General features: G+C 32.0%; 5 protein-coding genes across 5 annotated transcripts; 3 read left to right on the forward strand and 2 right to left on the reverse strand.

Annotated features, from left to right (window-relative positions):
- Positions 1 to 8,546: 8,546 nt before the first annotated feature.
- On the reverse strand, positions 8,547 to 12,680 carry LOC134723709 (uncharacterized). Its single transcript, XM_063587263.1, has 3 exons — positions 12,355 to 12,680; positions 11,526 to 11,632; positions 8,547 to 8,835 (listed from the first exon to the last, which is right to left on the reverse strand). Exons 1-3 carry the CDS (start codon positions 12,590 to 12,592, stop codon positions 8,686 to 8,688), a joined length of 495 nt encoding a protein of 164 aa, XP_063443333.1. The 5' UTR covers positions 12,593 to 12,680; the 3' UTR covers positions 8,547 to 8,685.
- Positions 12,681 to 26,581: 13,901 nt separating this feature from the next.
- On the forward strand, positions 26,582 to 28,318 carry LOC134723710 (uncharacterized). Its single transcript, XM_063587264.1, has one exon. The coding sequence runs from the start codon at positions 26,582 to 26,584 to the stop codon at positions 28,298 to 28,300; it is 1,719 nt and encodes a 572-aa protein (XP_063443334.1). The 3' UTR covers positions 28,301 to 28,318.
- A 6,798-nt stretch (positions 28,319 to 35,116) lies between these two features.
- On the reverse strand, positions 35,117 to 62,427 carry LOC134721751 (kelch domain-containing protein 4-like). The gene is made up of 12 exons (XM_063584947.1): positions 62,234 to 62,427; positions 56,735 to 56,826; positions 53,157 to 53,235; positions 51,576 to 51,674; positions 51,128 to 51,264; positions 49,235 to 49,327; positions 48,478 to 48,707; positions 46,535 to 46,680; positions 45,485 to 45,576; positions 37,053 to 37,536; positions 36,461 to 36,524; positions 35,117 to 35,364 (listed from the first exon to the last, which is right to left on the reverse strand). The coding sequence occupies exons 1-12, from the start codon at positions 62,345 to 62,347 to the stop codon at positions 35,132 to 35,134; spliced, it is 1,863 nt and encodes a 620-aa protein (XP_063441017.1). The 5' UTR covers positions 62,348 to 62,427; the 3' UTR covers positions 35,117 to 35,131.
- Positions 62,428 to 70,584: 8,157 nt separating this feature from the next.
- LOC134721752 (zinc finger CCHC domain-containing protein 2-like) lies at positions 70,585 to 71,323 on the forward strand. Its single transcript, XM_063584948.1, has one exon. The coding sequence runs from the start codon at positions 70,724 to 70,726 to the stop codon at positions 71,306 to 71,308; it is 585 nt and encodes a 194-aa protein (XP_063441018.1). The 5' UTR covers positions 70,585 to 70,723; the 3' UTR covers positions 71,309 to 71,323.
- A 6,159-nt stretch (positions 71,324 to 77,482) lies between these two features.
- On the forward strand, positions 77,483 to 105,414 carry LOC134722962 (zinc finger CCHC domain-containing protein 14-like). Its single transcript, XM_063586596.1, has 14 exons — positions 77,483 to 77,584; positions 79,868 to 79,967; positions 83,447 to 83,535; positions 86,315 to 86,386; positions 88,532 to 88,592; positions 89,207 to 89,267; positions 90,604 to 90,749; positions 91,136 to 91,210; positions 93,948 to 94,017; positions 94,300 to 94,459; positions 95,622 to 95,716; positions 96,885 to 97,141; positions 97,808 to 98,878; positions 99,769 to 105,414. Exons 1-14 carry the CDS (start codon positions 77,483 to 77,485, stop codon positions 99,810 to 99,812), a joined length of 2,403 nt encoding a protein of 800 aa, XP_063442666.1. The 3' UTR covers positions 99,813 to 105,414.
- The last annotated feature ends 14,233 nt before the right edge of the window (positions 105,415 to 119,647 follow it).

A 119,647-nucleotide genomic window follows, 5' to 3' on the forward strand; every position in this document is an offset into this window, starting at 1 on the left:
GTTTATAAGTACTGTCTGCTTTTGTGTACTAGAATGAAGGCATCATAACCATGCTAACAATTTGGTTCACCAATTGTATCAGTATTGACTCAAAGGAAAATACAGTTACATACATGTATATTGAAAATGTTGATTTTTGATAGATGTACATTGTATTATACTTATATGTGTCTGTCAATCTCAGATAATATTGAAAAATTTAAATGTTCATTTTCATCTGATTTGTGCAATTTCATCTCATTTTCTCTCAATTTTTTAATTAAATCATGGAATTCCATTTTGTACATGGACATAATTTACACAAATCAATTTCAATTTCATTAAGATTCATCAGCATTCTGTAAGTTATTGATTGAATGCATGATCTATGAAGTAAAAATTCAAATTTGTTTTCAAGTTCTAATTTTATGACTTATTTTTAAATTTCTCATCCCAAAACGACTTCTTAAAATACAATTCAAACACCTACTTATTTTAGATAGTATGCACTCAGTTCTCTCTTCATCTAATGCTATTATTTATTTTCATATTTATATATCCCTTCTCCTTATAAGGGACTACAATCCAGAAACATCCAAATTTAACAAATATGTTGTCAATCAGACTAGACTGGTATTGAGTTTTAATTTATAAACTTCTCCAGGAATTTCATAAAAGTATGTTCTATTCATTTTCGTAATAAAATTATTTTTAATGATTTTGAGACACCTAAACCATTCACATTAATATGTTATTCAATGTGAATTGTACAAATTGATTTATGTTAAAAATCATGCAAAACAATTGTAAAAATGTGACCTGCAAAATTGCTTACCATCAAATATAAGGGGGAAGTAACTCATGTTTTTTTTCTAATCCAAACTTTTCAATTGAAAAATTTTGACCAAAAACTGATTTTTAAAGGTTAATAACTATAATCAGATAATCTTATACAAATTTAGTAGTTGGAAAATCTTATTCATGAATTTTCAAGGTAAAAAAATTACAAATTACAAATAATGTAACAATTAAAAAATTGGAACTGAGAATAATCCAAATTTGAAGAAAGATTATTTACACATTCCTTACTTAATTGCATAGGACTAATACACTATTTATGGGTCTCAGGTAAAAGTTAAAGAATCCATAGAATATGACACCATTTTCTGTAGCCACAGTTGAGATTTTTAGCATATCTTCTAAGCTATAAGGAATGAAATATATAATAAGTTTTCATTTTGTCCTACACCTTAATTTAATAAAGGTATAAATGCAATACCATTCAATGGTCAGTTATGAAAACTAGAAATTGTTTTCTTAAAATCTTGGATTTTCCTAGTATTCCATGACAAGTGATTTAGTAGAAAAAAATTCTGATCTAGAGTTACAAATATATTTGAAATAATTCACCTTTCATTTTTTATACATTAAATTTTGTGTATATACAAAATTTATTTTGTATATACACAAAATTTAATGTATAAAAAATGAAAGGTGAATTATTTCATATGTGTCTGGTCAAAATACACCATTAAAAATTCCAGTAAACACCTTCAAAAAGGCTAGCAAATTGGAGAAAACTTCAAACACGTTTTTGACAAATTTGTTGATAATGAAATGAATATACCTGACACAGTCACTAAATTGATAAGTACAGTAGGTATTTATATATACCAATGTAAACTACGTACCTTATGATTAAATTATGTTGTGCTGTAAAATACAATATTAATGTTTATGTATAAATATGTCATTAGTGGATGTTTATATTTTTGTGATTGAAAATGGCATAAAGAGATTCAGAATGTTAAAATTTTCAAATGCCATACAAATGATTCTTTTGACACATATATGTTTGTTTTTTATTCATACTTTTTATTGAGAAATTGATGTATTTTGTTATAGATATCTCCCTGTTTATTTTTATGATGATATCATATATCCAAATCAAATGTCTTTCAAATGTTTTATTTATATACAACTATCGTTTTAGATATTAAGGTTGTTTTTATTTTTATGTATTTTTCTTTTTATCATTTAATTAATATAAAAAGCAGATTTAGAATAGTATTAGAAGATATTCTACGCAAAAAGCCAAAATAATGCAGATATCTCCTAGACTTCTGGGATTGAGGAAGTCAGGCATTAAATGTTTGGATGGAATTTCAAAGAGTCCTTTCTTTGTTTTTTCATACAATAACATATTCATCATAGGTGACAGTATGATTTTAAGGTTAAACACCCTCCAGAAGGATATGCTGCCTGATGAAAAAGCTTGAATTTGTGCAAATACTTTAGCAGCTGTCTGTTTTAAAATGATCAATTATATTCACAATGTTGTGGCAAAATGAATATTTGGTTCTTTTAGATTTCCCACGTTTTTTTTTACACAAATGCAAGATTCATAGAAATAATCATAGTGGACAAATATTTTATGGGCATTGTAATTACATATTTGTATTTATATCTCTGAAATCATTTCTTTGAAAATTGGTTATATATTTGATTCTTAATTTATATGTATATTTGTTGACAGAAAATACTGTTATTAAAATGTGTTCAGATATTTTTTTATCTTTTTAATTTATATGCACAGAAATTATAAATTGTCTTCATTAGAAGTCACATCTACTGCCTAAAACTTCAAAGTGAGCTATTGCCATCACTTTGCATAATTTGTAATTAGCTTCTTGTACATTTTCTTTTTTTTTATACCTCTTGAAACCTTGGACATCTAGGAACATGTTTGAATTAAACATGTTCTGGGGAAATGCCACCTGAAGGTTCACACACACTCATCATTATGTTAAGTTATAAAATATCTATTGATATATAAGGGGGGAAACATTATGTCCATTACTTGGAACAAAATAGTCTGGTATCAAACTTGAGGCAAGTATACATTTGCAAGATCAAACAAATATGTCCACTTTCTTAGGTTTGCTTTCCATATGTTATATGTTAGTCAACAGTTCTTAGAAACTAAAATTTCAGTCTTCTTATTTAGCTTACTGGCCCATCATTATTGTCTGTTCACTTTTACAAAAGTCTTCTCCTCTATAAAAACTATTGGGCTGATTATTTAACCAAAATTGGTTACCATCATCATATGGGATATTCTGATAAAAACTTGTGACTGCTGACCCTGATTGCCAAATAACATGGCCTACATGGCCAAAAAGAACATAGTGATAAAATGCAAGTTTTGTCGATTATTTAGACAACTGCTGTTACTAGTATTAGAGAAAATGTAACTGGGCAAAACTATTCAGAATGTTGTGATCTATATGTCGACATGTTAGGAGAGCATATTGGTGAAGATGCCCATAGATCTGGTGATCAACACAGGCTCTTTAGATAATTAATAAAATAAATCTGAATAGGTCTATGCATACCCATGTTAAATCAACCTTTCAGACCCAAATGTACAAATGTTGCAAAACACATGTCCTACCTTCAGGACAGATATGATGTCGTCCCCGCAAATAAATTCCCAAACAACATCGTATTTGTGCATAAATGGCATTCACAATTCACATGGAAACTCAACGTATATCAACACGACACTTACTAAAGGGAAATCCTGGATAAACAGGTCAGATCTGTTTTATGTTCCTTTGGAGTTTCAACCAAATTGGAAGAACCGAATCTTCATTCATGGTATTATCTAAACTACACAAATGACTAACGAACAACCTTATATTGCCGGGTCTTCCAAGTAGTTCTCAAAACCCCCCTTTTTTTTAAAAATTAATAGCATCAATTTTATTAAGCAACTAAAGCCCCGAACCTCAAAGTAATTTAACCTTTTCTAGCCGCGATGTGAATCAGCTGTGGATACTTAGAAATTTCAAAGATCTGCTCTATTACATACAATCTAATACTCTTTCATTGCTTGATTGATTGATTGACAACATATCAGTTTGGAGGACGTATTTTTCAACAAGCAATCGACATTCCCATTGGAACCAACTGTGATCATTTTTTTTTTTGCTGACTGATTTCTCTAATCACACGAGGTAAATTCATACAAGAACATCTTAGGACGAAAGAATTCAGTATCCTTTCACGTCACTTTCCGCCATGTAAATAATATTCTCTCACCAAAATATTTGAAAATGATTATGTTGAACGAATCTAACAAATCAAACTAGTAATAAATGATACAGTAGATACAGTTATGTCTGCCTCATATCTTGAGTTATATCTAGAAATTGACAATAAGGGTCAGTCATGAGGGCTGTTGAAAACAAAACTTTACGACAAAATAGGTCATGCTATATATGTAGCAATTAACATTCTATCTGCGTCTGCATACGAAGTATATATTTCCTAGATGATACAACATTCGAAGGGTTGTATTTTCTATTTTGGTTTCCTTGATATAGGGTTGCTGCTCACAATGAAGCTATCAACCCAAGAGTTTCAAGTGATAAATTTGAAACCATTCCTTCGTAAATTTTAAGGACAATATCACGAATTAGTTTATCGTTATTGAATATCCGATTCACAGATGACAGACACCAGATATGTTACTATAGACAACGTTCGAGTCGATGCATTTCCGTCAAAAACTCTGGTTTTAGTGAACATCATTCGTGCGTTTAGGGACATCGTCTAATCCGTTCCAATGTTGAGCAAGTGGTTGGAAAACTATAATGCTATATTGCACAAATTTTTCGTAAAATTAAATTCTCATAATCAGCACTGCTGTCATTAGGGAATTGTAATTTAGTACTTACAACACAAACATTATTTCTAGTTTATCCAGCACAATGACGATCACTAAGACGCTTCATGAACATTAATAGTGCAGGGATACAGGCGATCCTGTGCCTCTATGGTAAATGACGTCATAAAGGCTCGCATATTTTTTTTCCGGTGACGGATGAACTCGAAAGAGGTCTTTTGTCGTAATTACATTCCCGTATGTCCCCTTTCCCCCGAATGTGACCTACCGAATTAGACATATCACCGGGTTTGTACTTACACGAACAACACGACGGATGCCTTATGTAGAGCAGAACCCACTTACCTTTGCAGATCACAAGAGATTACTCAAGTGGTTGGTGTTGATCATGTTGAAAATCTTTAGTTTTTTAAGGTTGTTTTTTGTGTAATGTTGTTTATCGCTTGTCTTTTTCTTTTTAGTCGCGACGTTTTCAGTTTATTTTCGACTAATGAGTTCAAATGTTTCTTTTGATATCTTTTCTTCTCTTTTATTGCGAAGCCTATCATAGTTTTCCACAGATTCACCTGCAAGTTACCTGTCGATTTAAATTTTTGTAAGTTCTATTGTCCCATCTAACAGATACAACAGGTATTGTTCTCTGTGTAGTTTATTCACTGGGACCTTTAAACTTCTTCTAGGAGAAATATATCACTCATTGATTAATTTACCTGAACAAAAAATTGAACTGACAATGCTGGAAATATATGTACAAATAAGTCATTATAAAACTGCATATGATGTTGTATTTATTCAATCAATTACACATTTTCAATTTGTTTGATAGAAACACTGATTTAAAAATTAAAAGTTGATTTCTGGTAAATTTCATCATTTTACCTTTTGAAATTTTCTATTTTTTAGTCTGTTCACAAATAAAAACGTAAAATGAAAATGTTTAAATAAAGGTCTTCATAAATGTATTCTTTATAACTGAAGAACCACGAAAAACATGCAGATTCTTTGATAAACTTTTTATAATTAAATCAGTGCTAATATTGAACAGATTGAATATATATTATTGATATTGAATTATGAAACGTCGCATAGTACTGGTGTCACCTAACGTTACACACTCAAAGACGTACGAGCAAAAATAAACGTTGGATTGCATGTTGTTCAGATGGCTTTTTACAATAAACTTTAAAGGATTGATTTTTTTTCCCAAGAAGGATTTTTTTTCTTAGATAAAAGATGTTAAGCTTTAGTTTTATAAACAAATTAAAAATAAAAAAAAGTAACTTGAATTAAAACCATTTAATTATATACGTTTTAATTATAAGGGCAATCGATTTATTTTTCATGGATAAACTATGCACTACAAATGCATTCATTTTTGCACTCCATAATGTCAAGGCAATTGGACTACGGAATATCTAGCATGGCAGTTCTGCACAACTTGAATATATGCAAGGGAATTAGCGGGAACAATTATTATAGCTGGTTTTTTTCTATTAATTTGTATTCTAGCGGATCCGACTATTATAGTCCGGAAAACACTTACTCGGTTTCGCGAGGAAATCTCCGAGTCTCCCACCCCTTCTTTGTGAATCGGTAGAGCTTCAAAATAAAACATTAATTTTAAAGTTTTCTTATTAAACAACAAAATTCAATAGCCGTATTCCAAATCGTCTGTGAAAACTGCAATCATGACAATTAGACGGAACGTAAGAAGCATATTTTATTAAAAATAACGTCAAAATCGTATGTGGGGACATTGTATCGGACATTTTAGTTTTATCTGATATCTTGTACATTAGATTTAATTTTTGGGAATTTAATATTAAAATAGAGATAAATGTTTGTACTTTTATCCATTATAAATAAAATTATGTAGCGAATGACACTGTATGAAATAAACATCACGAAAACGCAGAAAACGTTACCCTACGTTTAATTTGGATAGAAGGGGACAAAATGTCGGACATTGCTTATCAACTCGAATAAAAAGAATTTGTTTTAAAATTTCCTGATTATTGCATGAAATGAAAGTGTGATCTTTGTACAAAATACTAGTATAAGAATTATTTACTTTTAACATGGGGATTGCTCTGTAATTCCCTTTTTGGGACAATTTAAAAAAAAATACGGCAACCTTTTTTGCATGGGACACATAATTTGTATCATCTTGATCCCTTTTTCTTATATTTTCGTCTTTTCGAGAGAGAAAAATCGACAGTATGTCATCGCCCACTTATAAATTGCTTGTTCTAGACAAACTTTTATATCGTTTGGTAAAAAAGATTATATGTATTTTACGGTATTCAGAATTTCACAAAACTAAAAGTGTAACGCGGGACAAGGAAATCTTATTGCAAAATAAAGGTTTTATTGAGTTTTTATTAATGAAAATGGTCTGTTACATATACAAAATTGTAATAATCTGAAAGAAGAGTTTAAAAGCTTTAAAATGATATACAACACTTTATAATATCATTGTTTATGTTTAAAAATTAACAAAATGAATGTGTCTTGTCCGTGATTTCACCAAAGTAACACCAGTAGCGTGCGACGTTTCAATAAATACTGTATCACATGCAGTTTATGTGAGTTTATACATTTAAATTCTCCCTCGCCCTGCTCGTCCGAATTTAAAGCATTTAATTTCTAATTCAATAGGCTATAAACAATACAAACACAGATATAGGATTAGTTGCTCGCAGTAACATCTTATTTTCTCTTGCGATACAATATTTTATTTTACTGAATTGTACATATTTCTTCAATCGAAACATTATATAAACACATGACATATAACATTGTTCCTCTTTCGCATCGTTTCTTTTCCCCCGGCTAATGCCTCCAACGCCTGTACGTACAATAAACATAGCAGCAACTGCACATATACCTATGTGACCAACTTCAATCCGACGTAACTGCGAGCACCTTCGATACTAATACATTTAAATCCCAAACTTTATATAGTACCTTTAAACCCCACCCATAAAAACCACCAAAACTTTCCTCGTGCCTCCTGCACCTAACATCAAACTTATAAATAGTACATACTGTTACAAAACCAGTATCCGAACTAGTTATACTAGTTCCCATCTGTAAATATTAACTACAAATAGCAAACGGGAAAAACCCTATTTCAAACGAAATAAAATACATGTATTTCAATCAACAAAGAAGATATTTTTTTGGTCAAGCAAATTAATCAATGAGTGATTAAATGTCCAAGTGAATAAACTTCACCAAGAACAATAGCTATTGTATTGATTCAATGGGACAGGTAAACTTGCAAAAGTTTAAATACATTGGTAAAGAGCAGACAACTCTGTGGAAAACTTTCATTTGGTTCGCTATAAGAATATCAAATTAAAAAAGAAATCTCTATTGATTTCAAACATAACTGTTTTAGTTTATTGCTTTATTTTTTAAATCTTTCAACTTCACCATTTAGAACTCTTGGTTTAATAGCTTCCTTGTGAGCAGTAACACTCTAATCTTCATAGAAGATCATCATGCAACTTAAAAGTTAAAGAACATCAATTCAAGTTCTTTGATATATTGAGTAATGTGCTTGGTCATTGTTCGATTACTTATACTGCATACAATATCTTCTGAGGGGCACGACAGTTGAACAATGAAAGTTTGAAGATTCTTTCCAAAAACCATTTATTTGTTTTGAGTGAGGACATCATTTGTTATATCATATAAGGGCTGTGTTTCACTGAATAACTACTTCTTAGTTAATTGTGTTTGTGTCTCCTGGCACTTGAAAACAAGTATGAATTTTCTTTTTGTCATGGTTTACAAATTGCTTTTAGCGGTTTTTTTAATTGCCGAATTTTCCACAGTTATTTCTTACAACTGATTTATTAAAACTGTTACAAAAGAGTATACATTTTGTTTATTCATAAATGTTTATAAATATTATTGATATTATGGCACATAATAAATATTTTGATTTGGCACTGGTCAATGGTTTCTGATCAAAGACATAATGATCAAACAGAAAGACAAGAACATGTTCATTTTTTCTGTTTCATCCATTTGCAATCGAATACTTCCTCTGAAAATGGATCATCTTCATCTTCCTCTCCATCAGAATGGTGTTTATAAGGAATGGGATCTGTGGGCCGAGGTTCAAAGAAATTCAACACCAACGGCAAACTGACGATCTGAATATAGAGAATGAATAATGAGACAACAATTTGGAAGTTTATGTATGCAAACTAGTTTGTTTTGTTTACACATCGTTTTCAATATAATGAATTGTGTCAAGTGAGAGGTCTAGCTAGCTATAAAACCAGGAAAACTAGGAAAACCATTTTCTACATAATAAATTGCCTGTACCAAGTTTGATGTGTTTTAGTATTTTGTTTTTGACAATTGATTCCGGATTTTACGTTTTGATTTTTTTCTCAGAGTTTGTTATTTTTGTTATTGTACTTTTTAATATTTTATGTGCCATTTCACTACAGTTCCTAACTAAAGGACAGGTCAGCTAGTTCATATTTATATTTGATAGGATCCATCGTTTGAAAGATGAGAACAGGGAGGTTGGATTTGAACACATTGAGTCTGGAGTGGGACAAACAATTCCTAGCTGCCGTCTCCACCTCTCATTGTTCAAGGGCATATTTGAGAGAATTGTCACGATTGTTTAGACCTTCTCTTCTTGTCATCCCCATATCATGAAACACTTCCCACTTTGAATGGATCAGTCAACAAACAAACAAAACATTAATGAAATGGAATTATTACAATTTAGTATGACCGGAATATGTTATATTGAGAAAAAATAGTGATATTCAACTTATATAGCTTCCGGACCAGTTACTGCTCACTTGGCCCATAGAAGCTAGGTGAGTAATGGTTTTTAATCAGCATCGATCGTTTATCCATAAACCTTTAAAATCAAAGTGATGGATATCACTCATGGAAAGATTAGAACAGAAGTTTGAATTATTTCATATTAAGGTACAGTGGGGAAAAATGAACATTTATAAAGAAAGCACTATTGCTGAAAATTGTATTTACAGCAGGTCTTTAGAGGGAAACTTGCTTTTCCAGTATGAGGATAAATGAGCTCAAATCAAATAATATGGGTCTCTTAATATGCACAATTTTATTTAAACTGCAGTTTATATCTAATCAAAATTATGTTGCCGGTTCTAAACATGTTTCAAAAAAACAAAAAAATTGCAAAAATTCTTCTAGAAAATGTTACCAAATATCCTTGTAAGACATAAATTTAGACCATCAACTAAAAGCTTTAACGTGCCAACAAAAGTAATCTAAAAATGTTGTTTTGGGGCATTTTGTAAGTTGAAACAGAGGTTATATTGCATTGAAAATTAAAGTTTTAGAGTGCCTTTTGATCAAATTTTGATGTATTTTTCAACCAATTTTATTTTTCAACGTAAACTAATTAAAAAACTAATTTTATTGAAATGTGGATTCTTACTTGATTGCAAAAATATATATTTACTTCAAATGAAAATTCAAACAACTAAAATAGACAAAATGATTGACATGATTGAGGGAAATAAACTAATAAACAATGGTTTGTTATAATTAAAAATTTATAAATTTTAAAACTGTTTCAAGCCAATTCCTGATAAAAAAGTGAACTAATCTAAATTGTTAATTAATTACAGATGATTTTGGGAAATTTATCAAGTAAATTATAGGCCATACTTAAATACCTTTTATATATTCATATTTATATTCATATTTCATTTTTTTTAGATCATGTTAATCCATTAATCATTTATCTTTCAGATATAATTTACAGAATTACTTTATGTAATGTAGATCAAAAGTAATTGGCAATAAATAAATCTATCATCCTTATAAATATCAAACAAACAATACACACATTTGTGTAATCAATTATGAGGTCAAATACTTGTGTATTAAGAATTAGATGCATATTGTAGTGGTCTGTAATTATGTAAGACTGAGGTTGATAGGTAATGTGGTCAATTTGATTGGCATGTTTGGAGGTGGGGCATTGTAATTAAAAGTCCACCTTGTCTCTGATTGTTTAGTGATAATGGCAGTTGTCAATCATACTAGTTGAATCAATACCCACTTACCTAACCAAATGTTTTTAAAAAAGCCTGCATATCAACACACCTTAAATTAATGACATACATTCTTGAATGAACTGCTCCAATAATATACCCAGTTTTTTTCAGTTTATTTGTGTATTATGTGCACATACATGAGAACTATAGGGAACTATATTTTAGTGTGAATACATTTAGTAACAGCAGCTAACCTGTCCTGTTGTTAGGTAGGGTGGTGCCTAAGTAAAGATTTAGAACAAGTTCTAATCTTTCCAAAAAATCTTCATAGTAATACTGTCATATTTGATTATAATCCGTTTATACTACTAGTCGAGTTTTTATTTTGGCACACAATCGAGTATGTAATTAACGAAGTAAAAAAAATTAATTTGCTTCAAAGAGATCAAGATTTGTGTTTCTTGATATTTGCAAAAGAGCTATTTCACGTTGTTGTCACTATAACGGAATTTTATGCGACAGTCATACAAGTGAATGGTTTAGCTAGCTCTAAAACTAGGTTAAATTCACCATTTTCTACAAAAGAAAATGCATGTACCAAGTCAGGGATTTGACAGTTGTACATCTTTGCCCTTATAACTTTTTTGATCTGAGCGTAACTGATGAGTCTTATGTAGAAGAAACGCGCGTCTAGCGTACTAATTTATAATCCTGGTACCTTTAATAATTATTGTTATCTGTTCGTTTTGACGTTTGATAAGGGACTTTTTGTTAATAATTTTTCTCGGAGTTCGGTATATTTGTTAATATATACATTTTATAATCAATAGTTATACCAGTGGATTGCCATCAATCAGCTTTTTTACAAACAAATGAAGTTGCGATTCTCTTTCCTCTGCAATGCTTGTCTTGTCCCATTTAAACATTTGTATGACAGTAGAATCTGAAAAGATATGAATTTATTTAGTTAACAAATATGTACTTACGTTGAAATATTTACACAATTGATTTTTCGTTATCAAAGAAATGGTTTAAAATTGGATCGTCTGAGCCCGAATTTTTCGGACCAACCGTCAAGTTTCAAATGCATCAAATCCAATACGTGTATTTTCTTACAGGGCTCTTGATGTCATATTAGTTATAACGAGAAAATAAGAAAAAAAGAAGACAAAATTATACACAGTCATTGATCATTATTATATATGAGTTATACAACATGTTCAAGGATAAACAATTTGTAAGAGAAACAGCTGGGTGAAAGAAGGATAATTAATTATGCTTCGTACATTTAAGTTATTTAGATTGTCGAAGTCCGCCTCAACATGTATTCCAAAAGTACTATTGTCGTGTTTGTTTAATAATTTGTTATTTTCATCCATTCTTAGAACAAGGATCTATAATTCTTCACATATTATCAATACTATTCTTTGTTGGTGCGGTAAATGATCCGCCTTTATTTACAGCTTGTTAAGCAAGAATGAAATACACACGTTTACAAATATTTTGATTACGTATCTACCGCTTATCATAAATTAAGCAATTAATTGATATGACCTAATCATCTAGAACCCTGTCAAAAAGTACAAGAGATAAACTCTTGAGAACACATTAAAATACAGCTTAAATTCATTCATTATTTTTTCTTTTAAGAGTTCAAATACAAACCAGGTAATTTTGGAAGATCTGTCAGTTTCTTGTTCCGTAGGATTAGATTCTTTCTAAAATCAAGAAAGTCTTGGTAACTTCGTCTTACACAACAAGATCGTCCATCTGACCATAATATATCAACAATAAACAAAAAATCTTTCCCTCTTTTTGATTTATCCTCCACGAAACCAGAAACTTCAGCAGACGACACAGCTAAATTACATACAACCAATTCGTCATCTTGGAATAAAGTCATATTCGGTATCCCATCATTTTAAAGTTTTGATCTGTCACATGAAACAATAATGGTATTTGTTGAAATTCGATCCTTCCCTATAATTACATGTAATATATGCACAGCTAGTACACAGCGTGTACACCTATAGTTATGTTCAAGATATGTTTATCACATCTACCTTTGTATATGTACACAAGCGAAATTCAGTGTACAGTATTATATACTTAAGTTATTACTGTAGTAGAAATATGATAGTAAATAACGACCATTTGACTTTGATATGTAAATGTATATTACAATGTATTACTCAAAGTCAAGTGTGTAGAAAAGAGAGGATACACTATAGATTATCAAATATCAAATATATAAATGTTTTTGTAGATAATGAATTTACAACCTATCATTTTCAGCATCTTTCTGAAACGTTAACATGATTATCCTTTATCATTATAATGTTAATAATTTAAAAGACTCAAGATACCGAACAATAAGTAAGCGAAACAGAAATCACACAAAAACCTACAACAACAAACGCAAAATATATTCATGTAAAAACCGTATCAATGACATGAAAATGATTTGGAAACAAATGACAATGTTTTCCAATATCAGAAAAAAAAAAAAAAAGATTTTCATGATCATTTACCGAAATAAATAAATTAAATGGTTAACGTCAGCATTAATTAGTTTTCCAGCCAAACATCGATACATCCAGACTCTCATACATTCTGTTCTTCATCCCTCGCCCTTTTTTCAATTGTATTTCTGGGATTTATTTGGCATACACATTTAAATTTTATAGTAAAAAGAAAGAAAATTTCACTTTTGAAACTAGTGAAAGCTTTACTGCAAGTTTACATGTTTGTTTGCCCTTTCATAACGAATTATTTAAACTGATTACGCCAGATAATTTTATAAAAGAAAAATACAAACACGGAACATTTTGTTTATTTCATGTACACTTATTTGAATTTTGATATATATATATATATATAATAATTCAACAAAACGACACTGATGCCGAAATTAAGTATTGAAAATAACGAAAAGATTTCCCTTAAAGGCGGAAACAAAAAAAGATGGAAATGGTCCAGAGTGTCTAACATAAGACTTTAAACGTTGATCATGTATTGATACGTAACTGTTGAGGGCACCCCAATGTTCTGAATGGAGGAAATGATAACATATGATCTTTCAAAAGATTTTTATCCGTCAATTTTATGTCCTCAACGTTCCAATTTAACTTAGGTACGAATGTTTCGAATATAAGTATGTTGGTACAGTCTTCGATTGCGCTCATTTAAAAGCATAATATATGAAGACTACTTTTATCCTATTCAAAAATGACAAATAACTCCTAGTGAGGTAATAACAGGAATTTGGAGATTGGTTACGGAGAGGATTATAAAAATCCGATAAGAGATGCCGGCTTAAAAAAAATGACTGGCTTTAAATGCATAAATAGATGTATATGACAATTTTTTAATATTTTTCGCCTCCTTTGTGGGGAATTATTGTCAACACCGAACCATTCTATTTCAAACATTTTGTTTTCAGAAGCGTTGTTTTTTTTTGTTAACTATCTTGATGCTGGCTTTATTCTATGATGATATTTGGAACATCGTGGATATGTAGATAATGTATGACAAACATGAGAGACTCACGCAAATACATTGGTGGCATTTGTAGTTTTTCGGAATAGCGACTGGTTTCGGAATTCATCTCAAGTTCTATCTGACATTCTGAATACGCCTTTATTCAGAATTCATCTACGCGGTAATATTTGAAAAAAATAAAATACCAGTTGTGTTTTTAAAATTAGTTCTTAAGGTCATAAACAATTCTTTATGGAAAGAAACTGCTTACATATTCTAATTTATTACTAAGCAAGTTTGAGACGCATACATTTGCTTTACGAAGGAAAAGATTAACTTATTGGCTAAGTAGATCTTAGTGATTATAGCAAAAAATAAAAACAACTTATCTTTGAATATTCAAAAAATTAAAGATGCATATGTTGGGTTATGTAGAAAATTTGGGAGTGTTACAAGGGAGAACGTCACGTGTGTCTACTACCGTTTACAAAATATAATTATAAATGGCAAAACCTATGCTTTTGATTTTGGCACTTGAAACCCCTGAACATAAATATTAATATAGCCGGCATTACAAATGTATGTTTTAAGAAGAATATTATTAATGCAAGTATTTTGGATTTACATCATTTTTTCTCTCATAAAATCGCAGCAAGCTGTATAGATATCCGTCTGATTTAAGGATGAAAAACGCCAATGACATTTTGGTAAAAAATAGAATGATTCAGCAACATAAAAGGCGAAATAAAACGTTGTATTCAAGTGCAATTAAGTTGCAAATTATTTCATTTAAGTATGTATTCAAGAATTGAAAGTAAAATTAAAAGTTAAAATAATACAAAACTGCAAGGAAAATTCATAACGGAAAGTACTTAATCAAGTGGCAAATATCAAAGACTCAATCACATCAAACGAATGGCTACCAAATGTTATATTTATGTTCCTGACTTAGTACATGCATTTTCTTACTGGTGGATTAAACCTGGTTTTACAGCTAGTTAAACCTCGCATTTGTATGATAGTCACATCAAATTTCAATATATTTCGACAACGATGTGTGAATAAAACAATCATAATTAAGACATAATAGGTCAAAATGTCAAACATATGGGTACAGTAGTCAATATTGTGTTATTATCTTAATTATTATAAAAGCAAACACATATGTATCAAAGAAACACAAAAATGCATATATATATATATAGACAAAGCACATTAGAAAAAATGAAAGACAAAAATACAAACATTATCATAGAACTATAACACAATGACAGGATGTATAAGAACAGAGCCATGTCATATGTATCAAAGAAACGCAAAAGCCGTTTCAATGGGTTTACACTATAGTAACGTTATAGCTTGCTCCTCGATATAAGCTAACGCTCCGTGTTGAAGACCGTACCTTTACCTATAATGGTTTATCTTTATATATTGTGACTTGGATGGAGGGTTGTCTCATTGGCACTTATACCACATCTTCATATATCCATATGAACCTAGCACATTAGCAAAAATTACAGTCAAGAATACAAAAAATATCATATAATGAGAGGATGTATAAATACAGAGCAAAGTCATATGAAACAAAGAAACGCAAAAGCCGTTTAAATGGGTTTACACTAGTAATTGTATGGGGGGCTTTTATAGCTTGTTGTTCGATGTGAGCCAAGGCTCCGTGTTGAAGGCTGTACTTTGACCTATAATACTTTACTTTTATAAATTGTGACGTGGATGGAGAGTTGTCTCATGGGCACTAATACAAAAACTACCATCAAACAATGTCACAAAAGACGACCTCAAAATTGATATAAAATAAAACATTCATGTGAGATGTTATTTTAACAAACCAGTTTCTAAATATATCTATATATTGTGTCACAGTGTTACATATTTCCATAAAGTCCAAAAGTTATTCAATGTTACATATCAGAGTTAAAGGAAATATATCCTTGACAACATATTCGTTCAAATCGAACGAGGCCTGAAATAGGGTTTATAATAATCACTACCTATTAAACGTCCACAAATTCAGTTTATTTGCATACGTTCATCAGATCTATAGAAAAAAATATAATATGTAAAGTTTGAATTAAAGTAAATTGTTTGCGGCGACTGTGTTTATCGAATATTTTTAAATGTGATCACCTCCACAAAATAATCACATTATATACTTATCTATCGACTTCAAGAAATTCTTCCGCAATTTGACTTTTTTCAGCAAATAAATAATGGCGATGTCAAAATCTGTTAATCTTGTAGAAGCGAAAACTCCTTGTGTTTGTCATCTGTGTGAAGACGAAAAACAAATTAGATGGAAATGTCAAAATTGTTCTCTTTTGATGTGTGATAAATGCAAAAGGAAAGTACACGTGAAATTCAAAGCAGCTGAAAAACATACTGTCATCAAAGTAGCAGATATAGGGAAGGATGGTTAATTTCGGCCAAATCTGTTTGTTTTATGTGATAAACACTCTGACCAAAGGATTTGCATAGAAGTGTAATCAGTTTGTCTGTCCTGTTTGTCTTCCCGAGAAACACAGAGATCATTATTTTGAGAGTTTAAAAGTCACTTATGAGGACAAATTGCAAAGTTTAAAATACTTCCAGGATAGACTACAAGAGGATTTGGATTTTCATTTATCATGTGAAAAACACTTATTCACAGGACAAAATCAAATGAAAATGTTTATGAAAATGCGAGAAAAACAATTTTAGAGCAAGACGAAAGGTTAAAGAAGGCAATTGGGAATGAAACTAAGTCCAGACTTGAAATTCTTGAAAACCGAAATAAAGAAATTAAAATAGCCGCAGTTTTGCGCCTGTCCCAGGTCAGGAGCCTCTATTCTTTGTTGGTCTTGTGTGATTTTAAATTTTAGTTTCTTGTGTATAATTAGGAGTTTGGTATGACGTCCATTATCACTGTACTATTATGCATATTTTTGGGGGCCAGCTGAAGGACACCTACGGGTGCGGGAATTCTCGCTACATTGAAGACCCGTTGGTTGCCTTCGGCTGTTATCTGCTCTATGGTCGGGTGGTTGTCGCTTTGACATATTCACCATTTCCTTTCTCAATTTTACAATAAAAGCACAAAACAAAAACGTCAACGCACAAAAAGAAGTAGGTGAAATCTTTGACGTAGTTAATTCAGCTATAAATACAGATAGCCTTAAATATGTAATCTAAACAGAACAATCGGTTAAGGCTTGGATAGAGCCCGAAAAGACTGATCAAGTTATAGATAGTATTCCAATAGAACTAAATTGTGGTCAAATTGACCAAACTCAAATTTCGAAAATGTTTGGATCGTTAGAAAAGGTTTCGGATACAGTACAATTTGAAGTCCTTCATTCTCACAGTAGTAACGTCATTTTCAATATCATACAGCCATGTAAAGATGGGTCAGTTTGGGTGAGTAATAAATACTCATGCCTGAGGAATATGGAAGTTGGCAATGAAATTCAACAAAAACAAGAAATAAAGAATATAAGTGTTGAAGAAATGCTTGAACGTGATGAAGGTGAAATAATTCTATCCCTTACTGGACAATCAAAACTTGTAACATTAGCAAACGACGGTAGACTAACGAATTTTATAGATTTTTCGCCATTAATTGCCCGGCCACTTCATATAACAAAATCTGGTAAAATAGTTGTTTGTATTTGTGAAGAAATTAGGTATAAATTGTCAAATTATAGTATAAGACAAATCATCATTATTGAGGCGAGTGGAAAAAGATTGCATACATTCGAATTCGATGATGACCATAAACGAATATTTACATACGTTTTAAAAGCAACAAGTATCAACAATGATTTCTATGTAATAGACAAGACATCTAAACACAAACACGGCCGTCTTCTGTCGCTTGCTTATCCAAATAAGGTTATGTGGACGTATACAGGAAATACAACTATAAATTCTAAACTTCAGTTCAAACCGAATAGCCTTGCTGTAACTGCAACCGGTAATATTGTTTTGTTAGACTCCGATACTAAAGTTCTACATATTTTAGATTTAACAGGTGCATTAAAAACCTTTGTATCTTTATTAAACCATCACGTGTTTAGCCCGCGTCTATGTGTATTGACGTCCGAGGGAGAATGTGGATAAGCTGTGGAGGTCTGTCTTCAGATTCTTATATGACGTATTTTACTAAAATGTTGCAAGGAATGCTCGTAGTTATGTCTTTTACTGGGGTTTGAAATACAAGATGAAATTGTGTTCTGCTTTATCATCTACCTTTGAATACAATTCGTTGAATATAGGAATACATTTGATAACGAAACTAACATTTTGGGGGGTCATTTATGAGATGCCATAGATGCCCGTCCAAATCTATTTTAGTGTATGGGTGTAAATATACGTAAACAAGCCAGCTTTGTATTGACACTTTATTTTGTTGGTTTTGTTTTCCTTTCTTGAATTGAATAAAATACAAATTTATCTGTGTGTTTGAGTGTGTTCTTTTTGCAAAATGAATACTTACACATGACGAACGCCATTTGTTGTGTCGAAATTTCAGTACTATTTTCATATGTTCGTTTACCTAATTATGAATTCCTTTTGATATGGTTGTATCCATAAACAATGGATTTCAACTGAAAGCATTGTAAAAACAGTGTATATTTGGTCCTCAATGCTCTTCAACTTCGTACTTTATTTGGCCTTTTTAACTTTTTTGGATTCTAGCGTCACTGATGAGTCTTTTGTGGACGAAATGAGCGTCTGGCGTATATACAAAATTTAGTCCTGGTATCTATGATGAGTAGATATAGAAAGATGTGGTGTGAGCGCCAATGAGACAACTCTCCATCCAAATAACAATTTTTAAAAGTAAACCATTATAGGTCAATGTACGGCCTTCAACACGGAGTCGTTTATAAAAAATCAACTTAAGCTCGCCTTTTGAACCTCTAATACGAGAATAAGTAGTACTTTGCAAGGACGGATACATAGATGACACAGAAACACAATTGGCCACTACTTGTAAGTTCTTATAGCATGTTAAATATAAAGAAACACCATATGCTTGCAATTTCTAAACTAATGATAATATTTTTAATGAAGTTCCGTGAATGTGACGACGAAACACGCGTCGGGCGTATTTTTTTAACCAGGTATCTATGATCATTTTTGTTTCAACTCTATCCTTTTGTCCCTGTCTGTAGTGAATGTTTTACTGTCGGAATTCTGTTTATAATAGGTAATGCAGGGATTTCAATATCACAAATTACTCAAAACTTTTTATTAAATTGTCTAATATATATTACTATATTTATTTCACTTGACTGGGCGTGGTTTAAAAGTTCGATTAGTTAAGACCAGTCCATCTATAGACAGGAGTTTTGGGATAAACTCATCAATGAAGTGTCCAGTTATTCGTCCTATAACATACAGTCAGTTCTTTTGATATGCCTTTTGGTCACACTGATAGGTGATTAGAATTCAATAATAATTATATCTGCAAGCATCCTTATCACACACATCTTCAAATAGACTGTCCTTGTGCAAATTAAAACATAAGCTCCGCCCGATCAGTTGAAATAACATTGGTAATACACATATCTTGTATTAAACTTTGGCTGTTACAGTAAAAATCTATTACTCTCTTACTCAGTATTGGCAATTTCGGTGTAAGCTTTCTTGAAGGTTTGGTTTTGCCTATTTGTTTGTTTGTCTGGGGTTTGTATTGCTTATTATAAATATAAAAAAGAAGATGTGGTATGATTGTCAATGAGACAACTCTCTCCAAGAGAACAAAATGACACAGAAATTAACAACTATAGGCACCCGTATGGCCTTCAATAATGAACAAAGCCCATGCCGCATAGTCAGCTATAAAAGTCCGCGAAACGACAATGTAAAACAATTTAAACGAGAAAACTAACGGCCTTATTTATTTAAAAAAATAAATAACGAAAAACAATAATGTAACAATAATGTAACACATAAAAAACGACAACCACTGAATTACAGGCTCCTGACTTGGTACAGGCTCATACATAATGTGGCGGGATCCCAACCCTCTACTAACCTGAGACAATGGTATAACAGTACAACAAAAGAACGAAAAGGTTTACTTTTGGTCTAAATAACGTTTTATAGTATTTTTTTGTCTTTCTGCATATTACTTTAACTGTTTAGTTCTGTTTTGGTGATATTCATTTGACGTGGCTCTGTACTTAAACATCGCGTCATTGTGTTATTGTGATATCATTTTTATGTATTCTTGTCTTTATATTTTGCTTCTGTACTTTGTCTAAATGCCCTTTTCTGTCTCTTTGTTTGTTTCACATTTGTTTGTTTTAAAGTGATTAAGATTTTTACACAATGCTGACTGCTGTGCCCCTATTTTCGTCATTTCTCCCTCTTATGACTGTTTGCTTTATTCACAAATACCTGTATCAAATCAGGAATATTACAGTTATTAACCATTCGTTTGATGCATATGGTTTTGCATTTTGATTAGGAACTTTCCTTTTTCTATATCTTCAGAAGTCGGTATTTTTGTGATTTACTTCTTGTTAGTTCTCTTTGGGTTATGTTTTTTATTTATATCTAACTGCAATATGTTTTTCTGTTTTTGTCTATGAAAAGATTTTTATGAGTTTTGCCTCGTATGAGTACAACACAAGTTGGGAAGTAAGTTATGTAAAGAATGTAAGACGATAACAGTCCATTCTGTAAAATATTTTACAGAATGGACTGTTAGAGGCTTACATCTTTCTTAAAACATTGTTTTATACGTCAAAAAGGAGGGCTATTCTGAAAAAAATTGGACAGCTAAAGGTAACATAACGGTTCCTATAGGTAGTTGATAGTCCAATCACTGAAATAAAGAACGGGTACAATGGAATGACGTCACAACAATGTTTTAAATCTTATTGAAAACCGAGTATACAAAAAGCACGGTTTCACTCAACCTGAATAAAATAACTATAAGTTCAATACTTTATCGATATCCAACTAAAACAAAAATCGGACAATTTCATGACCATACATCCCTATTGATTTTTTTTGAATAATTTTATTTTGTCACCCATTTTAATCCGTTGGTTTTTGTGGAATCATTTGTTATTACACATTTTCTCATGTCGTGGCTTTTTATAGCGGACTATATGGAATGTTTTTTGTCCTCATTGTTGTGGGTCGGACGGTTAACTTTATGGCTTTACCTCATCGGCAATCATACAACATCTCACTTTCATACTACTCTTCTACAGAAGAGAGGGGGCTGGTTTAATAAAAGTGCTGACTGTTTTAGGACAATTGAAAAACATTTTGAGATTTTTTTTTATTCCTTTCCCACCCTCCTATGATTTATATATTTTATCGTATCAAGGTTCGTTCGATATGAATTACACGGTTTGGTGTTCTCTTAACATTTTGGGTTAGCCTTTTCCATTTTCTTTTTCCTTATCCCGCATTCAATTGTTTTTGAATAGCAGATATCGGTGACCTCTAACCAAATTACTTAGTTATTATGTGTTATGTGTATGACTAGGTTTGAAACGGTTATTCACACATCAACGGAACATGTATGAGGATAATCTTTTTTGTACGACATGCCAACTGCTAGTATGTCCATCTTGTGTTACAAATACTCATAGTGGTCATGAAGTTGAAAGTTTGAAAGACTATGTTCTTAAACCTTAAAATATCATCATTTAGAAACAAAACAAATTTCTTTCTAATTAGGAAATACAGTTAATGTTCATTTCATTAGAAACAAATCTGCGTTTGGTTTTATAGAATAGAAGACTTTTATATTTAAATATTGAGCGTCATAATCAAACCGGAAAACAAAATAACTGAATAAAGTGAGATTTTTTAATATAAGTAAACTCATCATAGATACCAGGATTAAATTTTAATTTTACGCCAGACGTGCGTCTACAAAAAAACTTATTAGTGACGCTCGAATCCAAAAAAAGTTGAAAAGGTAAAAAAGAAGTACGAAGTTGAAGAGCATTTGGGACCAAAATTCCTAAGAGCTTTTCCAATATCAGCTAAGGTAATCTATTCATAAAGGACAACAATCAAAGAACAGAGAATTAGAGCAAAGAAAATAATATTTAAACTTCAGAAAAAAGATGTAGAAATTATAGTAAAACCAAGAAATAGAATTGAAGTGTATTAAAAACATCAAAATACTATTTCTGGGAACCAAACTTGAATTTATAGTGTAAAAATGTAAAACATTCGCAACATCATATCATAAAAATGACAGGCAAAAGGGAATTAACTTTCAATCATTGTATTAAATATAAAAGTCATATTTATGTACTACATATATTTCTCCACATTTCATTTAAAAACAAAGCTATCAGTGAAACTTTTTACATTAAGAAATAAAGGCAACAGTAGTATACCGCTGTTCGAAAGTCATAAATCGATTGAGAGAAAAATGAGGGTTACAAACTAAAACTGAGGGAATCACATCAACTATATATATTGATCAATTTATTATGGATATAACAGAGTCAATTAGTGAACCGATGTTCAAAGCTCATAAATACATGAAAACATGAAACTAATGCAAGTGATAGAAAAACCTGATGGAATAGTTTCGAGTAAGTGAGACTTCCTGCGTCGAGGAGTATTCCTTTGGATGAATCACAAACATGAGAGATTGCCATAAGCAGAAATAAGACACGATTGGCGATTCTACATATTAGACTCCTATTCTGCTTTCTTAAGATCTCTAACCTCGAAAATATCCTTCGGTAATAATTTGAGATGATCAACATCTTCTTCTACATAAGTTTGTTAAAGCATATTTGTTTCCTGTTAAATTTGGTGAGATGTTTCTTAAAACTTTTTACCTATTCGCCTTGTATCAAGCAAAAATGATTTAACAAATTGTATATTCAATTTTAAGAAAATATAGAGTGTCAGGACAACTTACACACATGAAATATATTATTTGGAAGTAAAATATTGTAAAAGTCGGGGATATTTCGACTTGATGATGATGATGATGATGATGATGATGATGATGATGATGATGATGATGATGATGATGATGATGATGATGATGATGATGATGATGATGATGATGATGATGATGATGATGATGATGATGATGATGATGATGATGATGATGATGATGATGATGATGATGATGATGATGATGATGATGATGATGATGATGATGATGATGATGATGATGATGATGATGATGATGATGATGATGATGATGATGATGATGATGATGATGATGATGATGATGATGATGATGATGATGATGATGATGATGATGATGATGATGATGATGATGATGATGATGATGATGATGATGATGATGATGATGATGATGGTGATGATGATGAGGATGAGGAGGAGGAGGAGGAGGAGGATGAGGAGGAGGAGGAGGAGGAGGAGGAGGAGGAGGAGGAGGAGGAGGAGGAGGAGGAGGAGGAGGATGAGGATGAGGATGAGGATGAGGATGATGATGATGATGATGATGATGATGATGATGATGATGATGATGATGATGATGATGGAAAATTATGAGCTACGGAAATCAGGAGATGTTGTATGATTGCCAAGGAGACAATATATATAACGCAAAGTTAGTAGTATCGAATTCACAATTAAACACTGTATCATTTTGATGAATATAAAGATGAAGATGCTCCATAATCAATAGGCTGTAACAAAACTACAGATGTAATGAATAATAAAGGCCATTTCGTACATATACCAAGGGGAAACTTGATGCAAAGCATTATTATTTATTGTGTCATTGCATTTAAGGTGCCACTAAAGTCAAAATATAGGCCACTACAGAAATATCTAAACTTTGCTTGTATTTTTCAACCTAAAATGAATAAAGTCAAAACTATGAGAGCATATGTTCATTTAAAACATACTTAACATATACACACTGTGACAATAGTAAAAAAGCTTGAAATTTTAATGTTGTAGTCAAACCGGTTTTGAGGTGAACACTTTATTTTCCAAAAAATCTGGGGGCCTGTGAGATGACTTAATTTGTTTAAAATTGGAATAGACGAATACTGTTACATGTAGTGCAGTATAAGCTAGTGTTTATTTGTCAAATAGATATGTGTCAATGACATGTCCAATTTCTGTATTGTACCTATGATATTCGTTCACTCTGATACATGAATTTAACTGAAACTCGTTAATTAATACATTTTCTTAAAAATCAGCATTAGCTTGTACTGCATTATATGTTACAATATTCATTCATACTAATTTCAAACAAATTAAGTCATCTCGCAAGCCTCCAGACTTTTTGTAAAATTAAGGGTTCACCCCTAAAACCGGTTTGGACACAACATAAACATTTCAAGTTTATTTACAATTTTCACAGTGTGTATATGTTATGTACGTTTGAATGAATATATGTTCCCATAGTTTAGGACTTTATTCATTATAGGTTGAAAAATACAGGTAAAGTTTAGATGTGTATGAAGTGTCCTAAATTTTGACTTTATTGGAACCTTAATAGAAAAAGAGTACTTTGTGGCAAATAAACCAAGATTTTTATAAAAATTCCACAGCCTTTACTACAGAGATTTTTGTTATAAAATTTGAAACATAGATTACTCACTTGCTTTTCTATGATGTGCTAGTGTTTAATTTTTACAAAAAGTTCTAAGCAACCTATAAATTCTAAATACGTCGTGCTCAGTAAGTCACTAAAGTCGAGCGCAACCTAAAAGGTGTATTTGATTTGGTCCATATTTTAATTTGTTTTAACCAATAGCTACATTAATAAACTCGTTTGAAGGAAATCAATGCAAGCACTGCATGGAATAATATTATATCTATCAGTCATGAAATTGCCAAATATGAGAGTACAAGGATAAATGCTGTGGATTTTCTATAAAATTTCCATATTTTTCGCATTGAATCAACACATGGATACATAATCCTTAAACGTTTTCTTAGTTAAAATTAATCAGACTCAAGATATCGAACCATTTAGCAAAGTAACAGTAATAAAACTAGCAAAACGTACAATAATAAAAATACTGTAAAATTAAAGCATACCTAAAACCTATATTTGTATACTTTTTAATAAATACACGTTGTGAATTGGATGGAGAATTGTTTCATTGGCACTCAAACCATATCTTCTTATTTGTATATATCAATATAAAAAACCAAGCGCCAAACTAATCATTAAAAAAACGTAACAATAGCATGAAAAGGATTTAAAAAAAAAAAACTTTTCCGCAAACGTTTTAACCACAGACTGAACTTAAATGTTGATGAAATCGACGCCGACAACGGAATCTAAGATTACTATGACTCGCCTTTTCAAAATAAATATTGCAAGCGCGACATAAATTATAATAGCAAAACCATAACTTCATGTCCTTACGATGTCTGAAAAAATATGGTTCAAGTTGAGGTCTAGTATGTTTTGGCGAAAGTATAGGAACAAATGATTTTTTCTTATAATTGAGATTTGATTCCAACGACCATACTATCTCAAAATCAGACTATTTTAAATGTTCAAACTAAAAATGAGCTATCCCGTGTTAGTCTTGTTATTCCTGCGCTTCATTCTATCTATACCAATCAGTTGAGAACAAAGCCTTTATTTTCATAGCTTTTGTGAATTTCATTAAAGCATTTGATATGACTTCTTTGTTTTCTTTCTTTGATATCAAAGTGAGATATGTTTGAACAATCTAATTTTGTCTATTCATACTTCAAATTTAGAATTAGTTACTCTGAATAGTACACTCTGTATGAATAGTGTTTCACAGTTTTACACATATCCATACGACCAAAAAAAAAATATTCGGTGCTACTTGCTTTTCTTGAAGGCATTTTCATACAAAATTGTAAATACATTTTTTTCAACTTTATTACATCGGACATCGCTAAACAAAAATATTTGTATCATGAGGACAATACATACTTCCGCAATGATTTCGTTTTGGCTAACGATGTCCTCCTTGTATTTTTCTGGGATACTAAACATTCGCGATAATCTTTTTTAGTTTCAGAGTTGGACATCCTTCCGTAGTTTTGAATTTTATGACATTTTTAAGAATTGGCTGAATTATTGTCATAATCTTTCAGTAGACACATTTTTCTGTGATAAAATGATTTAAGTAAAAATTTGAATATCAAACAGCTTGAGATATTTTACTTTTATGTAAAGTATGATTTGAACTATTTCTGAATCATTTCCATGTAAAGATCTGTTTTTAAAATATTTCTTAGGTAAACATGAAATTAAAAACTCGGACAAACACTTGACATCTTTGTTCAAGGTAAAATCGGTCATACATACTTTGCGTGTTCAGGAAAACCTCTTTCTATAATTTGAACATTGAGATAACCCCAATGCAAAGGTTACATGTCTGCCTATATAAAAGTGGTAATAGACTCATTCGTCGACTTACTTTTTTTACGGAAAATGGCGATGTCAAAATCTATTAATCTTGGAGAAACGCAAATTCCTTGTGTATGTCATTTGTGTGAAGATGAAAGACAAATTAGATGGAAATGCCAAGATTGTTCTCTTCTCATGTGTGATCAATGCAAAAGAAAAGTACATGTGAAATTCAAAGCCGCTGACGAACATAATGTAATCATGGTAGCTGATATAGGGAAGGATACTTCGTTTCAGCCAAATCTCTTTGTTTTATGCGATAAACACCCTGAACAAAAGATTTGCATATTTTGTAAGAAGTGTAATCAGTTGGTCTGTCTTGTCTGTATATCCGAGAAACATAAAGATCATTATTTAGAGAGTTTAATAGTCACGTATGAGGAAAAATTGCAAAGTTTAAAATACTTCCATGACAAACTAAAAGAGGATTTGAATTTTCATTCCACATGCGAAAATGTAATTAGTCACAAGACAAAATCGAATCCAAGTCATTACGAAAATGTCAGGAAATCAATCCTAGATCAAGAGGAAAGGTTAAAGAACGCAATTGGGAATGAAACTCAATCTAGACTTGCTATTCTCGGAGAACAAATTAAAGAAATGAACATTGCGACAATAAGGGCACAAAACACAAACGTCAACGCACAAAAAGAAGTAAGTTCAAAGATGGAATCAGTCAATTTAGCTATAAACTCAGGTTGTTTAAAAACTATTATTGACAAAGAACAGTCTATTAAGTCTTGGACAGAAACCGTAAAGACAAACAGAGTTATTGATATCAGTGCGATTAAATTAAATTGTGGTTCTATTGACCAAACTCAAATTTCGGAAATGTTTGGGTCTTTAGAAGAAGTTTCGGACACTGTACGATTTAAAGTTCTTCATTCTTACAGAAGTAAAGCCATTTTCAATAATATGCTCCCTTGCAAAGATGGGTCAGTTTGGGTGAGTGATAAATACTCATGCTTGAGGAATATGGAATTGGGAAACGAAATCCAGCAACGACAAGAGTTTAAGGACATACACGTTGAAGAGATGCTCGAAAATGATAAAGGCCACGTAATTTTATCCGTTTCTGGTCAATCAAAACTTGTAACATTGGCAGATGACGGCACATTCAATGACTTTTTAGATTTATCGCCATTAATTTCTCGACCACTCCATATATCAAACTCTGGTAAGATAGTTGTTGGTATTTGTGAAGAAATTTCGTACGAACTTTCAGAAAATAGTGTAAGGCAAATTATCATCATTGACACGAGTGGTAAAAAATGGCATACATTTGAATTTGATGATGACCATCAACGAATTTTAACTTATGCCCTTAAAGCAACAATTAATGTCAACAATGATTTGTATGTGATTGACAAGACGTCTGAATACCAACATGGCCGTCTTCTGTCACTTGCTTATCCAAATAAGGTTACGTGGGTGTATACTGGAAATAAAAGTATAAATTCAAAACATCAATTTAAACCAAATAGTCTTGCTGTAACTGCGACAGGAAACATTGTTTTGTTGGACTTCGAAACTAGAGTTCTACATATTTTAGATATAACAGGCGCTTTAAAAACTTTTGTATCTTTATTAAACTATGACGTGGTCAGACCCGAGTCTATGTGTATTGACGTCCGCGGGAGAATGTGGATAAGCTGTGGAGGATTGTCTTCAGATTCTTATATGACTATTCTAACTAACATATTTCAAGGAATTCTGGTCGTCATGTCTTTTACTGGGTTTTGAAATTAAAGATAAAATTAATGCATTGTTAATATAATTTCAATTTTCCCTAAATGTAATTAGGAGTGATTGTTTAACTTATTGGTTATCCTTTTTAATGAGATCTTTTAACACGGAAAGAACTCATTGTTTTTTTCAGATTTTAATAAGAGGAGTTACGTAAATGAAGGTCATATATTGTGCCACATATCTGTCTTCACAATTTCATATGCTCGTTGAACCAATAATGTATTCCATTGATATAATTTATCCTTGAACAATGAATTGTAACTGATAACATTGTTAACGTAATCTGTTGACAATTGCAAATAAAAGAACAAGGTTTGTCCTTAAGAAAATGGGAGTGATACAAGAGGGACATTCAAACTCAAAGTTGAAAATAAACTGACAACAACATGGCTAAAAAGTAAAAAGACAAACAGACAAGTACACGAAACACAACAACTAAAAACTAAAGAGTGACACGAACACAATCAAAAACTGGGGATGATCAAAGGTGCTTCGGAAGGGTATGCAGATTCTTTTTTAACATGTGACATCCGTATAGTTCCTCATATTGATACAAATTAGGTATTCACTAATAATTCGGTAGCTCACGTTCGGAGAAAAGGTTGACGGAATTGCAGTGACGACATTTGGAACCTATCCCTAACAGTTGCATTAGTAATTTACCCATTCTTAACAGAACATTGGTGATCTGCAATATGACATAGAGTCTAATACGTGGTTGTGTTGGTCACATTGGTTTCGTTCATATTCGACTCTTTCATAAGGACACTTTTCAGCATTGTATGCGAGAAAAGAATATATGACAACAATTTGCTTTGATGGTCTTGTATTGCTCCATTCGTTTAAGTTGTAAATTTTATCTTGCTGATCATTTTGGCTTATTTAAGTTCCTATATCTATTTTTAAGAAAAAAGGTAAAAAAGCAACAACAAAAATGGTAAAAGCGTTATCAAAGGGCAAAACTCTAATAACGAGACTTCTATGTAGTTCATGTCTTGCTGTTCATTTTTGGCTCACATGGCCCATAGGGCCAAGTTAGCTTTTTTCATCACTTGGAGTCCTTCGTCCGTCGTCGTCCGTCGTTAACTTTTACAAAAATCTTCTCCTCTGATACTACTGGGCCAAATTGAACCAAACTTGGTTACAATCATAATTGGGGTATCTATATCTGTGGTATTGGATGATTAAAAGTCAAACTTTGCCAGTATTCCTCACAGACAATCCTTAAAACACGTGCAAAAGAACGTCATTGAAGACTAATGGGTGGTCTTCGGTTGTTATCTTCTCATTGGTTGGGTTGTTGTCTCTTTGACATATTCCCCATTTTCATTCGTTATTCTTTTAATTCATCCTATTATGAAAACGAACATTTGTAATGTACTATATGTTAGGTTCTCAAACATGAACTAAAACTACCTGTTAAACGGTTAGTAGGTCGAACGACTATCCGACTAACCGGTCTGGCAAAATTGTACGATTTGACAACACTCATATTAGGCCCAGTGTGATTTTTTTATCCCTTTTATCCCTACCTGTTTTGGTTTGAGCCATAGATAGATATATGTCATATTTGACAATGAACTCTCTCCATCCGAGTCACAGTTTATAAAAGTTGACCATTATACGTCAGAATACGATCTTCAACGTGGAGTCTTGGCTCACACCGAACAGCAAGTTATAAAGGGCCTAAGTGTAAAACCTTTCAAACGGGAAAAACAACGGTTTAATCTAACAAGATGTACGTAATTAGTGATGAAGTGTCATGGAAATGGATAAATAAAACCAAGGCCAAAGATCCCTACGATTTATAAGAAATCAAATGGAATACATTTGAAATAAATGTTATTTCTATTGAATTTAATAGTGTTTAATCAAACTTTCGTCCGCAAGTTAAACTTGATCAAATCCTTCTCTTACTGTATCTATTGTTTGAGAAAGTCGGCTAAATTAAGACTAATAGATTTAAAAAAAATCATATAGTGAAAATGCACTAATGAATCGCTCTACACATTGCTACAGTCAAAGTGGAATTTAGTTCAGTATGAAGAAACTGAATGACAAAACCTATTCTACGTTATCACAACTTTAATAATTGTGTTGAAATGAATATTTTTCTGCAACAACATCTTACCTGCTAGTTTTAAATCACCTGCACGATATGTTCATGAAATATCCTAAATATTCACCTATTTCGGTATATATTTCACAGCTGGATGCATTCAGGCGCGATTAAAACCCTTTCGCATCTCTTACATTATCTTACTAGTATTATTTATTTCTAAAAATATACATTTAACTAATTGTTTGCATTTTCTTTTAAAAAAAAATTAAAAAAATTGTCTGTTTATTTATCATTCTACATTAGATATTTATGGCATATACAGTAAAAATGATATTTTAGGATCCGCACTTTACATACACTGATATAACATGATAAACATCTTTCTTTTCGTGTTAAGACCAAATTTTAAGATAACCTAATTGAATACTATCATTTTAATATAGACACTTTGATATGAACACCGCAGCATTTTTTGCAACTGTCCCAATAAGTTTGTTTTTGGAGTTTAGTTGAACATCCATTTTAACTTATCAAGTACACATTTTGATTTAGGACCAGCTGAAGCAAGCCTCCGGGTGTGGGATGTTCTCGCTGAAAACCCGTGCGTAGCCTTGGTCCGTTATCTGCTGCTGTCTTTGAAACAGTATAAATTCCATTACCAATTTTACCTTATCAAATGTGGCCAAACTTATGGGTCAAAACTTTTTGGAACTTTTGGTCTTCGGTGCTCTTTGGCTTTCGAAAATTTTCATCTGAGCGTCACAGGTTAGTCTTGTATGGACGAAACGCACATCTGGTGTATTGAATTTTAAACCTGATACCTTTTGTTACCTATTATTCGTGTGTTTCTCGGTCCTATATTTTCCCCCATTTATTTGTATTGTAATCCTGTCATGTATATGTAATCTTGTCATTTTAATGCTATATTTTGCATTGCCATTAAAGCGGGAGGTTTGGCATGCCACAAAATCAGATTCAACCCACCATTGTTTTTAATGTCCTGTACCAAGTCAGGAAAATGGCCTTTGTTATATCATATAGTTCGTTTCTGTGTGTGTTACATTTTAATGTTGTGTGTCTGTTGCGTCGTAGTTTACCTCTTATATTTGATGCGTTTTGGTTTGTAACACGGATTTGTTTTTTTTTCTCAGTCGATTTATGAATTTCGAACAGCGGTATCCTACTGTTGTCTATATCTAAGTGTGCTGCTTATCTTACTTATCCCGTCTCGTTTGCTTAATTGGGATATCATCGAAATTGTACCTGCAATGAGGAACACGACTGATGCCATATGTGGAGCAAGTTATATTTTAAAAAAAACCTTATATCACCACTGGTTTTAACTAGGGTTTATGTTGCTTAGTCTTTAGTTTTCTATCCAGTGTTTTATAGACCTTTTTTTTTGTTTTTTGCTTTAGCGTTTTTAGTTTCTTTTTCACTGATGAGTTTTGAAATCTTAAAACTAATATTTAAAAAAGGTTTTTTCAACTGATTTTTTTCGAATACACTGAAAAGACATTAAGGAATGAACTACCAAATAACGTTTAGAAACTTTATTATATGACAGTTGTTTGGTGTGTTTAAATTTTGAATTGTGCCATTTTGCCATTTGATAAGTGACTTTCCCTTTTGAATTGTCTTTGGATTTCAGTAAGTTTGTTATTTCACCCCTATTCAATATCACACATCTTGCAGCATTCAAAAAGACTAGATAGATAGATAGACATTCAAAGTTGCTTACAGTAGTTTCCATATGGCACTTTGATTTTTTAAACTGTTGATCAATGATTGGATCTTTTCACATTTACACCAAACCATAATAGCTTTGATGGTTTGTTTAAAAAGTCCAACGTCCCATAAGAAGTGCTAGCATGCTTATAATAGTTATCAAAGGTACCAGGATTATAATTTTGAACGCCAGACGCCCGTTTAGTCTTCATAAGACTCACCAGTGACGCTAATATCAAAATACTTATAAGGTAAACAAGTACAAAGTTGAAGAGCATTAAGGATCCAAAATTCCAAAAAGTTGTGCCAAATACGGATTAGGTAATGTATGCCTGGGATAAGAAAATCCTTAGTTTTTTATCGAAAAATTCAAAGTTTTGTTAATATTCATGTAAACTGGGGCAATTACATTTTTACATGTAGTTTTCCATCTGAATATAGATGATTAATAACTGGTGCAACGTGGCCTATATAGCTATTTATTTAAAACGAGTTAATATTTTAGTTATATATGGAGGGCTCTAAAGTGCGATGGTACTCTTAAGTGCGATGGTCTACACTAACGTATGATGGTGTCTTACTCTAAAGTGCGATGGTTGTTTATTTATTAAAGTATGATGGTACATCATGCTAAAGTGCGATGGACCAACAGGGTGAACGTATAGGGCTAAAAACGTGAAAGAACATGTTTTTGTTTCAAAATCTTGTCAGCTAAAGTGTAATTTATAAATATGTGACAGGCTTTATCATTTACCGGTATGTGTAAGTGATTGTTTTTAAATTTAGAAGACTGACCACATTTTTATTGCTAAAAGTGTAATTTAGGTGTCAAAAAAAATATAATAACAAATTTGGCATATCTAATATTTAGATCATTGATGTCACTTACCGTTTACACTGTCTAACAATTATGTGAGCAACTCCCCCTAGGATTAGCTTACAGTCATTATTTTAAATAACAAATTCGTTCATTTTCGGATGTATAACATTTATTTGCACAAGCTTTAATTAAAAGTGAGAGAAAGGAGATGTCCAAGTTTTCTTTATTTCTGTAGCGAGAACAAATACATGTTATATTTTCCTACGGTGTATATACTATTGATTTAGCAGACAATCTATAATTTACACTTGAAAACATGTACCTTTATTTGACAGACTTTTCTTTTCTTCCAGCATTTACATTTGTGGTTTTTATAAACATCAGTTAACTTCATAATCTAACTACGTTTCGTACGTTTATATGTTCGCTGACCATCGCACTTTAGCGTACAGAGGCATCACACTTTAGCGAAGACCATCGCACTTTAGCGTGACCATCGTACTTTAATGTCCTACATATATACAAAACGGTGCAGGGAACAAATGTACTGATTAAAACTATATACAGGAGATGAAGCTATTTAAATTATAGTGTAGGAACAGCATATGTAAGCTCATCTTTGAAAATGGGAAGAAAGATACCCGATGGACAGTCAAACTCATAAATCGAAAAATAAACTGACAACGCCATGGCTAAAAATGAAAAAGACAAACAATAGTACACATGACACAACATAGAAAACTAAAGTATAAGCAACATGAACCCAACCAAAAACTAGGAGGAAGGGTGGGCAGATCCTGCTCCGCATGTGACACCCGTTGTGTTGCTTATGTGATAACAAATCCAGTAAATAGTCTAATTCAGTAGGTCACATTAATGAAAGAGAAGGGAATTGTAGTCATGACGAAAGAAACATATTCGATATCATTTGTGAAGCAGTTATTCCATAATGGTCAACCAACTCGTGATTGTGTCCTTAAAATTTACAAAGGGATGATTTCAACTTCATCATTTGGAACTTTTGGTTTAATAGCTTCCTTGTGAGCAGCAACTCTGTCAAGAAAATCATGAAAGGAAAGGCAAGCACGGAAATATTGTATCAATTGGGAGATATATACCCGGTATGCAGGTGCTGCTGGAATGTTGCTACTTAGAAATGGAAAGTTCACGAAAGCTGAAATCATCTCTTTTGTCGTAAAGTTTTGTTTTCAACCGACCCTCATTGTAAATTTCAAGATGTAAGTCAAGATATGAGGCCCATTTAACTGTATCTGTAGTATCCATTATCTCTAGTTCTATGGGATAAATGGGTTCAACATAGTCACCAAATTTTGAATTATTTAGTGAAAAAACATTAATCTACATAGTGTAAAGTGGAGTTAAAGGATATTGCTAACTTCTTATCTTTCTTGCCAAGAAGTTCCTGAATGAAGTCAGCAAGAAGTTCCTGAATGAAGTCAGCATCATCATAGTAAAGAAAAAAAAAGTCAGCAAAAGAGGGGCACAATTTGTTCCCATTGGAATGCCCAGTCAGTTGAAAAACATGTCCTCCAAACTTAACAAATTTGTTGTCAATCAAGAAAACAAGCATCTTGATAAGATCAGTTTCAGAATTTTTTTTGTTTTAATCAGAGTGATTCTTTACAAAGTAGGATTTATCCCTCCCCAAGACAAGATACTTTTATCTACGTTGGCCATTCTTTTTATATGAAACAAAGCAATACTAACCCTTTCAATTTTTCTTTTAGTTTGGAATGTGGAATACTTGTGTAAAGTGCAGAAAAGTCAAATGTTTTAATTCTATAACAAGATGAGAGAGAGTTAGATTGTATGTACTCTAAAAGATCTTTAGAATTTAAATATCCACATCTGATTCACTCCACCTCTAGAAAAGACAGTTCCATAATAACTTTGAAGCCCGAGTGTTTTGTTGGCTTTCGAGATAATCTCAAGCATCAAAGTTTAAAAACAACAAAAAATATGACAGACAAGAACCAATGACAACCACTAAACCATAGACTTTGATAGGCATATAAAGAATGATGCAGGTTAAACATGTTTGTGAGTGCACAACCCTCTCCCATCAGTCATTCAAAGGACTTCTGTAGCTGGTTTCTCTCAAAAGTTCATCTTCGCTTATCACTGTAAATTCTGAGATTGTGATTTCCAACCATACTTGGGGAGATGAATATAAAAAAACTTTGTGGAGGAATTTTCATTTTTTACTATATTCAGTACACATTTCTTTAGCAAATTTTTGTATTGTTCGTTTTGAAACACTCATGTCTTCACTTTTAAAGTATTTCTCTGACTGCTCAAGCCAGAACTCCTTTGTACGTTCAAAGTAATCATTTACAGCCTCATCTTCATTCTTCTTGGGAACGTCACAGCCTTCCAATATGTCATCTAAGTCATCATCATCCTCATCATCGTCATCATCATCTGATACTAAAATAGAGGACAAAAATATAATAAATAGATATAAGAAGATGTGGTATGAGTGCTGATGAGACAACTCTCCTTTCAAGTCACAATTTGTAAAAGTAAATCATTATAGGTCAAAGTATAACTTTTAATCTTGATAAAAACGAGTCATTTAAAAAAATACTGTGGAAATAAGAATCATTACAATTCTTCGCATACCAATTTTCATAGATTTCCTGGGAACAAGTGAACTAACAATCTAATAATCATTGTAAAAATTTTCAAATATACTGGAGCCTGTATGCAGACTTTTGTAAAACATGAAAAGTAAATATAATGTGTCCTTTATCCATGAAAATAAATAAATCTATTGTTATGTAACATGTCTATCTTACAGACTTTCTTAATATGGGGAATTAAGACAAAGTGGAACACTTTGATATCTCAATTTGAAGACAACATAAAAGAAGACATTCATTTATTTACAAAAAGAAAGTTAGCATCTCCGAGTCCTGTTTTTGTATAAAAGCATGAAAATAATTGTAATCATGCATATTAACATTGTATGTTAATTTGCAAATAACACTGTTTATTTTCAAACATAATGTTACTGGACTACTAACTATGTATCAAAAATAAACAACACCCATTTACCTATTATCAGATATACACTGTTCCAACATGTTTGCTTTAATTTTTAACCAATAATCTTCACAAAAGTGTATAGGAAGTAATTAATTGAATTACAAAACTTTGTGTATGGCATTTATTTGAGATGTAACATATTCAAACTATAATAAATGAACGACTTTTGTATCAATTTATCTGCAGATTTTGTTTTCTTGTAATATGTTTCATTCAATTATGTCTCTTAGTACCAAACACAGTTTCAAGATTTTAGCCAAAAACTAAAAACAATATAAATTAGGTGCAAAGTGGGTTGTCTAATGTGTCTGATAATTTATTTATTTGTTGATAGATAGATCTTGACAGTCTTACCATTTTAGTCTTGTCAGTTTTGCTGTAAATGCTTATTATTTTATATATATCATTTTTGAATTGTACCTGGTAAAAGTGTCAATTCTAAACTTGATTGATTTTGTCTTATTAGATAACCTACCATCCATATCCTCACTTTTCTTAGGTTTGTCTTCATCATCTGAGGAATCAGAGTCCTCACATACCTTAAAAAAATAGGAAACATTTAAGGAAGTATTCATAAAACATATTAGAAAGAAAATATACCTTAAAATTATGAAAAAGGCTACTAAAAATAACAAGAAGATATTATGTATGCTGGAATACATTAAACAAATCAAATTACTTGCTATCCATCACTTCTCTATGTTGGTTTTCAATTTTCAATGTTTGGCTGCAAAGAAGGAATATAAATTTTCCCTCTAATTCTGAAATGTGGTGACCTCAGGTAACTAACTGCCATATTTACCTCTCAGTTATGTGATATTTATAAAATAATACACTAATAAGATAATAATTTGTAAACACAATTTTTGGCATTATAAAGCCAGAAACATTTTAAAAAATACCACAATTCACATAATGTTACACAAAAGATTCTTTTCCATATATTCGTTTCAAAAACAATTTTTAAAAGAAGGTACTGATTTGCAGATAACTAAACACAGTTGACACGTCATTTTCTTAGAACCACAGTTAAAAAAGCTCAACCATTGTTAGTATTTTGTACTAACCTTTCCTTTTTCATCATCCTGAATTATAATCCTCCATTCATCCATTTTATGTAAATCAATAGAATATAGATCTGATAAAGTCCATTGTTTATCACCAGATTCATAAGTCCCGCCATATAAATATAATGTACTATTTTTAACAGTCAATGCTGACCCCATTCTAGGACTTGGAACAAATAAGTCTTTGTCTACAATCATGTCTGCATCATCCATGTCCATAGTGCTACTACCTTGTGAAGTAGAACTTTGAGGTCCAACTTTTATAGTAAAAACACCATCCATTACTTCTTCACTAATTGCACATGCCCCCTTTTCCTCATCTAACTTCAGTTTTTTTATTTCCTGTGTTGCTTCATTTTCATCTCCTGTATTAGCATTATCATTCTTTTCCTCATCACTTTCTTCTTCACCTCCTTCTTCCATTTCTTCATCATTTTCTTTCTCTTTTCTCCTTTTCTTCTTTTCTTTTTCATCCTTCTTCCCTCTAAATCAAAGACAAATAAATCAATATCTGTGAATATTATCTTAAAAAGTATAATAAATTGCTTTTCTGATTGCAGCTGGATCCAACCACAGAGGTCCAACCCTGAACAGTTGGGCAAATATGGACACAATATAAGCACTTGATACAGGTCTGTAAATAATATTTGACACATTCTAGGTTTCTGACACAGAATAGCTTTAGTTAAAAAACTAAGAATTGGTTATAAGATTTGAATTTATATTCAAATTTTAGCTTTTGTGCAATACACTATGCTATTGCGAATTAATGTTGGATTACCTCACTTACACTGCTTTAAAATAGACCAGCAAACCCTTGTTTTTCCGCCTTTTTAGCCCCCAATTCCTAAATGGTTTGAGCCATAACCCCACAAAGTGAATCTTAACCATCCCTTTGTATTATGGAAACTTGGGGTATAATTTCAGAGATTCTTACACTTAAACACAAGTGCAACCATTACAGAATATTAGAAAAAAATAAGAAGCAGTACTTGAAAAGAATATCACCACTCAGTATAAGAAATTCACAATGATTTTCATGTTTATCAGATTTAACAAGAATTCAAATATCTGTCACCCTTATACACATTGTGCAACTCAATATTATACAGTCCCAGACAAACTGTTAAAACATTCCTTAATATAGACACTGTATAATATGTATTAATAACTAGGCAAGGGGGTGCAATATCATTATCAACCAAGATCAGAATGGCATATATTATGGTTTTTTAAAGTAAAAACCTTGTTTATGATAAATCTGTACTTACCTGTATGAAAAAACATTTGCAATTAACCCTTGGTAACCCCTTGCAATCGCTAACTTTTTAAATTATCTCCCTTTCACGATCTCCCGAATAGAAGAACACTTTACCTTCAGCGAAAATGGCTACAGCCTAATCGCATTTGGTTTGAAAAGCAATCGTTAATATTGTATTAGAAGGAATAGACATCGAGTGATTTGGATACAATGGAAGACAAGTATAAGAGCTGTGGAAAGTGCAGCGCACGCATGAACGTATTAGATACGCACGATGAATGCTACCGACATCAGATTTGTCATACCGTATTTGGGCATGTATAGGCCGCACTTTTTTTCCTTTAATATGTACTTTGTACAAGGGGTGCGGACTATACACAACTATAGACGGTTTTCGAAATTTATAAAAAAAACATTTTTTTTTTTTTTTTTTTTTAATTTCGTTTTTTCTGCATTTACAATGTATATAGGAGACGTTTATTGTATTTACTTCATTTACTTCTTATTCTTTTTAAACTTTTCTTTTCAAAATTGATTATTCAAAGTAAAGGTGTGACATCCTGCATAGGTAATCAAGAGAGGTAATTAAGGATTAAGTATGGGTGTGTAGCAATTAAATAATGATGTCAAGTTTTGACAGGTGTTAAATATTATAATCCCAGGCAATAAAACAACATGATCAATGAAAAGATTATATAAGATTAAATAGTTTCAAAATTTTGATTACTGCTAATTAATTTTCATAGGTTAGACTATACTTGGTCATGTTTTATGAAGATTTAAGCCCAAGGCGAAGCCGAGGGCTTAAATCTTCATAAAACATGACCAAGTATTGTCTAACCAATTTAGAACATATTCACACTTTCGAGTGACCTTACAAAATTATCCTTTCCCATTGCAATATTCAAACCTAAATAAGAGTTCACTTTTTATAATGAACTAAATGTAATATATAGGTTATCATCATTTCAATGGATGGAATGAAATAGCTCTGACATAATTTGTCAGGACCAAATGGATAAAATTAATTGTTTTTCTTCTGCTTCAGGTAAAATTTAATACTTATTTATCTTGAGATTTTTTTAAAAGCAACACAAAATTATATAAATTCCATCTTTGAATTTTTTTTTTTATAAATATAAAACACTCTGTATGAATATTTATATTCAGACCATTCAACATTAAATGCTTACTTTTAATGATAAATGATGTATCATGTTTCTGTGGAAAAAAATCTGTTTTTATATATATATATCAGCAGTCTGGCATTGTTTTCTTGAAAGAAAAAAAAATCCCTCAAATGTCGAGTATATAAATTAAATAAATACTAATTTACCTATATCCTTACCCCAACTGTTTTTTATTTATTCTATATATGTGTACCATTAGAAAATGTATGAAAAGGAGTAAGTTCGGTAAGGACCATATTTGGCCCCAATTATAAAGTTCATAGTTACAAGACAATAAATGTTTTAAGTTGCCTTAAAGACATGTTAGAAAGTTAAACAGAACTGTTTTTGTCAAAGTTTTATTCTAACACGTTGATTTTTACATCCAAAAAAGGTCAAAATATGGTATTTTGGTGAAATTCGACAAAATCATCTAGATTTCAACCAAATGAAGGACCAGAAAACATAGAGCGCAGGCGTCGACAAGCTTAAGATTCAAATAAGACATGTGAAATGTCTTCACAAAAAATATTTTAAAAGATCTTTGTTGTCGACGTATGCGCTCTATGTTTCCTGTCCAATAATCGATGGAAATTCACCCATTTTCATTGATTTTTTGGTGAAAAATCAATATGAGTACAACTTGTGACGTCATAATGAAACGCAGAAACGTAAAATTTTTAACAAAATGGTTTATATCCAAGCTAGTCAATGTATTAGCTATAATTTATCTTGATATTGGTCGATAAATCTGAATTTGAAATTTACGCTAAAAAAGGGGGCCATTTTAGGACCTTATCGAACATACTCCTTTGCAAAATTTAAAATGTTCCGTTTTAATCATTGCTCTTTCACCTTTAATAAGTAGACATTTTCCCCATGAAAAATGCCTCAGGGAATTGCACACTTCGTTAGTGCAGTTGTTAAGAGTTCACTTTCATATTAACTGACAATGAAAAGTCATTCATGTATAGCATTTCATAGTGCATGGAAAACCATGTACTATGAAAATTAGAGGGGAAAAAACAGACTTTTCATTGGACAAGAAGAGGTGAGTATATTCTAAAGATAAATGTTTGATCTCTTATTTCTTTTGTTCCATAATATTCAATTTATTTCTGTTATATTATATATCAGCTTGGACATACTTAGACAGATGTTGATTTTAAAATGAATCTTTTGATTAATAACTACTTATATAAAATTATTAAATAATAATTACCTGATGAACAGTTCTACTATTTCATTTTTTTAAGAAATAAATAAAACATATTAATTTTTTTAATAAAATACATAGAGAATAGGTCTCTTTCAATGGATTTCTACAGTGAACTAGACTTTTACAATATTTTTTTTTTTTTTTTTTTTTTTTACAAAACTTTTTTTACCGATTTTAAGGGGATGTAAAGGGGTTGCGGACTATACATAAATGCGGACTATACACGGCTGAATACGGTAAGGCCTTTCCCTGCAATATTTGCCGGGAATGGAATGATGAGAAACGGTCACTGGATAAAATGCTAGAGAAAGCAAGGTCAAAGCTTTTATTTTCATCAAGTGCCATAAGCCCTTCTGTGCAGGAGGCAGGCAAGAAACTTGAAACGGCAAAGCTGAGTGAATTGGCGTTGCCGTCAAAGCATGAAAAACTATCGAAAGTTCGAACTGATCATAGTGCAGATGATCGTGAACCTCAAAGTACGGGAGTACATTTTGAAGCAGTTGAATTTAACAAATTTATAGTAGATCAAGTACAAATGCAATTGAAAAAGTTGTTACCACAGGTACAGACACAAGGCCTTATTGCAAGTGATGCAATGCATGCTTCCATTGACTCGAAATGTGAGATTTCGGAGAGTCAATCTTTGTCTAGGCCAAGGGCCCACTATAGTAAATTTATGCCATCCGATGATCAGATTTCTGTTGTTTCCCATGAAATTGAGGATGAAATAAGTATGGGTGGTTCAGCTATTTCTGATGAAAATAATAATGATGCCCACTCTCAGTCACATTCTCATGAAAAAGACTTTTCTCTGTTTAGTGAAGGAGCACCAGGATCTACTGATCCAATTCAATGGAATAATTTTCTCCATAAATTGACAACTAAATTGAAAATAGATTGTTCAGAGGAAACTGAAACAGAAACAGTCAGAACTTCCTATTTGCCTTCAAGACTGAATTCTGGCAATTCAAATAAATCAGCTCATTTGAAATTACTTCTAGAGGGTACCACAGTTGAAGTTTTTAAGAATGTGGAAAAGGAAGCCATGTCTGGAAGACTCAAAAATAGGTCCGTTCGTCTTAGAGATGATAAGGCCTTTATGGTGTCGAAAAAAGATTTCACAGAATTTTGTTCCCCTCCAAGGCTTGATGATAACATAGAGGAGGGTTTGTCATCTACTATGGGAAATAAGAAAAAAGGTTTTGTAGACCGTAAAAAGTTTTCACACTCTTGACCTTCCTTTCATAAGGAAATGGATGCTGAATTTAAGAAGGTTGACAACTCAGTTAGAACATTGTTAAGAAGTGTTTCATATGGCTCTTTGATAGCAAGCTATATTGATGTTGCTGATTCAGAGGAAGACAGGGTAGAAGCATGTTCAGCTTTAGTAGCATGTTTCAAATCTATGGCAGATATGACTTCACGTATAGTTGCTAACTCTGTTATAAACAGAAGGAAAATTTTCTTAAAAAATGTTGATTTCACTAGCAAAGCCACATCAGCAAAATTGTTGAATTTACCTTTGAATGGCGCACAACTTTTTGGTGGTAAATATTTTCATACTTTGCATTCCTCAGCTGAAAATATAAGAGATGCTAAAGAAACACAAAACGTTTATCGTTCTTCATTTGTTCCTGGAGGGCAAAAATTTGATGACGGATCTAGGAAAAGAAAATCTCAAGAAACTTCTAATGTATCCTACAACAAACCTGCAAAAACATCAAGATATGATAAGCAGGATTTTAATGACCGTCGTGGCACTGACACTTTGACTAATTTTCGTGCCTTGCCAGCAAAACAAGGAGGAAAAGGATCTTTTTTATGGAAAAATTCCTCCCAGAAAAATTTCAAGAAAGAAACAATTATATGTCTGCGGTAAGTCTCCAGGTAGGAGCACGGTTGTTACATTACCACAGTCAGTGGTTTCAAATAACTCAAGACAAGTTAGTACTTCAGATAGTGAAGAACGGATTAATTTTAGATTTCATAAGTCTTCCAGCTTTTACAGAAGTAAAAGAGACAGTTGTACCCAGAGTAGGTACAAAAAGATCTTCTATATTAGAAGAGGTAAATTCTTTGTTAGAAAAACATGCTATAGAGCCTGTCCCGACAAGTGCAGAAAATCAGGGATATTACAGTACAATATTCATGGTACCAAAAAGACAAGGAGGTCTAAGACCAATTCTAAATTTAAAACCACTAAACCAGTTTGTCATACCTCATCACTTCAAAATGGAAACCCTCAGATCAATTCTAAAAAGTCTGAAAATTAGGGACTGGGCAGTAAAACTGGATTTGCAAGATGCTTATTTCCATATACCCATTCACAAACATTACAGAAAATTTCTACGCTTCAGCATTTTGGGAAAAAAGTATCAATACCGAGCTCTACCATTCGGTCTACGATCGGCTCCAAGGATTTTCACAAAAGTGATGGCAGTAGTAGGTGCGTTTCTGCGAAAACAAATGATTCACATATTAATGTACCTGGACGATTGGATGTTAAAAAACAGCAGCAAAGTAAAGCTGACAAAACAATTACAGTACACTCAAGAATTGTTAAAAAATCTGGGTTTGATAATCAATGTGAAAAAATCTTGTTTAGTTCCGACTCAAACAATAGAGTATCTGGGAGCAGTGATTCACTTAAAAGAAGGTCTTGTGTTTCCGTCTCTAGAGAGATTCAAAAATATAAGTCAAATGATTCATATATTCCTAAATTCACAAACAGTAGAGGCATGTGTAATGTTGAGACTACTTGGTCTAATGGCATGCATAGATTTAGTTCCATGGGCCCGACTGCACATGAGACCACTTCAGCTTTATCTTCTAGCTTGGTGGAGACCAGCTCTACACAGTTTAAATCATTTGATTCCACTGTATTAACCTCTCCAGGAACATCTATTCTGGTGGCTAAACCAAAGAAATTTTTTCAAGGGAGTGCTATTAGAACAAGAATCTGCTCAAGTGACTCTAGTGACAGATGCGTCAGTCGGGATGGGGAGCTCATATAAACAATTATCAGATAGCAGGTGTTTGGTCGCCTCAGTACAAAGTAAAACACATCAATTGGCTAGAACTCAAAGCTGTGCAGTTAGCACTGCAAACATTTCTGATAAAAGTACAATTCAAAAGTGTGCTAGTGAGAACAGACAATGCAACTGTCATCAGTTATCTGAACAAACAGGGAGGTACACCTTACTTGGCATGGGATCTTTTGAAATGGTGTATAAATAACAATGTCAAAATCCAAGCTGTTCATATTCTGGGAAAAAAGAATATTATAGCAGATGCCCTGTCAAGGGGGAAACTGACCATTCTTTTGACAGAATGGGCATTAAATACGACAATAGTGAATTTGCTGTTCCTTCAGCTAGGAACACCAGTAATAGATCTGTTTGCGACTTCAATGAACAACAAGCTGCCAGTGTTTTGCTCTCCTTGGCCGGAAGAAACAGCAGTGTCAATAGATGCACTGTCAATGATATGGACAAATCTGTTGCTTATGCATTCCCGCCACCGATCATTCTAAACAGAGTATTACAAAAAATACAGAAAGAGGACTGTGTAATTTTACTGATAGCGCCAATGTGGCCGAGACAGTCGTGGTACAGTCAACTTCTCAACCTGTTAATAGACATTCCAATACAACTGCCTGTCCAACAAAATCTATTAAGTCAAAATGGAATTTTTCATCCAAATCCAAGTGTTCTAAATCTTGTAGCTTGGAAAGTGTCAAAAGATCTTACACTGCAAAAGGATTTTCACCAAAAATTGCTTCAATTATTTCCAATGCACGAAAACAATCAACACAGACAGTTTATAATGCAAGACTCAAGATATTTGACAGCTGGTGTCAAGAACGGGGTGTCAATCCCAGTACGGCAACTGTGCCAGAAATAGCTGAATTTCTTATGTTTTTACATACTGTAAAGAATTGTAAGCCAAGCACTTTAGCTGGCTACAAGTCAGCAATAGCTTTAATACATTCATCTAAAGATAGAATTTCTATTAACATGGATTTGCATAACTTAATTAAAGGATTGTACAACATTAATCCACCAATAAGGCAGTTGGCGCCAAATTTGGATTTGCCGTTGGTTTTGCAAGTGTTAACAAAGACACCTTTTGAACCACTAGAAGAAGCAGAATTGAAATATTTAACCTTAAAGAGTTTTTCTTATGGCATTAGCTTCTGCTGCAAGAGTCAGTGAAATACACAGTTTCACTATTAATGACAAACATTTCAGGAAAGAGCAAGGAGGTATACGGTTGTTGCCAAATATGCAATTTCTTGCTAAAACTCAAACTTTGAATAAACCATGGGAACCAGTATTCATTCCCAAATTTGAAAACTATGCTACAGATCTATAGGATTTACTGCTGTGCCCTTGTAGAGCACTACTAGCTTATATTAAAAGAACTGAAGTTTTGCGCAAATCACAAAGACTCTTTGTAACATATCAAAAGAATCATCATGTAGAGGCTTCTAAGAATTCCATTGCACGATGGATTGTGAACACGGTTAAATATGCATATGAACATGCAGATACAGACACACTTCAGTTTGTGAGCCATTTGCTAAAAAAATCAAGATGTATATAAAAGTTGCTTTGTTATCATTTCAAATTGAACCGTGTTAACAAATTCTCCCAACCTTGTCATACATAGGAATGTCACATATTAACTACATAACATTCCTAACTTGGTACCATACTAAACCATTTCCCTTTTTCCATATCTAATATGTACATATCATTATAAAACCTGCCTTATTGCTTACCTTGGTGCCATACTAAACCATTTCCCTTTTTCCATATCTAACATGTACATATCATTATAAAACCTGCCTTCTAACTGCTCCTCATCTTCTTCCTATTAATTAAATTGAGACGGATAGGTTCAATATTATTCAATCATTCCTTTTCAAGAGTTATTTCAATCTATTATATCCAAATATAATATGTCAAATTTTATAAGATATTTTATAAAGTATGTTCCATATTAGAAGAAAATTCAAACAATAGCTCATACACATATATATCTTTAGCTCAAATTGAACCATTTATAAAGTAAATGCTCTGCAAACTGTCTTTGGTCATAAAAAGCTCTTCTAGAAATCGAATGAAATTCAAATACAGTTTGACAAAGTTATTGATGTTTAAAAAAGTTTTCATCACTGACTGAACGTAAATATTGACAACGCCAACAAGGGAATCTTGCAATGACATCTCTGCAGGCTCGACAAAAACAATTGGTCGAAATAAGATGAATCAATGGATAAGTAAATAAATAGAGAATGTGTCTATGGGCCACAGATGTCCCTGTTGTAAATATACATGAGTCAATGCACTAATCATTAAAAAACAAATCTTTAAAGTTAATGAATATATTTCTACATGCTATTTCTTATCATTTATCTAGCTGTTTGTCAAAACAACATACAGATGCAGGATTCACGTATTTAAGATCCTTTTGTGGTAATAAGCATTGTGTATGAGTATTACATTTGGTTGAGGCACACTAAGTAAGAGATAGGAAACGATATATTTATCTTTTTTTTTGTTTATACAGGGGCATCAAAGTTACCCAAGAACAGTAAAAGTGATGCTGCCAATTTTATATGTAGTAATAAGTTTGTGTACAAGTTTCATTACACTTGGTTGAGGCAAACTTTGTAAGAGATAGGAAATGACAGATTTAGCTATTTTCCATTTAGAAAGTGTTACACTTAATGCTCCTCTCACTTAGTAGCAGGGGCATAAAAATGAAGGAAGAGGCAAACAAATGCTATTTTTTCTCTACTTAAGTGACCAAGGTTTCAACTAATTACCTCATCAAAGACTCCACCAAAGCATACAGCTTTATTACCAGGGATTGTTACCATAGGCATGCCACAACGAGGACTAGGTTTATTTCCGGACTGTTTCCCATTTACCCACCTCCATTTCATAGGTGCACTATCATCCTTCTTCTTGGCTATAAAGTAATGATTTTAAACTGATGACACAGAGATTTATGTTTCGTCTTTTTGAAATTTTGGTAGAATAATGAAAATATTGATTCCAAATGAAAATATTCAAATCTGTAAACTATGAAAATACGAATAATGGGAAGGACCAATTAACATCAATAAAATGAGAAATACCAATGCTAATTATATTGCATAAAAATACAAATTGACTTACCATAAGTAGTGCCCTTAACACTAACCAAAACACAAACTTTGTAAACAATGTAAAAGTTTTAGAGTCAATGAACCATAATTAGGGGATGGGGCCATATCATCTCCATGGAAAAGTGACTAGCAAATGTGATTACAGTTGTATACCAAATATCAATGACAGAACATTAGCTGTTCCTCTTAAACTGATCTTGAACATGCAAACTATGTTAAACATTCAGATTCAAAAGATCATGACTGAGGAGGTATAGCCAATTAGTCTCCATTACAATGAGATGTGCCAAAGCTTAAACATCTGCATACCAAAAACCATTGATCTACCACTTGATGTCCCAGCTAACCTAACCTTGTCACAAAGTAATACATGTAACTAAGTAAGTGATTTTTAATTTTAGTTTCTTGTGTATAATTTGGAGTTTAGTATGACGTCCATTATCACTGTACTAGTATACAATTTTTAAGGGGCCAGCTGAAGGACACCTCCGGGTGCAGGAGTTTTTCTCGCTACATTGAAGACCCATAGGTGGCCTTTGGCTGTTGTCTGCTCTATGGTCGGGTTGTTGTCGCTTTCACACATTCCCCATTTCCTTTCTCAATTTTAAGTAAAAATTTCAAAGTCAATAGACCATGACTGAGGGGAAGGAGCCAAATAGTCTCTTTGGAAATGAGATGTACCAATGCTAACACAACTACATACAAAATTTCATTGACCTACCAGTAGTGGTTCCCCAAAAACTGACCGAATCACAATGCTATACATTTTTGATGATGAAGCTGCCAAAACCAACATACCTTTGTGTCAATAATTGATTATGTCAAGGCAAGACAAAAATACATAATGAGGTATAATAATATTTATCAAACTAACAGTAATGAACTTGAGATAATTTAGTGGGAAAAAAAAGTATATATGTAATTTTATGCAACTGTCATACAAGTGAAAAGTTTAGCTAGTTATAAAACCAGGTTTAATCTACAATTTTGTACATAAGATATGCTTGTACAAAGGAATATGACAGTTGTTATCAATTTGTTTGATGTGTTTTGAGATTTTGATTTTGCTATTTGAATAGGGACTTTCTATTTTTAATTTTCCTCAGAGTTTAAATTTTTTTTGGTTACTTTTGACCATGATTTCTTTATTAAATCCACTTCCTTTTTCATGTATTGAGTTAGTGTAAATCCTACTTTGATCTTTCCTATTTCTTTAATTCAGCCCAACTATTGACCAATGAATGGCTTTTTTTTGGTTTCATTTTGGTTGTTGTTTCATTTATTTATAAATTTCATCTCCTCTTATCTATTCTAAATCTGAACAAATAAGATACCTCACCCCATTTAGCTTTAGTTTTTCACGAGTTTGACTTGATAGCAATAAATAATTCATTGGATACCATTTTTAGTGGATTATCTGGGTACAGATGAACCACGGATTCAAATGTTCTATAAATTACATTTTTTTTATAGGCTTTGTATGCAGAGATTGGCAAAACTTCAAAATCAATTATCCATGAAAGTGTAAGTTTTCCTCAATCCACGAAAACTGATACCAACAAATATAAATGAATCCTTAGAAAAGAGAATGTACAAACCATCACATGCACACAGTATAAACATATCAGTATGTATTGTTCCTTTATCAACGTCTTTCTTCATTCTCTCCTTGCTGTAGCCTCCATACACCACTGCCTTAGGGAGATCTTGGAACACGCCCATCATGAACCCTGACCTTGGGGCTGGTGGATTACCTGTTACTTCAAGCTTATCCCACGAGTAGGTTTCAAAATTAAATGCAAATGCATCATTAAAATATTTGTAATCCCTGTAAAGATATAAGAAATTTATAAAATTAAATAATTGAAATTAAAATATCAAACATGGTATTTTAACTTTCATTCAATATTTTAAATAAATTTAAAAAAACAAATGTATTATTTTTTCAGTGATTAGATTTTAAACAAAAAATCATAAATAGTTTTTATCATATGTACTAAAATGAGATTGTAAAGAATTGTTGATCAACATGGAGTGATTTTTGTTTGATTAATGTTCAGTGTCAAACAATGTACAGTATATTCACAATGAGAACAAATTATTAACTAATACAATAGATAGGTTCTGAAAGGTAGAAAGGTCAACTGGCATGAATTACACACAATTTGGACTGCCATAGATAAATGGAGAGAAAGAATCAATTTTTATGTTCACATTGGTACCAGACAAGGCTGCATATTTATACATTCTGCACAGACCAACCTAAATACTTTTAAGAAATGGTTTTACCCTTGGTCTAAAGGATGACAATTTTTCCAACACCAGACAACTATTTATATTAATTTAACAACAAACCTAACGTTGTCATGGAAACCTCCAAACACAATCAGCTGTTTCTTACAAATAACCATTCTGTGACCACTTCTGCTGGATGGTGATCCCGGGACACTGAAACCGAATAAAATTCTCAAATCAAAGTGTCTAACTGGTATAGTAACAGGAACAATGCATTGTCAGATTTATTTTTTTCGATATTGTCTAACAGGAAATCTGTTGGAAACATTGTTGTTACATATGAAGAGTTACCAAAACATACTATTGGCAACATTGAATAAGAGTTTATCTCTTTTTATATGAAACAAAAAGTATGAAAGTCTACTTATTTCTTTGAATATGAAATTTTCATGATTCAAGTCACTTGAAATCAACATGTTTTTCTTTATTAAATAGAGGAGCATAGAGTTTAATTGTGCAATCTATTTATCTTTTAAAATTCTTCTGGAAAAAATTGGTATTCTAAGCAACCTTGGACGTTAATTTGTATGAAAATATGAGCAAAATTAGTTGGAAGAAATAAAGATATATATAATTCAATATCTGTACAGTTATGAAGATTCAGATAATGGAGAAGATTTTCTTATAAAAAACAAGTTCATGTTCACCTTTAACTTAAGGTAAATCATATAAGTATAGACTTTTTGACACAGAATTTTCTTATAATTTGCCAAAATGTAGATTTTACTATGCTTTTATCAAAAATATAATAAAAAGTATGGGTCACTGTGCTATTTTTCAAGCTATGAGTGTTTGAAAATTGCCTAAATTTGGTAAGATTGTACATGAAAAAACACATTTTTCTCTATGAGATAGATTCTTGAAATAAACAGTGAGAAGATAGGTTTTATTATATGTTTTAAGAAAATAAAAAGAAAAAATAGTGTCACTGATCTTGTTTTCTTGCTACAAGTAAAAATTTAAAAAAAATCCCTATTAGGCCAAAAAAAATATATGTCTGTTTACAGTTACCCTAAGCCATTTTATTTCCGTCGTAAAGTGAAAGATTTATGATACTTGTGTCAAAAGCAAAGTAAGGGTTGCCAATAAATTTAATCAAATGCCTGATACATCCCAATATTCACAATCGTGAATAAGAAAGCTGTTTTAAGGAAATTTGCAACTCGTGCAATGACATAAAAACTTTGCTGCCATTTTTTTCAAAACAATAACCAAGGGAAATAATCCAATCAATCATTAAAAATGCTGTAAACTCTGCCCATGGACAACTCAGACCATGGCAAGACGGACCACACAACTCAAAATTATGGCGCAAAAAATAAAATGAATACCAACCTACCTAACGTATTCATTTTTATGATGTAACCTTAAACAGACATATATTTTTTTGGCCTAAGAGCAGTATAATTTTTTTACTACTAGAGTTATCTCCCCTTAAATGGCTCATTTGAAAAAATGATTAAAAAAGCATAACATAATAATATTTGTTTAAATATTTTGAATAACAATAAATCACAAAGTTTTCTTTATATAAATAAACAGTCTAACCATTAAATAGGAAATCTGTCTCCAAATTTGCAGATTTGGGCAAATAACTAGACCGATTTTGTACTGTGATTGTACAATCTAAGATGGCGGCATACCATGAATCTAATTTAAAAGAGCAAAACTTGGCCATTTAAAGTATATAAGTCATTTTTTTTTTAATTTAAAGTTTCATATGACTATAAATGCCAGGTGGCAGTAAGCATGGTATTGGTATTTTCAACAAGCAGTCAATGTATTTCAAGTCTCTATTTTTTTTTTTATAAATTATCTCCCCCTTAAAATAGTTTTGTTTTGCATGGATTTCAATTAGCAGTATTTTCTTGTTATGCAACCATTTTCATTAATAACACTATGTTTTATTCCTTATAAAATAAAAGGTTGAATGTTGAAGCATCATATACTTACCGAATTTTTTCCCATCTCTTATCTTTCAAATGAAATACCCATAATTCTTTGTAATGGTAAAATTGGGATTGTGTTGGACTTGCAAATTCTCCACCAAATATCCAAAGTTGTCCCCCACCTTGTTTCAAGGTTACAGCCTGTATTCAGAAAATAAAATAGAAATGACTACTGGCATGACTGGTATTCCTGTTTGAATTGGTATACACACGTCATTCTGGGGCCCTTTAAAGCTTGCTGATTGGTGTGAGCCAAGGCTCCACATTTAAGGCCGTATTTTGACCTATAATTATTATGGTTTACCTTTACAAAGTGTGACTTGTATGAGGAGTTGTCTCACTGGCAATCATACAGCATCTTCTTATATCTATATACAAAGGTACAGACCGATGGACAATGTTTATACTATAAAATATCCTATAGCTGATGGATATCTATTTTAAGTACAAACCTGATGTGAACTTCTAGGAGGAGGTGCATTTGGTGCCGTGACCTTTGTCCATTCATTCTTCTTGATGTTATAGAAAAGTAGGTCATTGTACATATACATCTGAAAGTAAAAAATAACTATAGAAATGATCAAAACTGTACAGTTGCCTGATTTGACATGAAAAATCCTCAGGAGTTTGCACATTTATGTATTACAATAAAATAAATAAATTTTGTTACATGTTTATAAATGCTTACTTTATTCTAGCAAAAAATTAAACCATGATGCACTCCTAGACATAAAGTAAAGAATACCTTCTTGTTCACAACTCTTCTGAGCTTTGGAAGGAAAACAGCCAACAACAACACAAGTGGAAGAACTTTATACTTTAAAAATATCAATAAAAACTTGTCTGTAGCTATTTACCTCTTTATTTTATTCCCTAACACCAGGGACAATGACCAATACCGTTCTATTAATGCTTTAATAATTTTTTAGTCAGTAAAAAAATCCCAATTTTCAAATTTTCTATATTGAAATACACAAAATTCACTGAATTAGCCTCTGGGACCCATAATCATAAATTTTAACCCAAAACGGCAAAAGTTTGAAAATTTAAACCACTTTGTACAATCCTTACACTGAACAATGTCCATAAGGAGTATTTATGTACACTAATTTGTGAGGGTTCAATGGAACCCAGTGTCTTGCCTACTTTTGCTGTTAATCGCAGGCTAAACAAAAATGAGGAAAAATATCAATAAAATATTCCTCTTGTTACTATCTTTTAATTGTAAGAAGCTTCCCTACAAGTTTGTTAAAAATCAAGAATAGTTAAGGATGTACTTAGGTGAACATTAATAAATCAAGAATTCAAAATTGATAACATAAGCTGGTAGAGCATTCTTTCAGGATAAAAATAAGCTAAAAATGTTATTAGGTCATAGACCTCCTTTTTCGAGATATTTGAGATTTCAAATATGGTGGGAAAAGGCTGACTCGAACTTTTACTTTATATTTACATTGGTATTATTTGGGTCTCAAAACAAAGTTACAAAAGAAAGAAAATCAAGAATCTTCTGAAATTTTGGTAAATGACCTTTCATGAGATATTTTGTCTTAAATGAAAAAATTAATGGGTGTTATGGGGCAAATTATTTTACCTTATATTGTATGGAAAAACACCCAGGAGTCCGAACATTTGACACGAATTCCAAAACCTCACCTACATGACCTAAGTACATCCTTAATGAATCTAATAAATGTTTTAACTTTAACTGTAGACTGTTTGTAATGTTAACTGGTAGGAAGTCCAATTATAAGTACAATACAGATACAAAGGTACAATATTTTAACAAAATTTCCTTCTAGATACTAGCTTTTGATTATAAGTAAGCTTCTGCTTCTGCTGTTGTGTTTTTTTATTTTGGTCGGGTTGTTGTCTCTTTGACACATTCCCCATTTCCATTCTCAATTTTATTCTGTCCAAATTTGGTGCAAATACAAAATAGTAAAAGAAAGTAACCACAGAGTGAATGTAATGTTTCCTGGCAGAAAACTAAATCCATTTATAAGTTTGAAACATTGCAACATGTCACTCACCTTTGAACCAGTAAAAAATTCTCCTCCAAACATTATAAGTTCATCCTTGTCTGGATGGGCATTTAATGTTGTGTTTGATCTGTAAGGACAGAAATATCATTATAAAAGGAACATCTTCAGTGATTATCAGCTAAATCACCAATCAAAATATCAAGTGTGAAATTTAAATTATACTGCAATTTTGTTTTAACTTCAATCATTCTAACTCAATTATATAATGTATGGGAAAAAATATTTAAGGTGTCTGTTCATAAGATAATGGTATGCATTATTTTTGTACTGCAATTGCAATTCTCTAAAAAAAAATCATGATAATACATGTTTTAAGACTCAGGCTAGGCATGTTAGGCAGACATATTCTTATTTTTTAATTCCCCACCCCCCCCCCCCCTCCCCCCACAAAAAAAATCAACCAGATGCTCCGCAGGGCGTAGCTTTATACGACCGCAGAGGTTGAACCCTGAACGGTTTGGGCAAGTATGGACACAACATTCAAGCTGGATTCAGCTCTAAATTTGGATTGTGATTAAATAGTTGACACAGCATAGGTTTCTGACACAGAATGAATGTATTCAAATGAACTTAAAATTTTTTGTTTTCTCTTAGAGCAATTCACTATGCTGTTGAAGATTAATCCTCTCAAAAAAATGTTTGAAGAAATTTTCTTTTTATTTATGAAATTTCAAATGAGAAAAATTGAACCCAATTTTTTAATCACATCCCCCTTTCCCTTATTCCAAAACTAATTTCAATTAAAATATTCTAATGGAGTTTGCAACAATTACTACTCATTTAAATACATCATAAAATATTAAGATGTAAAAAAAACTGCTTGTTATCACTGAATGGTAAAGATTATTTAAATTTATCAGTTGGTAGTAAAAAGTGAATATACATTGTATATTGTATATAACAAAGATTTAAGTTTATTCTGGACAAAGAAAGATAACTCCAATTAAAAAAAATTCTTGCTGATATTTCTTGCTTACTATACTGAGCAAAGAAAGATAACTCTTAATTAAAAAAAAAATTGCTATTTCACAATATTGTGAAATTAGATATTTCTTGCCATTGCACAATACTGTGCAATTGAAAAGACTTGCTATTGCACAATACTTAATATAATAATTTTAGATCCTGATTTAGACCAACTTGAAAACTGGGCCCATAATCAAAAATCTAAGTACATGTTTAGATTCAGCATATCAAAGAGGCCCAAGAATTTAATTTTTGTTAAAATCAAACTTAGTTTAATTTTGGACCCTTTGCACTTTAATTTAGACCAATTTTAAAACTGGACCAAAAATTAAGAATCTACATACACCGTTAGATTTGGCATATCAAAGAACCCCAATTATTCAATTTTTGATGAAATCAAACAATGTTTAATTTTGGACCTCGATTTGGGCCAACTTGAAAACTGGGCCAATAATCAAAAATCTAAATACATTTTTGGATTCAGCATATCAAAGAACCCCAAGGTTTCAATTTTTGTTAAAATCAAACTAAGTTTGATTTTGGACCCTTTGGACCTTAATGTAGACCAATTTGAAAACGGGACCAAAAATTAAGAATCTACATACACAGTTAGATTCGGCATATTAAAGAACCCCAATTATTCAATTTTGATGAAATCAAACAAAGTTTAATTTTGGACCCTTTGGACCCCTTTTTCCTTAACTGTTGGGACTAAAACTCCCAAAATCAATACCAACCTTCCTTTTGTGGTCATAAACCTTGTGTTTAAATTTCATAGATTTCTTTTTACTTATACTAACGCTATGGTGCGAAAACCAAGAAAAATGCTTATTTGGGTCCCTTTTTGGCCCCTATTTCCTAAACTGTTGGGACCAAACCTCCCAAAATCAATATTAACCTTCCTTTTGTGGTCATAAACATTGTGTTTAAATTTCATTGATTTCTATTTACTTTAACTAAAGTTATTGTGCGAAAACCAAGAATAATGCTTATTTGGGCCCTTTTTTGGCCCCTAATTCCTAAACTGTTGAAACCAAAACTCCCAAAATCAATCCCAACCTTTCTTTTGTGGTCATAAACCTTGTGTCAAAATTTCATAGATTTCTATTAACTTAAACTAAAGTTATAGTGCGAAAACCAAGAAAATGCTTATTTGGGCCCTTTTTGGCCCCTAATTCCTAAAATGTTGGGACCAAAACTCCCAAAATCAATACCAGCCTTCCTTTTATGGTCATAAACCTTGTGTTAAAATTTCATAGATTTCTATTCACTTTTACTAAAGTTAGAGTGCGAAAACTAAAAGTATTCGGACGACGACGACGACGACGACGACGACGACGACGACGACGACGACGACGACGACGCCAACGTGATAGCAATATACGACGAAATTTTTTTCAAAATTTGCGGTCGTATAAAAATCAAAACAACAGTAATCATGTTAATGTTACACCTTAAATTTGTGATGTATTGGTGATGTGTGTATCCACTAGGTAAGGCCAAAAAAAAATATATGCCTGTTTCCTGTTTCCGACCGACCCTAACTCAAACCCCCCAACCCTAGATCTTTTTATTCAATTCCGGAAAAAAATCGTTTCCGGTCCGATCTCGATCCATATTTTACTATGCCCAAACAAGCAAAATGGCTGCTCCCAGCACAAATGTGCTACAACTAAGGTTTAAAAAATGTCAGCACTGCAAGAATTATTCAATTAAAGCCTCTTTAAAGTCATAAGAAACGAGTGACCGGTGAAAAATTATGTTCTTCCAATTCTTGAACCAATGCATACACATATCATTAACTTAGTCTTCTGTGCACGAATTTATCATTTTTTTCGTGTAAATTTCGTATAATCGTCAATTTTTTTTTCAATCGGTCAGTGTTGTTGTGAAAATATGGCAGGTAATTAAAGTTCGTGTTTTGAAGCCGAAGTTTAACGATGGTCACCTGTTTGTCAACAATCGACAAAAAATAAACAAAAAAGCATGGAAAGAGAGCAGGTGTTTAACATGTGAATTCAGATAATAGTTTATTTTAAGGACATCCATGCGTATTGTGATCACCGGATTTTTACGAGATGGGTCACACTGAGGTCACTTTGCATACGGAAAATATGTCGGGGGAATTGGTTGCTGGAAGCAAGCATTTAAAATAAAGTAAACTTCTTCTAAATATGAATAAATTAAAGAATTTTCTTCAGAAAAAAGTATATGTACATAAGTTTTATAATGAAAACTATCCATTGAGTTATAAAAAACATATGCATTATTTTTTTTGATTTGAGGTTTCTTATGACTTTAAAGAGATTAAATCATTTTGGGGTACAGGACTCTAACAAAACATGACATTTAACAGAATGCAAATCTGACAGGGAGTGCAAAAAAAAAAATAAAAAAAATAAAAAAAAATCCCGACCTACCGACCCTGATTTATTTACGTTAGAAGCAGGAAACAGACATATATTTTTTTTTTGGCCTAATGAGAGATTACATTTCTCTTCAGTTACTTTAGATGTTACAGGTATAAATATCTGAATTATCTAAGTGATGAGAGATAATATTTCTCTTCGGTAACTTATAGGTATAAATATATGAATTACCTTGGTGATGGAGGAGGACATTTTTCTTCAATCACCTGTGTCCTTGACTTGTCTTGTTCTTGAAATTCTGCTATTAATTTTTCTATGTCATCCTATAATCATGATAATATAATAAATATAAAAACAAAGTTGATAACTATGGCAATAGTATTGATCACAAAATAATTTTCATACATTTCACCCAAATTGGGGTATATTTCTGTAATTCCTTCCATCCAACAAAAGGTAGATGGTTGTCTGGAAAACTCTTCATACAGATTTCAGCCAAGAAATTTTATGTCATGTGCAGAGTGTATCTATATATAAATATATACATTTTGTACTAAGGGATTGTTGTCTGGTTTTCACTCTCTGAAAGTGTTACCACAAATAGCAGGTTGTTGAACTTGTTTATAAAATATGTAATTTTTTGTGGGAAATAGGGTTTATATGGATGACATCTCATTCAGTTTTCAAGCTAGACCTATAAAATTAATATACAGACCGTTTTACATATATATTCAAGCTGTGTGTTATATTTTTTTGATTTTCTGTAAATTAAACTGTTTTTGCTGTTTGGTGGTCACAATCATTTCTGAGTTATTTTGCCATTTTTGGTCAAACTACAAAGTCTTAAGGGCATACGATACAGTTTTGATCCTGTATTTACAAGTTCATGAAAATTTGCATATAGGCTATTTTTTACCTGATTAAATCAAATATGTAATCCAAAATATACCTTGATGTGCTACTTTTTGAGTAAAATGAGGTCAAAATTTTGTATATTTGCTCAAAATTCAGATTTGTGGCCGTAATTTCTTTTTCAATAGAAAGACATAACTTTTTTGTTATAAAAGTTAAACACAAATTGTTTTTTGTTAAATAATCGGTAATTTCTGTATTTTATAAATATCCGAAAAAAATTAACTCATATTTATCAAATGTTCATGAATTGAGGAAAAAACGTCATTTTTTACTGCATGTTTATCAAAATTTAAAAAAAATCCTCTATTTACAGTTTTAAAAAATTTGAGTCACATTATCTCCCTGCAAAATGAAACAAAATGTCGTTTTGAAAAATAGGGGTCCATGAACTCGTTTTCAAATTAAATCAGTTTGAATGATAAAAATCAGTCGAAAAATGCATCTTTTCCCGATATGTCACAGTTTGACGTCGCAAAAATAACAAATTACGTTAGCAACGTCATTACCTTCCCTGTAACTGTATCGTATGCCCTTAAGCTTTCAAGCTAAATATCAAGCCAGTAGAGTGTTTGAACATATCTAACACATTTTAGGCAACATATTAAACTTCAGGGAGTACTCAGATAAAAGAGTGTGGTAATGCCTTTTAATGTTAGGCGTCAAATGGTTACTTTCGGCTACTATTAGCATAAAATTGGTCATAATAACCCCTTTCTGGATTCGTCAGAGGTCTCAAATAATTATCGTTACCGTTATTTTTGGAAAAAAATAGCGTGATTTGTCAAATTCAGCTGATTTCTTTAACGTCTAAAAGAAAGTGTACATTTAATCTTCATGCACTAAAAAACCGCTAACGTCATTTGGCAAGAATTTTTACCATTATATGTCATAAAGGTACCACCATTACTACTCTCATACAGTGGTGTGTTCACATTTCTATAACATTTTGATTTATTTTAACCTGTATTTAAAATTGGTTTACAGTGAATCCAGCTCAAATTAACTTTTTGGATGATCCAACTGAAAAAGTCACCAAAAAGTGAAGTAGTTTGGACATATAGTATACATGATAGGTCGTATATAAATTGCACTTTTGGTTTAGAAACATATAATAATTAGAGTTATTTCCCCTTATTTGTCACCATTCAAAATTATTCCTTAAATTAACGCTTTATGGGTGAAAAGATTAAAGTCATATGAAACGAGTGAGTGGTGAAAAATAATGTTTGTCGAATTCTTGAACCAATGCATGTATACATCATAATCTTGGTCCTCTGTGCACGATTTTATTATTATTTTCGCAAATATATCATAATCGTCTTTTTTTCTTCTCTCTGTTTGTTATGATTTAACATTTATGGCTGCTCATTAAATGCCGTGTTTTGAAGCCGAGTTTTACCGATTGTCACCTTATAGTAAACAAATCACAAAAAGCATGGGTAATGAGCACGTATTTAACATGTATAATCAGATATTTGTTTATTTCAATGACAGATCCATGTGTATTGGGGTCACCAGATTTTTATGAGGAGGGTTACGGTTGGGTCACTATGCATACAGAAAATATGTCGGCGAATTGCTTCCTGGAAGCAAGCAATTAACAAGAAGCTGTCACAAGGACAGCAAACCGGATTTATTAGCATTTATTTGTGTCCTGGCAATATCACAAGAACCATTGCTGATGATTGGTGAAAGTTAAAATTGTCAATATCAAATTTGACCTCTATTTTGTCATCAGTATCAACATATTAAAATTTGAAAAGCTTAGATTGAATGGTTTGTGAGTAAATGCAACAACGTGAATGGAAACACCATTTTACGATCTTTCAAGAACCATAACTCCTGAACGGTAAAAGTCAAAATCGTCATTATTGAACTTGACCTCTATTTTGTCATCAGTAACAACATATTAAAATTTGGGAAGCTTTGGTAGAACAGTTCATGCGTAAATGCACGGACACGACTGGAAACGCCATTTTTCAATCTTTCAAGAACCACAACTCCTGAACAGTAGAAGTCAAAATCGTCATTATTGAACTTGACCTCCATTTTGTCACCAGTAACAACATATTAAAATTTGGGAAGCTTTGGTAGAACTGTTCATGCGTAAATGCACGGACACGACTGGAAATGCCATTTTTCTATCTTTCATGAACCATAACTCCTGAACGGTAAAAGTCAAAATGGCCATTATTGAACTTGACCTTCATTTAGTTGTCAGTAACAACATATTAAAATTTTTGGTTGAACGGTTCTTGACTTAATGCACGGACAACATTTGATTGCCGCCCGACCGCCCGCCCTGCCGCCCGCCCTGCCGCCCGCCCGCCGAGCATCCCCAATTTAATAACCGACATTTTTGTCACAAAAATCCGGTTAAAAATAAGAAAACTTCTTCTAAATGTAGACAAATTAAAGACTTTTCCTCAGAAAAAATCATATGTACATAAGTTGTATAATAAAAACTATCCATTTAGTTATAAAAAACATATGCATATTTTTTTTTTAATTTGAGGTTTCTTATGACTTTAAATCATAAAAAAATAAAATTCAAATACATATTGAAAAATAACTTTTCATTATTTTTATACCTTTATACAATTTTTTTTTTAAAAGTTGAAAATTATTTTTTACATTTATACTTACTTTAACTGTATTACTATATTTTATCATAGTTTAATTTCCTTGTAAATGGAGAGATGATATGATTAATGGCAACATACCCAGTAGTCTCAAACATTATGAAATTACTTTTCAAAAATAAATTCTTGTAATTAACTATTACAAAAAGTAAACAACACAACACTGTGTTACACAAATTTATAAGAATCTTTAAAGTGCAATAAAATAATAATTAGTAAGATTTGAAATAACTTAACCAAGTGAACATGCATTCACGTTTTGGTTTCTTTCATATACATTATAAGAAAATGTACCATAAAAACTGAAATTCAGCTCGAAAAAGTTTGTACGCGTTATGACCTGAGATTTGATTCTTCAATGCAGGTCATGACCTGCATTTTCATCGTCACAGGTTGACAGGTATGGATATATGCATGAATAATCCATGGCGTTGTGAGTTTTTTCTTCAGCTAATTTGTTTGATTGTCCCATTTAGTGAATTATAGTTATCTCGTATCATTGTAAACTCTTACCATTTTGATTTAATATTTAGAGCTATTTTCTTTATATGCATGTATTTCAAAGGTTTGGTACGCTTGCTTGCTTGTTTTGTTAGTATAATTGTTTGCTCAAGCATTGTAATTAAGTTTTTCAATTGCAATCAATAGAAAAGTGGGGCTTCAGCTTGTATACATTGTAACTATAAATATATTGGATGCAAATTTAGTAGAATCTGTCATGTGAATTCCATCACTACATGACTAAAATGTATGAATCGTCATTTCCAACACATGTCATGCATGTTGAGCAAACAGGTGAAGAAGTTTAATTTTATAATGCTTGACAAAATGTATCAAAAATTAAAATCTAATAAGATGGTCACTCTCCCTCAGTCATTCGGGAATCAAGATAACTTACTTTCAGAACATAAATTATTTCTATACTACCCTACAGAATGACGATAATGAAAGTGCTGGAAACTTGTAATAGAACAATACAGGTGCGACTTTTATCTGGTAAACAATCTTTTCCAGTGAAAGATATGATTCCAGAAATGACATATGGTACGACATGGCAGTGGTGACATGAGGGTACATTTAGTAATGCCCTTTACCGTTAAACAGTCATTTTCGACTACCGTTAGCGTTGGTTCAAGTTTTACTTTGATTGGTCAATATTTCCTTATCCTGATTCGTCAGAGGTTTCAAATAATTATCATTACTGTCAATTTTAAAACTACATGTATATTAATGTCATTTGTCAAAATCAGTTGATTATTTTATCGCCTAAAAGAAAGTAAAATTGAGAATGGAAATGGGGAATGTGTCAAAGAGACAACAACCCAACCAAATAAAAAAACAACAGCAGAAGGTCACCAACAGGTCTTCAATGTAGAGAGAAATTCCCGCACCCAGAGGCGTCCTTCAGCTAGCCCCTAAACAAATATATACTAGTTCAGTGATAATGAACGCCATACTAATTTCCAAATTGTACATTTTATCGTCATGTACGAAAAATTACTGTTCACATCATTTGGCAAGAATTTTTACTGTTAATCATCTTGAAGGTGCCCCCATACCCTCTGACATGGCAGTGGTACGAGTATGCAATGTTAGGAGTATGCAGTGTTACGATGGTCTGAGTTGACTTTAAAGTTTGGGATGGTTCGAGTTAACTTGATTCCCCATTTGGTCGTGTTCATTTCTGTAAGCATGACCATGGTTTTTATATGTAAACTTTTAGTAAACGGCTTTAGTCTCCTTCCCAGTAAATACATACCTAATACCATCCAAAGAACATAAATTTATATAGCCATTCTCTCCCACAAACTATCATTTGTATTCATTTTTCCTAGAACAATAAGGTTGTGGAATACCCTACCATACCAAGTAGCCTGTAGCCCAGACTTAGAAGCTTTTAAGTCTGGTGCAAAACCACATATGTATTGCTAAATCAAACCATGTTTTTAACTATATATAATAATAAAAAAAAAAATGTTTTTTCTTGAAATTATTGTAAATATGTTTAGTTTTAATTTTTTTCCCATCATGTGCCTTCTTGTAATCTTCAACATATTGAAGTTAAGAAGTATTATGTAGATGTAGTATAATTTGTTAAAAGATGTACCAACGTTAAAATATATATACGGTATAAATTATAAGTAGAAATGTCATGAACTTGATGAAGACATACTTCGCCCTTAGATGCAAGGTCTTTCTTAGCACGTTTTGCAGCATTCTTCTCTGTTTTTAAATCTGTCTTTTCTTTTCCCTTTCCTTGCTTGTCTTTTTTGTTTTTCTTTCCCATTCTGTCAGGACACACGTGTTCTAAATATAAACAATCTACTCAAAAATGATGTTCGATTTACTGTATGAATCCTACTAACGTAAAACGCATTGCTGAAAGAAAATTGATTGATGCACTCCTCACAAAAAATTTCAACGAGGCTAAGGCGAAACGTTATCCCGTTGATTAATTAATAGTGAAATGATTAGATATATACCTGCAATCCGGCAATTAGTCTCTAATGTAACAATAATTTTTATATTATTGTTAAATTTCCGTGTAACAGTAGCCAGTGCCTATATTTTATTTCCAATTAAGGGCCCAGAAGGGGCATATAGACATGATAGAGAATTCAAGTATAAGGAACAAGAACATTGATTAGCACAAATGCATAGAATTTAAATACACCATTAGACGATAAAAAATTATAATTAAATCCTTGGTTTATAATGTATAAATATTTATATGAGAAATTAAATAAATCAGGGACGTATATAGTCTATTTTAAGTCCTCGAATAAATGTACTATCTACAATACTAAAATTACGAGGTCCAATTTGTCAGCCGTCATCACGTAAAAACGACGAATCACAGAATTCAACTTTATATATAACTAATATAGTACAAAGGTGTAGATTAAAAATTACACCACTCCAGGCCCCTTTGTTTTCCACGTAATTAATATTGCCAATAATTAAGAAGTTCCGGGTCGAGTCCGATACCGATACCAATAGTATATTCACCTGTTACCTATTACCTTATCTGTACGTTCCGCATCTGACAGGCGCACCACCAAACGGTGTATTCAGGATTAATAGACAATATGCACTTCAATTTGTAAGAGGGCATGACGTAAAACAGCGAATCAAAGAATTCAACTTTCTTTATAACTAATATAGGACCATGCTGTTGATTAAAAAATACTCCTTTCCAGGACCCTTTGTTTTCCAAATAATTAATATTACCAATAATTGAGAACTTCCAGTTCGACGGGTTCAAACAGAAAGATTTGAAAGCAGAGAAAAACTGTGTATCTTATAATCGGCATGACTTTATCAGATGACAATACTAATACTAAAATAAGGCTTGCGCATAGTTATATACTTTAATCAGTCACGGACCCGTAATATCACGGGTGTGTTCTGGTTAACTACTATAATTATAGTCATATTGGCTTGACTAAAATTTCCAACAGCATTAAGAACCTGACCGAATGTCTTCATAGCTTAATAAATAAATATTTTTTTGCTGATTGCCTCAACTAGTAAAGTAAAGTAAGGTATTTGCTATTTTATGGCCACAATTCAAAGTCCGTCAAGGAGATCATCTCTATCGGACCTAAATTTTTCACATGTAATTAAAATATGGATTTCATCTTTAACATGTTTAACACAGCCAGAGGAGCATTTTTGAAAATTCTTTCATTTCGTGGAATATTAGAAAAAAATTACTAAATTCTAAATTGCAGCTTATAAGCAGATATACGTAATTTACAAATAGCTCTTTTAAAATCAAAGTTCTTAACTAAAACAGAGACCATGATATTCAACTAACGAGAGATAATTCTCATAGGCAAAATTTTGTTTAACATTTAAGTAATTCCTTCAGAAGCATTTGTTTTGCTAACATACCAATTGTTGATATATTGAGTCTGAATTAATTTGTTAAATTAGATATATCCAAAAATTTATATATTCAGTCCCATAATGTTTTACTTCTTATGTATAAGAAGATGTGGTATGCGTGCCAACGAGACAACTCTCCCATCCAAATAACTATTTATAAAAGTAAACAATCATAGGTCAAGGTACGGCCTGCCGCACGGAGCCTTGGCTCACACCGAACAACAAGCTACAAAGGGCCCCAAAATTACAAGTGTAAAACCATTCAAACGGTAAAACTAACTGTCTAATCTATATTAAAAAAAAAGAGAAACGAGAAACATGCATGTATAAAATGCATTAACAAACGACAACTACTGTACATCAGATTCCTGACTTAGGACAAGTGCAAATATTTGCAGCGGGTTTAAACGTTTTATAATGGTACCAAACCTTCTCCCTTTTACTGAGATAATAGTATAATATCACCTAGATCACAAAATAGTTTAATTTAAAAAAAAATCTAATATTTTTTTGTTAGCAATTAAATGAAAAACATTTGTGATGCTCTTGACTGCATATATAAGCACCTTTCAACAGACTGAATTCAGACTGAAGATTTTCAAATCTATACCAGTATTTAACAATTGACTTTACAATATCATAATCAATGTCAATCATGATGGAGAAACGCCCCAGATCTGATAATACAGCAAAATGTATACTCCTTTTGTGTACACCCAGTACACATTTTGAGAACTTGAGATGAAGTTTCTCACACTGAAGATTTGTATGCACCACCTACGATAGTAGATGTGTATTATGTTTTTCTGGTCTGTCTGTCCGTCCGTCCGTCCGTCCGTTCGTTCGTTCGTTCGTTCTTTCGTACTTTTTATAAAATCCTTTCTTAGTTTATAAGAGACTTTAAGAGCTTTATTTCATAGTTCAGTTTTAGCTAGATGAAACTTCCAGATGCAGTAAAGTGAACACTTTGTAATGTGACACACAATCAATCAAGGTATTCTGAAGCAGGAAATCAGCCGGAATGTTTCTTCTATCCTCATTCAAAATAATAACTTTAGTTTTTTTTCTTTCTAATATTAACATTTAGGCCTCAGTCAGTATAATATTTTTCTAGCTGATTTAGTCTAATTTGGAACCCAATGGCTCTATTGTATTTTTGTTCAAGACTGTAGGAACAAAGTCTTAAGTTCAAACTCGTCAAAATGTATAGACAAGTAGATCAGTCAATAGTCCTTCAAAAAATAAAACATTTTCCTTTATGAAAACCGTTTACTTCCGACTAAAAACATTTTTTGAAAAATGAAGAAACTTATATCTTCTAGCAGTAATCTTCAATAACTTGATTTCTCAGTGTCCTGCTGATACTTTCATGTGTGTAGTCTATTCGGCAATCCTCGGTAGAATCCGCTACTCTCCGTTAGATGAGGTTACGGAATCGGCCGAGTTGAGACGAATGACATGTAGTCTAGATTTCTATCTCAACTATACTTAAAACTATTCTGTAAAATAGTATCAAAGATGATTTGTTATGGATTAATCAGAAGTATTTTTTCTAATTAAAAAAAAAAGATGAGAAAAATAGAATCTATAGAATGCAAGTTGTCACAATTATTGGTGATACTCCTGAGAAAATAAGCAAAACTTTGAATTGTATGAAATATTACGGGTTTTCTACACCAGGAATAAAATACCATAGCTGTATTTGGAAAACCCCTTCGGAATAGGTTTAGCTTTCGATTGAGTTCAACATCGTTCTGTATTTGACCTCAAAGTTTATAAACTCTGATTTGATAGAAACTGGTGAGTCTTTTTATACTAAACATGCGTCTGGTGTTCAATATTATAAGCCTGAATGGTATCTTTGATGAGGTTTTTAGACTGATGTAAAAAGTTAAAGTCATACTTGATTTTTTTGTCTAAAAACAACAACAAGAAAATACATTAAAACGATGTTTCATGTGACAGTATGTGTCATATTAAATATTCTGAATTTTAGATATAGGAAATGTATATTTTAAAACAAAAAAGAAACCCCTTTTGAATACAAATTCTTTTGACTGAAGTTATCAGGCAAAACGCATTTTTTTCTAGAAAACCTACAGAATAAAAAAAATCAATAAAATAATAAACCCTGTCCCTGGTAAGGAGATGTTTAAAGGCCCTCAAACATGTTTAACCCTGCCACATTCTTTATTTCCCTGTCTATTATAAAGTCAGAAACCTGTAACTCAGTGGTTGTCCATTATTCGTCCATGGACAATATATGTGTTTTGCTCATAGTTGAGGGCCGCATGGTGATATAGCAACGATTGCTTATATCACGTTATTTGAACTCTGACAGAAGTCTGGTAGATGCTTGTCTCATCGACAACCATACCACAGCTCCTTCCAGATAGAACACTGATATTCAAACTAGCCCATACATTCCTCTCCCCAGATTTCAATAACAGCAGCATTATGCATATATTTAAGAGTTATTTCATGAGGGATGCTGACAAAAGAGTAGAACACAGCTCAATGCTACTAAGAGGCGATCTTCATTTGGCCCATATAAGTTCATAGAAAATGTAACTAAACCCCGAAACATATTTATAAAATAACCAAATTAAAAAAAAATTAACACACACACAAGACAAACTTTTTAAAATATTGATCTCTGATTACGTTATACTACATATGTAGTATTATAACGTAATCAGAGATCAATATTTTAATAAGATTGACACACAAGACTAACAGTAGCCAGAGGATCCTGACTTGCGAGAGACGCAAAAATGCGGCGGGGATTAACATGTTAAGTGAGCTCCACTAAACCCTCCCCTATACCTCTAGCCAATTTATGTGTAATAAACAAACTCACAGCAATACTTACATTAAAACTCATTATAAAAGAAGTCCGAGTTCGGTGTAAGAAGTATCTTAGAAAAGTTACAGAAGAAACTAAGATAGATGACAACAATGATAACATGAATTTAAAAAGGACTATACAATAGCAATGACTAACATGCCAGATCCAGATCACAAATAAACAGATTGAATGAATATGTCTTCAACATATGACATCAAACAAAATCTCTCTCGTTAAGGGTTCAGTATCATACATGTACAATCAAAAGATACATGAGAAAATCATAACCTGCATCATGGCAACAACTGGATTAGATGTGTTTATGCACAGCCCTTATTCCAGTAGTAAGTATGAAATGTCCATCTTTGCACCATCTATAGTTTATCTCTCATTTGCCGTCTATGACGAGACATCCAATTGCACGAATTATATCGCCCTAGACCAACCATGCTACATAAAGCTATTGGCTTTGTTAGAGCCGATTGCATGGCGTGTTTATGTAAAGGTAATATCCTTAGTTAGTAAACTTACAAGCTGAACCGTGAAGTCATTAATATTAGGCTAGGTAAACTACCTTCCTATAAGAGTAGAGTAGTCCGACAAGTAACTAGTTTGTCTATAGGAATAGGCTACTTCGAAAGGAGAGAAGTAATCCTTACCTAACAATTACTTCACAGTTCATCTAGCAAGCAAGCTAACCGAAGATAATAACTTTACCTATACACACCCAATGAAATAGGCTGGTATAGCTTTCCTCGTAGATACACGCAAAGTCAATGGTATCCAATGGTCTAGATATCGTATATCATTGTAGACATTGTAGTTCCTAGCTCTTTTTTTTAAATGTCGAAAATAAAAGATGGAGTCCATGCAATTAACGGTTTGGCGAAACATTTTTGTTCTAGTCGGATAATCATTTCTCAAGTTCAATGGTTTTTTTAAAAGTTTCAGTTCATTTCAAATCTATTAATTGGTTGTTTGATTGATTCATGTTTAACGCCACTTTCAACATTTTTGTGCTATTTCGTTACGGTCAATTTTATTAGTGAAGGAACTCGAAAAGCCCGGAGAAAACCGCATACACTATGTAGGAAAAACTGACAACCCTAGTCAATTAAAATTGGATTCGAGTGAACCGGCTCTAAATATCATTAGAGTCAAGCGTTAGTTACTTAAAATAATTGTAACAACGCGCATCTGCATAAAGCAGCAAAATGGGCACCGTTTAATTTGAATACTCAGCGTAATAAAGTAAAACCTATATGAGGAAAGTCACAGACAACAACAACTTTAAACAAAAAAAAACTTGAATTAAAAATTGTGCAATACAGTTTAAATAGATAAGAAGTGAAATAAGTGTCAGTGATACAATTCTCCATTCAAGACACAATGTATTAAAAAAAATAACAATTATAGGACGAAGTAGAATTGAGAATGGAAATGGGGAATGTGTCAAAGAGACATCAACCCGACCATAGAACAGACAACAGCAGAAAGTCACCAACAGGTCTTCAATACAGCGTGAAATTCCCGCAAAAGGGGGCGTCCTTCAGCTAGCCCCCTAAACAAATATATATATATTTTCCAGACCGTATGAGTATTTGGACCGTACGCGTACGGTCTGGACCGTATGTGTACTTTTTTCAACATACGCATACGGTCGAACCGTACGCGTGCAGTCTGACTTATATTACGAATTTGGTCAAGTTTATTATATACAAATTCATATAACAGATCAACTTTATCTTTTGTATTTAGCATGTCGATCAGTAATACATTTTATACTCACATACTTGGCAGTAAACATAATTTGAGAGGACAATTGTTTTATAATATTTAGCATCTTTACAAAAAAAAAGGCAAATGAATTGCGAAAATGTAAATGTAAAAATATATTACGTTATTTGCGGTGGCAAGTGTCACCTTGGGCGAGAGTACCAAAATGGTAATCAGATATAAAATTAAACAAATATTTAATTTCAATTGTTCGTTTGTTCATTTTATCTATCTTATTATAATAATAACAATTTGTAAAACTAAAAATATAGATTGTGATACATGCATGTTAGTTTACTTTTTACCCATATGATCCCAATAACATGTATGGTCAGCTAAAGTACTCATACGGTCCGACCGTACGCGATTTGTCCGCGGACCGTACGCGTACGGTCCAAATACTCATATGGTCGGGAACATGTATACTAGTTCAGTGATAATGACCGCCACACTAAATTAACTCCAAATTATACACAAGAAACTAAAATTAGAAAAAATACAAGAGTAATAAAGGCAGCTAGCTAGAGGCTGCTGACTTGGGACAGACGCAAAAATGCGACGGGGTTAAACATGTTTATGAGATCTCAACCCTCCCCCTATACCTCTATCCAATGTAGAAAAGTAAACACATAACAATACACATATTTAAAATTCAGTTCAAGAGAAGTCCGAGTCTGATGTCAGAAGATGTAACAAAATAAACAAAATGATAATAACACATAAATAACAACAGACTAGTACTACTAAAAGTAAACTGACATGCCAGCTCCAGACTTCAATTAAACTGATTTTAAAGATTATGTTTTCATCATATGAATATAAGGCACAATCCCTCCTTTTATGGGTTAAGTATAATACCACCAAACTTTTTTTTTTTACTTGAGAATTAAACTTTACTTAGATTTTATGAGGTTTATGATATTGACTGATTGCTTGTTTGGTCTTTACCGCCACTTGACTTCTACATGCTATTTCGCAACGGTCACTGAGTTGTTACTTTTTGGAGGAAGTCAGAGAGTTTGAAGAGAATCAACGACCTCCGGTTGGGAAAATGACAATACTAGTCAGTTAAGATTTGAGTAGAGTAAACCAACGCTCGTGCGGGATTCGAACTCACAACCTCCGTGTTGACTGGCAAGTTGTTCGCCTGACTACTCACAGTATTTTTTCTCAGTTGAAATAGGCTAAACTTTCATATCAGATGGATACAAATAGAAATATATCAGAGGGTCTATAGAACTCAGAGTGGGTATGGCCGGGTAACCGTAGAAAAAGAAACTAACGGTACCGTGTGATCTGAGAGTACTCGTCTAGTTACTAAAATCTTTTCCAAAGACACATCCAACATCCAATGGATTTAGTGTAAAGACGTCATAAACAGTAAGCCCGAGAAAAGCATGATCAGTCTTAGACTAGAGGCATGACTATGCCGTCAGACGGTATTTTTTTACTTCAATGTCAATTTAGCAACATTTTTTTTATTATATCACCTATATATCAGAAGTCCGTTACCGCTTTCTAGTAATGATCTTTCGGATATACTGTTTGGATACGTTCCAATCTTCATGCTTTTACCGAAGTAAGAAAAGAATAAGAACGAAAGTAAAAGTAAAAGTAATACTTCGTATAGATCTTCGTAGAATTATTTGAATATTTTAAGAAAATTTGAATGAGTTAGAATGTGCGATTAAAAATCTAAAGTAGGTTTATAATTTTCTTATAAAGGTGTTGAAAAAAAAATTTCGGGACGATTCACTGTTTAATTGATCTTAATTATATTACTGATATGTGGAAATATTTATGGAAACTCGATTTAGTAAAAAAAAAAAAAAGTTTCATGTTGTACATCACGAGTTATTGAGATGCAATAAAATATTTTTTCTATTTTTGTTTTATTTTACAATTCTTTAGGATTTTTTGGTAATAGACTATGCAACTTCAATTGTTTTTTACAGAAAGAGAATTAATGAGATCGTTTTTATCAAATATATATCATTGAAAAGAATGGATTTATCGAAACTTATTGGCTAACCTCAATGATACCCGGATGTAGGTCTAATCATGTCAATGGCGAATCTGTCTTCAGACAGATGAATATTTTAACTATATAGCGATTATCTGGAAAAACAAATTATTCCCCACATCACAATGGTGTGTAAGGAATTAGACGAACTCTGTGCCAAATTCGGAAGCCTTAGTCCCCACCTACGAATAGACTACATTTATGGAATGTTGCGAATGTGTCTGCCTCCGGAGTTGAGGTTTATAGGTTCTGTTGTCGAGGATCTGGCCAAAAAGGATTTTAATCACCTCAGGGAACATGAAAATAAAGCTAACAATCAGACCGAATTGAAGAAATATAGAAACGTCGACGAGAAAACATTAATAGAAGGAATGGCATTTAATCTCTCGCTTTTACATTCAGTGAACACTCCATGTGCAAACATTATTTTTAGCTTATTGGAGGAAAATTCTAAAAGTGCATTTCACATTTCTAATTCAACAGACAAGAAAACTATTGATATTATTTTATTGGTGCTAACAATGGCAAAGTATCACCCAGCTTTTACTTTTCACCAAAGAACTGTTTTTACAGAGTATTACAAGAAAGTGGAACAACAGTTGCACAACATCTATGCTAAGCCTAAGGTACATAATGATTTCAACATCATGAACATGTTTCACTTCAGCCTCTCACCCAAAGTTTTCTGCTTCTATTTCTTTTCCTTGTGACTCAAATGTTTCTGACATTTCTACACTCCATCAAAATTATATAAGGTATTGCATATTATAAAACAAGTACATTTGTTATATAAAGAAGGGTATCCGGTCAGTTCGCGCCATATGAACTTTTGCGCCCTACACGTTCGCACCTAGCATGTTCGCACCCATTGTCCCTTTGCACTCTATTGCAGGGGTTGACACTAACTTTTGTAGGCACTAGTAAAAATTATATTCAACTTGCCCTGTTCTGTGTGAGTAGCCCGGTTCGTGTGCCAACGGCCCGCGAACAAGCTAGGGGTGTTTGAGGGCATGCCCCCCGATTATTTTTAGTGGAAGAAGACGTCAAGTCTTCTGAAGACTTAAGGGGCTGACCCTTGGCATTGAGTCTCTGTATGCCGCATTCGTTTCTGTGTATTACAATTTCAAAACAACTTAGATTCCTGACACCGATTTTTACACATGATTAGGCATCTGAATCATTTAATTTGTAAATAATGATTGTAAAACAATCACTATCGTAAATATGACCCTTTTATTTATGTAAATTATTAGATTTCATCTCATCCACATGAACGTTGTTTGTTTACTTGTAACAGGATGTTTTAACTGTAGATATTTGTATTACGCATGCGTGAATTTGGTATCGGGACAACTCGCCCTGTTTACAAGTTCGCCCTTGAAGTTACGAATTTGCAATCCTGCAGACAAGAAGATTTTGTTTTTATATAAATAAAAAGGATATATTTTCTTTATTCATGGTTTTCCTTTGTCATGTGAATTAGATGCCCTTCGTAACATACATGTGAACCCCCCGTTTAGTAGAAAAAACTCCCGTGTATGAAATTTTTCAGACGCCATATTTGATCATTTCTTACTGCTGTACGGGTGTAATTGACACCTGTGTTAAATTTTACCTGAACATCAAAGAAGATGTATAATTATATGGCTTCACTTGACAACTTGGGTGTCAAACATACTGGTAATCAACGATGTTTACCTCCGGCTAACTGCCGTTGTGTTATCAAAACGATGTGTATTGGGAATATTGAAATACTTTTTTGTTACTTCCCTTTGTTTTATCCTGTTTTCAGTTATTTTGCTTTTAAAAATGTTAATTGTAAAAAGACTATAAATGATTAATATTTTAATCAAATAATCATAAAAGGATGTTGATTAAATGAATTTAAATGATTTTGGACAAATAAAAAAAATAAAATTTGTAAATTATTTTAGGAATCTAGACCTCCTTTCAAGGATTAAATTGAAGTTTATATAATAAATTTGTTTACATCTGATCAGAATTCAACATACAATATTTGCAACTACACTAATAAAAGGTCTAGTAGTTAGATCCTAGTAAAATCTTGAAATTTAAATTCGTAAATGCTAGTATATATTAGATGTTATTGTGTAAGCTAAGAAATAGCAACACATTTTACACTGTTTTTAAGTCTTTTTAAGCTTTCTACAAATATGACTTTCATAATGCTTAAAATCCATGCAGTACTAGTGTTAGTGTATGTTATTTTTTTAATTAATTTACGATGTTGCAAATATACATGTGGAGCTTATTTCTTTCTTATTTGTCAATACATTTACAAATGATAAGGAGATGGAGACATGAACAAATATATATACAGATAAGATATATAAATATAATGATTCATTTGCAAGCAGTGAACAATCATTTGTCAAAAACAAAACAAAACAAAACACGAAACAGATTCTTCTTATTATTTTATTTAATTCAAATAGAGAGGCAATAAGGGAACTATAAACATTACAATTTGATGTAAATTTGATGAAAAAACACAATTTCTACATCATTTGGTTACATTTACGACAAAATTTATGTCGATAAAAAAACATGATGTTTTGACCATTCAGTACTTAATAGATGCATAGTTCTTGAGGAAAAGTTTCATCAAATAATATGAATATAAATGACTTTTTTTGTGCTCATTTTTTTCAGTGGGTTGTGATGATCTTCCAGTTAGTTTACCCTCATTTGGAGTGTTGTTCCCAACCTGTTAAAGGTCCATCTTTGTGCATAATTCAAAATTGGAAATTTCAACAAGCATCTAAAATTCTTAATCTGGAAAATAAACCCTGGTCTGCTAGCTTCATGTATATTTTTTCTACCTATTTAATATATAACTAGAATCATGCAAACAGACATAAGGAAAAGGCATGTAAGTTCATCATACAAATATGACACTTTTTCTAGACAATCCAGATCTTGCAAAATACGTCACTAAAATTGTAACCTTTAAAATTGTTGTTGTGCAGTAAAAACCCATATGGGAACTTTCAAAAGTTGGCAGGTATGTAACAAGTCTTACTATTTTTATGCTCCATTTATGGGCAATATGTTTTCTAGTCTGTCCGTCCGTCCTGCTTCTGGTTATAAAGTTTATGGTCGAGGTAGTTTTTGATGAAGTTGAAATCCAATCAACTTGAAACTTAGTACACATGTGTTCCTCTTGATATGATCTTCTTAATTACTGCCAAATTAAAGATTTGACCTAATTTTCATAGTCAACTGAACATAGAAAATGATTGTACGGATGGGAAATCCATGTACTTATGACCTTTTCTTGTTTGAAGAAAAAAAATACATTTTAACGATAATGGAACAAAGCAGCCTGGGTAAGTGGGGCTGCTTTTATAGTAATTCAAGTTACCTTTTATTCACCTTCTTCCACTTCAGAGCTATCAGCTCTTTGATTGAAATTTTGATGCCAAATCCTGCATTCTGAGGCCTTTTAAGAAGATGTTTTCAGTCTGAAAAATACCTATTTCATACCTGTCATTTTGCCTGTTATATCTTAAAAAATAAAAAAAATAAAATAATTACACCAAAGAAATCTAACGGCAGGAATTTGTTTGTCAAAACTTACATTTTTATTGTAGATGAATTTATGATATATCTTAAATATTTATTGTGTTAACATTGTTAGTCAAACATTAACATTTGTATATTCCAGACCTACTTTAAAAAAAAAAAAAGTTCCCAGATTAAAAATATACATGTACATAATGTACGTATATATATGTAACGTAAGGGTACCTAAATTGCACCGAGTACCCAAATTGCACCTATTTAGAAAAAAATAGCAATAAAAATCTTACAAGATTTCCTAGAGACTAAACAAGTTGTATTTTTATGATTTGATACTATGCCCGTCTTTCAACATAGGTAAACATATTTAGTTATACACAAAACGTTCACAGTATTTATCAACAGATGGACTGTTTACTGAAAAAAAACCAAAATATACGAAAACGTCACCATGCGACGTCATCAAAACGTCATCTTTTTAAAATTGGCAAATACAATATATTATAAGCAGGGTTTCCGCTGGCGGTCGCCATTTTCGCAATTTGTGAAAAAATAATAATTGTGGCGATTAAAATTCGTCATTGGCGAAAGAATTTGGCGAAACAAATATCTACAACGATTTATTTTCAGCCATCTTGTTTATTTACTTTTTTTCGGGTTTCTCTGACTTTACCGATCAGACAATACTCAGAATTCACCTTGAACTCGTTAAGATTTTGACAGATAATCAATAATCAGCTGATTGCATTCATAGCTATCGACATCAAAGGACTAATTAATAAAGGCGTTGATTATATGATATGACAAAATGATATGGTTAAATGGCTTCTCTCACATGTCACAAAAGGGATTAATGAACCACTTTGCGACGCACGTGTTTGAAGCAAAATTTTTACGCTTTTTCTCCTTCTTATAATGAAAGTCCAGAAAAGAAAATTGTTGTTATGACGAAATATGATCAAAAGCAAGAAAGGTCTCTGATTTAAAACTTTATCATTTAACTTTCATTTAGATCATTGATTTGAGTGGGTACTTCAAATCGTTTCAGTGACACACATGTTTCAAGCATATAGTTTTACTTATTTACGATCGATGGTCTAGAAAAGAAAACTGTCGTTATGAAGAAACCTATTCAAAAGGTTGGCATGAGAGTAACCCTTATATTTAATGACTACACCTTACATGCCTTACATGAGGGATCAATTCCAAGTGATAAAATGCTTCGTTTTGTTGTAAAAAACACTTCTTATTTAGGAGGGGGGCCGGAAAAAAAGGAAAATTTTAAAAGAAAAATATATTTGTGTAACTTGGCGAAAAAAATATTAAAGTGGCGAAAAATATATTGTTTTGGCGAAAGAGGTGGCGAAAAAAATAATTGACCCAGGGGAAACCCTGATTATAAGTATCCATTTCGTAAAATATGAATAGTAAGCATGGACAAATATCCAATTGTTCAAAATATTTGAAGAAATTAAACAAAAGCTCGGTTATTAGACTTTTGATGATGTAAATTTAAGCATGGATGCAATCTGGGTACTCCTCATTACAGAATCATGGATAGTTTGGAGGTTGATTCAAACCCATTTTTTAATGACTCAATATGGACTAAAAATTAAATTGGTGTACGTATATGACACAGAAGGATAGGGCTACAAAATAAACACAGTATGGACATTTTTTTCCTGATCATAAAAAAACGTAGGTGAAAAAACTGTCAAAATAGGTGCAATTTGGGTACCGTCACGTTATACTTCAAAACCTTGACCAGGTTTATAGGGTGGTATTCAATTTACAAATAATCCTGTAGCATCAAATTGATTAATGACAATGTTGTACTGAGCTTGACAACTACATGTATCTCACAGTCTTCACAGCAAACAGAACAATAGACCAACCACAAAGAAAGCGACAAGCTACATTTACATCAAAACAAATATGTGTGTTAACTCATCAACTAAAATAATCAAATTAAAAAAAGACACACAATGTTTTTGTTTATTTTTATTTACAAAAATTAGTTGACTTGTCCCCTATATAACTTTTGGTTTATGATGCCGAGTCTTCATGTTCCAACCGATTTGGGTCCTCCTGTTCTCGTTAATGCATTAAGACATGCATACATCTCCGTACGTGTAATGAACGCTTTCTGATACCAATGGCTTAGTCTTGCTATCATCATCACCCCCAGTTCTCAAAAAGAGGCTACATGTTATCACATGCACATTTAATATTATTACCGGAAATTTACTTTCGTTTCGGTCCATTGCAACTGTAATGATAAGTTCCGAGTATTACGAAAAGAATTATGACGACATGACAAATGCTAATTCGATAAAGACAGAGAAGATCGAAAAGTTTTCATCACCACGTGTACCTTTGGAGTAAGGAAAATTTCAACAGTGAACCTTTTAACATCATATATCTATTTGCTTATTTGCTTATAAGAACAAAAGGACATTTCCAATTTTAACTTTTTACGCGACGACTATGTAATAGATAAGGGTAAACTACGCACACGATTTAACATGGTCTCTGATGTGATTAATAATAAAATACAATGAAACCAAATGTATATGCAGTCTAATTAATATGTATTTCAAAATCTTGAAACGTGGTGCATTCTTACTTTAAAGGATAAGTAATCTTAGGCCGAGTTAACAGTCTAGCGACTGGTTTACGGTAGAAATTTTACCCTCCAGTATCTGTATCGGTATGTAAATAAAGAGGTCGTGGAACCAGTGTAGACAATATTCGACGAAGTTGTCAAATATGACTGGCGTTTGGACTGTACTTTGCCGAAAGTACAACAGTTTGATGTTCAATGACAAATAAATTTGCTAGCCCCTTGGGCTACCGTGCTAGGGACATTAACTAGCCCGACACAAAAGTTACTAGTCTCGGGCTAGCGTTAGTGTTGAACCCTGTACTATATGTTCTTGCCCAATTTTATTTCAAATTCCAGTAGAATAATTGGAAAATCATGATTGTTGTTTTAAATTGCTTTAACTGAATGTATTTGGCTTGGTATGAGTAAAACATTGAAGATTTCAAATGAAAAACACAAAAGATAATTGTTTTTAACAGCTTGTTCCCTTTGATCTGAAACAATGAAACAATAAAATATACTTTCTTTTGAAACAAGCCAATGAAACAAAGTTATTAGCAATACACTAACCAAAACATGATAAAGAGTTATTCAACACAAAATAAAACGTTGACAGAATCTTACTTTATTTAGAAAGGATTATTATTTTTTTAACAAGACACTATATATCCAAAACATGATTAAGATTTATTCAACACAAAAAAAAATGCTGTCTCACTCACTTTATTTTGAGACAATGACAATAAATACAGGGATCTCCATGGATGAAAATGGAACGATGGAGGAACTTTCACCATCACAAACCATATCTAAGCAGTACAGTGTAGCACCATCCAAAGTATTTCATCCCTCCACCTGAGGATAGTGAACATGCTAATTCATTGCTTATTTAAATCATATTTATTTTAATTTTCATTAAAATACTAGAAGTATATATTTTTTCAATAATTGCCTTTTGTATAAACCCTTCAAAGGCCAAGCCCTCATGCCCCCTCCCTTTCCCTTAGTCAGGGGACCAATAGCTATCACGAAGGTCCCAATGTAGTTTATTTTTGGTAATTGTTATGGGGGTTAAAAATCATGTGGAGCTAATTTTTTACGGACAGAAGTCATGAACTCATTACCGGTATGGCTAGTTTGCAGCAACGACAAAACGAGTTTTAAGGGTTATGTAAAAGGTTAAAAAGATTTGCAAAGCAAACGTTGTCAATTGAAAAGGTTTTTAATGACTTTATCTAGCAAATCGATGCTATGCAACATGCATCTTTCGAGTCTAAATAGAAACCCATTAAGGGTTAAGTACATGTATCATACCATCATAAATGATACACAAATACAAAATTAAAATAGACTTACTAGATAGGAAAATACATTGCTGAAGTTCTGACAATTATCAAATGGTAATTTATATTAAAATAATCTCTGAATACAACTTTCATCGAATTTTAAAGTATGCAAAAATGAGAAAAGAATGCTATGTGACCTTATATTTTAGATAAACTCAATGGCATAAAAAATAATGCCAGAAACTGATTGTCATATACTGTACATGTTGATTCAATTATTTTGTGTGGGTATCAATTTTTGTTTATATACAAAATATTCAGTCTTTATTACATCTTAACCCTTTGACACCAGTTTTAAAATGGTGAGTCCAGACAAATTTTAATGAGTAGGACTCATGGACTCAACTTACTGGCTTAGGGCTTAGTAAAAACCCTGCAACAACCCAACCAAAGAGCAAATATCATGTTCATGTACATAATCATATCAGAATTCGAATGCAGAATTAAAACAGAGAATGTGTCAATGATCATGATGATACTAAATAAATCTTTCAACATTCATACCACTAGATGCATAAATGAGAATGGTCAGTAATAGCAAGCTATATGAATTACAAATAGTGCATAAAAAACATACACAAATGAATCCAAATGTGCTATAACATTTTATTTAAAAGAATTACATCATAATGATTCCAACTGAATGTTTAAAGAGGAGCTCCATTAACCTGTTTTAAAGTAGCCCATTTAAGTCATGTATGTCTGACATGCTTTGGACATCAAATGTTGACATCAAATGAAAAGATGTCATTTTTGTGAATTTTGCAGTTCCCCCAACAACTGATGCAAAAATACATCATCAAACATTTTGACATACATAATTGCTATAAATATGTATGTACAAATGTCTATGTTGTATTTAATTTATTATACAGTGTTTTTATCTCATTTTATCCTGCTTTGAAAGTGTGTCAGATAAAAAAGCTATTTTAAAATGATTCATTTGTTTCAAATTACAAATGAATTAAGTAAATATGTTTCAAGATAAAAGATTTGTAGGACACTTTGTGTATACATATTCGAATGTATAATGAAAAAGGAATTATTTGAATCTGGAATAATTTAGAATTCTGGAAAAATTGTTCAGAAATGTATGACGAAAAATAACCAAACTAAATAGGATTAGCCATGCACGAATTGTTACATGAATATGAAAACAAACTGCCTTTTATATTATTAATTGCATGAGGTACAAATGTAGCTGTAGCTTTATACTTCCTCCTTTATACATTACATTTTTATTCAAAATGAATTTAATGAAAAGCTACAACTGCTTGACATGGTCATATATACGTGCGATGGTGGATAGATTTGCACACTTCAGGTTTACCCCTAATACAACCATTCTGAATTTAATGAAAGTCTTCACAAGAAAGTTTGATATTGGTGTTAAATTGTGAAGAGTACGTAATTGTTAATATTACGGGGGTGTTTAATGACTTTAACTACCCATCAGGATAAGCACAGTATGTAGCAATATTTGTTGTTTTGTTGTTATAGAAATACCTCAATCTAAACCTTGCTTTCCTCTCAGTAAATTCTTTCTGACAGATAAGTTTCCTTTTTGTACCTATAGATTGATACTGAATCAATAGTAATCATTTAAATAAATGTGTAAATGCCAAATCATATAGATATATGCTTTTCATTACTGACAAGTACATTTAATTGTACAAATGTATTGAGTTTGTAATAGCAATAAGAGCACTAATATATAGTCACTTTAGCTGAAATAGGTTTTTATTCCTGATAAAATAATTTGATTTCTATTGTAGGCAAATGACAATGATCGGCATTCACCAAACCCAACAGCCACTCAGTGCTATACATGTTCTGTTGCCAGCAAAGTTCATAGTCCACCTAATCATCAAAAAGGTAGGTACATATACATGATGTAAATACACAAGTCAGAAATGTTTTACAGCAGAATGCATTACAGGTGGGTAAGTAAAGGTAATATCTTTGCTTTCTATCTTAAACTTGAAGTCATTATTAGGTTAGGTAAACTACACCCTTTAAGAATGTAAGAGTAGCTAGTTCCACAGATTACCAATCTGTCTGTAGGACTAGACTACTCCGGAAAAAAAGTAAAAACACAAAAATACTGTACTCCGAGGAATATTCAAAAAGGAAAGTCCAAAATCAAATGGCAAAATCAAAAGTCCAAACGAATAGATAACAACTGTCATATTCCTGACTTGGTACAGGCATTTTCTTATGTAGAAAATGGTGGATTGAACCTGGTTTTAAAGCTAGCTAAACCTCCCACTTGTATGACAGTCCCATATAATTCCATTATATTATATTATATTGATAACGATGTGTGAATGAAAGGAGGGTAGTATACCTTACCTGATAATGACTTCACGGTTCAGCTGACAAGCAAATTAACCAAAGATATTACCTTTACCCACACGCTCAAATTCGCTCTGACAATGCATTCTGCTGTAATGTTTATATTTGGCTTTCGAAGAAATGGGTACCCAGCTGATTTTACACACAAAGTATCAACTGAAGCTACTAGTAGCATGACTAGTTATAGGAGATGGAAATTGATAAACAAATTGTACTTGAGAATAATATAAACATGTGATGGGAAACTTATATAACTATGACACATCAAAGAACTCGCTTCATTATAAATGTTAAAACTATTAGGTACATTGTATATTACTGTTCTTCTGATCATGAATAACTGTGGAATTGAAGTAGAAATTTCCTGTATCTCCTAAAAAAACAAAAATGAAAAAAAACCAGTTTGATTCTGGTGATGTTTCCTGCACGACCAAGTTTAACCATAGTAAATCTATGCTTCAGTGCACTTGTGGGAGAAATAATTGCATCCTTCGATCAAAATAAAATGTACATGCAATTGTAAGGCTGTCGAGAGCTAATTAAAGATATTTTCTAACACTTCTAAGATTCTGCTTTCAAAAGACTAATGTGAATTGTATTGTGATTGAAATCAAGTGGTGTATATTGCAAAGAATGGGCTATTGTCAATTACTATAAGTACCTCTACTTTAATTTGAGACACTTAGGAAAAATAGATGACTCAATGGTAGAATATATCGCTAAAAATAAACAGATGTCCTAGATACACCAATTGATTGTTTTGCATAATTAGCTGTAAATGTTCCATCACTTCATGAAGGCCTGTAAAAAGTTCAGCATTGAGGGTAAAAAATCTTCATAATCAACCCACCCTTCAGTTTTCTTGTTTTTGAGCATTTTTCATGAGGAATTTGTGTGTAAGCTTTTGTTTAATTTTCAAATTATTTACATATTTGAAAAGTGAGAGCCTTATCATCTTACAGTTAAAGTGTTGCTGTTGGTATTTTAGAAATATCTTGAGTAAAATCTATATGTTTTGACATTAACACACAGAATATACTGTAAACTTTTTCTCCCTATTATTTAATTGAATCCTTCTGTGATTATTGTTTGTTTATTTGTCTGTCAATGTGGTATAAAATCAACAAAATCTCTGTTAGATGGCATGTACAAAAAAACTGGTTCAAATTACGTGGGTGTGCTGATGAAGGCCACAAGTGATTACATAACTCTCTTTAGCTACCCTTACATTGTACACTAACTGTTTACGACTTTTCTGATAGTCAATAATTTTAGTATTCCAAAGAAACTTTCTTTCATACACAGATTACATTATAAATTGCATTATTGAATATTGAAAGATAGTAGCATTTAATTTAAACTTAGGAGTGAATGTCAATAAAAAACAAATTAAAAATAATGAGCATATTATGATAACATCCTGTACATGTTTATAAGGTAAGAGAAAAGAAACAAATTATCTTGATGTAAAGGTCTGCCCAGTAAGCTCACTAACTTCAAAAACTTTTTACATCAATTGCTCATACATTTTTTTTTGCACTGAAAATGTTGTCACCAAATATATTTTTAATTCTGAGTAATCAATTTAAAATTTGATTCTTTTAATGCATTTCAAATATTGACATCTATTATTGCTGACATCTAGGTAACATTTTCATCCTAAAAAACAAAAATTGCTTTGAAATTGACAATTAAAGATCAAACACAATTAATTTGGAAATGGCATAGAATCCTAAAAAGTACACTGTGGATTCATTTATTTTCATTGGTTCCAATTTTCGTGGATCCAGGAAAACTTGCATATTCGTTGATACTTGTATTCGTGGTTTTGCTGAAGTCTGCATACACACCTATAGAAAATTGATCATTCGTTGAACATTTAATTTCGTGGTTCAACTGTACCTACCAAAATCATGAAAATTGGTATCCAACGAATAAAAGTGAATCCACAGTGCTATATACATAGATTCAACATTTCATGCTTAGCTATGTACACCTAACACATTAAATTTTCTTTTGGCCTGAACTCAATGGATTTTGTTTTTCGATTTGAATTCTACACAGTCAACAGTTTCTGTACAACTATTCCTTATTACATAATTTTCATTGCTGTAATTTGTTGCATAGGAATGATTTCTAAACGGTCTCAAGATTAAAATCATAAAACAGTTTTGTAAATCTACTTAAAAACAAGAAGATATGCGATACATTGTAATTGTTATTGCATGTATATGGTGCGTTTTTTAATTGAAATGTATGCAAACCATGCCAACAGTAAATTAGAAAATCTCAATGCTGCAATTACAAAACCATTGTAAATGTTAAACAGAAAAACAGTTTATTTTAGAGTCGGCACTATCGTTATTTAACCCAGTCATATGTAAGAAAGATAATATAAACGTCTTCAAATTTTCTTCATTAAAACAGTTTGAACAAACATGTAATTACATGTACATGATAACAGTATTGAACTATCTTATAACTGCAGTAGACAATTATGGTGTTTATATTAAAGCTGTATATTCATGTTAGATTGTAAAAGATTTGACTATCCAATAGCTCTGTATAGATATAAGTCTAAGTAGTATTTGGTTTTGTATAGAAGGAGTTGAATATGTTATGATGAATGACTTAGCTTGTGAATCTCAATCATATTTATTAACTCAAAAATCCAACTTCAAGAAGACATTTCTTTGAAGATTTTATTTGCAAATGATACATTGCCTCATGATATCTACATACAGCAGGATAGACAGTGCTAGGGCTGGTTAAAAAAATTTAAACCACAGATTTCAAAGCATGTCATGATGTCATGACTACTTCAGTTAGGAAAATATTTTCTCAGAAAGTTAATTATAGTTGATGTTTTTTTTGTCGTCAGGAAAAGGTTTATTATCCAATTGCAAAGACTCCTAAATAAATACATGAAATAGGTTGTGTTTAAATGAAATAAAAACTGAAATAATTTGATGATTAAATTTCATTTGACTGTTTTGTAGCTTTTATAACAAGCGTAGATGTGATAGATGTATTAAAACAAGAGAAGATACACCGGAGACATGACAGAAAACATGAATTTCGGATACAGGTTTGTGTGTTATTCTAGTTTCAGAGTTCGCAAAAAATCTTTTTTTCTCTGGTGGTCCTTGAAGAAAATCTGCTGGTCCTCAGTATTATATATGTTACAGTAAATAGGTGAAATTAGGAATTACATGTAATTACTAAAATTTAGGAATTACAGGTAATTCCCGATGCACTTAGTTAATACAAGTAATTCCTGAAACGGCCCAGTTATTACCAGTAATTACTAATTTTAAAATGCATTTTTACACCTATTTACTGACTGCTAAAGCAATGTTGTATTATGGTCAGATGATCAAAAGTTATAGTAATACTAACTAGCTATATATATAGAAGATCAGTTAGTACTCTTAAAATATTGAATGGTTGATTTGTATTAAAAATATCTTGAATAAATATGGACTTTTAAATATATGGTTAAATCAGAGTAACTTAAGTTTTAATCCAAATTGGTTAAAGTTGAGCATTATACATATATTTTTTAGCAATTTCAGCAGACATCAAAAATGGAAAATTCTCCCAAAGCATTATGTTTTAACTTTAAAAAAAACTGTTTGAAGAATATTTAGACTTAGTACCTTATAAAGATAAGATAACGTCATGTAGGTTGGGAACTGGAATGAACTGTTATGTGTATTAGCTTCGAGATATAAAAATAAATAAATATATTTTTTTTTGTTTGTTAAATCATAAATATGATATAGTACAATTATAATTCAGCAGCCAATCTGGTTCTATTTTGTTAAATTAGCTGAGAAACAAGGTTGATAGCTTGTGCACTTGCGAGTTAATATTTGGACCTTATTGAATACGTATTCATGTGACCTTCAATTCAACCCCTAGCTGGAGATCGGTTATCGATGTATTAAGTTATTAAAATTGTAAGGGTTTTACAGAACAAATCGTCTCGCCTACTTTTTCTGTTAATCGCAGGCTCAACAAAAATGAGGAAAAAATATTATAAAATTTTCCTCTTGATACTATTTTTTACTAGTACTATAAGAAGCTTCTGTCAAAATTGGGTAAAAATCCAGGATGGTTTATAAAGTATAATGTTTTAAAAACTTTAACTGCAGAGTGTATGTAATGTTAACTGGGGAAAAAAACTAGTCCGTTTATCCTGTTTATAAGTAATATAGGATAAAAAGGATTTCTTTTACAAACTTTACTTTCGGATATTATTTTATGATCATAAACATTTAGCTTCTGTCCAAGTTTGGTAGAAATCAAGGATATTTGGAGAAAGTTATTTTAAAGTTTTAAAACACAGTGCATGATTAAGATTTTAGTTTAACAAAATTATGAAAATCAATTTCGGATTGATATCATTGTCTTGCATGCATATATTTACGGAGTTTTAAGACCTAAAAAACAAACATTTTCCTGTTTCAATTCCCAAACACTAAAGAGTGAGCACTTTTGATGTGCCTTATATTCCTACATCCTTAAGTAAGCTCCCTTAAAATCCCTACCCCTACACTTTCTTATTTGGTATCTTGAATTATGTTTTTAATTTTAAAACAAAAACATTAAGTTAGTAAATAGCTGTAAAAATGACAGAAAAAATCAGTAATTACCAGTAATCACTGAAACAACTAGTAAATACATGTAATTACTAAATTGGCTAGTAATTACAGGTATTTACTGAAATGTTTAGTAATTACGAGTAATTCCTAATTTCACCTATTTACTGTAACATATATATATAGTTCTATTGAAAAATACTAAAATTGTGTCAGTCCTATGCAAAATTTTGGTGGTAAAATCCTGAGGACCAACTCTGAAGTTCTGGTGTTAGACACTTATTTCCCTCTTAAAAATGAGATATAGTTTATGTTCATATTTTATGTGCCCTACTTCAAAGGTAGGTTTATACTTGTTTGTCATGTCTGTCTGTTTGTCTGTCTGCAACACGTTTTGTCATTATCAGCAACTTTCGGTCTTATCTTTATCTTTTTATGTATAGGGCATCAAGATTCATCTTGGGGCTTTAGAGGTTAAGTGATCTAAGAGTTCATCTTATTATATTACTTAATTGTTAACAATGAAGTTGTGAGTTTAAACCCTGCATATTGGTCCTGATCTTAATTGACTAGGATTGACAGTCTTCCTGTCAGAGTTCGGTAGTTATATCCCGGTTTCTGACTTCCTTCTACAATTTATTATGATTTATTACGCATTACTTAATAAATATGTACATGTAATATTTCAATGGCCATGCAGTGATAAGATGATAGATTATTAATACTTCAAAGTAATGAGGACCATAGATTTTTTGGGTGGCACAGAATAACATATATATATATGAATTTTGTGTTTTGAAATGAAAGGAAGTTTTATTCATATTGATAGTTAAATTTTGATAAGAGAACTTCTTTTGATATATTTGTAATAAGATGTTTTTTAATCATACGACAAACAAGAATGGTTATTGATTTTTTACACTGTGGAATTGAGAAAATTTTGTACCTTCTGTTTGTAAAGTCATCATACTATGACTTTTATTTTAAGAACCAGATGTAATTTATTAAGCCCAATGTAAAAAAAATGGGATAAAATATTTTAAAGTAGGAAAACTAAAAAAATGTTTCTGTTCTAGTTGAACAAATGTACTTGTTTAATGCTTTCACTTCTCTACAGTTTAGAACAAAAATGTCTTATATAAACTGAATGACAATGTACAATTCATACTTAATAAAACATCTTTATTACTGAAGAACAAATATTGTCAGTTTCCCCAATAATTCATTGACCATGTAACATATCTTGTTTATATTATTTAACAGGTCTCTTGGTCTAATGGTGAAAAAACAGAAGTCAACAAAACATATCCAGAATTACGAGAATTTCATCAAAAGGTAAGTTACATTGATTTGGACATATCACTTCCATCAGTATGGCAATCCCTGTAATCCATCTTCTTATAATAAGGTCCATAACTCATTATTATAGTATTAATGTATGGACTTTTTCATATTGGCCCTGTAACATGCCCGAGGTGTTAATAATGGCCAAGGATGGTTGTAATGGCCCTGAGGCAACGCCGAGGGCCATTACAACTGTCCGAGGCCATTATTAATATCAAGGGCATGTTACAGGGCCAATATGAAAAAGTCCATATATTGATACTTTTATTAACCAACTATAAAGGCAACATCATTCAAGAACAGTCTTCGAGTCTCGGATACAAAATTATACAGCTATCCACACACTACAACAGGACCAATACAGAAAAGCCCGTTTCATAACATTTCTTTTTTAAAAATGGTTTTAATTCTTCGATTAAACAAAGAGTAAGAAACTTACCGTGAAGAAGATACAGGAATTTCATAGCTGAACTTCAACTTGTCTTTTCGCATTCAATTTCGCATGGAATTTTAGTCAACATTGTGACTGTCAGATGTAATTTCTGATTTCTCATCCAAGTACTTAATTTTATGCTATTTAATATCATTTCATCTAGCAAATAAAAAGTAGCTGGGAAGAATAAATCAGACAGTTTAACTTTTTAAAGTCTGCATTCTGAGGATTGAACAACGGAAATGAAACAGTGATAATAATCGAAAGTCGTACTCGAAAAAGGCTGTGAAATATTTCCGTTTTAAGTCGTTACAAAACAATGTCAATGAACATCATTTAAACTTGTTTTTATGATATTAAGTTTAAAAAAGAATAAAAAAATGTCACACTTATTTAAAGAAATAAAACGACATTTTGATTTAATCGATGTCCCGTTTCATCTGTTCATAATGCATGACTGTGATTTCGTAATGCATGACTGAGATCTCGTAATGACTGGCTGTAGCAATTTCTCCGTTCATAATGACCAGATGTCGAAATTTTCCTTTTATAAAGCATGGGCATTTCTATACATATTGTAGTAATTTGGTTAATAAACAATTAAAATGCCTCACAAAGTCTTGATTTGTTTTGCACTCTCTATATGGAATAGCCAATTGGCAGGCAGTTCACTGATATAAATTGAAATAAAGCCTGGGTTAAGTCTGAATGATTTTATTTTTACTACATATGCATCAAGAGTTCAAAAAAAGGTCATGTTTGACTTGAGATAACCACCTCAGGATAACACTTTTAAAGGAAAAAAAGATGCAATTTCTTCTCACATGTCTCAGGTTGAGGTAGAAAGCAAACTAAATGAACAACATAAAGGAAACCATTTATTATTGACAGACGTAGACTTTAATTACAGTGTATCTACATAGGTTTTACTTGATCTTCTCATGCCATTATAGATACATGAAACTTATCTAAAATCAAAGTATATTAAGGGCATATAGGAAAGTCCCAAATTTAGACAACCCACAGAAGAGAAAAAAATCAAAAGAAAAGCAACAAGTACACAGACATTAGAAATCAACCAAAAAACCCAAACACATACTGACATAGACACAGTAGAACAAAACAACTTGAGTTTTTGAAATAACCCCTTTTATGAGGTACTGATTGCTCTGGAAGGGTATTCTGATAGAAATAGCAATGTAGATATTCAGTCTTAAAGTTGGTTCCCTGTTTTATGTTGAAGAAATGAATAATTATGAGTAGGACTGGATTCGGTGTAACTAGCAGGGAAATTGTGTCACAGCAGAACTTAAAAACCTTTTTCTCAGTAATTTAAGTTTCTTTTGTACATTGACCAAAATAATGACTGAATGTAATTTTCCAATATAATCCCATGTAACTTGTTTAGGGCTATTCCAGAAAAAAATGTATGGGGGGGTTGGAAGGCACGTTGTATTAATAATACATGGGTGATGGCTATCAGAGCAACTTTTCACACTATAATGCACTATAATTCTCAATTACAATTGTCTGGATGGTGGGTGCTGACAAAAACTGCCTTCCAACCCCCCCCCCCCCCCCCCCCAAACATTTTTTTCTGGAATAGCCCTTAGTTCTTTTGACAAAACATATTTCAATTTATAGAGCGGTAAAATTTAACATACTATTGAATGATATAATGAAATCTGTTGTGTTTATTACAGGTGTATCAGCAGTTTCCTGATGATGAGAACATTAAACAAGATGGGGTGTCATTTTACTTAGGTTTGTATTTCTTTATATATAGAACTCAGTATAGGTGTTAACAAAGTTACAAGAAAGATCTGCTTGCCTCCTGTTCCAATACATTTAGCCTCATTTGTTAATTAACCTTTAATAAGCAAAATTATACAAAACTGTTTAAAAGTAAACTTTTTATGACAAAATTTAATTAGCCAATAGGGATCATTGCATGGTCTACAGTACTATTTATAACACAACTATTTTTGAGGAATTGAAGAATTGCTTATTTGTAGTTCATTGTCTTGTTTGGAATTTTGAAAAATCCATTTAAAATAAATATGCTTTAATAAGTAGGTTCTTTTATGTCCTCTTAAACCATGTTTGTATAGTGGCTTATTCTATATATAAATATTTTGTAGTTGAATGTGTTGTATGCAATTTAATTATTTTTTCTAAACAGAAATGCTTGTATAGCTCTTAACTTTGTATCTTACATTTTCGCATAGAATATGCCCAAAATATTGTATTCTAATAAATGAGATAAAGCCAAGGAAAAGTTCAGAAACTTTAATAGACTTCACAAATATTTTGATGTCTTACATGTCTAAGGTCATAATATTTATGTCTTTAAAATGAAGATATTTCTATCTTTTCAGGAAGTCCACAGAAAGATGATAACCAGGATAAAGGACATCAGCAAGTAACTTCATTTGTAAGGTAAGAACTGATCGCTGGTCAGGTAGGTCATCGTCTTCTGACACTTATGGAAATAAATACTCAGCTTTCAATACAAAAATAAGGAATGTGGTATGATTGCCTGATACTGTAAGGGCAACTATATATCAAGGACAAAAGGACATAGATGTTCACAATTACATGGTTCAGCCCAGCATTCAACAATGAGCAAATCCATTACTTACAGTAGATAGGCAAACCAAAAAAGTAAGTGAGGACTCAATAGAACCGAAAAAAGACATAGGAGGAAACAAACATCAATTTATGTTTGCATACTTATAGGACATATTTGTCCTTTTTAATAGGCCTGTAGGAATTCACCTGTAGATTTTTTTTATTTATCAAAAATGTATTTTAGATTTCCTTTTAAATTATTGTGAAACAATTTCAAATTGGTTTAGAATGTTTTTGTTTGTTTATAAATCGTCAGAGATCTCAACGGCTTTTTGTTGTTCAAAAACTTTATTTAAATAAGTTGAGAAACAAACATGGAACTTCCCATGTGGCCTTAAAGAAATTAATGAGTTTAAAAAAAATGAACCTAATAATTTCATTCATATGTTGGCAGAGATTGTATCATATATTTTGATTTACATGGGTAAAAAATGAAGTTTCATTTCAAAAATACTTTTCTGCAGAAAATTATATATTGCATAATTCAAATTGGTAGCTTTAAACAAGAAATATTTAATAAACATTATGTAACAGTTGCTTATTTTTTAATTTAAATATATCAATGAATATTATGCAATACCAATAGGCAATTTCATATAGTTCATTTAATATTATCTGAATAAAGAAAAATCATTCAAAAACGTGATTGAAAATAGATGAAATTTCTATCTTTGTGAAATAGCAGATCTTTTGATTCTGAAAGAAAAACCCAAAACCTGAATCGAAGTATGTAATAAATCGAAACCGATTAATATTGAAACCTTTATACTAAATTGAACCTGAAAAAAGTGTTATGCTGATAGTTGGTATCATAATTAGACATTGAAAGTGTCATGAAGTATTTTAAGTTTTGTTCTGGTTGAAAATTAATTTGGTCTTTGAAAAATTCTTCTACAAATTCTTTTACAAAGAACGTATATGTAGTCTTCATTTGTATTGTTAGAATTGCAGAAGGAGACTGCTTTCGTGCAGATAATTGCAGATAACATTTTTACTTATCATTTTACAAGGTGAGTATTTTCAGGATTCTAATGAATCAAATACAACAGACATGACAGACCAACTTGGTCAAGGTGTTAGAACACTTAAATATTACTTTTTATTTGAACTGCTGTTGATAAATGATTGTATTTATCCTTTGTAGTTACTTGTCCAGCTTACCAAAACATGTCAGGGAATCAGACCATTTCATACAGTTTTTCAAGGGAGACAACTTTCAGAATAACCCACCACTACCTGAACAATCAGCTTTACCTGACATTCCACCTGCTAATGAGGGTAGTACAGAAGGTAAATAATGCAATTATAAAGCTCCTCAATCTAATAAAGGGCTTTTATAACTCTTTGATACATCAGGATTATCAAGATGCATAAATTATAGCCATTGTATATTTTGTTGGTTACTGTCTAGTTAAAAAGTTATAGACCACTGAAACAAAGTTATTTTTTTTTCTTTTCTGTCATTTCTTTACACTTCAGTTAATTTTATTTCTGGCTGTTCAATATTCTAATAAAAAATACTATTTAAGGATTATGTTTACCACTGATTTAAACATTTATTTCTTTAAAAAAATTACAAAGAATACTATTACTTTTATTTGAAAGTACAAATTAGGGCATAGTGACCTAGATTAATGATCACAATATAAATTAATGTTGTGCCCAATCTTGTTTAGATATGGAATCAATGTGTACTACACCTTACACACCAACGCAGTCTTTCACTGTATACAACTCTAATTTTCCTCAAGGTAGGAAGATTTTACATTACTGTGGTGTGTCACTGCTTGACATTGTACAGCTTGTGTGTTTACCACATGCCTAAAATTGTGTAGTTCTCAGCCTCTTTCTAGGATTGTATATGCCATCTGAAAATTGTTTACACAAATATTAATTGATATATTATATGCTATCTTAGATTAGTTTACTAATCGCTATTCTTTAAATTGTTAAAGAAGGTTCAATGCATCATACTCTTAATTGTAACAGATTTGAGTGTTTTAGAACAAATAGATAATGTATGTTAAGTTTGTTTTCTGACATTTGTTAATTAACTGGTATTAAAAAAAAAAAAAGTTTCATTCACATTTTTGAAACTTTTTATAATTAAAAGACCAAATTTTTGAAAATATTTTCCCTTCATTTTTTTTTTTTTTTTGCTGATAGATGATTTTTTTTTGCGGTTGACATTTACAATGATTTAAGTACAGTCTGGGATTAAACTTTTTTAATATGATTGATTTTTAAACCATAATTAAACTTGGAAAGAAGTTTATCTTAAAGTTTAAGACACACGTCTAGAGGAAAAAATATTATTTAACAATTTTTACGGTCAACATTACATTTTTACGCTGACAGCAGGCCATGCACAAGGTTCAGTAAAACCTTTCAAAAAAATATTTAAAAGACACTCTTTAGTTCTGAGAGCAATAAAAAAAGTCAATGATTTGAGTTCTGTATTTTAGTTATTTTCTTTTTTGTCACATTTGCACCTTGAGTAGAATAGATTCTGTTACATTATCTATATCTATATAAATTATATTTACAAAAATTTTAACATATATAAATAGCTATTTATATCCTTATAGGTAGTCATCAGTAGTATGCATTGAGTGATCTCTATACATTATCCCTATATGAACTGAAATTTGTTAGGCCTTTTTTTTTTAATTAGTTGGTTTACGGACAACTAGTGTCAAAGGTTAGGGTCGGAGGAGGTAAACAAAATAAAAATAAAATAGCAATCTTAGATTTTTTTTTTGTTCACGTATAACTGTTCTGAAAAATTTGAGTCGGAGGAAAAAAAAAAAAAATGCTGTTCATTCATGACATTACAGGGGTTGAGGAGGAGAAATAGTTTAGCTCTTATCTTGATGTGCTCCTTCATTTACATCAACAAATATAATTTTTGCCCCAAAGGACGCAAGCACTTCTACGGGTGTACTGGTAGGGGTGTCTGCCCTAGTTTTGTTTGGTGGCGAAACTGTTTGTACCTTGACAATGGCAACATTTTCATCAGCCATATTGTCGAATATGGCATCGCCGATTGTTTGCTTAGGTTTGCATTTGATAAAAGTGCTCTCAGTACGTTGACCATCAAAGTTAATATTCAACTGAAAGTAGATGAAGCGTCAGACTCCATGGTCCTCCCTCGTTGGGTTTTTGAATTCGTCTGCGTCATTTCGAAGCTTTTCAAAATACGCCGTTCACTACAAACGCTTTATTGACACAGACAAAACGTTTTGGAAAGCCTCGGATTTTTTTATTCACAGCACTCGAAAAATCGGGTCGGCGGAATAAAAAACAACACGAAATCAAAATTTTAATTTTATTTCACTTTTAAACAAAATCGGGTCAGCGGATCCGTAAACCAACTAATTAAAAAAAAAAGGCCTTAGTTTAGAAGTGTGTTGTTAGATTGTAGAAGTTTACCAGAATGAATATCTATTGTCATGTTGCTGTTTGCCTTACTGTTGGTGCGGGAGAACAGTGCTGCATGATCTTTCGGGGGACAGTTTCATCATAGTTAACTTTTTACATAAATCATTTAACATGTTTATCATTATTTTGCTTTAATTTATTTTTTTCTGGTTTGAGGCAAAATCATATGTTTACTTTTATCATTGAAGTCCAACAACAAGTTGAAGAACAGCTATAACATCACTGTTCATTTTATAATTTTTATTTATTGCTTATTAGGATTTTTCTGATTTGAATCAGCCACATGTCTTTCTAAGATCACCAATGATGACTTTTAGTTCACTGAGATTAAAATGACATTTTTTATTCAAAATTAGATAGTTGTAAGATTGAATGGTTGATGTTAACAGTGTAAATTTTTCTGTGTTACATTTTCATTTTATGCATATACATGTTAATGCACTTGATGAGATATTTGCTGGTTCCTTTGATAGAATTATTAAAAGATATAAACCAGTTAGATTTCTGTTTCATTTTGTGACTTTCTGGATGTAACACATCTGTTTTATTAATAGTTATTTGCTGCATGATGATATTTTTTTTGACATACATGTTTTATTACTTTTTTTCTGTTTGAACTATAGACTTTGTTAGACATCTTTCAGTGCTTTACTTAATGTTTTTTTCTTGTAGTTAACATTTTAACACCATTGATATTCATGAAATGATATTTTGTAAGACATATTGTTTTTGTCCATGTAAAATATCATAGGTTAGCATAGGAATCCGAAAAATGAACTATGAAGACAAGATTGATTACTATTTTCGTTAGTTTTCATAATATGATATAGGTTGGTTTGAGGAGTTCTCATCACAGAATATGTCCCTGAGGAAGTTTATCCATGTAAAATTATCTGCATTTGCATTGGAATGGAGGAGAAAAAACTTCAGTTATAACAAAATTTCCTTTAAACCCCAAAATAGGTATCATACAACAAATTTTATGAATATACACGACTTTAGAATTTAGGTAGTAAAATTACATGATGATTTTTTTTCTCTTTTCAGGAGATTCATTGAATTGTATACCATCCCCAATGGCAGTACAACATGTACCTTTTTATGGACCTATGTATAGGTAGGTTTCAGTTAATTGTATACCATCATTGAAGCCTGACTTTTAAAACTGACTTTTGCAGAGACCAATTTAAAGTTTTTTTACCTATTGTGTCTTGATAAAATTAAAATAAGATGTGATATGATTGCCAATGAGACAACTTTCCATGTACATGTTATAGTTATAAGTATATGGATATTATAGATAAAAACTTAAAATACTTAATTTTAACAGAAAAAAGTTGGATCGTGATATAACCCTTGACATTTTGATTGATATTGATTTTAGAAATTTTATATTTAGACCTCCGTATCAATCTCCAGCGTCCTCTGGTCATGCTTCACCAAACAACAGTCGTTCCACCTCTCCTGGAGATACTGGAATGGATCAGATTACTGCCCTGGTCAACAAACTTCAACTACAGAAATATAGAAGTGGTCTAGACAAGTTCACTATAGAACAGGTAAGTCAGGCTAGTGATAGGAGAAATTACTGTGGTTGCATTATTATTTGTTTGATACCAAATTACCAGTATTTTAATGCGTACAGATGAACCATGAATTCAAATGTTCAACAAATGACAAATTTCTGTAGGCTTGCATGCAGGATTCAATACAACACAAAATAGACTACACAAGCATTCAAGTTTTCCTTAATTCACAAAAATTGTACCAAAGAAAAATGAATCCACAGTAAAAAACATGTCCAGCAAACTAGATTTTATTTGCATGTATTGTGTGAAAGGATATAGTAACAAAATTAAAAACAAGAAAATGGTATAAGAATTATTCCTGGCATCAGCATAGAGGAGTGTTAGCACTTTGAAACCAATGAAATTATCCAGAGGATATTATTACAATGCTCATAAAGCAGTTGAATTTTAAAAGAGGTTGAAGATTATTAGCCATAGGTAATACACAAAAAATGTGATTTTTCTGCCCCAACTGTAGCTGTGGCTGTATAGGAGGGAGCATTAAGTTTTACACTTGTCCATCTGTACGTACATCCCAAAGTTAGTTTCTGTTCTTTAACTTAAGTTTGCTTCAACCAAATGTTTTGAAACTTATACACAATGCTTATTACAAAACACAGATCAAGTTTGAATTCAATTGCACAGTATTGTTTTGTTTCTTTTATTTAATGTCAAGAGGTTGAAGATTATTAGCCATAGGTAATACACAAAAAATGTGATTTTTCTGCCCCAACTGTAGCTGTGGCTGTATAGGAGGGAGCATTAAGTTTTACACTTGTCCATCTGTACGTACATCCCAAAGTTAGTTTCTGTTCTTTAACTTAAGTTTGCTTCAACCAAATGTTTTGAAACTTATACACAATGCTTATTACAAAACACAGATCAAGTTTGAATTCAATTGCACAGTATTGTTTTGTTTCTTTTATTTAATGTCAAGTTTAGATAAAAGCCTGCATATTGCCAAGTATACATCTGCCTTTTAATCCCTTGTACTTTCACAGTTCGAGATAGATTGGGATAAAACATATTCGGAAGGTTTATATCAACAAAATATCTGCATTTTTGCATCAATCAGGATAGAAGATATATATTGGAAATTGTTTTGACTAATTAGCAGGTTATTTATAACAATGCTGTTCTTTATTGTTTTCAGTTGACTGCTCTACCAATAGATATGATAGTCAAAGAATGTGGTATGAACATGGAAGAAGCTACCAGGATCTCTACTGAGTTAGACGAGAGGATAAGGTAATATAACAGATAATTAATACATTATCTTTATTATTCCCCCACGGGTGAAGTTGAAGGGGACTTGAGGTTTGCAATTTATTCGTCTGTCAGTCTGTGTGTCTGTTCATCTATCAGTTAGGCAAATTATTTGGGATAAGGTATAGGTATGACATAAATCATTTATTTTGGTTTTAAACAAAATTGCTGAAACGAGTATAGAAAACAATGTCGTTATGAATTAGTGCATTTATTTTGAATAACATTACAGAACAAACAGAGATTGAACGAGGAAATAGTTTTTTGTAGCTATATAAAAAGTTTTAGAATTTAGCAGGAAATGAAAACAATGAAGTATTCTGATTTGGATCAAATATTTTTATCATTCATCTCTTTGTAACAAGTGAAAGCTATTTCCCCTGTTAATAAACATCATTGTTATGTCATAATTCTATTGATGTTATGTATACAACTGCTCCTTAAAGAATATCATCTAAATTGATAAAACTGGTTGAAAAAATGGCATTTTAACTCAATAACATATCAAATTTGAGATTTCAGTGCATATTGTCCTCATTTTTTATGTATCATAATTGTGTTGAACATGCATTGATATAGCATGGTAATATATATTATTAAGTTCTGCCAATACACAAAAAATGACAATTGAAATGGGGAATGTGTCAAAGCGACAACAACCCGACCATAGAGCAGACAACAGTGGAAGGCCACCAATTGGTCTTCAATGTAGCGAGAAACTCCCGCACAAGTAGGCGTCCTTCAGCTGGCCCCTTAACAAATATGTATACTAGTTCAGTGATAATGGATGTCATACTAAACTCTGAATTATACACAAGAAACTTATAATAAAAATCATACAAGACTAACAAAGGCCAGAGGCGGGGATACACATGTTTTTTGAGATCTCAACACTCCCACTATATCTCTGGCTAATGTAGATAAAACAAAGTCACAACAATATGCACAGTAAAACTCAGTTTAAGAAAAGTCAAAGTCTGAGGTCAGAATATGAAACAAAAGAAAATAAACAAAATGACAATTATACATAAATAACAACAGACTACTAGCAGTTACTGACATGCCAGCTCCAGACCTCAATTAAACTGATTGAAGTATGCCGCTATACTGAATGCTGTATTTTGAGAATATATTTTTTTAATTCTTTCAGAGAAAAACAACAACCAACTAGATTACCAAATGGAATAATGGAACCTTGTATTCCTGGACCAATGTCTCATTACCAAGCATTGTACATGCCCCCACCTCAAACTATGTATCCTATGATGCGTTTCCCGATTCCAAACAATGTAATAGCTGCCAGAGATACCTCGTCATCAGAGAACTCTAGTCCCTCACTTAGTCCTGTACCTCAGAAGAAACCTCCACAGAAAGGTGCTGATAGCTCATCAGATGATAGTGAGAAAGGTAGGGTATTCAGTCAGAAAAGGCCTGAGGGGTAAAAAGTTCATTTGTATGGTATCATGCAAGTTTTTTGTTTTGTGCAATCCTTATGCAAACTACCGATTACTTTTTCCTTTAAATTAAAGCAAAATAGGAAATGCATTTTAAACTTTTACTTTTATTTTGCAAAGAGAATATTTATACGCAATAATTATAACAAAATGCCAATCAAGAACAAATTTTACCATTTTTAAGTTAAATTAAGTCTTTTTAAAATAGAAGATGGTAGGGTAAAGACATGTTGATTTGAAAATGTGTGTTAGGTAGTCATAAACTTTCAGGCAAAATATTGGGAAGAACTGTAAAACTGAATAATCGCTTTTAAAAAAATTAAAAATGGTTGAAGAAAAAGAAGAATATGTAGTATCAAACGTGAAGTAATCTAGTAAAAACTGAATCATATTGGTTAAAATTTTAACAACAGATGTCATTAGCAAGCAAGGTTAAACATGTGTTTAATCTCAATCATTTTTCCAAAGATTTAAAAAAGTTCAATTTAACCACAGAATGAACAACAGGCAATTGATGAAAGAGAAACTGCTGGGTCCTGGTGTTGATTCAAGATGTTTTTATACAGCAGTGTCCTTCTTTTTGTGTGTCAATATTTATATGCTTTTATTTGTTTTGTAGGAAATAGAGTTGATTCTCCATTTCTGGATGGTAAGAAGGAAGTACATAATCCTAGTCAGAACACAGAGGAAATGAATAGTGAAACTCCTCTACAAGCTGTTCACCATGCCTTTGAGAATGTACATGGGCACAGCAGTAGTGGTAGTGGATACCAGTCTGATCCAACTCCAACACAAGGGCCTTTCGTGCGTGTCATTATTCCTAACAACTCTTACAAAGCTCAGCCTACTCATACTAATATGAGTTTTCCAAATAAGACATTAATCAGTATGCCAGACACTGTTGGTGGACGTCGTATTGGATATGCATATCCCTACCAACGATGTGATAACCAAACTACAACTGTAGCATCAAATAGCAGCAGCAATGGTCCAGAACTGACCCGTAGGCCAGTCATGCCTGGTCAGATTCCAATGATAAGATCTCCAACAGTCAGTGGAAATGGCCGCAACTTAATGTGTTCTGTCACTGCATCAGCGACTCCTGTTATGGCAGCGAATCTTCAAAACAGTTTAAATGGCAATATTCGAAATAGTGGTTTGGCTCCATCAATATCAGATCCAGGTCTTTCACCTAATCAAGAATCCCAAAACGGATCTGGAAATCAGAGTCCATTGCCAAATGGTAACCCTGTAACTTGTTCTGGACCTAATGGACACATCAGTCATGCCCAGTGTACTTCCTGTGGCTGTACGGGAAGCCATCAAGTTCCTTCATATCAAGTCCACTTACCAAATCATCATTACTTACAGAATCAAATGATGTTTCCACCTTTTATGAATGCAAATCCAAACGGGATAGTTCACCACCCATATTATCATCCACATTTCCAATATCCAATATCAAATGGAATACCTCCGAGTTACCTTCAAGCAATCAATCATCATCCATATCCAAATGTAGTCGGGGCTCAGTATAGCTGTTTTCCTCCAGTTGCGTTACAACGTCGGAACAGTGCAGGCTACAATGCTGGAAAGCCTCCAAGAACCACTTCTGCAACTTGTTCCAACTGTGGGTCGACTGATCATGTATCCTCCGAGTGTAAAGAAAGCTCCATGGAATCCATGTCAGGTAATTGGCTGTTTCATAATCTAGTGCATTGTGGGTAATATTTTCAAAAGCATACACCAAAACATCGTGATTGGTTAAAAAAATCCTGAACAATTGAAACTCAGCCAATGAAGTAACATTATTGGTTTGTTTTGGTATACAAACAATGAGATTGAAATTACCCATAGTCTGTTATATTCTGAAAAGGCAAATTAGAAGTCTTATCTCCTTAATGTACCGATAGGAATATATCTAGTCCCAAGTTCCTGTAAAAAAAATCAGTAATTGAAATAAATGAATTCCCAGATTTTAATGTTGCTGACTTTTTGACGCAAGGCATTTGTAAGGAAAATGTAATAAATTAATGTAAAACTGATAAAACTTAATGTGGGATTTACTGATTGTTTGAGATATTTAACACCAAGTTATTGTATAAGATATACAATACAAGGTTATAAGTCAAGACAATAAAAGTTATTGTATATGATAATCACAAGGTTAAAACAATCCATGTTATTGTATTAGAGGCGATTGTTTTAATATAAACGGATTTCTGCTAAATCCATGATTTGTCTTTTACAACTTTCTTTGTTAGGATAGAAATAAATACAATGAAGAATGCATTATATAATAACAACAATTACTCTAAGCGCTTCAAATTTGAAAGTAAATAAAATATCAATCAAATGTACATTTTAATTGGTTTCAAGTACAGCCATTATTGCTTCTACATGTTCTATTTACATTGATTTATAATGATAATTTTTATTTAAACAAATAATAAATATTAACTTTGTATAATGATAAAGAATGTTGTAACACATATTTACTTTGTATACATATATTCTCTATATGTTAATGAATGTTTACCTGGTGTGATAGTAAACTAACATTTACTTTGTATTTTTTAGCTTCTTTTCATTTAAAATATGATCCTAAATCAAATTCGGATTGACTAGCAAAGGAGAAAAACAACTATATATCACCCAAGGCTAACATATATCCTCAAAGAAGAAAACATTTTATGTATTTACCAAGAACATTTTCTCTGAGAAAGTGAATGTGGAGAGTGGTTTTATACCAGACTTTCTGGGATCTCTGTGATATCCCATTCTCCATATTTTAATCATGTGATTTGGTCATGTGACTGTTTTAAATTGTGATTATTCTTACAAATCAGTGACATTTTGTTTAATCATGTTTTGAGAGTGTATTGATGTAATTTTTGAATGAATCAGTTTTTACTAGTGTTTGAATCTTTGTTTAATCATGATTTTAATGTTTTATGCCTGTGTAAATGATGATTATATTGTAATGTGTAAATTATGTGTGTGAATATTTCTGCAGCTGAACAATATGAGAAGTTTGATTGGTCTAGAAAAGTAATTGGCCTTGTCCAGTGTCACTTATAAATGTTCTAATGCACAACATTTTTATAGCTGATATATTATAAAAAAAACATTCAATGAAAAAAATCAAAAGATCTTGTTCTTATAACATGTTTTAATATGCTTAAAAAGCAATTTATAAATAAGAATTAATCAATCAGTATTTGATATTTGATTTCAAATCTTATATTCTGCTAAAGTACTTATAAGATTTGATACAGTTATAAATAGCATTTTATTTAAATGTACTTAACTGTTAGGCATTGATTAAGTATTTAAACTAAGTATTTCGATTTTGATCAATTCCTCTGAGCTTAGAATTTCAGAATAATTGCAAACTGTAGTGTTGTTGCATCATCTAGTAAAGTTCTCCCGTTATTTAGAGTGCACTTGATAATTTGTTAATCACATTAGTATTATCGCAATAATTGAAGTATGTCCAGATTCAACAATTTTTTTATCTTTTACTATCATTTTATAAGATGTTTGCATTAGCTGTGTTTCACAAATTGTGCTGAAGAGTTAAATAACAAATTTTTGTGGTTTTAATTGATTGATTTCATTATTTTTTACATGCTTCAGTGGAAAAACAAATTTAAAGTAAAAGAACTTTCAAACTCAAAGTTAAGAATCATAAAGTATCACCTAATTTATTGAAATATTCAGATATACTCTGATATCCCCATGAAAAGACTTGTTGATATTGGGGTTTTCCCCTCCACTCAAATAATCCTAGGTTAGTGCAATTTAAAGTATTAGTGCTCTTTTTTTGTTTTAAACATATAATCAGATTTTGTAATTAAATGGTAAGTGCTTTGTCATAAACTTTGTGATATTTTTGTGCCATGAATGATGTAATAACTCAGTGATAATTCTTCAAAATAGTCCTATACAAGATTTTTTTTAACTTACATGTTATTTAGCATGATAGCAAAAGGGATGCCTGCCAGTTAAGCAATAGATTTATTTTATGAATTAATATTTATTTTAGGCTTGAACAGCATATTTTCTTTTTTTTCACCAAAAGAAAGCTGCAAGAATAAAAACTTGCATAATAACCCATTACCTAAGTGCTCTCTGATATAGGTTATGGTCAAAACAAAAGAAATGGCTTTTTCTTCACTCATAAATTAGAATATTTGCGACTTTGAATAAGACCAGAAAAAGATATTTAAGTTTTCAAAGTAGAATAAGTGTGAATTGTTTAGTAAAATGTGCATGTGAGCCCCTTGTTCTGTGTATATGAGTATGACCTGTATGTATGGTTTCATATGTTGAATGCAAGTCAAATACTGATATACTTGACCAGGGTTCTAGTCAGTTTAAGAATATGAATTTTGATCTCATTTTTAACATTTTAGATCTAAACTAAATTTTGAATTTCAGCTGATTTTTTTTTAGGTCAAACAATTTCAGTTTCCTAGGATTGACAAACACTCATTTTGAATCTTATCTGGATTGGCTAAGGAGTTTTGTTGTTGGCCTTCATTTTATTGTTTTAATTGTAAAAAAATGTACATTTGTAATAAAATCAAGATTTTTATTTACTTTTTTATAAAATTATTAATTCTTCAACTGGATCTTGTCCCATTATCATTGCATTCAAGAAAAAAAAATGAAAGTTGGAACATATGTTGAAAAATATGTCATATGCAAATGTGTTTATTCATAATATTTTTGTGCAGAGGATTGCTCGATTCAAATTTAATAGGTATATGAGTCCCTAACTGAATTTTAATTTACCATATAAAGTGAACAGGAGATAACTTTTTATATATATAGTATTTTCAGTTTTATTCAGAATAGTCCATTAAACAGCCATCATGTCCTAGAACTGTCCATAGCATGACCATGAAGTTTTATGTAAATATAATGTTGAATTTTCCATGTCTTAAAATCCGTGATCTCATATTTTTATGGTGACATTTTAGATATTGTATCAAACATGTTTAATGTACATATATTTTAGTGCTTTCGTTTTTAAATGGATGAACAATGTGATTACTCAATGTATTTGTTTATTGAGGCCTTAAAGTATAAAGTACATAAATGTAAGATTTTTTTATGGGAAGTGTTGTCAGGTTGCCCCCCCAATGCAGTTATTATAAGTACAATAAAGAAGGATAGCTATACAACATGTTGTAGACCAGATTAGTACAATAAGGAAACAAATGTTGTGAAATTAAATTAAATTAATATATGTACTTCACTTCAATGTATACTCGAAATGAATTGATGTCCCTGTTTACTTGTTACATGTCTTCAAGCCATCCTCAAGGGAACAGCTAACCCCCCTTCGAGGGACCTGCTGTTTATGGACTGATCATGTCACGACTTGGTTTAAACCTTTTGAAATGAGAGAGATGATTAGTTAGATAATTAAATTTTAGTCTATCTGCCCATTTCTATGACAGTCATTCAGTTAATGATAACTTATAATATTGCAGGTATCTTCTTGTATTTATACATCTTTCACAGCCAACCAAACACTATTTTATTATACATTTCAAATAAAATAGTTACAGTGCATATTGTTGTCAATTAGTGGCTTAACAAGTTAAAATTAACGAGTTGTCTTAAAAAAAAGGATAATGATCCTCAGAACCTGATGTTTTTTTAGACCTTAATAATTCATTGTAAATAAATAGTGAAAATTATTCTTGCACTGTTCAGTATTGATTTGTAATGACAAAGCATTAGCAAGCTGACTCCGTGAAATCCTTATTTATGTAGATAGGAATTCAAAGTGTCATCAAATGGTTTATATGCATTTTTTTAAAGCCTTAAAATTATTTTTGTTACCCAAGTTATTTAATATTGTCAGATTTGTATATGTCCTGTCAGACAATTTTTAAGGAGAATCATAAAAGATAGCATTGTCTCCCCTGTTCAGAAGATTGTAATTGCATTCCTATAAGGTGTTTCCTGATCTTGATCTGCATGATTTTTTGTTCATGAAGATCTTTATGTTGGGTAATTTTTTTACATCACAAATAATTTTGGCCACGTTTAAAAATACATTTTGTCTATTAGTGGTCTCCTGACTATTACTGATTTAGTAAAATATTATTTTGTGACTTAAACACTCCAAAATGAATGCTTAAATAAGTTTTGATATTTTTACCCCTTATGTGTCCCCTTAAAAGTATGATATGTGTAGTTTGGTCTTTACATTAAAGACCTTCATGAATATTCATGATGATAAGTTAAAGACCCTCATGATTGATTGATTGTTGGTTGCTTCACGCCGCATTCATTATGATAAGTTACTTGGGTAAGTCATTTCTTTGTTACAACTTTTGTTTTAATTTGTCATTAATCTAGATACTATTTATCAATCACATTGAACAAGAAAATAAATATTCATGAGGTACATGCACAATGTTGATTTTGCGATATAAAAATTATTTTAATCTTAATATTCATAATGAGAGATATTTTACAGCTTTGGTGCAGTTTAAAATTTTATTGATTGAATTCTTCTGGTTTTATTAATGTTTTTGAATATTTATAGTTCTTTTAATGACCAATTTGAATGTATTCAAAAACTCATGTAATAATAAAAAGCAATTTCACAAATATATTTGAAACTAAAAAGTATTAAAAAACTAAAAAAAAATTAAGTTGTTTATTTAGAAAACAGGTTGAATGATAATATTGATACCTACATGAAACCCTTATATTTTTGTTTCCATGCATGCATTTCTTCTAATATTCTAGTCCTATGAGCTTACTTGCAAATACTGGTAATTAAGGTGCTAATAAAGTGTATTTATGTTCAAATTGCAGTCAAAAATTTGGGTGGCTTAATGTTGAGGGAAGGTTGTTTGAAAATTTGTTGTTGAAAATGTGCAACTTGGGCAGTGATGTTTTTTGATTTGGTTGGTATACTTGCTGAGCATTTATATATATTTTTTGTATACTAAAATAACTTTCTAGAGATAATGGGACATATGGGGTATTATTTTCTTTAATGTTCATATCTTGATAATGTAGTGCCATCAATTTTATTACATTTATTTCACTACAAAGTGATGCAAAAATTTGGACAAGAACTAATTTGGTTCTATATAAAATTCAACTCCACCTAATGGTTTTCAAAGTGTGATTAAAAGTAAGTGTTGAGAAATGGTCTTGAAATTTATATTTCCACTTTTTTAATGTCATGATTTGCTTGGAGGAACCCTCTTATAAATTGTGAAATATTTGTGTCAAATACCTACAAATTGCAATTTAAAATGTTAATAGTGTTCAGAAATAAATGGCAATTTTGTGTATTCAACGATTGTAGCATATAAAATACAAGATGAAATTATTAATCTGAAATTGTTAGCATCTGTGCAGTAAAGTTTAGTATACTTATTTTCTGAAATTGTATTCTCTTGGTTAAGATTGTGAAAATATCAGTAATTTATACAACTTGCAGTAATTCTGATGCATTATCCAGATTGCTTTTCATTATAAACTCCTGGACCATTAAATTTACTGCGTTTAGTCAGTTCTTAAAAAAAAAGGTTAGGGGAATAAGACATACTTGTAATCCATCATCCATGTATCATATCAATACACATTATTTTTTGGTGTTTTTACTTATCATGTGCAAGTTAGCAGCAAACTTAAGATACAAACTTTAAAGACTTGTGAAATGTATTTAAGACAACATAAAATTTAGAATTAAACATTTTGATACCATTTCTTTTTAGATTTCACTTAAACCATTAAATGGTCTTTACAAAACAAAGTGAAAATGCCGTGTTGTGTGCATACTTAAATAAAGCTAGCTGAAATCAGGATATGGTTTCAGATACTTTTTTTAATACCAAGAAAGGTAAAGGTAGAATATAGGTATAAGTTTTTTTTCTGAAAACATAATATGACTGGTTGCAATAACATGTCTGTACATAATCATTTATAAAACAGGTTTTGTATATGTTTATGAAAAATGTATGAACAATCTTGGTTGTATCATTTTAATGATTTTTTTAGAAGGCAAGTTGTTTAGATATTGTATTTACTGGGATATGATTACATGTCCTTTATAATACTGAAATGTGATATTACAGGCAGTTAAAATTATGTAAGGACTAAGCATGATATGAGAAGAATGTTTAAACAAGAGGGACAAAATCAACTTAATCAAATTTTAAGGGGCAAACTATCAAAAAGACTTATGGGGAAGGCTTGAAAAATTATATTTGATTTAAAAAATTAGAATTGAAATGTGACATGTGGTAGAAAAAGGAATGAATGTGTATTGTTTGAACAGCATCATAGGAAAACTATTACAGACACATTCAGTACTCTAGAAAAAGGAAAGAAAAAGTGCAGCATAAAAAGAGATGCACACATTTACAACGATTTTGTTCAGTTTTATCGTTGTTACACACCATTAACTTCTTTACAAATCGTCTTAAAGTGATAGTGTTTGGAATGTTAAAAAAATATTTTATACATGATTTAATGCACCTTAGGGGTTTTATCAATATTTTATATTTTAAGCATTCCTGATAATAATTATAACTGAAACCTTGAGCTAAAGGAAAACATCTATATTGATTTTGATCAGTGAGTTGACTAATTACAATGTATAAAAATGGGAAGGCAAATTTAGTAGGAAAATTAAAAGTTGTATTTCACATCACCTGAACATAACTTTTTGTTTTGACTGCCAGTAATATCAACTGCTTACCCAATTGTTTTAATTTATTATAATGCATTGCTCAAATATTGGCTGATTGTACATTGGATAGTTGTGTTAATTATAAAACGCCTGTTTGACCAGTCATTCTTCATTTTTAAGAATATCAGTATGTATGTATTTTATGCATAAAAACCAATTCATGTAAAAAAAAAAAAGATAAAAAATAAAGAATTAAATAAAAACTGTGTTTTTATATATTTAGTAAAATACAACTCTTTTCTGTTTATCTTGAACTAAGGCAAGCAAAACATTCCAAGGATCAGATATAGATATATCTTAATTTTATCCCTGATCAATTGATAATTGATTGCTCTGTTTAACATGTTTGACGTGTCCGACTCTCCATCAAAGCAAATATGATTACTTTGCTGTGTTAGTATGATCACCAATTTTGCAAGCATTTATTGGCAGAGGATTAGAACAATTCGGTTTTGATAAACCATACAATCATAAATGAAAAGAAATTAACAGAGATCTAGAGGATGCTAAATTTTAGAAAAAAATGAAATATTGAGCAAAAAAGGAAAATAACAAAAGTACCAAACGCCAGGGAAAATTCAAATTGGAAAGTCCCGTATCAAATGGCAAAATCAAAAGTGCAAAGAAATCAAACGAAAAAACAACTAAACATCCCTCTTATTCACAACAGATTTACAGATATAGAAACATTGAAAGAGTGCACAACCTTGTAATGTCCATACTGGACAATATTTTTAATGTTGAATAAAGGAAACAGATGTATAACGCTGTTCAAAAGTCATAAATCGATTGAAAGAAAACAAACTAGGGTTACAAGCTAAAACCGAATGAAACACATTAATTATAAGAGGAAAACAATGGAATAACAGAAGTATAGAAGTGCTACAAAAATACACACTAATGTGTCAGACATACATAGAAACAAAAATATGATGCATGCATCAACTTGCAGAAGACTAGAAACATCATCCATGAAAGGAAATTTAAGCAGAGAATATGAATAAAGATTCAGAGATCGACAGGATGCAGCAATTCCGATAGAAATTGATCATTTATTCTTCCAATTATTTCATTTAATCATGGATTTTTTTTATATTCGTCGACTAAGGATTGTATTTTTTAAGTCTTTTCATCTTGACATAAATGTTTTATTTTTATTGTCTGATTGACTGGCTGCTATGTATTTTTGTAGGAAAAACCTTTAAATTCATATTTCAAATCAACATTTGTTCCTTGAATTGAGTTGATATATACGAGCCAAATATCTGCCGACACTTAATAAATGATTCAGAACCCAGTTATCCGTCTTTTCAAACCAGTAAGATCGGAACCTTTACATGAGGAAAAGAGGAGATTCCTTCCTATTGATTTTGCCAATAGAGGAATCGGTGCAATCAATATCTGCAACGTTCTACATCACAAGGAGGTAACATCTAAAATTCCCATTTATTTTCAAAATCAGTCTGTTCCTATTGTATCATACAGTTACACCAAAACCATTGCACTTAAAATATTTAACTATAAACAGGCATTGCAGGACCTTGACGTAAAACAATATCTTAAAAACCCTCCGACATGTGACTGTCCCCACTCGCCTTATAATTACAGCCCCTCTGGTCATGTTATAACTGGGGATCTAAACATAATTCAACATGAAAATCTCCGAAAGGTGATTTCTCATGGTCCTAAGTTTAGAGAACCCCAACACATCAATTGGAACCATTACTTCAAAATAATTATGGATTCTATTGAGGACTACGCCAGAGCATGGGCTAAGCGAGAAGAAGTTGAACTGGACACTTTGTCAGAATGGGTTAAAACTATCAGGTCTCTGATAAAACGTCGCATTCACAAGTTGAAAAACTGTGTGAACGATCGACCAAAGTCCGTTTTCAGAGACAAAGAGGCCATGAAATGTCTATCAACTCTTCAGGATAAGTATTTTGTTGTTCCTGCGGACAAAGCTTCAAATAATATTGTCTTTGTATGTAAATCGTATTACTTCGAATGTCTTGTAAAAGAATTGGGTATAACAGAGCACTCAGGTAATCCCACATACAAAGACTTATCATTTGACAAGGATGAGATTTTAGCAAATCATAAGTCCTTCATGGCTTCAATAACATTGAAGACCAAATCGGAGGACTTACCTTGTTTGTATTGGATACCAAAACTTCATAAAATTCCGTACAAACAACGGTATATTGCTGGCTCCACTAAAGAATTGTTCATTAGATTGCATAAGATTCTGTCCGCAGTGAAAGAGGGTCTTTAGAAATACTGTGAAACTGTTTACTCGCGTAGTGGTATTAACCATATGTGGATTCTTAAAAATTCTAAAGAACTTCTAGACAATTTTAAATCTCGGTCTTTTTCTGAAATTAGTTCCATCAAAACTTTTGAATTTTCAACCCTGTATACCACCATTCCCCATGTAAAATTGAAAAAATCGCCTAAAAGAAATTTTCCACAAGGCCTTTCAACATAAAAATGGTAGCATACGCTATAAATTTATTACTTTGGGATTTCATAAGGCACATTTCGTTAATTGTGACAAACAAAAAGGTAAAATATGCTACACAGAAGAACAAGTGGTCAGTATGCTGGAGTTTCTTATCGACAACATATTTGTTGAGTTTGGAGGTAGAATTCTCCAACAAATTGTCGGAATTCCTATGGGAACAAACTGTGCATCTCTTCTTGCCGACCTCTTCTTATTTTTATATGAATCGGAGTTCCTCCAGACACTTGTCAAAAACAAGAGGATCAAAGAAGCCAGATTATTTAATTTCACTTTCAGATATATTGATGATGTTCTTTCCATGAACAATCCGAACTTTTCTGATTGGGTTCCATTGATATATCCCCCAGAACTAGAGATTGAAAAAACAACAGACAGCACTTTCTCCGCCTCATTTTTAGACTTATATCTCGAATTTGACTTACACAGTCATCTCAGTACCAGAATCTATGACAAACGAGACGATTTTAATTTTGAAATTATAAATTTCCCCCACCTTAGTAGCAACATACCAACTCAGGGTTGGCAAAAACCCGGGTTTTATGAGTATTGCCCAGCCCAGTGGGAAATACTGGGAAAACCCGGGTTTTACTGGGTTTTTGTGGGTAATACTGGGCAATACTGGGTAATATAAAATACTGTTCTAAATTTTATAGAGGATTCAGTGATTAAACACAAATGTTATGCATTTAAGATATGTATAACCTTTTTTGTTTGTCTGGATTGATAAAACTGTAAATATAAAGCAAAAACATTTTTTTAAATAAATAAAACTCTTATTTAAGAACTAACAATTAGTGTAAGAAAAATTACATTTAAAAAATGTATATGTACTGTCATTAATTAGTAAGTAATTATTCAGATTAGAATGCAAATTTGTTTATGTAACAATAATCAGCTCTTTCAATTCTATAAGTGATAATGGCATGACCCCTTAGGGTGTTTATTTAGCAATAGAAATGTATAACATTTGAAATTAACAATTCACTTAAACATTGCAATAAATATTTTTTTTCAAAGTATGGATTATTGACACAATGCTTGGTAATAAACAAGGTTTCCTTAAATGTGCAAATCTTGTGTTCTGTCTACATAGAAGGGAATGAAATTGAATTTTTCATTCTTTTAGAAATGACTGTCAATGGTTATCTGTATAAAAAGTATATATTCAGCTGTAATACTATGAAACTACACCAAGACTTTACTATTTTGTGTTAAAATAAGCTAAAAAAATCATATTGCCAAGTAATGCCCAGTAGTCCCCATTTCTAGGAGTATTGCCCAGCCCGGGAAACCCGGGTTTTCCCACCCGGGAATTCCCGGGCGGGTAATACTTTGCCAACCCTGTACCAACTTCACCTGCATATGGGATATATATTTCCCAACTTATTCGATATTCAAGAGCTTGCAGCTCCTACTCAGACTGTGTAAAACGTCATCAGTGTCTGAGTAGAAAGTTGATGAACCAGGGGTATGTCAAAGAACGTCTCGTCCTTTTTCTAAAAAAAGTTCATCGGAAGGTACCAAGACCTTGTTGATAAATATTCCGTATCAACTTCTCAAATAATACACGATGGTCTTGATGTATAGATTCTGCGTGCTGATGTTTGTTTATCATCTTAACAACATGTTTTACTGTTCTTTTATTTGTCTTTGTTCTATTATTAATATTACTTTTACTGTTGAATGGTTTTATGTGATATCCGTTTGACGTGGCTCGGTACTTATACATCTCGTAAATGTGTGTGTATTGGCTTTCATTTTTTTTGTGGTTTGTTTTGTATATGCGACTCTTTGTATTTCTTTTGTTCTTATTACGTGACTCTGTACTTTAAAAGATCCCGTCAGTATTATTTTGGTCTATATCTATGATATATTTCTATTATGAATTACTATATACGTTGAACCACAAACGTCAAAATCATTCAATCGCGTAGTGGAATTAACTATTTTTGGATTCTCATAAATTCTACCTATAACTTTTGGACTAGTTTAAATCTCGGTTTATTTCTGTACTTTGTTCTTACATACTTTTGATTTTTTAACTCTGTATACTTACATTGCCTATGTAAATTTTAAAACTGTTTGTATGCACATTGAACGACAAATTTATGTGACGTATACAAATTTTATGACGTCAGACACTGAAGTCAATCCATGTGTTAGTAGATAGATGTTTTTGTGTTCTGTTAAATTGTCCCTTTTAAAATTGTTATGCGATGATGACTGATGTACCCATATTTTGACTATTTTATTAATTGTGAATTTTTATTTAACGCATCATGTAAATATAACGGAATTTGATGAGACTGTTATCAAAGAGAGAGTGTTAGCGCTATATAACCAGGTTTAATCCACCATTTTCTACATTTGAAAATGCCTGTACCAAGTCAGGAATATAACAGTTCTTGTCTATTCGTTTTTTATGCGTTTTGTTATTTGATTATGCCATGTGATTATGGACTTTACGAATTGATTTTCCTCTGAGTTCAGTATTTTTGTGATTTTACTTTTTAATATCAACCTGTATTACCTGTATTACATGCAAGTTTCCTGAACACATCAAACTTTGCTATTCTGTAAACCAACACTTCATAGCTGGACACCCAATTAGTATTTGAAGTGTAATAAATTACTGGACAACTTCCATCGATAACGGGAACCAGATAGACGTCAAACTTGAAACGAAGTAAACTCGTTCTTAAATGCACAGGATACATTGCGAGTAAAAAAATATTGCAATTCAGTAGTGTCCTCAGCATTACATGGGAACTACTAGTACTTTTTGTGAGATAACAAACATCAATATATCTGAAAATATCTGACCAGATTTAACACATTAACGATTGCAAAATAATATAATGTGTATAACAACGGTAAAACAAAGATAACACTTTGGTAAATTGGACGAAAACATTGGGCATTAGATTCCTACTGGCCAAATGTAATATGTTGACACTCAGCTTTATTGAGTCAGCGAACTATGAGACTTGTAATCGAGAAAATTAGAAAATGTAAATTTTGCTTTAATTCTTTTTGTTTCTTATAGTCAAGAACGTATATTAGCGTGTTATATTTTCTCTTTTACTTGATAAACATTGTCATTCTCTCTCTCGATATATGCATTTTGAAAGTCCATTTAGTATCTTCTGTCTCTATTCTACAAAGAACATGTCGAACTTTTGTTCTTTCCTGTCTTACACATGCACATGCATATATATATTCCCTGAATATATTTCGCTTCATTTGGTTATCAATAGATTTATTCTGATCAATTGAAAAAAATGCTGCGCTTCTAATTTTGTAAAAAAAATGCATGTGTAAACATTACTCCAAATAACAATTCAATGTAAATATATGTTAAAACAACTTTCAGAATTTAAAAGGGGAATTTAAAAATAGCTTACGTTTCAAAAATGAATGAATATCCTTTTCATATTTAAATTACTGTAACCAAAATCTAGCATTTCTTGTTAATCAAGTAAAAGAAAAAATATTACACAAAATATGAGCTGCGTACTATTTTTAATAATAATGATGATAACATTTATTAAAATAATTAGCTATTTGATCGGTTTGGTTCACTTCCTGTTTTGATATTTGAACTACTTCCTTATCATAAATGAGTCATATGTTCCATGGAAATTTGCAAGTAACAAAAAAGGTAAGAACATTACGCTGCCTGTAAAAAAAAGTACAACAACGAAATACCAAACTCCGAGGAGATTCAAAACGGAAATTCCCAAATTAAATGGAAAAATCCAAAGCTCAAACACATCAAACGAATGGATAACAACTTTCATATTTCTGACTTAGTACAGACGTTTTCTTATATAGAAAATGGTTGGATTATTCGATTTTGTTATGTCTGACCGAGTCTGTAAATATTCCTTAATTGAGTATACGTTTTACTGCAGACTTAAGTACATGTACACTTGATTGTCCATTCTATTCTTTTCATATTAAGCTTAATATGCTAGCCATTTAGTGACTTAAAATGTTTTAGAGTTGAAATGAATCTATTAAGAGTACATACATCTAAGTCTCTTTAATCTATAAATAGTATCAAATCATTTGACTTTTCTACGCTTTACACAAATACCACCAATCCATACTAAAAGACCATTTGAATGAATTGGTCTTGTATTATTTCATAAAAATAATTATCAACGTAGATACAAGTATCCTGTTTTAGGGAGGGACCAATCTTAAGTTGTAAAAAACAACTCTGATTCTAACAAAAAAATCTCGGTAACTGCCTTCAAGATACTTGATTTTCTTAATTGCATATATATTTGTTACGTTTGGAGATGATGCATGTATGACAAAACATCGGTATGTTCATGGGAACCGACGGTGTCTCTCTTTATGGCAACCTGTTTCTTTATTGATCAATGCTCATATGAAGCTCACTTCATACAGGAGCTTCTCGGGAAGAATTAAAAGAATTATCTTAGTATTATCCTTTAACTTTAAGTTTCGCTATATATATATGATTTCTTCTTTACTAATCTATACAAAGTTTGGTGACTATGTCGACCGCATCTATCTCATTGAACTTGAAATAGGAATAATTAGTTATCAAAAGTACCAGGATTATAATTTTATACGCCAGACGCGCGTTTCGTCTACAAAAGACTCATCAGTGACGCTCATATCAAAATAGTTAAAAAAGCCAAATAAATACGAAGTTGAAGAGCATTGAGGACCTAAAATTCCAAAAAGTTGTGCCAAATACGGCTAAGGTAATCTACTCCTGGGGTAAGAAAATCCTTAGTTTTTCGAAAAATTCAAAGTTTTTTAAACAGAAAATTTATAAAAATGACCATATAATTGATATTCATGTCAACACCGAAGTGCTGACTACTGGGCTGGTGATACCCTCGGGGACGAAACGTCCACCAGCAGTGGCATCGACCCAGTGGTGTAAATAGTTATCAAAAGTACCAGGATTATAATTTTATACGCCAGACGCGCGTTTCGTCTACAAAAGACTCATCAGTGACGCTCATATCAAAATAGTTAAAAAAGCCAAATAAATACGAAGTTGAAGAGCATAGAGGACCTAAAATTCCAAAAAGTTGGGCCAAATACGGCTAAGGTAATCTACTCCTGGGGTAAGAAAATCCTTAGTTTTTCGAAAAATTCAAAGTTTTTTAAACAGAAAATTTATAAAAATGACCATATAATTGATATTCATGTCAACACCGAAGTGCTGACTACTGGGCTGGTGATACCCTCGGGGACGAAACGTCCACCAGCAGTGGCATCGACCCAGTGGTGTAAATAGTTATCAAAAGTACCAGGATTATAATTTTATACGCCAGACGCGCGTTTCGTCTACAAAAGACTCATCAGTGACGCTCATATCAAAATAGTTAAAAAAGCCAAATAAATACGAAGTTGAAGAGCATAGAGGACCTAAAATTCCAAAAAGTTGTGCCAAATACGGCTAAGGTAATCTACTCCTGGGGTAAGAAAATCCTTAGTTTTTCGAAAAATTCAAAGTTTTTTAAACAGAAAATTTATAAAAATGACCATATAATTGATATTCATGTCAACACCGAAGTGCTGACTACTGGGCTGGTGATACCCTCGGGGACGAAACGTCCACCAGCAGTGGCATCGACCCAGTGGTGTAAATAGTTATCAAAAGTACCAGGATTATAATTTTATACGCCAGACGCGCGTTTCGTCTACAAAAGACTCATCAGTGACGCTCATATCAAAATAGTAAAAAAAGCCAAATAAATACGAAGTTGAAGAGCATAGAGGACCTAAAATTCCAAAAAGTTGTGCCAAATACGGCTAAGGTAATCTACTCCTGGGGTAAGAAAATCCTTAGTTTTTCGAAAAATTCAAAGTTTTTTAAACAGAAAATTTATAAAAATGACCATATAATTGATATTCATGTCAACACCGAAGTGCTGACTACTGGGCTGGTGATACCCTCGGGGACGAAACGTCCACCAGCAGTGGCATCGACCCAGTGGTGTAAATAGTTATCAAAAGTACCAGGATTATAATTTTATACGCCAGACGCGCGTTTCGTCTACAAAAGACTCATCAGTGACGCTCATATCAAAATAGTAAAAAAAGCCAAATAAATACGAAGTTGAAGAGCATAGAGGACCTAAAATTCAAAAAAGTTGTGCCAAATACGGCTAAGGTAATCTACTCCTGGGGTAAGAAAATCCTTAGTTTTTCGAAAAATTCAAAGTTTTTTAAACAGAAAATTTATAAAAATGACCATATAATTGATATTCATGTCAACACCGAAGTGCTGACTACTGGGCTGGTGATACCCTCGGGGACGAAACGTCCACCAGCAGTGGCATCGACCCAGTGGTGTAAATAGTTATCAAAAGTACCAGGATTATAATTTTATACGCCAGACGCGCGTTTCGTCTACAAAAGACTCATCAGTGACGCTCATATCAAAATAGTTAAAAAAGCCAAATAAATACGAAGTTGAAGAGCATAGAGGACCTAAAATTCAAAAAAGTTGTGCCAAATACGGCTAAGGTAATCTACTCCTGGGGTAAGAAAATCCTTAGTTTTTCGAAAAATTCAAAGTTTTTTAAACAGAAAATTTATAAAAATGACCATATAATTGATATTCATGTCAACACCGAAGTGCTGACTACTGGGCTGGTGATACCCTCGGGGACGAAACGTCCACCAGCAGTGGCATCGACCCAGTGGTGTAAATAGTTATCAAAAGTACCAGGATTATAATTTTATACGCCAGACGCGCGTTTCGTCTACAAAAGACTCATCAGTGACGCTCATATCAAAACAGTAAAAAAAGCCAAATAAATACGAAGTTGAAGAGCATAGAGGACCTAAAATTCCAAAAAGTTGTGCCAAATACGGCTAAGGTAATCTACTCCTGGGGTAAGAAAATCCTTAGTTTTTCGAAAAATTCAAAGTTTTTTAAACAGAAAATTTATAAAAATGACCATATAATTGATATTCATGTCAACACCGAAGTGCTGACTACTGGGCTGGTGATACCCTCGGGGACGAAACGTCCACCAGCAGTGGCATCGACCCAGTGGTGTAAATAGTTATCAAAAGTACCAGGATTATAATTTTATACGCCAGACGCGCGTTTCGTCTACAAAAGACTCATCAGTGACGCTCATATCAAAATAGTTAAAAAAGCCAAATAAATACGAAGTTGAAGAGCATAGAGGACCTAAAACTCAAAAAAGTTGTGCCAAATACGGCTTAGGTAATCTACTCCTGGGGTAAGAAAATCCTTAGTTTTTCGAAAAATTCAAAGTTTTTTAAACAGAAAATTTATAAAAATGACCATATAATTGATATTCATGTCAACACCGAAGTGCTGACTACTGGGCTGGTGATACCCTCGGGGACGAAACGTCAACCAGCAGTGGCATCGACCCAGTGGTGTAAATAGTTATCAAAAGTACCAGGATTATAATTTTATACGCCAGACGCGCGTTTCGTCTACAAAAGACTCATCAGTGACGCTCATATCAAAATAGTTAAAAAAGCCAAATAAATACGAAGTTGAAGAGCATTGAGGACCTAAAATTCCAAAAAGTTGTGCCAAATACGGCTAAGGTAATCTACTCCTGGGGTAAGAAAATCCTTAGTTTTTCGAAAAATTCAAAGTTTTTTAAACAGAAAATTTATAAAAATGACCATATAATTGATATTCATGTCAACACCGAAGTGCTGACTACTGGGCTGGTGATACCCTCGGGGACGAAACGTCCACCAGCAGTGGCATCGACCCAGTGGTGTAAATAGTTATCAAAAGTACCAGGATTATAATTTTATACGCCAGACGCGCGTTTCGTCTACAAAAGACTCATCAGTGACGCTCATATCAAAATAGTTAAAAAAGCCAAATAAATACGAAGTTGAAGAGCATTGAGGACCTAAAATTCCAAAAAGTTGTGCCAAATACGGCTAAGGTAATCTACTCCTGGGGTAAGAAAATCCTTAGTTTTTCGAAAAATTCAAAGTTTTTTAAACAGAAAATTTATAAAAATGACCATATAATTGATATTCATGTCAACACCGAAGTGCTGACTACTGGGCTGGTGATACCCTCGGGGACGAAACGTCCACCAGCAGTGGCATCGACCCAGTGGTGTAAATAGTTATCAAAAGTACCAGGATTATAATTTTATACGCCAGACGCGCGTTTCGTCTACAAAAGACTCATCAGTGACGCTCATATCAAAATAGTTAAAAAAGCCAAATAAATACGAAGTTGAAGAGCATTGAGGACCTAAAATTCCAAAAAGTTGTGCCAAATACGGCTAAGGTAATCTACTCCTGGGGTAAGAAAATCCTTAGTTTTTCGAAAAATTCAAAGTTTTTTAAACAGAAAATTTATAAAAATGACCATATAATTGATATTCATGTCAACACCGAAGTGCTGACTACTGGGCTGGTGATACCCTCGGGGACGAAACGTCCACCAGCAGTGGCATCGACCCAGTGGTGTAAATAGTTATCAAAAGTACCAGGATTATAATTTTATACGCCAGACGCGCGTTTCGTCTACAAAAGACTCATCAGTGACGCTCATATCAAAATAGTTAAAAAAGCCAAATAAATACGAAGTTGAAGAGCATTGAGGACCTAAAATTCCAAAAAGTTGTGCCAAATACGGCTAAGGTAATCTACTCCTGGGGTAAGAAAATCCTTAGTTTTTCGAAAAATTCAAAGTTTTTTAAACAGAAAATTTATAAAAATGACCATATAATTGATATTCATGTCAACACCGAAGTGCTGACTACTGGGCTGGTGATACCCTCGGGGACGAAACGTCCACCAGCAGTGGCATCGACCCAGTGGTGTAAATAGTTATCAAAAGTACCAGGATTATAATTTTATACGCCAGACGCGCGTTTCGTCTACAAAAGACTCATCAGTGACGCTCATATCAAAATAGTTAAAAAAGCCAAATAAATACGAAGTTGAAGAGCATTGAGGACCTAAAATTCCAAAAAGTTGTGCCAAATACGGCTAAGGTAATCTACTCCTGGGGTAAGAAAATCCTTAGTTTTTCGAAAAATTCAAAGTTTTTTAAACAGAAAATTTATAAAAATGACCATATAATTGATATTCATGTCAACACCGAAGTGCTGACTACTGGGCTGGTGATACCCTCGGGGACGAAACGTCCACCAGCAGTGGCATCGACCCAGTGGTGTAAATAGTTATCAAAAGTACCAGGATTATAATTTTATACGCCAGACGCGCGTTTCGTCTACAAAAGACTCATCAGTGACGCTCATATCAAAATAGTTAAAAAAGCCAAATAAATACGAAGTTGAAGAGCATTGAGGACCTAAAATTCCAAAAAGTTGTGCCAAATACGGCTAAGGTAATCTACTCCTGGGGTAAGAAAATCCTTAGTTTTTCGAAAAATTCAAAGTTTTTTAAACAGAAAATTTATAAAAATGACCATATAATTGATATTCATGTCAACACCGAAGTGCTGACTACTGGGCTGGTGATACCCTCGGGGACGAAACGTCCACCAGCAGTGGCATCGACCCAGTGGTGTAAATAGTTATCAAAAGTACCAGGATTATAATTTTATACGCCAGACGCGCGTTTCGTCTACAAAAGACTCATCAGTGACGCTCATATCAAAACAGTAAAAAAAGCCAAATAAATACGAAGTTGAAGAGCATAGAGGACCTAAAATTCCAAAAAGTTGTGCCAAATACGGCTAAGGTAATCTACTCCTGGGGTAAGAAAATCCTTAGTTTTTCGAAAAATTCAAAGTTTTTTAAACAGAAAATTTATAAAAATGACCATATAATTGATATTCATGTCAACACCGAAGTGCTGACTACTGGGCTGGTGATACCCTCGGGGACGAAACGTCCACCAGCAGTGGCATCGACCCAGTGGTGTAAATAGTTATCAAAAGTACCAGGATTATAATTTTATACGCCAGACGCGCGTTTCGTCTACAAAAGACTCATCAGTGACGCTCATATCAAAATAGTTAAAAAAGCCAAATAAATACGAAGTTGAAGAGCATAAAACAGATACAATAGTCAAGTCTGCCTCATATCTTGACAAGCTTTTGGAATTTTTCTACGAAGGTCGGTTGAGACCAATAATTAGCAACAAAAGTGATGATTTCAGATTTCCACTTCTCGTTTCTATCAAACCTTTCATATAAATCCTATAGTTGATACGATATTTCAGAGTTTGAAATTTCTATCACGCCAACATATATGTTTCAATTGTTATAACCACAGTCCCATCATCAACAGCATCTGCTTACCCGCCTGGAACACCTTATATTACATCCCCCAGTTTTTGGGCGGGATTTGTGTTGCTTGAAATATCGGAATGATACTATATAAAATTAAAAAAATATAATAAGAAAATTGTGTCGTAAAGTCTAGAACTGAATCCACCTTTTTATAAGGTAAATGCAGATGTATTCGTGAAATAAATTAAAAGTTTCCATTTAATCGATACATCATAGAATACTATCTTTATTAAAGAAGGGGCGAACGATACCAAAGGGACAGTCGAACGCATGGATCGAAGATAAACTGACAACGCTATGGCTAATAAAGAAAAAGACAAACAGACAAATAATAGTTCACAAGACACAACGTGGAAAACTAAAGACATAGCCACACGAATCAAAAACTGGGGCTGATCTCATGTTATCCGGAGGGGTTAGCAGACCCTGCACCACAGGTGACACCAGTCGTGTTAACTATGTTATAAATCCTGTAAATACTCTACTTCGGTAGGCCAAATATGTGAAAATGGAAGGGATTGTAGTTACGACATGAGGAAAATATCCGATATCATCTGTGGAACGGTTATTCCATGACAGTCAACCAACTCGTGTTGGCGTCCTTAAAATTTACGAAGGGATGATTTCAACTTCACCATTTGGAACTCTTGGTTTAATATCCTCCTTGTAAGCAGCAACCCCCTATTAATGAAATCAGGATAGGAAATACAAGCCTGGAAAAATATTGTATCAATTGGGAGATATGTACTCTCTATGCAGGCGCTGCTGATTGTTGCTACATAGAAAATGGAGAGTTCACAACTGGGAGGCTAAAATCATCTCTTTTGTTTTAACTGTGCAATGAATGAATGAGATATGTTATTGCCAAATAATTTAGATACCTTTACCAAAACTAATTAATAAAGGCAACAGCAATATA

The sequence above is a fragment of the Mytilus trossulus genome, chromosome 6 (assembly GCF_036588685.1).
Source record: "Mytilus trossulus isolate FHL-02 chromosome 6, PNRI_Mtr1.1.1.hap1, whole genome shotgun sequence".
In the NCBI taxonomy this organism is placed as follows: Eukaryota; Metazoa; Mollusca; class Bivalvia; order Mytilida; family Mytilidae; genus Mytilus; species Mytilus trossulus.

Coding starts and splice junctions, on each gene's coding strand:
- LOC134723709 (XM_063587263.1), bottom strand. CDS start 12,592: ATGACTTTATTCCAAGATGACGAATTGGTTGTATGTAATTTAGCTGTG. Junction 11,633..12,354: donor AGATCTTCCAAAATTACCTG/GTTTGTATTTGA, acceptor ATATCTTTTCAG/ATTCTACTGTCATACAAATG. Junction 8,836..11,525: donor TGATTGATGGCAATCCACTG/GTATAACTATTG, acceptor CTCTATATTCAG/ATCGTCAGTTTGCCGTTGGT.
- LOC134723710 (XM_063587264.1), top strand. CDS start 26,582: ATGGCGATGTCAAAATCTATTAATCTTGGAGAAACGCAAATTCCTTGT.
- LOC134721751 (XM_063584947.1), bottom strand. CDS start 62,347: ATGGGAAAGAAAAACAAAAAAGACAAGCAAGGAAAGGGAAAAGAAAAG. Junction 51,675..53,156: donor AATTTTTTACTGGTTCAAAG/GTGAGTGACATG, acceptor TTTTACTTTCAG/ATGTATATGTACAATGACCT. Junction 36,525..37,052: donor AGGATGATGAAAAAGGAAAG/GTTAGTACAAAA, acceptor TATTTTTTTAAG/GTATGTGAGGACTCTGATTC.
- LOC134721752 (XM_063584948.1), top strand. CDS start 70,724: ATGGTGTGTAAGGAATTAGACGAACTCTGTGCCAAATTCGGAAGCCTT.
- LOC134722962 (XM_063586596.1), top strand. CDS start 77,483: ATGACAATAAATACAGGGATCTCCATGGATGAAAATGGAACGATGGAG. Junction 79,968..83,446: donor TCCACCTAATCATCAAAAAG/GTAGGTACATAT, acceptor ACTGTTTTGTAG/CTTTTATAACAAGCGTAGAT. Junction 89,268..90,603: donor CAAGTAACTTCATTTGTAAG/GTAAGAACTGAT, acceptor TATCCTTTGTAG/TTACTTGTCCAGCTTACCAA.